Source organism: Misgurnus anguillicaudatus, chromosome 22 (assembly GCF_027580225.2).
Source record: "Misgurnus anguillicaudatus chromosome 22, ASM2758022v2, whole genome shotgun sequence".
Lineage (NCBI taxonomy): Eukaryota > Metazoa > Chordata > Actinopteri > Cypriniformes > Cobitidae > Misgurnus > Misgurnus anguillicaudatus.
Genome location: NC_073358.2, coordinates 2,134,292 through 2,278,470, shown reverse-complemented (window position 1 = coordinate 2,278,470; position 144,179 = coordinate 2,134,292). Strand labels below are relative to the sequence as shown.

Sequence of the window (144,179 nt, the reverse complement as noted above, 5' to 3'; positions counted from 1 at the left end):
ATTGTGTGTGTGTGTGTGTGTGTGTGTGTGTGTGTGTGTGTGTGTGTGTGTGTGTGTGTGTGTGTGTGTGTGTGTGTGTGTGTGTGTGTGTGTGTGTGTGTGTGTGTGTGTCTTATGAACTTGGCAAACACTTATGAACTTGGCAATTAAAGGGGCGGTTTCCCGGACAGGGATTAGACTAGTCCTAGACTAAAATAAATGCAAGAGCTGTCCAAACGGCAAACAACTTGCACTGACATATCTTAAAATATATCAGTGCCCTTTGTTTTGCCTCATAATGCACGCAAGTAATGTTTTTAGTACAGCCCGACCGATAAAGGATTTTAAAGGCCGATACCGATACAAATGTTTGTTGTAGGGATGCTCCGATCGATCGGTCGATAACGGCATTAAATGACACGATCAGCACTCGCTAAATTTGCCGATCTCATGAGCCGATCTTTCTGTTTACTTTTGTCATCATAGCGTTCCTGATGCGGCTGCAATTAGAGACCATTTTAAACAGTGCGAGCATTTTGTAACCCGTTGCTCATATGTGACGTTCAGATTTGGATTTCTCTCTCTGCCTTTACAGAGATATGCATATTTTCAATGAGGACGCGCTCCGGTCCTAACAGCGCGATGCGTCTTCACATCCCTATCAAACAGCGTATACAACACATATCTATCGCGGACAATTGCATCCTCATGACGAACGTTTATTACTTGCATTCGTTTTGAAGGTTTAAACCATTTTCCTCACAGCTGCTCTTGTTTGCGGACACCCACCGCATGCATACACAGCAGCCGGTCATCAGTGCACATGAAGAGAACGATGTCTCCCACGTCTTAAAGCTACAGTATCCTAATTCATCTCTCAATAAAATTACTCTCTGCTCATCAGTGAAGAACTGTTGTACTTCATAGTGTTTTGAAGTGTTTTATTTTAATTACTTTTAACAGACATAAACCTTTTTAAAAGGCATATTACATTTCTCTTTGCAAGAAGAAATATTTGTTGTGCTTATTTATTTGATTCTCTATTAAAACAGTAATATACCTAATTTATAGTTAGTTTCATTTCTACAAATGGTGCAAACTCTGCTAGATTATAGATAAAAGATTCCTATTCCACTGCCATTCTGTGATCGGCACTGATCGGCAGATCATGATCTTGGTGATCGGTAATCGGCAACAAAAATGCTGATCGGAGCATCTCTATAGTTTGTTGGTTTTAAAATCCGATATTTCAATATATCGGCCGATTTTTTTCTATTTCAGAAACGCGCAACAAAACTTTAACAGATTTCCCTAACATTAGTTATTTGTAGTTATTTATGAGTTTTAACTAAAATAATATGATAATTTTAAAAAGAAACTTGTTTCTTTTATTGTTTATTGTGACACCATGAACTCACTTAAGCGTTGTTCTCTCTGCCCGACTCTGGCTGGATCAGCAGGTTGCAGGATGTGAGAGGCGTTATACAGGGAGGTTGTAGAGTGCCCTCTAGTGGACTGCCGATATATCGGTCGGGCTCTAGTTTTTAGTAAGGCATGTTTGTTCAAACTAGTTATATATCCTAATTAAAGGAACAGTATGTAGAATTGTGGCCAACACTGGTATTGCAATCACAAAAACTTGTGGCTAAAACGGGTACTGCAATCACACAGCTGGTGGCTAATACACAAAATGACAACATAAACATCAGTTGAGAGCTGCAACTTCACTTTTTAAATGGCAATATCCTGGCCAGACCACTGTTGTCAGTGATATAAGTATTTGAAATGAAAACGATTTCTTAATGTCTAGTAAGGGTGTCACGATTTCGATTTTAAATCGAAATCGATCGAAATTAAGTTACAACCTCGAACTTCGAATTAAAAAATGGGATCGTCGATGCTGCCACGCCCCATGTCACGTCCGGTCGGCTTGCCAAGCGGGGGGAAATAAACCTCTCAGAAGTGCCTTTAAAAACATCCATCCAGCGGAACGCGATTTATATTTTAAACCCGAGGGATGTATTGCTACAACTCCTTGAAATGCATATTATAAACAGGATTACTACCTAGTGATCTGCCTTCGGACAGAGCGCAGCTCTCTGCACGTGCACAAGAGAGCCGCCAAGATGCAGCCGGTTATATTTTAAGCAAAAGGGATAGTTTGCTTCAGCTCGCATGAAACGCATAAAACTGAACAAATATGTAAGGATTATTACTTTAGTTTATGTTTAGACTTTGGACAGATGTGAGAGCACGTGCACGTGAGACAGAGAGAAGCGCAGCTGCTTATGACGCACCGGTTTTATTTCAGATAATAGGAGTCCAAGACGCGCGCATTAAGTCTATCTGCGTGCAAGAAGGAATTCTCTCTCTACAAGCTCTCTCGCGTAAAGTAAAGCCCACAAGCCCCCATGCGAGGAAAAGCACGCAATGTGCATGTTAATGTAAAACTATAATAGTAATAAAGGCATATAATTTTTTGTCTAAAAAAAAATCTTTTAAAAATCGAGAATCGAATTGAATCGTGACATCAGAATCGAAAATGTAATCGAATCGAGGATTTGGAGAATCGTGACACCCCTAATGTCTAGTGACATATCAGGGCCATTTTATGATTAATTGATATAAATTTCTTACATACTGTTCCTTTAAACTAAGGCCTAGTCCTGGCTTAAGCTAATCCCTGTCCGGGAAACCACCCCAAAGGGTTTAAATCCAGTACTAAGGTTGATTAATGCAAAAAAATATGCAATATATATATTGCTTAAAATGTGTGTCAATATGAGATTGTCACAAAAAAATTCCATTCACTGAAACGTTTTAAGACAAAAAAATCCCACAGTGGTTAAGAGCATCCCCAACAACACATAGGGGTTAAGACTAGTGATTTTAAAAAAGGCTACAGGAAAGTGAGGTTCGTTCAGAGAAATTGTCTTTCTTTTCAGATGGTTTGGTTTGATATTTTGTTGTTATTTAATGCAATGATATTCATACTTGCATAGGTATTGTCTTTTGAACTACATATTGAGACCACCACAGTATTCTTTAAGTCAATTTTTGTGTAAATGTATCTATGTGGTGAATTTTTACCAAGTAGGATGTGATCCTGGATCAACACCATTGTTGGTCCTGGATCAACATTGTCATTAACTAATAAGATTGCAGGATTAGGATTAGGGTACTTTTAAAAAATACCCCTCAAACTATTATTTCACACTAATTTGAGGGTTTAAAATGGTTAGGGTTTGAGTTAAGGGTAGGTTGGGGTATCTTTGTTTAAAACGTTGATCCAGGATCACATCTTACTTGGTGAAATCACGGCGACCGTATGTATATGTATGTAGGGCTGTTACAATTATTAAATAATCGTCTCATCGCAATTGTTTGACCACATCGTGATGATTTCAGATCACCGCAATGATTGCACATCTCTCTAAAAAACACAAGGGGGAGCTGCAGCGCATGTATAAACGAGACAGTATCAGATTACTTTTAAATATGTGTTATGTGTAGTAATATTTACTGCCAGATAAACCTTGCAAAAGATTTAAATTTAAATAACCGCAACAATCTGTGAAAATTTTTTATAAACATAAAAATGTATGAGAATTAAATGTCAAAGCCATAAACAGGCAATAAATCGTCATAATCGTCACAATTTTTTTAAACAATTAAACGTCAGCCAAATTTCATAATTGTGACAGCCCTATTATATGTATGTATGTATATGTGTAATTTGTAAATTAAATTTCTCATAAAATGATTCTGATAATGAACTACTTCTTTTTTCACATAAAAGACTAAAAACTCCTCAGCTTTCTCTACCCTTGCAAAAATATGTCAGAAAAATATAACAAAATAATTTTTGATCTAGTCAATGTGAATAAACAGCAGTTTCTCTAGTTATATCCCCACTGTCCCTGTTCACACCGCTGTTGTCAAAAGTTTCGGGAGAGCAGCGGGCGACACCTTCTTTGCGTTTAGATATGCCACAAATAAACACTGACACGCATAACCACCGCAAAACAACGTTTACAGACAGTCGACACACTGCAAAATGTGTTTTTTAAGCACACTTAACATGTACATTGACATTCCTGTGCTGGTAGGACGTTAGCTGTTGCTAGCGCTGCCCTGCTAATGCTGCCTGGCCTTTTCCTTTGTAAAAACAGCAGAAATGGGAATAAATATGCACGCGCTTAAGACTCGCGATACACCTCAGGACATTTTTCATATAAAGCAAATAGCTCGAGTGGTAAAATACTTTGTGCACTTACTGTAATTGAGTATTGTGGGATTTGTCCGTGTTTCCTGATTCCTCGGTATTCCTCTTTCTTTGACTGGGGCTGGAGGAGTTGAGTTGGGATTCGGGAGGGGTTTCCGCTCAGCTCCACGGCTGCCACAAGCTTATGACGTTTACCACACGACCCTCTAAACCCCACAACACTGCGTATGTCGGTGTGTGTATGTGTGTGTTTAGTCACGAATGAATACTGAAAAGTCTTCACTTTAAATGTAATGATATGTATTAAATGTAAGACAGGTGTTTATTATGGCCATTGACTTAAGATGTGTGGAATACCAGGTGCTCTGTTCAATCTTGGTTATTTTTATTTATTTATTTATTTTTAAGTTATTTTTTATTACATTTTTGCATACCACTTAAGTTAACAAAGAGCTTTTCTGATATTCAGATTGTTTTGATTAAATGGATAATTTCAGCAGCACTCCTCAGATGTCTACTGTAGCTACAGGCTACAATATTTATCATGGCCACGAGATGGCGCTATTTAATCACTACACGCACTAGCATGAGCTCATTTGGAAGTAGTCATTCCTTATCTCATAGCTTCTTTACAGAGCTCGCAAGTGATAATGACTACGGTTAAAGTGATGAGTATGATTAAATATTTCTGATATTTCGAATAAACTTCAAATATGATAAAGGCTAGGGATGGATTTTTGTTATTAAAACGAACAGATTTCAACTTCACTAATGCAAATAGTCAGTGACATTTTCACCTCAAATAAGTCAATTTTGAGTCTGATGTACTTGTCCTCTTGTTGTGCATCTGGGTTGTTCACTTATGAACCATAAGTTATGGTTAACAATACTTTTTACCAAGACACATGCACACTTATGCTTTTGCACAACAACACTGCAAAAAATGATTTTCAAGAAAAAAATGATGTTAGTATTTTTGTCTTGTTTTCAGTAAAAATATCTAAAAATTCTTAAATTAAGATGCTTTTTCTTGATGAGCAAAACGACCCAAGAAAACAAGTGTAGTTTTTAGTGATTTTGTGCATAAAACAAGCAAAAAATCTGCCAATGGGGTAAGCAAATTGTTCTTGAATTTTTCTTGAAATTATTTTTTTGCTAACCCATTGGCAGATTGTTTTGCTTGTTTAATGCACAAAATCACTTAAATTTGATATTTTTGGTCTAAAAACTAGACTTATTTTCTTGGGTCGTTTTGCTCATCAAGAAAAAGCATCTTAATTTAAGAATTTTTAAATATTTTTACCGAAAATAAGACAAAAATACTAAGAACATTTTTTCTTGAAATTAATTTTTTGCAGTGAATATCTGTTGTGAAAATATTACATAACAAGTCAGATGCCAAGTGAGATCTATTGTTTTACATTTTAAAATATATAGTTATTAAAACCAAACACAATTATTAACAGTACACTGTAAAAAGTAAAAGTTGGAGAAAAAAATACTTCAATTGGTGACACTTAAAAAATTTAGTTTTGTCAACTTACATTTTTTCACTTTAAGTGAAAAAAATGCAATTTTTAGGTGAAGTAATTTTTTAAGGGGACATTTCACAAGATTTAAAGATGTAAAATAAATATTTGGTGTCTCCAGAGTACGTATGTTAAGTTCTAGCTCAAAATACCATATAGATAATTTATTATAACATGTTAAATTTGCCACTTGTAGGTGTAAGCAAAAATTTGCCGTTTTGGGGTGTGTCCAAATGAGCTGATAAAATGCAAACACTGATCGCCATAATGGTGGTTTGTTGAAATTGAAACTCGATTATGCTTTCAATTATTTCTCTCTTTCTCTCTGTACTAAATGTCAGTGCTGTGGTTGGATAGTGCAAATTAAAGGGTTGTATTATTATAATTAGATCCCCTTTTGACATCACCAGGGGAGCCACATTTCAATAAGCTATTTTTACACATACTTGCAGAGAATGGTTTCCCAAAATTAAGTTATTGAGTTGATCTTTTTCGCATTTTCTAGGTTGATCGAAGCAATGATGACCCAATTATAGCACTTAAAGGTGCTAAGGAAAGAATTGAAATAATATGTTAACTTGTTATTTGATATTTACATATAAGGTATATAACTTTATTATGTGGAAAAATTATCCAGAAACGTTTTTACATGTCCATTTACAACCCGATCTGTCCTTTGAATGAAATGGACAAGGTTTACATAAGAAAGAGGAAACAAGCAAACGCGTTTGAGGCTCAAGATATGTCATTACCATGTACAGAGCTCTTATTATTCATCTATGCCTAGGTAAATACAGTTTTTTATTCTATGGCATCTTTAAACATGGAAAAAGTCAGATTTTCTCTTTAATCCAACTTTCACTTTTTACAGTGTAATAATATTAATAATAAGCAAAATTATTGATGCTTCAGCTGTTCTTTTTTTAAAACAGTCAAACCTTGTTGAATTAATAGAAGCAAAAATAAATAATTTAAAAAGGGAAATAACCAAATCTGCTGTGTGAATCTTGTAACTGGTGTTCATCGCTGTTCAAATCCTGAAAAATGCATATTTTCAAAACATGTTCGTTGAGATTTAAGGCTTCATCATTTATAATATTTTAGGTTAAATATGAAGTAGTTTTTAATACATATGTTATGTAACTACTTATTTAGTTAATAAGTGTACTATGATTATATTTATGATTGCATAAACAAATAAAGTATAAAGTTTATTAACTTATTTTTAGGGAAATGCTTGTGTATTCCTAATTATTACACAAGTGTTTCCCAGTTTATTTTTAGTATACATTTCCATTTTGTTGCAAATATCCTGAATTTTAATATTTATACATATTTTTGTAATTAGTTTGACTTCTTTTATGTTAACATTTTAAACAATGATCAAACATATCAACAAGTAAAATAAAATAAAATCAACAAGTAAAAAAAAACCTTTGAGTAGACTATATCAAAGACTAGCTCTCCAGATTGTTTTATCAATTGTGGTAGCCCTTGCTCACGAATTTGGAAAAGAAAATGATCTTTTAAGAAATATTTTAAATGAAAATGTTATTTGAAGAACCAAAAATGGTTCTTGTGGCATCACTAACTTAATAGTTAAACATTTATTTTTAAACGTAAATTTCATTTTTTAATGCAAGTTTTACATTTGTGACAATATAATCTATGATGCTTTTTATTACATTTAATTAAAACAATAATTAATTTATTGACATAATGCAACACTATTGTGCTGTTTAACACATGAGACATAAATACAAATTTCCTGGTAAAAAAAGTACATCTTACGTATGTAAGTGCAATAAATTATTGTTCATATTTCACAAAAGATAAGGCTGTAATTAGGGGTAATGTTATCTCTTTTGAATCTTCGGCTAGACGAGAAAAACGTAGACGCCTTTCAGAAATAGAAGAGGAATTATCTAAATTGGAACCCTCTTATAGAATTTCCTCTAGTCCCTCTACCTTACAGACTATTCTTAAATTAAAGTATGAATATAATACTATATTATCTGCACAGGTATGGGATCAACTGTTAAGGGTAAGACAAAAATATTTTGAGTTAGGGGATAAACCCCATAAATTGCTGGCTCGACAACTGAGGGGGTTACAAGCTAACAAAGCCATACATAAAATTAAATCAAAAGCAGGGGATATGCTTGTTGATCCTAAAGGTATAAACGATCGCTTCAGAGAATATTATGAGCAATTATATACATCTAAAGCAAGAGGGGACATATCTAATTGGTTAGAACCTTTAAATCTTCCTAAATTGTCTGATGATGCTCATGAGGCCTTAAACTCTGACATTACTATTTCAGAGATTATTGATGCTATAAAATCCTTTCCTAATGGCAAGTCAGCAGGGCCAGATGGTTTTGGTATTGAGCTATACAAAAAATATCCTGAAAAGTTGGCTCCTCTTTTGCTAAGGATGTTTACTCATTCTTTGGAAACCCAAAAATTTCCTGACACATTATATGATGCTAATATTTCCTTAATACTGAAGGAGGGTAGGGATGAGACTGAGCCTTCGTCTTATCGGCCCATTGCTTTACTTAACTCTGACATTAAAATTTTTACAAAACTGTTAGCCAATAGACTAAATAAATATATTTCATCTATTATACATATGGATCAAACTGGTTTTGTCCCCAATAGATTTTCATTTTTTAATGTTAGGAGATTAATGAACATAATGTACCATAAATATAATAAAGAATCTAAAGTGGCTGCCCTGTGTTTAGACGCAGAGAAAGCTTTTGACCAGCTGGAATGGCCCTTTATGTTGCGGGTTATGGAAAAATTTGGGTTTGGTAGTCGTTTTGTGTCATGGATTACAACATTATATGCTCGTCCAACTTCTGCTGTACTTACAAATCAAGAAAAGTCTAAGTCCTTTTTTTTACATCGTGGGACACGTCAAGGATGTCCTCTTAGCCCTTTGCTCTTTGCAGTTGCAATCGAACCCCTTGCAATCAGTATTAGAAATCATCCATCTATTGAACCTGTAAGACTGGGAAATGTAGACCATTACATTTCCTTGTACGCGGATGATATTGTTCTGTTTTTGTCAAACCCTGAGCGGTCAGTTCCTTTACTATTAGATCTTATAAAATCTTTTGGTACAGTCTCTGGATATACAATTAATTGGCAGAAGAGTGAATTCATGTCTTTAAATGCTGAACTTGATGTTCAATTCCTAAATAACCTCCCCTTCAAAATCACAGATAGGCTTAAATATCTTGGAGTTGTCTTGCCCAAAAACCCTAAATTAATCTTTAAGTTGAACTTCCTAAAGAAATTGGAGGATCTAAAAGCAGACATTGCCAAATGGAGGACTCTCCCTCTCTCAATGATAGGTCGTATAAATGCTATCAAAATGGTTTCTCTACCCAGATTCTTATATCTATTTCAAAATTTACCTATCTTTTTAACTAACACTTTCTTCAAATCATTAGACTCTATAATCCTTCCTTTTATCTGGGGCTTTAAAGCCCACAGAATATCCAAAATACATTTACAAAAGCCAAAAGAGAATGGTGGGCTAGGGCTACCTTGCTTCTTGCATTATTACTGGGCAGCAAATGCGAGGGCCCTTGTTTATTGGCAAGAGGATTATAAAGCAGAAATATCAATTGATACCCCCCATGGGTTGCTATCGAAAAGCATAGCATTAAAAACAGCTCACTCCCAGCACTTCTCTTTTGTGCTTCTGGACTGCCTACATCTGTTAAGGTGGATAGTTTCATTATTACAAACTGTTTGAAAATATGGAAACAAATAAAGAAGAGATGCCGATTACCTGACACTGCTATTTTCGCTCCAATACATCGCAACCACGCGTTTCCCCCTTCTCTCTCAGATGCAACATTTAACTTGTGGAGGCTGAGCGGCATAGTTTCTCTGAAAGATTTATATATTAACACACATTTTGCTTCTTTCTCTCAATTAAAGGAGAAGTTCTCTCTTCCCACAACACACTTTTTCAGATACCTACAGATCAGAAGTTATGTACATCATGCATTGCCTAGTTTTGAGTCTTTGCCAGAGGAAAAAAGGATTTATAGGCTACTGTTGGGCTCACCTAATTCCAAACATTTGATTTCAGACTTTGTAATTGTGTTCTCTGAAGAAGTGAATTTTACCACGCACCTTTTAAAAAATGCTTGGCAGTGTGGGCGGAGTGCCTTAGCAGAATTCGCTCCTGTTCTATTAATTCTAGACATCAGTTAATTCAATTTAAGGTGATGCATAGATTACACTATTCAAAATCTAAATTGCACAGGATTTTTCCAACCATCTCCCCTACATGTGATCGGTGTAAGTCCGCAGAGGGCACTCTTACACATCTTTTTTGGACATGCCCTAAACTTCATAATTTTTGGTGTGATATATTTAAGTGGTTTTCTGACATGTATGGTTTAATGTTAACACCTGATCCAGAAATTGCATTATTTGGATATTCTGTTTCTTTGTCAGATCATACTGTGTCTGTACAAAGCACTGTTATTTACGGAATGATTATTGCAAAAAGTATCATTCTGAGACTTTGGAAATCGGATACTGCTCCTCAGTTTAAGACCTGGTTGACTTGTCTTACGGGAATATTACACATGGAGAGAGTCCGGTATGGAATTATGGATAACCTTGATAAATTTTACAATATATGGCAACCATTTCTGGACCAACTTAACAAATTAAACGCTGACCCTGACCAGCAATGTACGGTTTAATTTGCTGTCTGCTCTGCCATCTATTGAATGTTTCCTTTTGGTTAGTGCTTTACCATCTGAACTGCATATCTGTCCTGGTTCTTAGTTTCTCTTTTCTTTTTTTTTTCTTTGTATATTATTATTATCATTATTATGGCTGATGATATCAATAATTGTACATAATCATTTACATCATTGTCTCTTTGTTAATATTATCACTCACTATTTTTTATTCTTTTCTTTTTTCCTTTAAATTTTTCTGTAAAATGTAAAAATCTAATAAAAATACTTTAAAAATAAAATATTTCACAAAAGATTTTTGTTACTGCTACGCCCCCTACGGACTTTAAGGTGTATAAGACCTCATGAGGTCCGGGCAAACTGATCAAGTATGACTCGCTGCAACCTGCGGTGGACATCCAACCCGGCCCACATCCAAGTGTCACGCCAGATGCCACGCCCATGTCCAATACGTCACCGCGTGACTCCCATATATGGCAAAGCGTGGTTCCCCACGGAAACCCGCTGATCCTATCGAAGTATGTTAAAGCAGTTTATTGCAATCTTAGAATCTAAATAAAAGGTTATATTTCGTTTTAACAATACACGTATTCTTGTATTTGTAAACGATAACCAAACTAATATGACTTAAATTAAATCTAGGCCAGCCTCCCCCAATTTCATAAAAAACATTATAAACGGAGCTAATTTCATTGGTTAAACAATAACATATGCTTGCTTTACTTTGTTCCTTTACAGCATGTAATGAAATAAATTCCCATTTAATATGATCGATTGTAACATAACCAAAACAAGTTTACATTTAAGTGGACATTACTTTTAAGTATTGTAAATGTAATGCTTTACATATTTTCATGAGTTTATTTTCATTTAATTTTCTAAACATTTGTTCCACTTCATCATAAAGTCTAAATATGTCAATTATAGGATCAATATGCAATAGCATACACAATATACATACATATAGACTAAATAGAGAAATTACTTGTTTTGATAGATTATATAAGATCTTTATTTTCACTGTACATTTGCAATTACATTCTGGTGGAGCAAGCTTCAGATGCCTTCATGATAAATACAAATATATATATCAGTTTTCATGTTTAAAACTATACACACGTTTCATACACTAGACTAGAAGCACTAAGCATGACTGTACAATTTACAATATTCACAACAATATACAGTATATCACAACGAAGTAGCCAATATAGTATAAAACACAACACAGCATAGAGCATAAATGTTCATAGATGTAAACATTGTATGTTTCATTGTGGAATGAAACACAAAGTGGTTGTGTTAGAATTGACAGTGGAGCATAGACGCCAAATGTTAATAATGGAAACATTGTGTAATGAGACCAAAAGTGGCATGTGCTAGAAAGTCATATTGCACTTCAGTAGAAGTTTAGTAACATGGCTTTGACTCTCAGAGGTTTTGTTCTTTAACAACTTGACATGAATATGTCCAGGTCACCCAGATACTTAAAGATAAATTAAAAGACACTTCTTGCTTCACTGGGCATTTTTGTGTTTATTATTGAACAAGAATATTTCATGGCCCTTACAGGCCTTGTTTCTCATAACAGTTTGAAATAAACGTGTTCAGATCCTCCAGATATTCGAAAACAAATCCATCTGGAGAAAGGCAGGCTCCATCACCTCTCCAAGGAATATCTTGCGGTGACTCTCTACCCAGGACCATGCTGGACCAATGTTCCTTATGAACTTCCACTTTATGTTCTTTCTGTAATCCTGTAATAAAAAATAAATAAAGGTTTGTGGAGCATGCAGCTACAGAGGGAGCTGAAGATGCCGCAAGTGCTTCTGTCATAAAGCATTTGGCATTTCCTTGCGTACTACAGTCTGGCTGCAGTTCAAACAGTAAAAATGGGATGTGGTCCTGCACAGTTCAGTTCTTTTTTTTAGATAAAGTAACCTGTAAGAATGTATCAACAAATTTATCAACACTGTTGAACGTTAATAACGTGCATGTGTGAAGTTCAACTAGGCATATCAAGCTGTATGTGCATAAACTACACAAATGACTCACAGTTTTTAAGTTATCAATGTTTTACGTTTTAACAATTTCTCAAAACAAGCTACCATTAAGTTTTATTTTACTTTGGCTTGACAGATATCCGATACGTAAAGTTAACAGCAGCAAAAGAGGTTACGTGCACCACAGTACAATCCTTGTGAATATATCGTATGATTTTATCAAGCATAAATATATGTATTAATATAAATAAATTTTGGAATTACATTAGGCTTTCGAAACAAATACTTTTACTTACCGACGTGGTAAACAACTTTAGTACTTCAACTTCGTGCTTTCTCTCTTCTTCGGGAAGCACCAACATAAGGTACATTATCGCCATCTACTGTGTTGGAGTGAGATGTGAATGGACGTGGTAACTGACGTCACTCCTGGATGTGGGCGGGGTTGGATGTCCACCGCAGGTTGCAGCGAGACGCTACTCAAACTGATCGACTCATGACATCAAAGTAACGCGAGAGCAATTCCAAAGCATATGGAGCAGCGTGATGTCAGTTGTTTCTCGCGGTACTTTGATGTCATGTGCCGATCGGTCCGCGCAGTCGAACACATTTGAGAAGTCGTCGGTCTCGTGCAATCACGTGATTTTCGTCAGCAGTTTCATCGACAGCTCGGTCAGCTGACGCTCCGTCGACCTTCTCTACTGCGGTACAGACATCAAAACACCATCATCCACAAAATAAACGTTATTGAATCATGGCGAGCCAGTCACAGGGTATCCAGCAGTTATTGCAGGCCGAGAAACGAGCAGCAGAAAAGGTCGCAGAAGCTCGTAAAAGGAAGTTGTCGATTTGCTTATCATCCCAGCTAGCAGGCTAACTGGACAGCAACAAGCAAAATCTTACTGCTGGCGATGTGTGTGCTCGCGAATAACATCTCGATTAATACATTATTTGCTTGTTGATTTAAAAAACGATAATATTTGTTCAATTTTTGCTAGGATATTCGTGTGTATCTGCTTAGTAACAGTCAGGCTTATTTGCAAATACGTTAAAATAAATGAATAGTGCTGATATACATTTATGATATTTGTGAATATTTAAAAGGTAAGTTATAGTTTTTTTATTTTAGAAGTTTAGAAATTAGCTCGTCGAAGATTTGCACGTTTTGATGATGATGATGTCATTAACATTTTCTCATAAGGAATCTTAAAGTGATAGTTCACCCAAAAATGAGAATTCTGTCATTGTTTACTCATCCTTAAGTTGTTACAAACCTGTATCAATTTCTTTGTTTTGCTGAATACAAAGGAATAGATTTGTAATTAAGCTGGAACACCATTGACTTCCATAGTAGGAAAGAAAAATACTATGGTAGTCGATGGTGCTCAAAAACGATTTTGTTACAAACATTGCTCAAAATACTTTCATGTGTGTTCAGCAGACCAAATAAATGTATGCAGGTTTGAAACAACATGAGGCTAAAGGATGACAGAATTTTCATTTTTAGGTGAACTATCCCTTTAATGGTACTATGTCTCTTTATTCTTCACATTGAAGGATATTAGGAGTGTAAATTGTACCAAATGTCTCATTTGCGATAAGTCAACGTGACACTGACTCATTCACTCAGTTCCTGTTTTAATTTTTTGTTTCCAGGTCTCATTTCCCATATGCAAGACAGGATTTTCCCCACCAGATCAAATCCTTAAGTCTTACCCATGCTTATGTATTCATTATAAATATTTTGCGCTTATTTGTCTATAGGGAAGAATCGCCGTCTGAAGCAGGCTAAAGAGGAGGCGCAGGCTGAGATTGAACAGTACCGTCTGCAGAGAGAAAAGGAGTTTAAGACCAAGGAGGCTGCCGTGAGATTTTTTAATTTAAAGTTTTTGGATTCAGTATTTATATACATTATTTTTCAATGTTGTAAGCTTATCAGAGGACATTTTGGTACAGTTCTATAGGAAAAATAGTTATCATAACACACACCCACATTTTATAAACAGCTACATGTATCATTTATAATAACCAGAATAAACACATACACATGCATGCATGTACGTATATGTGTGTATATATAGTGTTAGGGTACACTATAAAGAATTTAAGAGGTAAAATCTTTGAAATTGTTTATCCCTTAAAGCTAATTTCTTATTACATTGTCCGTTAGGCGCTTGGATCCCATGGAAACTCTGCTGTGGAAGTGGACAAGGAGACTGTGGATAAAATGAGACGCATCCAGCAGAGTTATCAGCAGAACAGGGAGGCTGTGCTTGCCAACCTACTGAAGATGGTTTGCGACATTAAGCCAGAGATCCACGCCAATTACCGTGTTGCTGGATAAACGCCTCTGTCAAACAACCACACCTATTACAATTCCTACATGCCCACACTGCACTGGGACAAAGACTGCCACTGGACTTATCATATGTTACAATCATAGTACTTGATAGATGGCTGCATACAAGCTATTAATAATGCCCTTCATATCTGCTCACATTACATGTAGTGTCCAAAGATATTTATTGATATGTAAATCATGGTATGCAGATATATTGATATAAGGTTTGAGGAAGCATTATCTTGGTACTCTACATACACAGTTCAGTACTATTATACATCATTTGACATTTATATATGCAAACTATATATATGTGTCCTTGGTTTGATCCAGTGCAAGTCTTTGTCTCTGGTCTCTCGGTAAACAGTAGTGTTGTCCAGTTATCAGAGTGAGTTACTTTTTTGTGAATGATACCTTTAAATGTTTGTGTGAACGTCTTAATGCTATGCTGTTAATTTATAAGTAATCAGATGTTATTGTTTTATCTAATTGATATAGATCCGCCCCCAATGGTTATTTTGTGACAGTCGTCATTGACATAAATTCTTCCCTGTGGTCTTGTTCTGTATATGTACATTCCTCTATTTGAACCTGCTGTGAAAATCGAATAAATGTCTTGGTGTACAAATAAATCCATTGTATAAATCCATGGTCATTGCATTTAGTGTTTTACTTTTATCTTCTCTTTTTGAATCAATGATAGGTTGTCCAGTTTTATTTGTTGTGAGATGTATGCTATGTTTGAATCTTTTTCTATAAAAGTAAATTGAATTGTTGATGGTGAACCTGGCTGCAGTGATGAGCAATGATAATGGCCACTATTCTCAGTGTTTCTCAACCAGTGGTCCACTAGGGGGCCTCAACATACCTCCAAGGAGAGTTAATTTTTTAAGTTTTTTGTTTAAAAGTTACTACTATTAAAATGAGACAAAACCTATTTAGTAATGCAAAGCTTCAGAAATTAAGGGGTGGTTTCCTGGACAGGGATTCCCTTACGAAAATTAACCATGGTTTTACTAAAGTTAAAACCAAAAGACCATGGTTACTTTAGTAAACCCATGGTTACCACAAAATAACCATGGTTTTGACAACCACTGTTTCCAAAAACCGTAGTAAAACCATGGTTTTGCTTACAGTAATCAATACAACAAAAACATGGTTACTACACTTTAACCACACCATGGTTAATTTTCGTAAAGGTTATCTCAAAACAGCACTAGGCTTTAGTTTAATTAGGAAAAATAACTAGTTTTAACAATATGCCATACTAAAAACATAACTTGTGTGCATTTTGAGGTAAAACAAGGGGCACTGATGTATTTTAAGATATGTCAGTGTAACTTATTTCCAATTTGAACACCTCTTAAATTTATTTTAGTCTAGGACTAGTTTAATCCCTGTCCGGGAAACTGCCCCTATGAGTTTAAGGGATTGAGCTACACAAATCAAAATGTACTTTCTGATACAAATCTCTTTCCAACCCAGAGAAGAAGGGGTGTTAATATATTTAGGTTTGGAATCAGGATCCCTCGCTCTTACAAAATTTAATAAAATTTAACAAATTTAAAAACTCCCTGTCCCCTTAGTACATGTGTTCTTTTATTTAAACAAAAGGTTAATAAACTTTGTCAACAGTGTGGACTGCCATGTGGCAACGGAAGCAAAGCGAGCTTTAATTGCATCATACCACGTGACGTATTGTGAACACTGTGAACAGGAAGCTTTTCAAAATAGTAGTTTCGTTAATCGGTTTTATGTTGTATTTTTAATATAATTATCTTTAATCCGCCAAATTCTTTAAATAAAACATTACTGTAGTATACTTTTCAATAACTATACTGTTGTGTATTATAGTAATAAATAATGTATAGTGTTCTGTACGATTTACTACAGCAAATTGATGAACTTTAGTAAATACTATACCACACTTTGATATTTACTATGATACGTTTTAAAACACTATTATTTAGGAATATTACTAAAGTTAATTAAATTAAAAGCTAAATGTTGCTTTAAAGTGTGACTAAGTGAATGCAAATTATGTCTGATTTATTTTTAAGTTATTTAATAAACAATAATATTAACGTTAAAATATAAGAAAGATAATGGGGCGGTTTCCCAGAGAGAGCTTATCCTAGTTCCAGACTAAAATGCATATTTGATCTGCCATAATTTTAAAACATCCTGCACTGACGTATCGTAACATATATCAGTGCCACAATTTTCTCTCAGGATGCGAACCAGTATTATTTTGTAAGGTATGTTTGTAAAACCTACTTAAATGTCTTAATATAACTAAGGTCTTGTATTAATCTCAACCCTGTCTGAGAAAATGAGCATTAATAATTATAGAACAGTTAATCCGTTCAATCAGAGACTTTTATTATGGACTTTTTTGCGTTTTGCAGAAGACTTCACTTACGTCACATCATTGACGCTCGCTGCTGGTCAGCATAGATCACATGAATCTGCTCTTCTCTTAAAAACTGATGTACCGTTACTGCTGCTAATACCAAGAAATCTTGTGGACGACTTTTCCGCAGGCTGTAAAGGTTAGAATTAATGTGTCTGTAAACGTCTTTACACTTTAAATGTTCTTTTTTCCTGTACTCTTTATCGCTTTGACCTCTGGGAAGTACAGTTCATCTCTCTTACTACTAAAACCCTCAGCTGTCTGATCTTTCAAGCAGGAAAAAGTGCCTAGATTTTAGTTTTTCCTTATGTTGCACAGTGGATGATAACGTGTTGTAAATGAACTAAGATCATGGGATGTAGATGTTGCATCTCTCCCATCACAATCCTAAATCTGAAAAATCGACATCTGAAACTTGCTAGTAACGTTACGTCTTCGGGGTACAAATTTAGTGTCGTTTTGTCAAAATAGTTGTTTATGATGATACAGGCCAGGTTACCTAGGATGAACCCATCTTACGCTTTGATTTAGATGCTTAAAACTCAAATGTGAAAAGAATAGTTCATTCAAAAAAAAAAAAAAAAAAAACTTAAATCATTGTCTGTTTCTTATTTCAGTCCTAACCCATTTGATTTTCATCCAAAGAAAACAAAATCCGGTGTTTTGAAGAATGTCTTTGCTGTGCTCGCTCCTTTGAAATCTTGAGGGTCAGCCCAAAATAATAAACAAAACAGAAGCAACTTGAAAGGGTAAATAATAACCTGTAGTTGAACAAAAGATTCAATAAACATCAAAGACTTGGCAACATAAACATTTGAAAGATTTGTGAGATAAACAGCCATTATTACAATACACAATATCTACTGAAGTGAACTCTATTTAAAGGTGCCAAAGAATGCATTGAAAGCATTCAAGTTTTCCATTTACAACCCTAGGATTTCTCCTATGTATTTTTTCCCTATTTGGAAGGGTCATGAATAATAATGTTGAGCTCTGCTCTGATTGGCTCTGCTCTCAGGCTCATGCCAGTAGCTCACATTAGTAAACAGACCTTATATGTTTGAGTCTGTATCAGATGAAAATACAGATTTTGAGGAATATTCAGATTGTTAATGGACGTTTCTGAGTGGTAAGTTTGTGGTTTTTTTTTTTTAGTATGGACGTGCAAAACGTAACTGTAATGCTGCGTTTACACCAGCCGTGTTTGAGGCGTCAAAATCTTGTCTACCGCCCCTAGTTTGCCGCTTGAACAGTTTGAATGCATTCGCACGTCTAGAGCGAAGTAGACGCATAGAAAAAGCAAGCATTTGACGCGCGTCAGAGGCAAAATTCGCTTCTTGTGCTATCCGGTTGTCTGTTTGCAAGATGGCTGATGTTGATTGTGCATTTATCAAGAGAGTGACCGGTTTGTATTTGGTCACCTTTCTATAGGGGGATAATGTTTAAAAAACGGCGAGAATGCCGGGGGTCGATAAACGTCACGTGACTCAAAAGAGAAGTGTGTATTTACAACTTAACAGGTTGCCCGATGTCCTCACTGACACTCTTTCAAGCGAGGTCCTTTTTATTCCTGTCTCTGTAGAAATAAGAACTTGTGTCGTATAGCTCCGGGTGACTGCTCACGGACAATATCAAGCGTTCCTTCATGTTGAATGAGTGACTTCGGGTGGGCCTGCCGCCACAGCAGCAAGCAGGCTCCTGATTGGTTAACGTGGCACGAAAATTTCCAATTTTTCAACTCGGGTGTCAGCCACAAATTCGCCTCAAACGCAAAATGCACCATTTGCGCGTACCACGGCAGACGCTAAATTCGCGCGAACTAGACGGAATCATGTCTACCGCGCCGCGTTAAACCTCTAATTCACGCCGCGAGACCTCCAGACGCACGTCAACATTAACTTAACATTGAAATCACTTGTGCTTGACGCCTCTACCGCGGCTGGTGTAAATGCAGCATAATGTCAATAGTAGAACTTCAGCCTAAATGTTAGCATATAGCATTAATTAGCATATAACACTAACTCCGCAGTCACGACTTTGTTTTTTAGCATTTTAACAACTTTGTACTTAATTTAATGTGTAATTTAATGTTGAGGGCGTACATCTCGACTGTAACGTCACAGTTGGTGTTATGTTGAGCTTGGCTTGTTTTCCAGTGGTCTTTTGAGTGCATGAGGTTTACATAAAAATGAGGAAACAAACACGTTTGAAGGTCACGACATGTCATTATCATACAGAGCTCTTTTTATTCAGCTATACCTAGGTAAATACAGTTTTTTGGCACCTTTAAATGCATTTGAGATATTCATATGTACTATAATAAACATGTTTCATTAAACATTGCATTGCATGAGAAACCTGGCAAACAATTCTTATGCTTTTCAAATGCATGTTATAAATGACTCAAACTAACAGTGATGATATTAGTATGCATTGGCATTTATGGTCCCATACCTTATTGTTAGGGACAGTACTAGATTAGTTTTCCATTCATATATTTGATCATTTTGGCTTAAAAATAAAAATGTAAGAATATGGTTTTCGTGATCCCAATCTCATGTCTCGTCACACGCCGAAGCGCTACTGCACCTAAAGATACTATTGTCTGTATTCACAGGAATCAAATCTATTTTTAACCAAAAGTGCTCACTTTCTGTTGATAAGGATAGAGCTGTAGCTCATTTGCATTTAAAGGTACAGACATGAAAACAGTGCTTTTTTTGCTCCTGCACTAATAGGGGCATTTTAAACATGCACATGATTGCATTGTTTTCTTAAAATGATTTTTCTTTAAAGAAATTGCTGGATCTACGTAATTTAATTATGTACACCAGTTCAACATTATTAGCTCAAGTTTCTTAAAATGAAATGTATTTTAATTAATGTTAATTTTATTTTAAGAAAACTTAATTTAATTATGTGCAACCGATGTCCAAAAGTTTTTTTTTTTCAGTGTATAATAAAAAATCTCTGTTTGGTAATTTGAGCTGAAACTTTACAGACACCTTCTGCGCACACCAGAGACTTTTTACCTTAGAAATAATGTTGGCATTCTTATCTCAATAGGTCTGAAGTGCTTTGATTTTGTTCTGTGAGAAAGTCCACATACATGTCATGATAACCTGTTAATAGCCCATTTCCTCTCAGAGCTATTTATACCCGGTATTAAGATTCGTTTTACTTAGTCATGTTCAAAGTCTTAAGGAAAAGCTCAACATGGCTGAGACAGTACAAGTAATATTGCTTTTGTTTTGGGTTAAAATTGTTAGGAGTCTGTTTTATATTTGTCTGATATAACACAGGTGAGGAAGTATACCTGTAAGTCAGCTTGTAAAGCATTGCATTAGCAGCACAAAAGGTCATTGGTTTAATTCATATTGAGCATACATGCGTACATACTGATAAAAATGTACAGATTAAATGCACTATAAATTGCTTTGGATAAAAGCGCTTGCCTTTGTTCACCCATTGACGTCCATAGTAGGAAAAACAAATACTATTAAAGTCAATGGATATTTACCAAATATCTGATTTTGTTCTCAACAGAATAAAGAAACTCATACAGGTTTAGATTAACATGAGGGCGAACTAGTCCTTTAACCCTAGCCTTCCGCTAAACCAACACATAACATTAGAGTTATTTGCCGTTGTGATGACTTTTTCGTGATGGGTTGCACTTTGTACCTCATCTTGACTGGACTAAAGTCAGAGTCTTAACATCATAACTTTCAGTAATAATTGACAAAATCCTTATGTTACCTAAATTGTACATGCAGTTGGTATCAGTCGTAAAATAATCCTCGATATTAGCAATCACCTTTCCTATACATAAAAATGTGAAAAGCAATGTCAAGTCTGTTATCTTTTTATGCTCGATTTGGGTTTGGTTTTTGCATTAACTACACTGCAAAAAATTCTTTGCTGCCTTAAATTTTTTTGTTGAATCAACTCAGATTTACAAGTCATTTCAACTTATTATTATTTATCTTGACTAGAGATGAGTTGTTATAACTAAAGATGAGTTTACTTTTTACAACTATATTTTATAAGTTGTAGCATCTCATCTCTTGTCAAAATAAATAATAGTAAGTTAACATTACTTGGAAATATGAGTTGATTTAACAAAAAAATTAAAGCAGCATGATTTTTTACAGTGCATGACCCAGAATTTTTTGTAAGATTCACCTCCATTAATTAATTAAAACTAAAACTATTGATTGAAATTAGATAAAAGTAGGCCTTGATGTTAGAAATGTTGCCTGAAATAAATTTAAGTTAAAATGAATTACTAAAACAAAAAATAAAACTGAAATAAAATAAATGTTAACTTAAATAGCAATGAGAAATGCTTAGAATTACTAAAAGATAAACCAAAATAATCAAAACAAAAAATATAAAAATAAATTTTGATTCAAAATATTAATTAAATAAAACTAAAATAAAAACTTTGTTTTTATATAAAAGTATAAATTTCTTAAGCAGATTTGGTTGGTGGCATTTCATAGTTTTGATGACTCACTACCTAAAATGTAGAATTATAAATGATGTATAATAAAGAAGAAAAAAGTTTCGAAACTTGATTTAGTCAGTGTGGTTTTATAGTGGGTGTTTGTGAAGCGCTGTGATTGGATTAAGGGCTGGAGGGGGAAATAAAAGGCTGAAGAGAGGTCACATGAGCAACCAGTCGTGAATACTATTCCTCTAAGACTGTCATTCATTTCTATGTCCAGTGCACACTTTCGTACTTTTATTGAACCTTTAAAAGATAAGACTGGCTGAAATTACTTTATATTGTTCGGTCACCATTTAGAAAGGATCTTCCTTCTGGGACGAAGCCAAAGAAAGCAGAGTAAGGTGACAGATTTTGTGTCGGTGAGTTGATATTCAATTTTTTGTTGTGGTTGTAGTTTCATTGTTGTTTGTTGGTGTTTGATTATTAGTTGTACCAAATGTATTAATTGCAGATACAAATCTCTTACCAAAAAAAATATTCCTCAACTTAAATTTTTGTAAGATAACCTGTCCATTTATGTATCTGAAACTGAAAATGTTAAAATATATAATTTATTAATCTAACAGTCATTGGTTTACCAGCATGTACTCTGCCTTAGTGCCTTTTGCTTTTGTGATTAGTTTAATATCCAAGTTGTGTGAGTCACGTGTTTAACTTCTTAACAACAGTACACACATTGTCTAGACCGCAACAGAAATGATGTGCATGTGCTTTTAAAGACTGTAGACGTTTGCTCTCTCTGTGTGCTTTTTTCTCTCTTTAATTGTTACCTCTGTTAATTTTATAAATCTTGTATCAATACAAGATAATATTTGATTGTCTTTATATCAGAATATACAAAAAGATTATATTCAGTGAGCACTTAAAGGCAAACACTAAACTGTGCAGATTCATGCATCATCGCATGTATTACGTCTGTCTGGATTAATTTATTAGTTCCTGTGTGTCATTTCTAATGTTACTTTAACCCCAAGGCTGTTCCAAACCTTTAGCAAATCAGGTTTGGCTCTTAAATTGGGTAAATAATTGTTTTATAGTGGCATATATTCAATTAGCTGGACAGTGTTCTGGAAGTGAAGAGCCTGGGGTTGTAAGGACATTCAATTAGAAAAGGTCTCGTGTCCCTTTTCAGTATTTCGTATTCAGTCCATTTTTAGGAACTGCGTGCTTTAGTTCATACCTGATGACATGAACAGTTCAACAAATGAATAAACATGTGGTCATTTATGTTTAAAGGTATACTTTTGACACATCTCTTGTAATTTACAAATGTTATGACATATATGACTACAAACTAAAAATCTTATCTTAAAATGCCATCATGACGTCATTTAAATGAAGGTCAACATGGTGAAACTCCAAAAAGCACATAAAGTAATCATTAATGTAATCCAAATGACTCCAGTTGGTTAATAAGCAAAACAATATATTTGTAAAGGAAAACACTAAATATTTAGGCTTATTTAGTACATTATTGTGTATCCATTTACCAAAAGATATGACCAGATCTCAGTGCTAAATTTAAATATGGCACCACGTTTAAAACATCAAATCTCATTGGTTCCCCCCGTGTCTCACAACTAGATGTCATGTGACGTTTTGTCACACAAGAACCAGTAAGATCTGAAATTATCGACGACATGAGAGTTTATACTGCCTACAGACCAAACGCGAAGCAACTCGTTCTTCGTTTTAGAGTACTTGTGGGATTTAACTTTGTGTCATTAAAATTTTTAGCTTGAATAAATACACGTGTGAGGCGAATAGCACATGCAAATGCGCCGCCCAATTTGCGTCATTCTCATTACCACGCTCCTGTTCGCGTCGCCCCGCTCCTGTTCGCGTCGCCCCGCTCCTGTCCGCGTCGCCCCGCTCCGGTCCGCGTCGCCCCGCTCCTGTTCGCGTCGCCTCGCTCCTCTTCGCGTCGCCTCGCTCCTGTTCGCGTCGCCCCGCTCCTGTTCGCGTCGCCCCGCTCCTCTTCGCGTCGACCCGCTCCTCTTCGCGTCGACCCGCTCCTCTTCGCGTCGACCCGCTCCTCTTCGCGTCGACCCGCTCCTCTTCGCGTCGACCCGCTCCTCTTCGCGTCGACCTGCTCCTCTTCGCGTCGACCCGCTCCTCTTCGCGTCGACCCGCTCCTGTCCGCGTCTTGTGAAAGCGGAGAGTATCAAAAGACCCAACTCATGTGTGATCAATTTGTTTTATTGCTTTCTGGGATGCGATTTTTAATGCCTAGAGCAAAGACAAAACTATATGAAAGATCTTTTGTGCCTTCTGTAATATGATTTATTATTTATTATCACAATTTAAACGAATCAGGATTACAATTTCATAATCGCCAAAAGCCTCAATTACAGCTCTCCATTTGTGCTCATTTCTGTGCGTTTCGGCAGTAAGATAGGGCACGAAATACAGGGGTGAACCAGAGATTTTAAAATGGATAAGTTGACGTGTCCTTTAGCCATTCGTTTAGATTTTTTTATTAGCAACATAACTTCGATGATTTTGTATTATTTACATGATATTATTTTGTTTGGAACGTTTAGAAGTTACCATGCAGCTGCTTCACAGAAAGTTATAAAACATGCAAAACGTTAATGTAAAATCTATTAATGATCAAGAATAATTGCAATTTAAACTTTTGTCATAATCGTGCAGCCCTACACTATTCCTTTAATAACACCATTCAAGCAAACATTTTGCAAAATAAGTTTTTAATTTATAAAACAATACTGTTCACATTCAAAAGACAAATCATATTTGGCTGTCGAACTTAGTGGAACATTTCTATAGTTATGGATACTTAATTTAAACTGATTTCGTGCACTAAAAACTTTTTTTTTATCAGTTTTACACTTTAAACATGAATTGTAAAAAAAAATCTTTCATCAGCAGTGAGACTATCATTGTTTTTATGACTGTCGTTATCATTTATGTTATGAGCACATGTCTATGGTCATGTATTACATTACAAACTACCATTATATAACTCCAGGTAGGTACCACGACTGGGTTCATCATAGTCACAAAATCCCATTGAATGATTTCAGGGCTGAAGTTTCAAGGCTATGACACTCGTATGCTTACGAAATGCACTTACCTTATCATGATCTGCTACTTAGATCTTTTTAAGCAGAACTGTACATTACAGACTACAGCAGAGATGTCAATTTATTTGAACTTGTTAACAACCAGGTTTAATAACCAATTTGTTTGTATTGCAATATCTTTCCAGAACCCTTGGCAGGATGGATCATTCAAACCACTTTAACATGAAACATGGGGATCCAACCATGTTACCTTCAGCCACAGAAGATCACAGCGGCCATGTGACACCCGAATCGGGCGATGGAGGCCACCACATGATGATGATGGTAATACAGTATTGTGATTATGTAGTCCAGGTGTCTGTAATTAGACATTTCCCAGGAGTTATAAAGCCTTTATTGTGTTCAATGGAACTAAAACTGATTTTGATCATTACAGCAAATGACCTTTTACTTCGGCATCAAAAATGTTGAGCTACTATTTGCTGGACTTGTTATCAACACACCAGGAGGTAAGACTGATCTGTTATATAGTTTTATAAATGACTGACATGGTGATATTTCGTAAGGTCTGAAATTAAAATACCAGGAGCAACTTTTAGGGAGCATTCACACTGATGCCAATTTATTTGTTACGGAGCCCCTAACGGGACATGGAGCAAAAATGAAATAAAGTTTAGGCGTGAAGCTGACGTGAAACTATCACGTGCGCACATGAAACTATCACGTGCGCACGCGAAACTTTCGCTTTCACGTGAGCCCGCGAAACTAAACTTAAAAAAAAATCTGCACATGAAACTAAACTTTGAATTTTTTTACTCCAATGTCACCTTAGGGGCTCTGTAATTTGTCAACCCACGAAAAATGTTGCTGTCTGCGTGAACGCAGCTTTACAGGGAATCCGAATTCGTCTTTTGCTTTGCTTTAAAATGTCACCGGTTGGCAAGATATTCACATGTAAAATAAAAAACAGTGGGCTTATTGGATTGTAGTAATAGGATATCCTCTTAGTGTAATAAGCAAGTATTCAGGTTTTACGGGTTCTTAAGCTCGTTTTATCAAGCTGGCACATTTAACAAAGTTTTTTGTAATGAACAAACAAGACATCCTTATAAATGTGGATTTTAGGATAAAAATATTGGATAACAATGTTACTTATTTATTATTTGCCTTTTCATCCTCAGAGATGGTAGGAGCCTGCATTGGTGTTTTCCTGCTGGCTGTGTTATACGAGGGCCTTAAGATCGGTCGTGAGATCCTCTTGAGAAGAAATCAGGTGAACGTGCGTTACAACTCAATGCCTGTCCCTGGAGCTGATGGCACCGTACTCATGGAGACACACAAAACAGTTGGGTCAGTGAACACGAGTATGCATGTTGTTTAGGAGTTGGCACAGCCATAAAGGTGGATGCAAAAGCTAAATTAATCCCAAAACCTCACTTTTTATATCCACTTCAGATGCATTGTTTCTCACGTTTCAATCTCAACATAGTGTTATACAAAATATTTATTTTTAAAGTAAGTAGGGTTTTAAGTGTTTTATTAATCAAAATCAATGTTTTTATTGATAAATATGTCCTCGTTGGTGTCAAATGACCTCTGCCAGTGATCTGACTTTTCTTTGTAAGCTTAGAATTTCTTCTGTTTAATTAAATTGAACGGGTAAGTCCAAGAAGGCTTCCATGTCATTCGGACTTATTGATAAACTATAATAGCAGAAAGGGAAAATAAGCACAAGCCTACCAATGCGTTTCCATAACGCGTTTTCATTAATAACACGTGAACTAGCTGAAACGCACAAGGAGATCAGTGAGGACATAAAGGCTACCGTAGTTGCAACACGCATTTGGAAAAGCGAGGCGCTAGAGAGCACTGTTCGTTTGAATGCAAAATACAATTTCACCACTAGATGGGGGTAAATCCTACTTATTGCCCCTTTAAAGACTGTTACATGAGTATGAGTAAGTATGGTGGCACAAAATAAAACATGCCGATTTTTTTGAGCGGATATAAAAATGAGAACTATATTGTATGGCGGAATAGGACTTAGTTTGCAGCACTTCGACCTCGAGCACAGTGATATTGATGAACGTTTGAGCGAGATGAGGAGTAGTAAGGAGTGATGGTGTTACTGCACACCGAGGTAGAAGTGCTGCAAACTAAGTGCTCTTCTGCCATAAAACATTAATTTAAAACATTTAAACACAACATAAACAACAATAAAAATCTGATTTACCCACAGTGGAACTTTATTATAAATTCATATAAGATGTGCATTTAGTGTAGCCTGGTCCAACCAGACTCTAGTACATTCATTTCATTTGTACAGAGAGTCTGGCCACGCTCCATTGCAAAGCGTTACTTCCGTTAAGGAGGGTCCTCTGTCGAAGTTTAAAACTATTGGATCTCCCCAGAGTCACTCAGGATCTGCCATACGCAGTCGCTAACGTGTGGTCGTGACGTAAATCATGCGATTTTAACCTCTATATATTCGGCAGTTTTCCAACAACAGACCGAATAGCTTTTCTCACGTCTTTCTCCGCCGCCATTACTGAACTACACCTCAAACTGACGCACAACCTCAACGTCATCATTCTTAGCCACCCCCCTCTGTTCACTGATTGGACCTGCAGATTTTTGCAGGAAAAAAACAAAACTTTACACAGCAGTTCCAGACGTAGTACTGAAGCGAAATGAAAATTAAGGGGAAGCATGTAGGAGGGCGGAGCCAGGCTACATTTAGTGCACATTTATGGCGCTTTTCCATTGCATAGTACCCCACGGTTTGGTTTGGGTCAGCTCACCTCACTTTAGATTGGTTAGCTTTTCCATCGAGTTTAGTAACACTTTGGAGTGGGAGGGATTATAGGCGTGTCGTTAAATTTTGCGCTGCCTACTGCTGTGACATCATACAAGTGAGAGCGTCGTTGTACATTCCCATACATTCATTTATTTCTCAGTCCGCCACAAATTAAAATTGCCCACCACAAATAGATGTTTGCACATCGCGTTCATCACTACCTCTGTGTCACATGACAGTTTCTGTACAAACATCCGTGGGGTCGCTCAACGCGCTCCGCTGACCCTCATTTAAGTTGCATTTAAGCATATATGCAGACGTGTGAGTCGCAAATGTGCCGCCACAAACTGTAAATCTGGAGAAAAACTGATATGGTGTTCCTGATTCACAACATGTAGATGTTTACCATCGCTAAAAGGGAGTTTGGGAACTTATGGCAAAGAAAATATGACAACATGGTGCTCAAGACAGCGCAAGCTAGCATGAAGGTAAAGCTAATCTTTACATTATAGCGATGACGCTGACGATTCTCTCACCAATCAGTGATCTACAGTGTTTTCGCCTCACGTTTTGGTATCAGCTCGGATCGCTTGGAACCCCAACCGAGGTGGTACTAAAAAAAGTATCGGGTACTACGTACTGCATCCAGTGGAAAAGCTCCCAAAAGTAAGCTGACCCATACCAAACCGTGGGGTACTATGCAATAGAAAAGCGCCATTACACTGGTTAGATGTACTTCACCAGCATGTTGTAAACAAACTAAAAATAAAGGTGCTTCAAATGTTCTTTACAACAATGCCATAGAAGAACCATTTTTGATTCCTTAAAGAATTGCTAAAAATATTAGGATTAAAAATACTGTTGTTTGTAGTAGTGTTGCATTTGCAAGACTGTCTGTCTGTGAACAGGTAAAATGAATCATTCTTGTTTGGAGTTTAATCATACAGTAGCATATACAGTATATAATCATTGCCAAATAGTCGACCTCAAGAAATGAGATAATCAAGTATGTCATAAGTCACAACGGCCCATGATATCTGTCTCGGCTGTAAAAAAAATGCAGTCATAAAATGATCTTGTTATCAGCGATCATCCTTCACGTAGACACGTTTAAAATGTGAAAAGCAAATTGATTTCTCCATACTGTGTTGACCTGATGTTTATAATCCTCGTCTAATAAGTTTCTTATCTTTGTTCTCTTCCAGCCAGCGAATGCTAAGTCTTGCACACATAATCCAGACGCTTCTGCACATCGTCCAAGTCGTAGTCAGCTACTTCCTCATGTTGGTGTTCATGACCTACAACGGTTACCTGTGCATCGCCGTGGCACTGGGCGCAGGTTTTGGCTACTTTCTGTTCAGCTGGAGGAAGGCGATCGTGGTGGATATTACAGAACACTGTCATTAACAACTTCACAGCCGTATGAAACCATGAAAACGTACTGTACAATTCAAACCTACAACACAGCAGTCATCCACTTCATTTAAATCTCTCAGCTCTAGTTTGATCCATAAAATGACCAATATTTGATTACCATCTCGGTCACTTTGACTCCAACTTCACCTGCAGTTGCGTATCTTTGTCATCTGTAATTTTAAGGTATGTGTACACAGCCTAAGTCTACCTCTACGGTCATAGTACACTAACTGAATGAAAGGTTTACTCGGGATCACCATGTTTAGTTTATCTGCTATTCACAAAATCGTGAAGGTGCTTTTGGGCCTTACTAAAGCCTTTGCCTTAAATGAAGGAACGCACGCACCCAAAAGGCGATCGTAGAATCTAAAAGCCAAAATCAGTCTGGTGAACCTGGTAAAAAAGCATGCGTCATGTGGTTGGGGATGGCATGATAATCTTAACCAAGTGCTTCTATATATCACCATTACATCTGCTGGGAAACTCACTAATATTTAGGGTCCATTGTTTAAACATGAACGCTGGATTAAATCATTGCGTCATTAATATTTGCACAGAAAAAAGAGATCAGATCTGTTGTGGGACTCCGAGTTCACGGAGTGAAGTTGAACTTTGCTCCCTTTGGAGTGCTTTTAATTAAATATAGCGCGGTTGATTAAAAAAAAATAATATCTGATGCCAGTGTCACCGTTAAGATTTCTTTTTATAATTTATATTTGTAATGCGCTACTAGTTTAACAACATACTGTACATGATATCTACATGTTGTTGTTGTTTTTTTTTTGGCAGATCTTTTTAATATTTTAAATGACATGATTGCAAAATTATGATCCTGAGAAAATGATGAACTAATAAAATATTAAGGTCACTACTGACAGTTCCTAGAATTCAAAATGAGGATATTTACGAGTTATTTTCTGTCATTTAAAAGGGTGTGCCTTTTTTATACTGAGACCCAGTTATATTGAATTTAATTGCTTATTTGTTTAAAAAGTGTTTAAGTACCAAAGGCTTTCTTGCTGTGAAAAATGGCAAACCCATATTTTAATAAGCATAAAGAAAGCCTTTAAAGTGTCTATAATTTCATAAAAATTTGTTTTAGTTAAAAAAACATTTTTATAATTATCCACATCATGTGTTTGTACTATTCTGTAGCACTTGAGTTCAGGATCATATTTTCTCTCGTGTAAACTGACTGAGACATTTCCAATGACGAAATGTTAATATTGTCATGTATGTAGTTTTAGGAATATAGTGAAATCATTTAAAGTAAATGACAAATAAATATTGGATGATTTAAAGCACAACTGTTTTGTCCCACTCCTTTGTATTAAACAGTAATTTGCAATATATTTATTGAATTATGTGTGTTAAACTAAATTTTCTAGCAGGTGTTACAACAAACCCTCTGTTTGTTACAATAACCCCACCTAACGGGATGTAACATTTGCACTCATGTCACTTTCGTTGTAATTGTACGATAACAGTAGGTCCCACAAACAAACTTTAAAGGGGACATATCATAAAAATCTGACTTGTTTCTTGTTTAAGTGCTATACATGCACCTAAAGGATTATTAGGAACATGTGTTCAATTTCTCATTCATGTAATAGTGTGGGGTATGTTTTCTTGGCAAACTTTAGGCCCCTTAGTGCCAATTGGCCATCGTTTAAATGCCACGGCATACCTGAGCATTGTTTCTGACCATGTACATCCCTTTATTACCACCATGCACTCATCCTCTGATGGCTACTTCCAGCAGGATAATGCACCATGTCACAAAGCTCAAATCATTTCAAATTGGTTTCTCGAACATGACAATGAGTTCACTGTATTAAAATGGCCCCCACAGTCACCAGATCTCAACCCAATAGAGCACCTTTGGGATGTGGTGGAACGGGAGCTTCGTGCCCTGGATGTGCATCCCACAAATCTCCATCAACTGCAAGATGCTATCCTATCAATATGAGCCAACATTTCTAAAGAATGCTTTCAGCACCTTGTTGAATCAATGCCACCGTAGAATTAAGGCCGTTCTGAAGGTGAAACGGGGTCAAACACAGTATTAGTATGGTGTTCCTAATAATCCTTTAGGTGAGTGTAATTGGGTACCCAGTGCCTTGATCAATCTGGAAAATGTGAAAAAAGGAAAACTCCAGTAACTTAGTTTTGGTAAACCATTCTCTGCAAACATGTAAAAAAATAAGTAATTGAAATTTGGCTCCCCTTGTGATGTCGCCCCATAATCTGCATTATCCAATCACAGCACTGTCATTTAGTGCAGAGTTCAGCTCATTTGGATTTTTAAAGGACACACCCAAAAACGGCACATATTTAATCACACCTACAAAGTTGCAATTTAAAGCATTACTTTGTGCCCACTCTCCTCTATTGTATGAACTTTTTTAGGTCTTGTGTGTCTTATTGTTATTATAGTATTGTTCATTCATATTGAAAATATACGATTCCCGTATTTTACTTTTGTGTAACTTTATTAACTAGGTAGAAAAATAATCCTTTATGGAAACTGGTTGTCACAAACCATCTAAATACAAATTCCTGTGTTTTCAGTCCTTTTTGGATAATGGAGTGCACAATGTTTTCCAAGTGTCCATTTTCAGATTGTCAAAACTGAAGATTTCCAAAAAGTGACGGTAACGTGTTTGGCTTCGGATGAGGTTTGTATCCAATGCGTTCATGGATCATCTGCTCTCTGGTTTTCCCATCCGAGGCTCCACCTGACGCTCCAGTCATCTCGCTTGATGTTGCTACACCGACTACATCCACCTCATCCCTCTGTTTCTTTCGACTCTAAATGGAAAAAACACAAATATCACAAAGACAATATCGGCCGTTGGGAAGTTCTATTTGTCAACTGGGTGTTGTAGATTTTTGCTGTTTATGTTTAAGTATTCAAACATTTGTCTATGGCCCTTGCTGTGCTGGAAGTGTTTAGTTGTTTACATATTCTAGAGGTCCGGACGTCACGTGACCCATTCTGTTTACGCTGCCATAACGCAGTCCAGTTATTTTCCACAGTTTAAACTCTTTTATGTCATTTCAGGGTTTATTAAACATGTTGAAATGGCAACTTAATAATAGTGTTAATAGTAAGGTATAAAAATATATTGTTTAACCACTATAAGGGCTCCAATCTGCCAAAAGGGCGGGGTTTAGGCTGCGTGACGTCATACTATTGCTACAGTTTGGACAAATTCAGACCGTCTCGTCTCAAAAACACCACACATATGGTGAATTTGAGATACTAGGTGTATCGTATAACATCGAGAAAATTGCAAAAAAATCTATAAATTATTGTTGACGATGTTTACCTCCAGTTCTTTCTTTACGCTTTCAAACTCCTCCGTGTCATCCAGCTTGAGCTCGATCCGCGTTGGTTTCCTGCGCAACATCGTTACATCAACCGCCTCCCTGTTGATATTGAGTTATTTAACTAATATAATAATTAGTCAGTGCACTGCCAACCAATTCAATGATATATTTGGCACGTGTGTTGCTAATACTTAGCCTCTGACGTTAGCAAAGCAATGAAACGACCACCGACATCAATGTTACGGTTTAGCGGCTACATGCTAAACTGTCTAGCATCCCGCAAATTTGTCATGGTTTGGTTTTGAACGGCTTACAAACAACAAGAGCCATGAAAATGGTCGTTTATTTAAAAAAGCAGAGGAATAGTCAACAACTGCTAAAATCTTTGAATAATTCACGTTACGCCACTCACCACAATCACGCTCGTCTGCACAGACCGGAAGCTCCGAGTCGGAAAAGGCTCATGGGAAATGTAGTTGTTGAAACACGTCGTGCAACAATGCATTTAGGATTTTTAGATTAGAACAATAGGACAGACACTTTTACTTTTAAAATGTAATAAAACACACATTATGTTACTAACAAATATAATAAAAACATATACGTTTGTACATTTATTTGAGTATTACAGCTGTTAGTTAGGCTTAGGGTTAACTAACAGACCAGAAACTCTTTTTTTCAAAAAAGATACATTTTAAAATTACTTATAGGACTATAAGTAATGTATTTATTGAGTGTTTTATGTTGTTTTTGTAAATCACTTTTTTAATTGTAACTTTTTATTGAAAGATTAATATTTAATTTATAAGTTATTTTAAAACCACACTTTTATTGCCTAATAAAATATTAAATAATTAATGACTTAATTAATTAATACATACATTTTTAAACAAATGTATTAATGTCTTCTGTTCAATCAGTCATTAATAAAAAAAATAATTTTGGTGTAAACTAACGTTTTAAGCCCATACGGCAAAAAAATTAATTTCTCTGGCCAAAAATATAGTTTAAATATATGCTAAATACATTTTGTAGAAAGTAATGCTCAATTAAATATATTTGTGAATTTGAAACTATACTTAGTTTTAACCTTCATATATTAACATATTTCAAAATGTATTTCCAGGGCAAGCAAATGCATTTCTAATTTTACATCCCATATGGCAAAAATGTATTATTTACAAAATATTTTAAATATATGCTAAATACAAGTACATTTTATAAAGTAGTATATATTTTGAAGTTGAAACTATATTTAATTTAAGCCTTTTACGTTTTACAGGTTTGTAACAAATACAAAGTTTTTCTTTCAATGCAACGTGAATATATTTCCTTGGATTGAAATATATGAAAGGCTAAATATATATTTCAATGGTTTAAAATGTATTTATTTTAACATATTTTAATATGTAAATATGTTTTTTAAACATATTTCAAAATATACAAAAAAATTAGAAAAATATATTTTTGTAAACAATCCAAACTATATTTCAGCAAATATGTTTTTGGTCATTTTTAATATATTTAAAATATATTTAAAAAATATTTTTTTGCCGTATGGGAGGGATCAGTGCAATAAATATTTCTGTCTTCAGTGCTGAAAAACTGTCTGTTTTCCTCTTTTTTGGGAATGTATGGAACAAAGAAAAAGACAAGCAAGGGTATACGAATGCAGGAGCTTTATTTAGTAACCTACAAGGTAGCTGAAGAGCATACAAACCAACAAACAAAAACTGACCTTTGACATATTTGTTTAAGTACAAATTTTCTTTAAATGAAATGTTCTGCATTATTGTGAAATAACATCCAGGTGTGTTTGATAAGAGTTGGAGCTAAACTGTGCAGGAAAGTGGCCCACTTTAACCCTTTAGGCACCATCCATTTTCTGATTGTAAGAGACTGAGCAACAAGAAGTTTATAGTGATATGAATTCCTGGACTGCTTCTTGATTAAGAAAAACCATCAATTTCAACTCATCTGTGCATTGCTGAAATAAAACCTGATTCTCACAGGTATGTAGTGGGTAATCTTCAAAAGAGAAAGAATCAAATGTCTTTGATGATTCAGTAATGCTGCTGTCCTTTGATTTGTTCTTGAGCAAATCTTTTGCCAGCTTTATAGCACACTGCACAATCACAGAAGGTATATACTTGTTGAATGTATAATCTGCCAAACTCATTTCACAGACTTTGCAAGACAGACATTTCCACTTCTCGTTGAAATTCTGCTTCTTAGCATCTCTGGCTCCACAGGATTGATATTCATGAATGCTCTGACTGGTGAAATAGTCGAGAAAGAAAGCAAGGGTAGGTGCAGCCAGCCTAAAATTAAGTCTCAAAAGAATTAGGCATTCAAGATTATATAGCTGTTGTCTGGTAAAGGAATTACAGCAAAGCAAGAGGAGTTCTTTGACACGAGGAACGTTTACTTCAACCTGAAAAATAATAATAAAAAACTCAATTAGACAAACTGTGGTACCAAAATATGTTTGTTGCCACTAGTGGTGCATAAGCGCTCCACTTTTTAAGGATGTGGCAATGTAAACTAGGCTATACATATTAAGACAGACAACAATGCATAGAAGAAGAGGAGCATGGAAAATGATCATAAATTGTGAATAATAATGGCCACTTAATACAAACTAGGGATGCACCGATAGGATTTTTTTGGGCCGATACCGATTCCGATTTAAACAGACGACTTCTGGCCGATACCGATGCCGATATTAAACACTTGTATACAATACTATACAGTTGGTCTATTAGCTAATTTATTTTTGCATCAAATTATTTTTACTGAACATAGATTGGATCTAATTAACATTCAAATGACCAACATAATAAGAGAGGCACAAATTAAGCAAAAACAAATATAATAAGACAGCATGACAACCTTCAAAGGTGGTTTTTGCTATTCAGCATTTATTTTATTAACAACATTAACTCATTTTTTACATATAATGGATTTCTTTATGCAGTTAATTAATAAACAATCAGTATCGGCCTTTCTCGTGCTATTGCCGATATGCCGATGGTTTCAAATTCATCAAAAATCGGCCGATAAATATCGGTGGCCGATACATCGGTGCATCACTAATACAAACAAAAGAAAAAAAAGATAAAGCATACTTGTTTTGTCGCAATCAGTAAAGATGTCACGCCAAGTAACTGGAAGCAGTCAGTAGCTACAGAAGTTGTGATCAGAAAGCGATCCATAATATTAACAGCCAGACAGCATGATTCAAAGGAGAGCTTCAGTTGTCTTTGCACAGCTATGAGCCAGCTAACCAGTCTGCTGCGAGCCTCTGGATTAATCTGTAAAAATATAAATGACATAAAAAATAAGCAAACAAAAAATGATACATTTGATACATTAACATGGCAACACTATTTGAAATATAAAAAATAATTTGGCAATTTGACAGTGACACATTTTTCTGACCCCTGCCGAGCCAATGAGCTATAAATGATGGCCCTAGATACTAAAGATGCCTCCGCCTCGACTTAATGATTGACAGGACAGGGAAGTGGTCGGCTCAGAATGCATTTTCAAATCTACATTGACTTTACATCCATTGCATGGTATGTTAATGTAAATGAAATGCAATCCCAAGTGTCCTTCCCATAAATGTAATGCAACTGCAGTCATATTTCCATGTATTGTGAGGCTCCTAGGTGTTTCCAGCCTTGTTTATCCACAGGAAAAACACCGCCCTTAATCAAAAAAAAAAGTTTTTTGAAGCCGAGTTCAGACCCTCCAGCAAATATGAAACCCCACACTCTTAGAAAAAAGTATAGATTATACAAAAAAATTATGTATATGTATATATATAATTTTTTTGTATAATACGGTTTTAGCAGTAACAATATACACATGCGGTTTTCGTGGTCATCAAGTAACTTCAGGTAAACTCTGCGAAGAATAAATAACAACAAAGTCCTTTTAAAATAGTTTATTTATATAATAAGCAAAGTAAACAACACGTAGATCACATAGGAACTCAAAACATTTGTTATTTTCGATGAGGTATTTGTTTAAGAGTTCAGTTTCAGCAACTAGTCAGACTATTAAACAAACAGAAACCGGAAGTAAATTTTGGACCAGAAACGTCACCGCATGTGCGCCCGATGAAACGGTCTATATCTGCACTTATTATGAAAATTTATATTTTATTGTATGTGATTGCCAGCAATAATAAATTTAGATAAATTAGATATATTTGTAATTCAATTATCATCAATTATCATTATATGAAATTCAGATGAAAAGCAATTGTTTAATAAAATGTTTTTACTAGTCTAGTTCACAGAATTCAAGCAATGTAACTGCTTCCTATCGTTAAAAAAATTAATGTAATATCTAAATATACACAATTGTTTGAACTTTAATAGAAAAATGTGAAATGTATCACCTGCGGTTGATTGGCCAGGCAGTCATGCACCAGAAACTGCAGCTCATTCTGTCTCTGGATAAGGAAGCAGCTTTCTTTATATTCAGCCTCATGCCAGTCTGATGTGAGTCTGATGCTTGAATCCACCTCCCATTGATTTACTGGAGAAGTCTGAAGGTCTTCTTCAAAGCCAGAATCACTTAATGTAGACATTTCCGACATTCACAGCTCCAGATAACAAGACTTTAAGAGAGACTGGGATTGATGATGTCCTGCAGTTCGCCACATGACCGATTGAAGCACAGATCAGCCTGATTCTGTTTAGTTAGGAATGATGCTTCTAAACGGGATGTTTCCGCGGGTCTGTTAGCGCGCACTGTTTAGGCGCTTTACAGCCCGCGTGTACGTTACCATGACAACAGCGGGGCAAAATGAGATATGCTGTGGGGCGCATGCACATGAGGGGGATGCAAATTAACTGTGCCAAGATCGTCATTTAAACATCTTTAACATAGTTATAAATAATCAAAAGTTTTCAAAACATCATTTGTAAATTATTTTAACGTTCACACGAATCTGGTGTGGAGGTTGTGTGGTCTGGTTGTGTTGTTGTTGTAGTTGTTTTTAGGGGATTTACCACAAAATTCTGTATGTAATATTGTTTTGATATTGTGTGGTATTACTGTCATATTTCTGCAAAATAAACCATAGGGTTTTAAGTTAAGAACGTAAATGTAGAATTGAAGAGCTTCGTTGCAAAACGAGATAAATCCATTTTTTAACATTTTTGTCAAAACATGTTTATTATTATGTTATCATGTTATTATTTTATTTTATGGTGGTACTTAAATGTATTTTTTAAGTTATGAAGGTTTAAATCAAAACAAACCAACTGCAGTTGCATTGATATTAATTGGAATGCACAACCAAAAAACGAGATTTCTGAACAATTAAAAAAACGATGGTTATCTCGTTTTGCCACGAAACTCTTCAATTGTTTATTAAAGTATATTTTTCCCCCACTCAAAATCCCATACTTTTTTGTTGGGAAGTAGAAAAATGAAAATATCTTTATTTTAATATTTTATTAATTTTTTAAATACCATGCGCGTCACAGTTATTACGTCACCGATACGCTCTCGCTTCAGTCCGTGTGAGGTTTGTGTTTTAAGCCTGATGCAATGCAAATGTGCAATTTAAGCGATCTTATAAGATTGTGACAGTTTTTTTCTGAATTTAGATTATTGTCACTATTTTTGATGTTTGTATAATGAGTGTTAACGTTAACTGTATCCATTTTTCACCAATGCACATACTGCTGTGCTATGAGGAGGAAGTGCCACATCAAGCCTATAGGCCTTTTAAAAATGTATACACATGTAAATACTTTTTAAATCTATACATGCATGTGTGTTTATTTATGTACACAAACATAGGCCTATATGATGTAAAGAAAACTTTTATTCTGGAAATTATTAGTTGTTATGCAGATAGACCACTTTAAAGGAATGTTCCAGGTTCAACACAAGCCTCCCTGACAACACCCACGCCATAGCGCTGAGCAGCACCCCCACACCTTACACTTTTATCAGGGGAAAAGTAATAGAATGATAGACTATTAACTCAGTAAAAGCTTTTCATTCAATATAATTTTAAAAATGTAATTTAAATGTACTTTATTGTAACATTCATTAAATGATATAATTGTAACTTGAGTTTAATTTATGCATACACTGATATCTGGAGATATATTAATAATAAACATATATAGTATTCAGTCCAATCACAAACAACAATCAATTTTATTAAAAAATATTTTATTTTCAAAAAAGAAAACATATATTTTCTAAGACAGAGATAGACAGCAATTGATATTTGCATCTGTAAATGTTATAAAACTGCTTTAACATTATAATATAGCACTGAATATGTGCTGCTGAATGCTCATCATAAGTGCACGCATACACAGACGTCCTCCGAAGATAAATGGCATGAACCAAAATAAACAGAGTAGCAGCAGAGTTGTGCGTGTGTGTTTGTTTAAAGCTGGATTTCATTTGACTCCAACTGCATAAAATGTCTGTGTCTTGTTGGCAATCATTGATATGAACATGTAGTGAATCATAAGTTATCAAGAGAGAGATAGTTAGATAATGTTTTGTGTGTGTTGTTTGCTCTTGACTCGCTCCGCCCGTGTTACACCTCCAGAGTTAAAGCTGATCTCTCTTTTATAAATCTGATCAAACTAAAGACTCTTCAGGATGAAATATTACTCTATAAATACTCAAGAATAACATGAGATGAACAGAAACACTGTGTGTTCAATAAATCTCAGTTCATTCAGAGCATCACTGGATGTTTATCATTTTAAATGACTTATAATAATAAAACAGTGACTTTACAAAGTAACATTTGTAATAAAATAACTTACCTCTGAAACAGATGAATAAAATGTTGTGTTGATTTATAGATCACCTCCTTTATGTGGCCATCAAGATCCCTGAATGCAGTGTGATAAAGAAAACAATGTGAATCATGTGCTATATACAAACATAAACAGTTAACAGCTCATATACAGATCTCTCTTACAGATGTTTTCACCTTTAGATATTAAATAAAAGATTATTTACTGTGTTTATTCAAAACAAACTCTTCAGAAATGATTTATGTTTATATTAGTCGTCCACGTCATATAAACTTCAATGTTTTCTTATGATAATAAAAATAAGTGTTATGTTTTATAAGTTATTGCTGCAGTCAGAAATCTCTCATATATTATACGTCATAAGCTGTAGTGAGACGTTTAAAAACCTTTTTGATCTTTTAACCTCGTAATCAGATTGTTAGAAGATGTAAAGACCTTGTATTGATTTTAAGTTAGTTGTTTGAACTCATCTGTGATCTGTCTGTTTAGTGTTACTAAAGGAGTTAAAGGAGAACAGAGAAACTTTAGACTAAGTTAACTTTCTCTCCCAGTGATTTCAACCTAACTTGGTTCTTTGTCTTATTAGGTTTACAGTAAGTTTGGCTGTAAGTGCTTTCTAGTGGATGATGGAAATGTTGGTAAAACCTGATCATGATTTTTGCTCTTTTCATTTGATGCGGCTGATAATCGCATTACATTTAAGTTTGACACAATAAATGAACATAATGAATGCGTCACAAACAATCTTTCTCATTTTTGTTTTCTCCACTACTCTACTCTGTTTAATATCAAAATATTTTTATTTATTTTCTGCTCGGGGTTTGAGGAGGTGAAGTTGGGTCTCTTCTTCTTCTTCTCTCTTTTTTTTTAAAGTAACCCATGAAGTCTGGGTCTCTTGGCGTCTGATACCATGCCTTCAGATGCTTCCTGCAAATAAAACAAACAGAGATTTAAGACATCAAATAACTTTTTTAATTGAATTTGTTTTGTTCAGGGCTCTGGTATAAATCTACCTGTGAAGTGGATGGAGCGGGACGCTTAAGAGCACGACGTTTAGGAAGAGACGCGGGAGGAGACACTTGCCGGATTGGCCGACTGTTATTAGTTGAAGGTCTATAAACATATAAAAGCACTGTGAGAATTCAAACATTCAAGCACTAAAACATCTCAAATAAAAAACTAAATGTAATATAACAGGTTAATGCTGAAATAAAGACTTACTGAGAAACTGAAGAACAGTCGGCCACGGCAGTGTCTGCTTTATTTTGCTGTAAATAAAACAATCAAAGATTTAATAAATGAAATGAAATTCTCAATGAAATTGTCACTAATAACATTTAAGTATTTGGTTAAATCTACCTGAGCGGATGATGGCGTCTGGGCCGGAGGCGGCGTGACCTTAGCCGACAGCCTTTTAAGTTTGGCCCTCTTTGGCGTCGGCTCCATCTCATCCTGAAGATTAAATACACGTATATTAAAACAAAATAAAATGAATATTTAGTTCTGTTAAAGCCTTCGCTTTAAATCTACCTGTGAAGACGGAGCCGGACGCCAAAGACGGCGACGAGAGGCGGGAGGAGGTATATGTCTCTGAAGAGGTGAAGGTCTATAAACACATATAAAAGTACTGTGAGAATTCAAACATTCAATCGCTAAAACATCTTAAATAAAAAACTAAATGTAGTTTAACAAAGATTAATGCTGAAATAAAGACTTACTGAGACACAGAAGAGCAGTCGACCTCCCCAGCGTCTGCTTTATTTTGCTGTAAATAAAACAATCAAAGATTTAATAAATGAAATTAAATTCTCAATGAAATTGTCACTTAATAACATTTAGGTCTAAACGGTTAAATTTACCTGAGAGGATGATGGCGTCTGAGCCGGAGGAGGCGTGACCTCAGCCGCCAGCCCATTTAGCCTCTTTCTCTTCGCCGTCGGCTCCATCTCATCCGGATCATCCTGAAAATTAAATACACGTATATTAAAACAAATTAAAATGATCATTAAGTTCTGCTAAAGCCTTCAGTTTTAATCTACCTGTGAAGACGCCGGACGCTTGACAGCACGACGCTGAGGAGGTGAGGCCTGAGGAGGCGCTTGTCTGTGAGGAGGTGAAAGTCTACACATACAAATAAAGATACTGTAAGAACTGTTTCCGATAACTTTACTGTAAAAAATGTAAAAACACAGCTAAACGTAATACCAACTGGTTAGAGATGAATTTAAAGAGACTTTGATAAACTTACTGGGCCTGAGGTGGCGTGACATCAGTCAACAGCCCGTGAGGAGATGAATGTCTATAAATACATATAAATATATTGTTAAGAACTGTTTCTGTAAACATTTGTGCAAATAAAAAATGTAAAGTCTAAAACATACAGACTATGATAAACTTACTGAGCTTTAATATCAGTTTCTGTGAGAGAGAGTCTGGCCATTATTGATGTCAGCTCCATCTCATTACTTTGCTGTAATTTTAGATTTAAAACACATTTATTAAAACAAATTAAAATTAACAGAAGTTCTGCTAAAGACTAATTTACATGAAACAATTTAACATTAAAATTGACACTAATAATGTTCACAATCTACCTGAGAGGATGAAGACGGCTGGGGCTGAGGAGGCGTCTGGGGCTGAGGAGGCGTCTGGGGCTGAGGAGGCGTCTGGGGCTGAGGAGGCGTCTGGGGAGACGCAACCGGAGCGGTTGACCCATCCGGAGGTGAAGGTCTAACACACATTTAAATATATTGTTAAGAACTGTTTCTGTAAACATTTGTGCAAATAAAAAATGTAAAGTCTAAAACAGACAGACTATGATAAACTTACTGAGCTTTAATATCAGTTTCTGTGAGACAGAGTCTGGCCATTATTGACGTCAGCTCCATCTCATTACTTTGCTGTAATTTTAAATTTAAAACACATTTATTAAAACAAATTTAACAGAATTAACAGAAGTTCTGTTAAATTTACATGAAACGACTTTATCATTAAAATTGGCACTAATAAAGTTCACAATCTACCTGATAGGATGAAGACGTTTGGGGCTGAGGAGGCGTTTGGGGCTGAGGAGGTGCAACCGGAGCGGTTGACCCATCTGGAGGTGGAGGTCTAAAAACACATTTAAATATATTGTTAAGAACTGTTTCTTCAAACATTTGAGCAATAAAATATTAAGTTTACTGAAGAAGATTTAAAAACAAAGCTAAAGGTAATACTAGACTGGTTAAAGATGAATTTAGAGAAACTTTTATAAACTTACGGAGATGGTAAACTAGTTTCCACCTCCATATCCTCAACCTCATCTGCACTAGTTTGCTGTAAGTAAAACAATTAGAGATTTAAAACATTTACATGAAACTACTTTTTCTTTCACTTTTTCATTAATATTAACACTAATAATGTTCACAACCTACCTGAGAGGATGGAGGCGTTTGCGGAGACGCAACCTGAACGGTTGACCCATCTGGAGGTGAAGGTCTAAAAACACATTTATATATATTGTTAAGAACTGTTTCTCCAAACATTCAAACAATAAAATATTAAGTTTACTGAAGAAGACCTAAAAACACAGCTAAAGACTGGTTACAGATGCATTTAGAGAAACTTTTATAAACTTACGGAGATGGTAAACTAGTCTCCACCTCCATGTCCTCCACCTTGTCTGCACTAGTTTGCTGTAAGTAAAACAATTATATTTAAAACATTTACAGGAAACTACTTTTTCATTAATATTAACACTAATAATGTTCACAACCTACCTGAGAGGATGGAGGCGTTTGGGGCTGAGGAGGCGTTTGGGGCTGAGGAGGCGTCTGCGGAGACGCAACCGGAGCGGTTGAGCCATCTGGAGGTGAAGGTCTAAAAACACATTTATATATATTGTTAAGAACTGTTTCTGCAAACATTCAAACAATAAAATATTAAGTTTACTGTTAAAGATTTAAAAACACAGCTAAAGGTAATACTAGACTGGTTACAGATGAGTTTAGAGAAACTTTTATAAACTTACGGAGATGGTAAACTAGTCTCCACCTCCATGTCCTCCATCTCATCAGCTTTATTTTGCTGTAAATAAATCAGATTTAAAACATTTACATGAAACTTCTTTATCATTAATATTGACACTAATAATGTTCACAATCTACCTGAGAGGATGGAGGCGTCTGGGGCTGAGGCGTCTCAACCGGAGCAGTCGATCCATCTGGAGGTGAAGGTCTAAAAACACATTTAAATATTTTTAAGAACTGTTTCTGCAAACATTTACCAGCAGCTTATTGTAATATTATAATAGTAACAGATAAAAATTGACACAATTTGTTTAACTTACTGAGACACACTAGGGGAGGGTGGAACCCCTGCTGGAGGGTCAGCAGGAGCAGGAGGTGGCGAGGGAAGGATCACTGCTGGAGGGTCAGCAGGAGCAGGTGCAGGTGCAGGAGGAGGAGAGGGAAGGAACACTGCTGGAGGGTCAGCAGGAGCAGGTGCAGGTGCAGGAGGAGGAGAGGGAAGGATCACTGCTGGAGGGTCAGCAGGAGCAGGAGCAGGTGCAGGAGGAGGAGAGGGAAGGATCACTGCTGGAGGGTCAGCAGGAGCAGGTGCAGGAGGAGGAGAGGGAAGGATCACTGCTGGAGGGTCAGCAGGAGCAGGGGCAGGTGCAGGAGGAGGAGAGGGAAGGATCACTGCTGGAGGGTCAGCAGGAGCAGGTGCAGGAGGAGGAGAGGGAAGGATCACTGCTGGAGGGTCAGCAGGAGCAGGTGCAGGAGGTGGCGAAGGAAGGATCACTGCTGGAGGGTCAGCAGGAGCAGGTGCAGGTGCAGGAGGAGGAGAGGGAAGGATCACTGCTGGAGGGTCAGCAGGAGCAGGGGCAGCAGCAGGTACAACCTCATCATATTCATCCTCTGAAGAGAGGTCTGAATCATAAAGATCCTCGAGGACCCATGAAGAAAGTTGGCACTTCATCCCAACAAATATCATGGGATACCTAGGAACGCATAGGAAAAACTGTGAGTAGCCTACCGTTTCTGCAATGATTTTAGTGCTTAAGCAATTGCTGTTTATTTTTGCATACAGACAAAACTAACATATTGTAACTAAATCTATAAGAAATGGAAGAATACATTTGCCCAAACTGAATACATTAATAAGATTCTCTTTAAGCGCAGCATTAATCTAAATTGTATGACTTCTAATGTACTGATTCGCTTTTGCTATCATCATTGTTTGCCAACTGAAAAACATTCTTGACAGATGTGGCAGGAGAAAGATCTTCATACCTCTTTATGAACCTGTAAAGGTGAATCAATTTCTGGGGCGAACTCTCTTCTTTACGAAGACGGAGCATCTCCCGGTCCAAAGTCTTCCTCACGAGACTACATGCCTCCTCAGAGGTCAGGGCAAAGTCCACCAATGTTCGCCCTACCTTAAATCTGCATGGGAGAAAAATTATCATTGTAAACTATCTCGGCTCTCTAACAATTAATTAGGCATCTGATCAGCGTGACTTAATCGCTGGATGTCAAAACACAAAAATGTTACTGCAACAAAACAACTGAAGATCTGTGAGTCCTTACCGGAATTCTGCAGAAACATAACCACATCCGAAGAAACGGACCACATCAAAGACTAAAATCTCCGCCCTCGCCTTGAGATCTTTAGTCTCGTGGTCCTTGATGTTCTCCTAGAAATCACATCATCAGGTTATGTGTTAGTTACTGTTAAACACTCTGGCTGATATTGAAATGTGATGTTTTACTTTAGTGATTACGTTAATTCCTCTCTATAAAAACTCTCTGAAAATGAGACAAACAGACAGAATCTCACCTGATGTGGGCCGCCTGCACTTGTGGATGGTGGTGTGGTGGTCTCCTTACGAGATGCACTGAAGTCCACCGTGTACCAGAGGTCTTTCCATTCTGGAAAACCTTCTGAGAATAAAGCAAAGAGGTTAAATTAAAAAACTTGATGACAACAAAATTATTTTCACAAATATACTAAATCAAGTGCGTTCACACCTTTCACGGGGGCCGGTGGCTTCATTTCCTCTCTGGAGACCACCTCACCGATCCACGGCAGCGACAGCACTGGTTCCATGCTGAGGGGCTCAACCTCACTCCAGTCATCAACAACAGAGGAACTCCTGATCCGACAAATATATCAAAACAATAAGTCAGGTTAGACACATGAGTACAGACATCTATTACAAAGAGTTTATGCTGTGTAAGTTTTATGTAACCCTTCAGTAAGAGAGCTGGAGTCAGAGCCTGAACCAGACACTGGAGAAAGCACATGATCAGATGAAGACGCCTCCTCCTCAGTGTCTTCAACCTTGACCATGGCCTTCTCCTCTGGACCTGTATGTGAAAAGAACAGATAAGAATTAAGGATTCAAGGATCATCCTTTAATCCAGCATATCATCAAGGATTGTCAATCTGAGATTCAGTGTCATATGGTGAAGGACAGCAAAACACTTCAAAACTTCAAATAATTATTATTTTCAAAAAATATATAAATTAACTGCAAAAAATAATGATCAGGTTAGACATGGTAATAGTATTAATCATTAAAAAGTCCTTTAGCTAACAGTGTCTCTCTCTCTCACACATTTCACTCAGTGTTTTTTGTTTAAACATCAGTCACAGATATTGTTGGACAGATTACAGGTGAAAATGTCTGAACTTACAGGCTTCCTCTGCTGTTGATAACGCAGGAGATGGGGGAGCGGCGGCTCGATCAGCTGGTGTCAATGCAGACATCACAAAGCTGAGAGCATCGCCCTAGAAATCACATCATCATCAGTTAGGTTATGTGTTAGTTACTGTTAATAACTCGGGCTGGTATTGAAATGTGATGTTTTACTTTAGTGATAACATAATTCCTCTAGAGTCTCTATAAAAACTCTCTGAAGATGAAACAAGCAGACAGAATCTCACCTGATGTGTGTCGGCTGCCTGTGTCGATGGTGGTGTGGTCTCCTCATGAGCGACATGAAGGTCCACCGTGTCCCCTAGGTCTTTCCAAACTGGAAAACCTTATGGGAACAAAGCAAAGAGGTTAAATTAAACAACTTGATGATAACAAAATAATGCTACAAATATACTAAATCAAGTGCGTTCACACCTTTCGTGGGAGCTGGTGGCTTCATGTCCTCGTTGGGGACCACCTCACCGATCCACGGCAGCGACAGCACTGGTTGGATGCTGAGTGGAGGCTCGTCGTCCACAACAGAGGAACTCCTGATCCGACAAATATATCAAAACAATAAGTCAGGTTAGACACATGAGTACAGACATCTATTACAAAGAGTTTTTAGTCTTATGTTACCCTTCAGTAAGAGAGCTGGTGACAGAGCCTGAACCAGACACTGGAGAAAGCACATGATCAGGAGAAGACTCTGACGCCTCCTCCTCAGTGTCTTCAACCTTGACCATGGCCTTCTCCTCTGGACCTGTATGTGAAAAGAACACATAAGAATTAAGGATTCAAGGACCATCCTTTAATCCAGCATATCATCCAGGATTGTCAATCTGAGATTCAGTGTCATATGGTGGTGAAGGACAGCAAAACACTTTAAAACTTCAAATAATTATTAAAAAAAGTGAATTAACTGAAAAAACAAAACGATCAGTATTCATAAGGGAATATTATTAATCATTAAAAAGTCCTTTTGCTAACAGTGTCTCTCTCTCACACATTTCACTCAGTGTTTTTTGTTTGTACATCAGTCACAGATATTGTTGGACTATTACAGAGGTGAATATGTATGAACTTACAGGCTTCCTCTGCTGTAGACAACGGCCTCACCGAAACCTCAGCATCCACTGTGTTTCCCTCATGCGGACTGCCCGGTTCACTGAGCACCTCCTCCTGTGACACAGGGACGGAGGGCTCAGTGAACTCAGGAGCAGATAGAGGTCTGCTGATTGCAACAACGGGCCGATTCTCCTTAACAAACAGGAGAGTCGACCCGTTATTCAAAGCAGCAGAAAGCTCTTCCGCTGAAGGGAATCGTCGTGATCCTCTGTCAATAACAAAGACGGGAAACATGACGAACAAAACACACAAAGACAAACAAACAACCAGGAAAAACACAGAAAATCGCCTTGGACTTGTAAACAAGAACCAAACCACGCCGAACTGAAAACCCACGAAATAATGAAGCGCGTGCTGTCTTTTATAGCCTCTGAAACTTGACGTAATAATCACTGCATTACAGCGTCACCTTTCGAACATTAAAAATTGTTAACTGTAGTTAAACCATGGAAACCATAAACACAAACACACACACATATATATAATTTTTTATAATTGCTTTATGAATATCGGGAATTGTCTATCTTTTCTATATCAGATAAAAAGTCTTCAACAATAAAATTCTCTTCAGTCCAATAGTAAACACGGATATTAAAAGAATTAATATTTTTCATAAAGCGCCCTTTAGATATTTTGTTATAACATTTGAAAAGTAAATGATCACATCTTTTTAAATATTATCGTATTAATAATTTAATATTTACACGCCCTTTCAGTATTATTTGCTATTTGTGTTGACTTCAATAAATAAATCGCCATATATTTTGTTCGCAAAAAGGAATGTTTAATATTGTATTAGTGTGCTTGGTTTTAACATTAAATAAAAATTGGATTCTTATGACTTTAAATGTAACATATTTTAAGGCGGCAAATGTCCGTCTATGAATAGATTCTAGCATTTCATTCATTCAAACCGATTCAAACTGTTTTACACATTAACATTTGTTTTTATCAGTTTACAAACTTTAAAGTTTAAAGTGTTTCGAAATTAATTAAGGTAGCAAACACACAGAGAAATATTGAAAGATTTAAACGGATATTGTACATTTTAGTCTGAGCTTTTAAAAAGAATAATTAAAATTTAGGTAAAACTGTCACCAGCATGCATTTAAATAACTGTATAAATGTTGTAAATGACAACATACGTCTAACAATATGTACATTACACCTCATTTAATGCTTGTTTATTATGACTTTCGATTTAAAACTTTACACAAATTAACATTTAAAAAATATATACTTTGTGTACATTTGTACTTACATTTAAAAAAAGCATTAAAATACACTTATACATATTTCAAGCTCTACAACCCGCAATTAATATAAGTAAACAATATAAAATATAATTACATTAAAACCACAAAAGAGAATAATATAGGCTACTAATAAAATAATAAAAGTGATAATAAGTAAGTAAATAAATAAATTAAGAGGGAGTGTTATTAAACAGTTAATTTAGTGTAACGCGTAGGCTTCATGTTTTCTGTATTTTCTATTTCACAAAAAGAAATAAACATTTTTTTATATTCGTCGGAGCCGATGAAGTTATTATTGGGCAGCGCTCCGACATGTGGTGCTTTCGCACTTTCGGCGACCCCTCTCTCCTCCCTGTCCTCTCCTCTATCACTGTTTAAATAAAAGGTAAAATGGGCAAAAATATAAACAAAAAGAGATTATCCTTAATAATATTTTGGTAAACTTTATTTCAGATCACTATTCCTCGTACTAAACATAAACCTTAAGAAATTGTGCAAGTTTGGTGCGATATTGTCTCCTGAACAGACATCATATCAGTCTCACATAGCTGCCTGCAGAATTAAGTGACGCCATAGCTTGTAAACCAATTAGAAATCCGGGAGCAAAAAGTATTTGAAGCCTGAAGATGATGTGACAGTTAATGATTTAATAAATTTCAGTAGATACATTACTTTAATATTTATTATTTATTACATATATTATAAATTAAATTAAATAATTTAATAAATGTTTAATTTGAACGATGTGCTTTGTACATTTACTTAAAAAGTTTATCAATAGCTTTTCAGTGTCTAATGTCATTATTCGCATCTGTTTCAAGTTTAAGTTGCATAATTAATAAGAAATGGTTAAATAAATAATTGACACAATATTGACGCACATTGACATATAATACGCTGTGGTCTTTCACAAATTTACAAATCCAGTTAAATCTAAATTAATTATTGTTTCAATTATATCAGCAAGTCTAGTGACAATTATTGGTGTTGATGTAATTTGTGAATTTTTGTTTAAGAGAGATGCAGTTGAGTGCGCGTGTACGTCATCTTCTCGCGATACTATCTGTGTACTTCAACGCATTTCTAAAATGGTGGCGTGTGCAAAAGCAAACTTCAAATAGAGATCAAGCTTATCTCAGAAAATCTTATAAAAATATTAAAACTGCAAATAACACTTAAAACAAAAGTGAGACACACGCTTTCAGGTTTTATCTCAGGCCAGGTTGTTAAGTCGGTGGATAGCCGGGGCATATTAGCCCAGAGACACCCATCCATGTGTCAGATACACTTTAAAAATCTTAAAATAAAATCTCACAGCATAAATAGTTAACTATGAAACTATTCATTCACAATTATTTAAACGTAACCCGCACAGGCCCGTGGGCGGGCCATAGGGGCGTAGCCTATCTATGGGTTTCTGTACTTCATGTTCATATCTTGTTTTTTCATAATACACTGGAGTGGAAAGGATTAAATGAAATGCAGACGGACCGCATATTAATATGGACAGTACTTACATATCATCTCAACACCAGTAAGTGTCCACTCTTTAAAATGCATCCCGCAATTTTAATCCAAAACAACGAAAAATAGGGACAAATGCCAAAAGATCCGCCTTTGTTTACATGCGCGCTTCCGGTTAGTATGATCGATCATGTTCATTTTCAATTAAAAAAAAAGTTAATTTTCAATGAAATATCGATTCTTGAAAAGTAATCTATACTCGGTTAATTTCTTCCCCGAAAAAATGACACCGCCTTTTTCTGTTTTATCCAATCATATAAGGTTTGAGAATTTAAAATGCCCAGGGAGTGCATCATTGGGTAAGTGAGCTGTCATTTAGCGTTCCTTAGGTGTTGACTGGATGAAGCCAAAATAAAGCCAGCCAATGCCTAGCCAACAAAGTTTTGATTGATGGGGATAGTAACCAATCATCATTATAAACGATTACAAGGATTCAGTTTGATTGGTTTGTGTCGGTAAAATGTGCGTCTGCGCAGATCTGCGCAAACACACGTACGCTTGCGTAACCAAATGCTGTTATGCTAGCTGCTATGGCTAGTTATACAGAGCTTAAAGAAACGATAAGGTTTAGATATAGATATCTCCGTTTTGGATCGTCGATTGCAGATTACTTTTTTGTTTAGGAGAAGGTGATGAGGAGCACGAGTGAGGTGCAAAAAGACCAGACTGTATCAAAATAAAGACGCGTCACCAGAGATGCATTGAGCAGTGGAGCTGCTGCTCAGATACAGTAAGTTTGTCTTGTTATGTTCATCATGCATTTACAGTTTTTGTTTCATGTTAGCTGTTTTGGATCGTAAAATAAATAAGACACGAGATTTACATGTGTTCATTTTTCTATGACATGATGTTATGTTATGTAAATGCCGGTTTATAGTGATATGAATCTGATGGTTAGAATATAAAAACAAGAAAATAAGATATGTGGGGGAAATATGAGTATTATCAGCAATGCTGAGCATTATAAGCACAGGGCTCTCAAGTTTTATCAAAAGTTTGGAGTGAGATTTCATCTGTTAGGGGAGGAGCCACTTAAATATTTGCAGCAGCGACCCCTCGGCCCCAACCAATTCTCTCAGGTTTTTGGTAGCAGTTAAATTTAATATATTGTTTATAATTGATTAGCACAAATAGAAATTATAACAGTTGGGAAATCTAATTAAAGACAAAGTCATAGAAATTAAATACATTGTTTTATTTCAAAAATACAAATATATAAAAAATTGCCCCAAATGAGCCAACTGAACAGCAACATTGCAGAACTTGCCCTGAGCATACTTACAATACAAGGTGTGTTTGTGTGACATCTTTTAAACAGATAAATGCAATGATTAATGTATACATTGGCAGGATATAAACATTACTAAAATAAAAGCCAGAGTATAGCTGAATAGATAAAAAGAGTATGAATAAAGTATAATTTGAAAATAATGAAATAAATGAAAATGAAATATCTTGTCCTTTCCATTCCCAGGTGAAAAAAATACTATAGTAATTTATAGTAAATACTATAGTGTTTTTGACCCATACTATAGTAATGTACTTGAATTAATTTGTTGTGGTAATTCTAGTTGCTGTGATAACATAACAACTATAGTAATATAAACGTATTACTTTATCCAATACTGTACTACATTGTCTACAACTATAGGGTATAATATACTAGAATATACACTACAGATTACTGTAGTATAAACTAAAGAATACTAACGTTAGAGTATTTATTACAGTTTATCAGTTCACTACTATCGTTAATACAGAGTATGCTGTAGCAATCATTAACAAAGTGTTGTAAATACTATAATATACTAAAATTTACTATACTATTAGTGTGGTTCAGGAGCACTATGGTATTTCCTATAATATTTTTCACCTGGGATTGTTTCAGGTAGCCTCTAGTGTTTAGTACTTTCCTAAAGTTAAAGCTAATTCTGATTGCAAAGCAGTTCGATTTTTTTAATCAATAATAATTTACCTCGGCTATATTTCCCAACAACAGTTTTTATTATCTTTGATCACATTTTTGTGATGTCATCCAAGAATCGTAAAATCAAATTGCTATAAAAAAGAATGCGTTACCTACCGCTTTCATCGGATTCTTCTCTTCCAACTGCCACTTCGTCTGTGTGACGTGAGAATCTATGTTGCCTAGTAACGAATGTGCTTGGGGTACAAAGTCCTACTCCACCTCCTCGATGGTGCACCACGGGAAACGCCAAAGTAGGGGACTGCCTGCGTGAGCGATGCATGGTGGGATTCTCATGAATCCCAGAACCGTCACGGTAGCCAAGAAGGTCTCGCAGGAACCCTGAAAAAAATGGTAGGCTAACGGAGTTTAAGGCGAAGGCATCGGCAGCAGGAATGTCGGATGGTTTTCCTCAGCAAAGGAACCCTTAGGGACTAACGTTGAGGTTTCCAAGCTGGTGGGCGGAAGAACCAAATTTGTATGGTCAACGGCAAGCAGCAAGCAGACCAGTTAGAGGTCACTGCGAGCGGTTGGAGAGACTGCTAAAATCTGGGAAGATAACTCTCCTAGCACAAGGCATGTGTAAACATATCCCTGGCCCTCCAGGTTGGGGGTTGGGCGAAGGGCCAACGACCCATCCTCAGAAAAAAAATACTGTTACAGAAACTAATACGAACGCCTCAGACACACCGGGCGTTCCTTTTGGAATGGAAGGTGGGACATTAAACAAATACAATGGAAGGGAGAAGATTCAATTTATGAAGTCCAAAACAAGACCGATGTTGTTGAATCGGAGATCCTTCACAAAGATTGCAACATGGAACGTAAGAACCCTATACCAAACGGGGAAGCTTGCCCAAGCACTGAGGGAAATGGATAGATTAAAGCTCGATATACTTGGCGTGAGTGAAACAAGATGGAACGGCGCAGGAGAAGTAAAAACACAAAATGGAGAAATCATACTTTTCTCAGGAAACTCAGATGAAGATGCCCTTCATGAAAAAGGGGTTGGTCTCATCCTCTCAAAGAAGGCATTTGGAAGCATACTGGAATGGGAACCTGTATCTGAAAGGATACTAGTCGCCAGATTCCTTTCAAGGTGTCAAAACCTTACTATCATCCAAGTCTATGCGCCAACTGAACAGGCAAATTTGGAAACCAAGGAAGATTTCTATGATGCACTACAGCAAGTTCTGAACAAAATCAGTAAAAGAGACATTATCATGCTGATAGGTGACCTTAATGCCAAAGTGGGCGAAAGGTCAACAAACAATGATGTGATGGGAAACGAAGGAACTGGAGAACAAAATGAAAACGGAGAAATGTTTGTAGATTTCTGTGCTACTAACGGACATGTCATTGGAGGAACTCTTTTCCCACACAGAGACATACACAAAACAACATGGAGGTCTCCAGATGGTAAAACTGAGAACCAAATAGACCACGTCGCGATCAGTAGGAGATGGAGAAGAAATCTCCAAGACACCAGAGTCATGAGGAGTGCCGATATAGGATCAGATCACCACCTGCTACTTGCAAAGGTTAAAATCAAACTAGCAGTACAGAAGAAGCAAAAGAAAGAACGAATTAAATACAACGTTGGCAGGCTAAGAAACGAAGACGAAAGGATCCAGTTTCAACTTGTATTGGCAAATAAATATGACATCCTATACAATGGATCAGATACTGAAGGAAAAGAAAATGATAACAGCGTGGAGAAAGAATGGTCAGACATTAAGGACATGTTCTTGTCCACATGTGATGAAATTCTTGGGAAACCAGAGACAGGGAGGAAACCATGGATGACAGACCACACATGGAGGCTGGTGGAGGAAAGACGATCTATAAAAGATAAAATTGGTACAGCCAGAACAAGAAATCAGAAATTCATAGAAATGGAAAAGTATAACAAGAAAGATAGAGAGATAAAGAAGAGCTGTAGGAAGGACAAGAGAGATCAAATGGAAGAAATGGCAAGCGAGCTAGAAGCTGCCGCAGAAAGAAGAGACCTTAGGAAGCTATACGACATCACAAGATGCCTGAGTGGAAAGAAAAACTTCCAACAGAAGAAACCTCTCAGAGGAAAAGATGGTAAACTCATAAGTAAAACAGAGGAACAGTTAGAGAGATGGAGAGAACACTTCCAAGGAATTCTCAATAGACCCTTTCCAGAAGACCCCCCAGAGCTAACACCAGCAGTAACAGACCTTGAAATACCTATAGGACCTATCACAAAGGAAGAAATTAGGTATGCATTGAACAAGATCAAAAACGGGAAAGCAGCCGGAGCCGATAATATACCACCTGAAGCACTGAAAGCTGGAGGTGAAGTGACAGTAAATGCCCTGCACTCACTACTACTCAAGATTTGGGATACAGAATCTATCCCCAAAGAGTGGAATAAAGGACTGCTGGCGAAACTTCCTAAAAAGGGAGATCTCAGCCACTGCAAGAACTGGAGAGGAATTATGCTACTGTCAATTACAAGCAAAGTCATGACAAGAGCAATCCTAGAAAGGATGAAACAAACAATAGACCTCAAGATAAGAGATGAGCAAGCAGGCTTTCGAGCCGGAAGATCATGTTGCGACCAAATAGCAACATTGAGAATAATAATAGAACAATCTCTTGAATGGAATTCTGGACTCTACATAACCTTTGTGGACTTTGAAAAAGCCTTTGACTCAGTGGACCAGGCCACACTATGGAGACTACTGAGACACTATGGAGTGCCAGATGAAATTGTCAGAATGATCAAAGTGATGTATGATGGTTTTGAAGCCAGTGTCATACATGATGGAATAACAACACAAGGATTTGAGGTCAAGACTGGAGTAAAACAAGGCTGCCTTTTAAGCCCTCTGCTGTTTCTCGTCCTGCTGGACTGGGTCACACGCAAGTCCTACGGAAGCGAGAAGACTGGAATCCAGTGGACACTAACCAGACAGCTGGAGGACATAGAATTTGCAGATGACCTGTGCTTACTAAGCCACAAAGTAGCACATATGAGACTGAAAGTAAACACCTTGAAGAGAAATGCAGAGAGAGTGGGTCTTAAAATAAATGTGGATAAAACCAAGGAAATGAGAGTTAAGACACCTGCAAATACTGATGTGATCAAATGTGGAGAAGAGACCATTGAGAGAGTAGACCAGTTTAGGTAGCATAGTTTCAAAATCTGGAGGAACAGAAGATGATGTAAAAGCCAGGAAGAGAAATGCACAACAAATATTTTCCACCCTAAATAAAGTCTGGAGATCTAGAGCCATTTCCCTGAAAACAAAGATACGGATTTTTAATTCCAGTGTTAAAACCATCCTTCTGTATGGATGCGAAACATGGAAAATAAACAAGGGTATTTTGGCCAAACTACAACCATTCATCAACAAGAAGCTAAGACATCTATGTGGCATCTGGTGGCCAAAGAAAATTACCAATAAAGAACTGTGGAGAAAAACAGAACAGGAAGAACTGGAAACAAGCATCAAAAGAAGAAAATGGAAATGGATTGGACATACATTGAGAAAATCAGAGTCAAACATTACAAGACATGCACTTGATTGGAACCCCCAAGGTACGAGACGCAGAGGAAGGCCAAAAGACTCATGGCGAAGAACCACCAGAGACGAACTCCAGAAAATCAACATCACCTGGAAAGAAGCCAAGAGGAAGAGCCTAGACCGTATTGTCTGGAGGCAGACCGTAGAAGCCCTATGCTCCGCTCGGAGTGAAGAGGAATAAGAAGAAGAAGAAGAAGAAGAAGAACGAATGTGCTTCCAGCAGGATCACGAAATTTACCCAGAAACAACAAATTCTGATTTCTGATTGGCTGGTAGGTGACAATTATATCAGGATGTCTAGTGTGACCGTGTCCGCGGCTCGACAGATATGAACTCGGCAGAGAACTTCTCTCCTGTGCCTCGTTCATTAATTGTATAGAGTGGGAAAAGTTTTCTTATTTTTTCAGCGTGAGAAATACAAGGTGTGGCGTGTGAGCGTGTGAACTTACTGAAATGCGTGAGTCTCACGGTGAATGCGTGAGACTTGAGAGCCCTGATAAGCATAAGTTATTTAGCAAACATAAGGCATTTGTAATTATAAATATATATATGTTCATGTGTATTACATCATAGTTTCTAATACAAATAGTTGTATGTCTCTAACTTTTGACTCAAACTAAAATCTTTTTTTGCTGTGTGTGTTTTCTTCTCGTGATGTAAAAAGGGCTTCAGCTGACACAGATGAGGACTGCAATCTGGAGTCCATTCCTGAGCGACCACATTCAAAATAAACAAGTATTTTGTTATAATCGGCAAATGTTTTTTTCTGAAATAGTTTCTTCTACATGCTTTGGTGGGCAGAGTAACTTAGTTTTGAATCGATATGGGGCAAAAACGGGATATGCTGTGTGGGGCGCAGCACATGAGGGGGATGCAAATTAACTGTGCAAAGATCTTTAAACTTTTTTGAACTTCTTTAACACAGTTATAAATAATGAAAAGTTTTCAAAAACATCATTTGTTAATTATTTTAACTTTCACACGAATGTGGTGTGGAAGTGGTCTGGTCTGGTTGATTTTTTTTGTGTGTGTGTGTGTGTGTGGGGGGGGTCGTTTTACCACAAAATTCTGTATGTAATATTGCAGGGGTCTTCAACTACTTTTCTTCAGGGGCCAGATTTTAAAATTATAAATATGACGCGGGCCAAACTTTTACCCCTATTTTTACTTTTGATATATTTTTTACTTTTACCATATATGTGTGTGTTGTTGTCATTTTTGTTACTTTTGTTATAGTAAATTAAAAAAAAAAAACATATTAAAAACATGCTTTTAAAAAAAAAATTGAAATTTGAAAGCCTTTTAATTACTGGAAACTCATATTTTCTTTATTAATATTTTAAAAACAATTGCAGTTTAACATGTAAGAGCCAAATGTTAATAGTAAAAGTGTAAGAGATCAACACTCCTAAACATATTTTGTTCATAACTGTTTACTTTCATTAATTGTTACATGTCAAGTACTCACAACATATAGCCAGTCTTCCCCTAATGACTAAAATTGCACTACATGTTTTCTTTTTTAATATTTTATAGATATGCTAAACAGCCTTTCCATTGTACATTAAACAGATATAACTGTCGGGTGTTCGCCCCCTAGTGGCCGTCGTAAAGAAAATGTAGTTTAATCGTAAATCTGTCATAGGAGAGAACCTTTAATCTACGAATATATAGTTAATAATTTACTTACCAGTAATTAGAGTATTCGAGTGTTACTGATAAAGTAAAACAAACAATAATTAATCATTTTAACTTTGCACACAGTTTTGATTGGAACACACTGAAATACATCACTTCCGGTCGCCACGTCACATGCGGTGTAGTCGCATAAGTTTATTTTCTTTAATGCATCCAAAGCTCGAATTGGATCAAATAAGTACGCACCCGCAGATGGTTGGCACCCCACACAGCCCCTTTCTGTGTTGTCTTGTACAGTGGTAAGGTAAAAATAACCACGCTGAATTTAAATCAGACTATGGCCGTTTCTCAATAAGGCTGCAGCCTCCGGAGGTCGCATTTCCAGGCTGCATACATGAATGATTAAGTCTTATTTCAGAATTTTAACAATTATAAAGTTGACTATTATTCTTAGTTAATCGTAAATTGTTGTAATATGCTTATGATTTGTGAATGTAATGCTCAGTTAACTTAATCTTGATGAAGTATGCAGTCTGCATATGCGACCTCCGGAGGCTGCAGCCTTCCGATTGAGAAAGAAACGGCCAAAGGTGAACAGCGGGCCGCCAGTTGACTAGCCCTGTAATATTGTTTTGATACTGTGTGGTATTACTGCAGGTCCGTAGCCAGCCTATTGAAAGGGGGGGTTCTTTTTTTCAAAAAGTGGACCTTTTTTACAGTTTTTCCTCCTCCTTTTTTATTTAATTATGAGCAGGGCTGTACGTAGGATTTTATAAATACCAAGGTCCATATATGTATTTTTCTAGGGCATGCACCCCAGGAATATATGAATTTTAAAACATCAGAAAACCAAAGAATCAAATAACTATAGATTTTTTAAACTATGTCAGTATGCAGAAGATTTGTGTTGGTCATTAGGAATACATTTTAATCATTATTTTACCATGGGCACACTGGGCTATGTCAGTAAAGTAAACATAGGCTTACTGAATATAGAATCATTTTAGTGAATTAACTAAAGGCTATCAATAATTAGTTTATTAAATTAATTCAAAATTATACACTTAATATGCTGAAATACATAATATGCAGGGAAGAAAACTGTAATTATTAAAAAAAGCATAAATGAATCTATGATTACTTCACATTACCCCATATTAGATTAATATTCTTCTTGCCCTGCATTATACTAGCTGTGTAAGATTTAACATAAGGTAAGCCTTAATTTTAAAATTCTCACATCTGATTTACTGTCTGTTAATGATCAAAAGGCTTCTTGTTAACTGCAGTAACTTTAGCAAAAGTTGTTCAGAAAATCAAAATTCCACGATAAACCTTAAACTCACTTTTAATAGCAGAGCTCAACACTAGAAAGAAGTTACAGTCAGGACCAGTGAGTGATTTTCTCTTCTTTTGTTATTTAAATATAAGCCAAAAGATGAACGTGCGCTCATTTAAACTCCGTGCACGCGCGTTACCGGTGGATGAAGCACCGTGCACGTGATACGTCCCGTTTTCAAGTTCAAGCTTCGCAGCAGTCCTGTACAATACAGTGAATCATACAGTAAAAAAGATATCTTAAATATTTAAAGAGTGGCGTTGAATTTTGTTAATAAACACGCTGAATTCCGGGAAGTGAATTACTGGAGGGAGTTAAAGCAACGCATTAAATTTGGACATCCATATGTGCTCAGCTGCAGTGTCTTATCACCTTGACAGTCACTGCGTTTCATATTTCTCGTCAATAAACGGCTGTATAATAGTCAGAGTTTGATTACTTACATCTTTCTTGCACTTTCACTAACTGCGCATCTGACCCCTGTGTTGCACTTCTGTCTGCCTGGTTTGATTTTATTGGTCATCTCGGAATAATTTTGACTTTATCTTACTTATTGGGGTGCTGCTCAGATCTGTTGGCCTGTGACATCACACTACCGCGAGATCTATTTAAAAGCATATTAGTCATTTACTATTGAATCAGTCTCGCGGTGCTTAGACGTCACATGCTGATCGAGATCCGGACCTCGTGGACCTCAATGGTGAGTACGGTCATGTATCCAGCTTCAATAATGTATTATATTAATTTGAAACAGCAACCCAGAATATTTGTCGTAAGCATTGATTTAAACAATGATGACAATAATTATGTGGAAAAAACGACTTAAATTCTGGACCTTTTGCAGTGAGGGGGGGTTCGTTCGAACCACCCGAACCCCCCCTGCCTACGGGCTTGTTACTGTCATATTTCTGCAAAATAAACCAGTACGTTAATGTAGATTTGTTTATTAAAGCTTTTCACTCAAAATCCCATACTTTTTGTTGGAGGTAATATTTGTACAAAAATAAAAATATCTTTATTATTTTAATATTTTATTTTTTTCATGCGCGTCACAGTTAATACGTCACCGATACGCTCTTGATTCAATCCGAGTGAGGTTTGTTTTTTAAGCCTGATGCAAATGTACAATTTTACCGATCTTATAAGATTGTGACAGTTTTTTTCTGAATTTGGATTATTGTCACTATTTTTGATAATATAATGAGTGATGTATAAATGAGTGTTAACTGTATCCATCTTTCACCAATGCACATTACTGCTGCTGTGAGGAGGAAGTGCCACATTTAGCCTATATTTAAAAACGTATACACATGTAAATACTTTTTAAATATATAATACATGTATGTGTGTGTATTTATATTATCCATAGTACACACACATAAAAATGATAATAGACTTTAAACTCAGTAAAAGCTTTTAATTCAATTTAATTTAAAAAATGTAATTGCATTTGTAATGCAAACCTTTTTTGCAACAATTCAATAGAGAAAGAGCAAAAAATCCACACTGTTATCAAATAAGTTGTTTGGCAAATGGTTATTTTAGTAAAGATCACACATAATGATTTTATTATTTAATAATCAATTAGTGAAATATAATTGTAATAAATAATTTAATAACCACCCCAAGATGCCAACCCTCTATAAACCCTCAAACACCATCTCCCCCCATTAAATCTCACTCCAAGATAAACTCAAACGTTGTCAGCCCTGTGATATTAGCAGGTTCAGATGTGTTTGATTGGGGTTGAGACTGATTTCTGCCCTCCAGGAACAGAAATGGGAGACCTATGTTTTTTTAAAGCAACTGCAAACTTTACAGTCCTTACAGATTTTCAATAATTTTGTGTAATGCTTTTTCAGTGCACTACACTAATAATAATTCATTTGCATTGAATAATCTGCTGTGACAGAAGTGGAGAATGGAAATGTTACATTAGTGCCCATAGTAACATAATATGTCATTAATCATTTAATCATTTGGCTCAAAAAATGATAGCTCAGGAAAGTAGCTGCAAAAGGCCCATTTTTAAAGAAAAAGACCAATTATAGATCAAATGTACAGAGGACAAGTATAGGTTAAAGTTTCTGGCTCAATATTGACAATGTATTTACACACACATTTATTATAAATTGAGATCTCATAATATCTAATAAGTAAAAGAGAGCGTTGAGTTTGTTTTGAATTGATGTGTAAATGTACTTTATTGTAACATTCAGTAACTGATCGAATTGTAACTTGTGTTTAATTTATGCATCCACTGATATTTGGAGATATATTAATAATAAACATATGTATGTGTATAGTATTCAGTCCAATCACAAACAACAATCCATTTTATTAAAAAATATTTTATTTTCAAAAAGAAAACAGACAGAGATAGACAGCAATTGATATTTGCATCTGTAAATGTAATAAAAGTGCTTTAACATTATAATATAGCACTGAATATGTGCTGCTGAACGCTCATCATAAGTGCACGCATGCGCAGACGTCCTCTGAAGATAAATATCATTAACTAAAATAAACCCTGAAACAGAGTAACAGCGAAGTTGTGTGTGTGTGTTTGTTTAAAGCTGAATTCATGAATTCATCATTGATATGAACATGTAGTGAATTAAAAGTCATCAAGATAGTGAGATAATGTTTTGTGTGTGTTGTTTGCTCTTGACTCGCTCCTCCTGAGGTTCATCTCCAGAGTTAAAGCTGATCTCTCTTTTATAAATCTGATCAAACTAAAGACTCTTCAGGATGAAATATTACTCTATAAATACTAAATAATAATATGAGATGAACAGAAACACTGTGTGTTCATGTTTTTATAAATACATCTCAGTTCATTCAGAGCATCACTGGATATTTATCATTTTAAATGACTTTAATAAAACAGTGACTTTATAAAGTAACATTTGTAATAAAATGACTTACCTCTGAAACAGATGAATAAAATGTTGTGTTGCTTTATAGGTCACCTCCTTTATGTGGCCATCAAGATCCCTGAATGCAGTGTGATAAAGAAAACAATGTGAATCATGTGCTATATACAAACATAAACAGTCAACAGCTCATATACAGATCTCTCTTACAGATGTTTTCACCTTTAGATATTAAATAAAAGATTATTTACTGTGTTTATTCAAAACAAACTCTTCAGAAATGATTTATGTATTCATTAGTCATCCACGTCATAACCAATAAACTTCAATGTTTGCTTATTATAATAAAAATAAGTGTTATGTTTTATAAGTTATTGCTGCAGTCAGAAATCTCTCATATATTATACGTCATAAGCTGTAGAGAGACGTTTAAAAACCTTTTTGATCTTTTAACCTCGTAATCAGATTGTTAGAAGATGTAAAGACCTTGAATTGATTTTAAGTTAGTTGTTTGAACTCATCTGTGATCTGTCTGTTTAGTGTTACTAAAGGAGTTAAAGGAGAACAGAGAAACTTTAGACTAAGTTAACTTTATCTCTCAGTGATTTCAACCTAACTTGGTTCTTTGTCTTATTAGGTTTACAGTAAGTTTGGCTGTAAGTGCTTTCTAGTGGATGATGGAAATGTTGGTAAAACCTGATCATGATTTTTGCTCTTTTCATTTGATGCGGCTGATAATCGCATTACATTTAAGTTTGACACAATAAATGAACATAATGAATGCGTCACAAACAATCTTTCTCATTTTTGTTTTCTCCACTACTCTACTCTGTTTAATATCAAAATATTTTTATTTATTTTCTGCTCGGGGTTTGAGGAGGTGAAGTTGGGTCTCTTCTTCTTCTTCTCTTTTTTTTTTTAAAGTAACCCATCCAGTCTGGGTCTCTTGGCGTCTGATACCATGCCTTCAGATGCTTCCTACAAATAAAACAAACAGAGATTTAAGACATCAAATAACTTTTTTAATTGAATTTGTTTTGTTCAGGGCTCTGGTATAAATCTACCTGTGAAGTGGATGGAGCGGGACGCTTAAGAGCACGACGTTTAGGAAGAGAGGCGGGAGGAGACATTTGCCGGATTGGCCGACTGTTATTAGTTGAAGGTCTATAAACATATAAAAGCACTGTGAGAATTCAAACATTCAAGCACTAAAACATCTCAAATAAAAAACTACATGTAATATAACAGGTTAAGGCTGAAATAAAGACTTACTGAGAAGCTGAAGAACAGTCGGCCACGGCAGTGTCTGCTTTATTTTGCTGTAAATAAAACAATCAAAGATTTAATAAATGAAATGAAATTCTCAATGAAATTGTCACAAATAACATTTAAGTCTTTGGTTAAATCTACCTGAGCGGATGATGGCGTCTGGGCCGGAGGCGGCGTGACCTTAGCCGACAGCCTTTTAAGTTTGGCCCTCTTTGGTGTCGGCTCCATCTCATCCTGAAGATTAAATACACGTATATTAAAACAAAATAAAATGAATATTTAGTTCTGTTAAAGCCTTCGCTTTAAATCTACCTGTGAAGACGGAGCCGGACGCCAAAGACGGCGACGAGAGGCGGGAGGAGGTATATGTCTCTGAAGAGGTGAAGGTCTATAAACATATAAAAGTACTGTGAGAATTCAAACATTCAATCGCTAAAACATCTTAAATAAAAAACTAAATGTAGTTTAACAAAGATTAATGCTGAAATAAAGACTTACTGAGGCACAGAAGAGCAGTCGACCTCCCCAGCGTCTGCTTTATTTTGCTGTAAATAAAACAATCAAAGATTTAATAAATTAAATTAAATTCTCAATGAAATTGTCACTTAATAACATTTAGGTCTAAACGGTTAAATTTACCTGAGAGGATGATGGCGTCTGGGCCGGAGGAGGCGTGACCTCAGCCGCCAGCCCATTTAGCCTCTTTCTCTTCGGCGTCGGCTCCATCTCATCCGGATCATCCTGAAAATTAAATACACGTATATTAAAACAAATTAAAATGATCATTGAGTTCTGCTAAAGCCTTTAGTTTTAATCTACCTGTGAAGACGCCGGACGCTTGACAGCACGACGCTGAGGAGGTGAGGCGGGAGGAGGCGCTTGTCTGTGAGGAGGTGAAAGTCTACACATACAAATAAAGATACCGTAAGAACTGTTTCTGATAACTTTACTGTAAAAAATGTAAAAACACAGCTAAACGTAAATTATACTAGACTGGTTAGAGATGAATTTAAAGAGACTTTGATAAACTTACTGGGCCTGAGGTGGCGTGACCTCCGCCAACAGCCCGTGAGGAGATGAATGTCTATAAATACATATAAATATATTGTTAAGAACTGTTTCTGTAAACATTTGTGCAAATAAAAAATGTAAAGTCTAAAACAGACAGACTATGATAAACTTACTGAGCTTTAATATCGGTATTGGACAGCCTGGGCCTCTTTGGCGTCGGCTCCATCTCATCCGGATCATCCTGAAGATTAAATACACGTATATTAAAAAAAATAAAATGAAAATTTAGTTCTGCTAAAGACTTCAGTTTTAATCTACCTGTGAAGACGCCGGACGCTTAGGAGCACGACGCTTTGTAGGAGAGGCGGGAGGAGACACTAGCCGGATTGGCCGACTGTTATTAATTGAAGATCTATAAACATATAAAAGTACTGTGAGAATTCAAACATTCAAGCGCTAAAATATCTCAAATAAAAACTAAATGTAATATAAAAAAGGTTAAGGCTGTAATAAAGACTTACTGAGAAACTGAACAACAGTCGGCCACGGCAGTGTCTGCTTTATTTTGCTGTAAATAAAACAATGAAAGATTTAATAAATGAAATGAAATTCTCAATGAAATTGTCACTAATAACATTTAGGTCTTTGGTAAAATCTACCTGAGCGGACGATGGTGTCTGGGCCGGAGGAGGCGTGACCTCAGCCGACAGCCTATTCCGACTGTCCGTCTTTGGCGTCGGCTTCATCTCATCCTGAAGATTAAATACACGTATATTAAAACAAATTAAAATGAATATTGAGTTCTGCTGAAGGCTTCGGTTTAAATCTACCTGTGACGGAGGAGGCGGACACTTAAAAGCGCGACACTGTGGAGGAGACGCGGGAGGAGGCGCTTGTCTGTGAGGAGGTGAAAGTCTACACATACAAATAAAGATACTGTAAGAACTGTTTCTGATAACATTTAACTTTACTGTAAAAAAAATAAAGTATGTAATATATAAGCATTAATCATTTTAATATAAGTAATACTAGACTGGTTACAGATGAATTTAGAGAGATTTTGATAAACTTACATGGCCTGAGGTGGCGTGACATCAGCCAACAGCCCGTGAGGAGATGAATGTCTATAAATACATATAAATATATTGTTAAGAACTGTTTCTGTAAACATTTGTGCAAATAAAAAATGTAAAGTCTAAAACAGACAGACTATGATAAACTTACTGAGCTTTAATATCAGTTTCTGTGAGACAGAGTCTGGCCATTATTGACGTCAGCTCCATCTCATTACTTTGCTGTAATTTTAGATTTAAAACACATTTATTAAAACAAATTAAAATTAACAGAAGTTCTGCTAAAGAATAATTTACATGAAACTACTTTATCATTAAAATTGACACTAATAATGTTCACAATCTACCTGAGAGGATGAAGACGGCTGGGGCTGAGGAGGCGTTTGGGGCTGAGGAGGCGTTTGGGGCTGAGGGGGCGTTTGGGGCTGAGGAGGCGTTTGGGGCTGAGGAGGCGTTTGGGGCTGAGGAGGCATCTGCGGAGACGCAACCAGAGCGGTTGACCCAACCGGAGGTGAAGGTCTAAAACACATTTAAAAATAATGTTAAGAACTGTTTCTGTAAACATGTGTGCAAATAAAAAATGTAAAGTCTAAAACAGACAGACTATGATAAACTTACTGAGCTTTAATATCAGTTTCTGTGAGACAGAGTCTGGCCATTATTGATGTCAGCTCCATCTCATTACTTTGCTGTAATTTTAGATTTAAAACACATTTATTAAAACAAATTAAAATTAACAAAAGTTCTGCTAAAGACTTATTTACATGAAACTACTTTATCATTAAAATTGGCACAAAAAATTGGCACAATCTACCTGATAGGATGAAGACGTTTGGGGCTGAGGAGGCGTTTGGGGCTGAGGAGGCGCAACTGGAGCGGTTGAGCCATCTGGAGGTGAAGGTCTAAAAACACATTTATATATATTGTTAAGAACTGTTTCTGCAAATATTTAAACAATAAAATATTAAGTTTACTGTTAAAGATTTAAAAACACAGCTAAATGTAATACTAGACTGGTTAAAAATGAATTTAGAGAGAATTTTATAAACTTACGGAGATGGTAAACTAGTCTCCACCTCCATGTCCTCCGCCTTGTCTGCACCAGTTTGCTGTAAGTAAAACAATTAGAGATTTAAAACATTTACATGAAAGTACTTTATCATTAAAATTAACACTAATAATGTTCACAAACTACCTGAGAGGATGGAGGCGTCTGGGGCTGGGGAGGCGCAACCGGAGCGGTTGAGCCATCTCGAGGTGGAGGTCTAAAACACATTTAAATATATTGTTAAGAACTGTTTCTGCAAACATTTCAGCAATAAAATATTAAGTTTACTGTAAAAGATTTAAAAAACAGTTAAAGGTAATACTAGACTGGTTACAGATGAATTTAGAGAGACTTTGATAAACTTACGGAGATATTAAACTTGTCTCCACCTCCATGTCCTCCACCTCGTCTGCGTTATGCTGCTGTAAGTAAAACAATAAGAAATTTAAAACATTTCCATGAAACTACTTCTACATTAAAATTGCCACTAATAATGTTCACAATCTACCTGAGAGGATGGAGGCGTCTGTAGCTGAGGCGGCGCAACCGGAGGGGTTGACCCATCTGGAGATGAAGATCTAAAAATACATTTAAATATATTGTTAAGAACTGTTTCTGCAAAAATTTAAACAATAAAATATTAAGTTTACTGAAGAAGATTAAAAAACACAGCTAAAGGTAATACTAGACTGGTTAAAGATGAAGTTATAGAGACTTTGATAAACTTACGGAGATGAATAACTAGTCTCCACCTCCATGTGCTCCACCTCGTCAGCTTTATTTAGCTGTAAGTAAAACAATCAGATTTAAAACATTTACATGAAACTATTTTATCATTTATATTAACACTAATAATGTTTACAATCTACCTGAGAGGATGGAGGCGTCTGCGGCGGCCCAACCGGAGCGGTTGAGCCATCTGGAGGTGAAGGTCTAAAAACACATTTAAATATATTGTTAAGAACTGTTTCTGCAAACATTTAAAAAAAAATATTAAGTTTACTGAAGAAGATTAAAAAACACAGCTAAAGGTAATACTAGACTGGTTAAAGATGAAGATATAGAGACTTTGATAAACTTACGGAGATGGTAAACTAGTCTCCACCTCCATGTTCTCCACCTCGTCAGCTTTATTTTGCTGTAAGTAAAACAATCAGAAATAAAACATTTACATGAAACTACTTTTTCATTATTATTAACACCAATTATGTTCACAATCTACCTGAGAGGATGGAGGCGTCTGGGGCTGAGGCGTCTCAACTGGAGCAGTCGACCCATCCGGAGGTGAAGATCTAAAACACATTTAAATATATTGTTAAGAACTTTTTCTGCAAACATTTACCGGCAGCTACTTGTAATATTATAATAGTAACAGATAAAAATTGACACAATTTGTTTAACTTACTGAGACACACTAGAGGAGGGTAGAACCCCTGCTGGAGGGTCAGCAGGAGCAGGTGCAGGAGGTGGCGAGGGAAGGATCACTGCTGGAGGGTCAGCAGGAGCAGGTGCAGGAGGAGAGGGAAGGATCACTGCTGGAGGGTCAGCAGGAGCAGGTGCAGGAGGAGGAGAGGGAAGGACCACTGCTGGAGGGTCAGCAGGAGCAGGTGCAGGTGCAGGAGGTGGAGAGGGAAGGATCACTGCTGGAGGGTCAGCAGGAGCAGGGGCAGCAGCAGGTACAACCTCATCAGATTCATCCTCCGAAGAGAGGTCTGAATCATAAAGATCCTCAAGGACCCATGAAGAAAGTTGGCACTTCATGCCTACAAAAATCATGGGATACCTAGGAACGCATAGGAAAAACTGTGAGTACCGTTTCTGCAATGATTTTAGTGCTTAAGCAATTGCTGTTTATTTTTGCATACAGACAAAACTAACATATTGTAACTAAATCTATAAGAAATGGAAGAATACATTTGCCCAAACTGAATACATTAATAAGATTCTCTTTAAGCGCAGCATCAATCTAAATTGTATGACTTCTAATGTACTGATTCGCTTTTGTTATCATCATTGTTTGCCAACTGAAAAACATTCTTGACAGATGTGGCAGGAGAAAGATCTTCATACCTCTTTATGAACCTGTAAAGGTGAATCAATTTCTGGGGCGAACTCTCTTCTTTACGAAGACGGAGCATCTCCCGGTCCAAAGTCTTCCTCACGAGACTACATGCCTCCTCAGAGGTCAGGGCAAAGTCCACCAATGTTCGCCCTACCTTAAATCTGCATGGGAGAAAAATTATCATTGTAAACTATCTCGGCTCTCTAACAATTAATTAGGCATCTGATCAGCGTGACTTAATCGCTGGATGTCAAAACACAAAAATGTTACTGCAACAAAACAACTGAAGATCTGTGAGTCCTTACCGGAATTCTGCAGAAACATAACCACATCCGGAGAAACGGACCACATCAAAGACTAAAATCTCCGCCCTCGCCTTGAGATCTTTAGTCTCGTGGTCCTTGATGTTCTCCTAGAAATCACATCATCAGGTTATGTGTTAGTTACTGTTAAACACTCTGGCTGATATTGAAATGTGATGTTTTACTTTTGTGATTACATTAATTCCTCTCTATAAAAACTCTCTGAAAATGAGACAAACAGACAGAATCTCACCTGATGTGTGCCGCCTGCACTTGTGGATGGTGGTGTGGTGGTCTCCTTACGAGATGCACTGAAGTCCACCGTGTACCAGAGGTCTTTCCATTCTGGAAAACCTTCTGAGAATAAAGCAAAGAGGTTAAATTAAAAAACTTGATGACAACAAAATTATTTTCACAAATATACTAAATCAAGTGCGTTCACACCTTTCACGGGGGCCGGTGGCTTCATTTCATCTCTGGAGACCACCTCACCGATCCACGGCAGAGACAGCACTGGTTCCATGCTGAGGGGCTCAACCTCACTCCAGTCATCAACAACAGAGGAACTCCTGATCCGACAAATATATCAAAACAATAAGTCAGGTTAGACACATGAGTACAGACATCTATTACAAAGAGTTTTATGCTGTGTAAGTTTTATGTTACCCTTCAGTAAGAGAGCTGGAGTCAGAGCCTGAACCAGACACTGGAGAAAGCACATGATCAGATGAAGACGCCTCCTCCTCAGTGTCTTCAACCTTGACCATGGCCTTCTCCTCTGGACCTGTAAGTGAAAAGAACAGATAAGAATTAAGGATCATCCTTTAATCCAGCATATCATCCAGGATTGTCAATCTGAGATTCAGTGTCATATGGTGAAGGACAGCAAAACACTTCGAAACTTCAAATAATTATTATTTTTAAAAAATTTCATTAACTGCAAAAAATAATGATCAGGTTAGACATGGGAATAGTATTAATCATTAAAAAGTCCTTTGGCTAACGGTGTCTCTATCTCTCACACATTTCACTCAGTGTTTTTTGTTTAAACATCAGTCACAGATATTGTTGGACAGATTACAGGTGAAAATGTCTGAACTTACAGGCTTCCTCTGCTGTTGATAACGCAGGAGATGGGGGAGCGGCGGCTCGATCAGCTGGTGTCAATTCAGACATCACAGAGCTGAGAGCATCGCCCTAGAAATCACATCATCATCAGTTAGGTTATGTGTTAGTTACTGTTAATAACTCGGGCTGGTATTGAAATGTGATGTTTTAATTTAGCAATTACATAATTCCTCTAGAGTCTCTATAAAATCTCTCTGAAGATGAGATAAGCAGACAGAATCTCACCTGATGTGTGTCGGCTGCCTGTGTCGATGGTGGTGTGGTCTCCTCATGAGCGACATGGAGGTCCACCGTGTCCCCTAGGTCTTTCCAAACTGGAAAACCTTATGGGAACAAAGCAAAGAGGTTAAATGAAACAACTTGATGACAAGAAAATAATTTTCACAAATATACTAAATCAAGTGCGTTCACACCTTTCGTGGGAGCTGGTGGCTTCATGTCGTCTCCGGGGACCACCTCACCGACCCAAGGCAGCGACAGCACTGGTGCCATGCTAAGGGGCTCAACCTCACTCCAGTCGGCAACAACAGAGGAACTCCTGACAGATATATCAAAACAATAAATCAGTAAATTAGAGCTAAAAAATTAAATCTTGCAAATGGACATGTGAGCACAGAAAGAGTTTTTATGCTGTGTAAGTCTTATGTTACCCTTCAGTAAGAGAGCTGGTGTCAGAGCCTGAACCAGACACTGGAGAAAGCACATGATCAGATGAAGACGCCTCCTCCTCAGTGTCTTCAACCTTGACCATGGCCTTCTCCTCTGGACCTGTAAGTGAAAAGAACAGATAAGAATTAAGGATCATCCTTTAATCCAGCATATCATCCAGGATTGTCAATCTGAGATTCAGTGTCATATGGTGAAGGACAGCAAAACACTTCGAAACTTCAAATAATTATTATTTTCAAGAAATATAAATTAACTGCAAAAAATAATGATCAGGTTAGACATGGTAATAGTATTAATCATTAAAAAGTCCTTTGGGTAACGGTGTCTCTCTATCTCTCACACATTTCACTCAGTGTTTTTTGTTTAAACATCAGTCACAGATATTGTTGGACAGATTACAGGTGAAAATGTCTGAACTTACAGGCTTCCTCTGCTGTTGATAACGCAGGAGATGGGGGAGCGGCGGCTCGATCAGCTGGTGTCAATGCAGACATCACAGAGCTGAGAGCATCGCCCTAGAAATCACATCATCATCAGTTAGGTTATGTGTTAGTTACTGTTAAACACTCTGGCTGGTATTGAAATGTGATGTTTTACTTTTGCGATTACATAATTCCTCTCTATAAAAACTCTCTGAAGATGAGACAAGCAGACAGAATCTCACCTGATGTGTGTCGGCTGCCTGAGTGGAGGATGGTGGTGTGGTCTCCTCATGAGCGACATGAAGGTCCACCGTGTCCCCTAGGTCTTTCCAAACTGGAAAACCTTATGGGAACAAAGCAAAGAGGTTAAATTAAACAACTTGATGATAACAAAATAATGCTACAAATATACTAAATCAAGTGCGTTCACACCTTTCGTGGGAGCTGGTGGCTTCATGTCCTCTATGGGGACCACCTCACCGACCCAAGGCAGCGACAGCACTGGTTGGATGCTGAGTGGAGGCTCGTCGTCCACAACAGAGGAACTCCTGATCCGACAAATATATCAAAACAATAAGTCAGGTTAGACACATGAGTACAGACATCTATTACAAAGAGTTTTTAGTCTTATGTTACCCTTCAGTAAGAGAGCTGGTAACAGAGCCTGAACCAGACACTGGAGAAAGCACATGATCAGATGAAGACGCCTCCTCCTCAGTGTCTTCAACCTTGACCATGGCCTTCTCCTCTGGACCTGTAAGAGAAAAGAACACATAAGAATTAAGGATTCAAGGATCATCCTTTAATCCAGCATATCATCCAGGATTGTCAATCTGAGATTCAGTGTCATATGGTGGTGAAGGACAGCAAAACACTTTAAAACTTCAAATAATTATTAAAAAAAGTGAATTAACTGAAAAAACAAAACGATCAGTATTCATAAGGGAATATTATTAATCATTAAAAAGTCCTTTTGCTAACAGTGTCTCTCTCTCACACATTTCACTCAGTGTTTTTTGTTTGTACATCAGTCACAGATATTGTTGGACTATTACAGAGGTGAATATGTATGAACTTACAGGCTTCCTCTGCTGTTGATAACGGCCTCACCGAAACCTCAGCATCCACTGTGTTACCCTCATGCGGACTGCCCGGTTCACTGAGCACCTCCTCCTGTGACACAGGGACGGAGGGCTCAGTGAATTCAGGAGCAGATAGAGGTCTGCTGATTGCAACAACGGGCCGATTCTCCTTAACAAACAGGAGAGTCGACCCGTTATTCAAAGCAGCAGAAAGCTCTTCCGCTGAAGGGAATCGTCGTGATCCTCTGTCAATAACAAAGACGGGAAACATGACGAACAAAACACACAAAGACAAACAAACAACCAGGAAAAACACAGAAAATCGCCTTGGACTTGTAAACAAGAACCAAACCACGCCGAACTGAAAACCCACGAAATAATGAAGCGCGTGCTGTCTTTTATAGCCTCTGAAACTTGACGTAATAATCACTGCATTACAGCGTCACCGTACGAACATTAAAAATTGTTAACTGTAGTTAAACCATGGAAACCATAAACACAAACACACACACATATATATCATTTTTTATAATTGCTTTATGAATATCGGGAATTGTCTATCTTTTCTATATCAGATAAAAAGTCTTCAACAATAAAATTCTCTTCAGTCCAATAGTAAACACGGATATTAAAAGAATTAATATTTTTCATAAAGCGCCCTTTAGATATTTTGTTATAACATTTGAAAAGTAAATGATCACATCTTTTTAAATATTATCGTATTAATAATTTAATATTTACACGCCCTTTCAGTATTATTTGCTATTTGTGTTGACTTCAATAAATAAATCGCCATATATTTTGTTCGCAAAAAGGAATGTTTAATATTGTATTAGTGTGCTTGGTTTTAACATTAAATAAAAATTGGATTCTTATGACTTTAAATGTAACATATTTTAAGGCGGCAAATGTCCGTCTATGAATAGATTCTCGCATTTCATTCATTCAAACCGATTCAAACTGTTTTACACATTAACATTTGTTTTTATTATAGACAAATCAGTTTACAAACTTTAAAGTTTAAAGTGTTTCGAAATTAATTAAGGTAGCAAACACACAGAGAAATATTGAAAGATTTAAACGGATATACATTTTAGTCTGAGCTTTTAAAAAGAATAATTAAAATTTAGGTAAAACTGTCACCAGCATGCATTTAAATAACTGTATAAATGTTGTAAATGACATACGTGTAATAATATGTACATTACACCTCATTTAATGCTTGTTTATTATGACTTTCGATTTAAAACTTTACACAAATTAACATTTAAAAAATATATATTTTGTGTACATTTGTACTTACATTTAAAAAAAGAATTAAAATACACTTATACATATTTCAAGCTCTACAACCCGCAATTAATATAAGTAAACAATATAAAATATAATTACATTAAAACCACAAAAGAAAATAATATAGGCTACTAATAAAATAATAAAAGTGATAAGAAGTAAATAAATAAATAAATTAAGAGGGAGTGTTATTAAACAGTTAATTTAGTGTAACGTGTAGGCTTCATGTTTTCTGTATTTTCTATTTCACAAAAAGAAATAAACATTTTTTTATATTCGTCGGAGCCGATGAAGTTATTATTGGGCAGCGCTCCGACATGTGGTGCTTTCGCACTTTCGGCGACCCCTCTCTCCTCCCTGTCCTCTCCTCTATCACTGTTTAAATAAAAGGTAAAATGGGCAAAAATATAAACAAAAAGAGATTATCCTTAATATTATTTTGGTAAACTTTATTTCAGATCACTATTCCTCGTACTAAACATGAACCTTAAGAAATTGTGCAAGTTTGGTGCGATATTGTCTCCTGAACAGACATCATATCAGTCTCACATAGCTGCCTGCAGAATTAAGTGACGCCATAGCTTGTAAACTAATTAGAAATCCGGGAGCAAAAAGTATTTGAAGCCTGAAGATGATGTGACAGTTAATGATTTAATAAATTTCAGTAGATACATTACTTTAATATTTATTATTTATTACATATATTATAAATTAAATTAAATAATTTAATAAATGTTTAATTTAAACGATGTGCTTTGTACATTTACTTAAAAAGTTTATCAATAGCTTTTCAGTGTCTAATGTCATTATTCGCATCTGTTTCAAGTTTAAGTTGCATAATTAATAAGAAATGGTTAAATAAATAATTGACACAATATTGACGCACATTGACATATAATACGCTGTGGTCTTTCACAAATTTACAAATCCAGTTAAATCTAAATTAATTATTGTTTCAATTATATCAGCAAGTCTAGTGACAATTATTGGTGTTGATGTAATTTGTGAATTTTTGTTTAAGAGAGATGCAGTTGAGTGCGCGTGTACGTCATCTTCTCGCGATACTATCTGTGTACTTCAACGCATTTCTAAAATGGTGGCGTGTGCAAAAGCAAACTTCAAATAGAGATCAAGCTTATCTCAGAAAATCTTATAAAAATATTAAAACTGCAAATAACACTTAAAACAAAAGTGAGACACACGCTTTCAGGTTTTATCTCAGGCCAGGTTGTTAAGTCGGTGGATAGCCGGGGCATATTAGCCCAGAGACACCCATCCATGTGTCAGATACACTTTAAAAATCTTAAAATAAAATCTCACAGCATAAATAGTTAACTATGAAACTATTCATTCACAATTATTTAAACGTAACCCGCACAGGCCCGTGGGCGGGCCATAGGGGCGTAGCCTATCTATGGGTTTCTGTACTTCATGTTCATATCTTGTTTTTTCATAATACACTGGAGTGGAAAGGATTAAATGAAATGCAGACGGACCGCATATTAATATGGACAGTACTTACATATCATCTCAACACCAGTAAGTGTCCACTCTTTAAAATGCATCCCGCAATTTTAATCCAAAACAACGAAAAATAGGGACAAATGCCAAAAGATCCGCCTTTGTTTACATGCGCGCTTCCGGTTAGTATGATCGATCATGTTCATTTTCAATAAAAAAAAGTTAATTTTCAATGAAATATCGATTCTTGAAAAGTAATCTATACTCGGTTAATTTCTTCCCCGAAAAAATGACACCGCCTTTTTCTGTTTTGTCCAATCATATAAGGTTTGAGAATTTAAAATGCCCAGGGAGTGCATCATTGGGTAAGCGAGCTGTCATTTAGCGTTCCTTAGGTGTTGACTGGATGAAGCCAAAATAAAGCCAGCCAATGCCTAGCCAACAAAGTTTTGATTGATGGGGATAGTAACCAATCATCATTATAAACGATTACAAGGATTCAGTTTGATTGGTTTGTGTCGGTAAAATGTGCGTCTGCGCAGATCTGCCCAAACACACGTACACTTGCGCAACCAAATGCTGTTATGCTAGCTGCTATGGCTAGTTATACAGAGCTTAAAGAAACGATAAGGTTTAGATATAAATATCTCCGTTTTGGATCGTCGATTGCAGATTACTTTTTTGTTTTGGAGAAGGTGATGAGGAGCACGAGCGAGGTGCAAAAAGACCAGACTGTATCAAAATAAAGACGCGTCACCAGAGATGCATTGAGCAGTGGAGCTGCTGCTCAGATACAGTAAGTTTGTCTTGTTATGTTCATCATGCATTTACAGTTTTTGTTTCATGTTAGCTGTTTTTGATTGTAAAATAAATGACTAAGACACGAGATTTACATGTGTTCATTTTTCCATGACATGTTATGTAAATGCGTGATATGAATCTGATGGATAGAATATAAAAACTAAAAACAAGAAAATAAGATATGTGGGGGAAATATGAGTATTATCAGCAATGCTGAGCATTATAAGCATAAGTTATTTAGCAAACATAAGGCATTTGTAATTATATATATATATATATATATATATATATATATATATATATATATATATATATATGTTCATGTATATTACATCATAGTTTCTAATACAAATAGTTGTATGTCTCTAACTTTTGACTCAAACTAAAATCTTTTTTTGCTGTGTGTGTTTTCTTCTCGTGATGTAAAAAGGGCTTCAGCTGACACAGATGAGGACTGCAATCTGGAGTCCATTCCTGAGCGACCACATTCAAAATAAACAAGTATTTTGTTATAATGTGCAAATGTTTTTTTCTGAAATAGTTTCTTCTACATGCTTTGGTGGGCAGAGTAGTTTTTAATCGATATACATCATGTACTATGTAGTGTTGACTCATTTAAGAAAATGCTAGATAGAAGATAGAAACGCCAGTTAACCATTGTAACATTTCATCCAAGGAGTCAAAATATCAGCGTATATATTTGAAAAATATATATATTGCAAAGCAAAATAAAGTTTTGCAAAAGAAAAATGAAGTATTGAGCAAAAAATTCCATATCCGCCGTGTTATTCTGTCATCTTTTTTCCCAAAATGCACTAAATGCCACTCCCCTTCTTCTGCAGAATGCAATAAATCCGCTCAACCAATCACAGCCCCTCATTCAACAATGGCGGAGCGGAATACACACAGAATCCTAGTTTTCCTCATCTCGTACTTTGTGATCAACAAACAAACAAAAACAAAATAATAAAAGTCACAATGAAACGGAAGTAGCAATTGTCTTTTTTTTCCCTGTCGTGAAGTATATCCGAGTGAAACGTCTTCTGAATGAGAAAAAAAGTAGGGCGGGACTTGAATTTGTCCAGGGAGAACTGATTGGATCGTAGAAGTTGGGCCATGTTGCTCTCGTAGCATAGCTTGTGACTCGAAGTAAAGAGAGATCGTTTTGAGGAGCGTTTTTAAAGATTATGAGCGCACATTCATTTTTAAAAAGAAATGAAGCTCACGTCGTTTGAAAAAATACCACAATATTAAAAAAAGTTTTTAATTTCAGTTTCATTGTGACTTTAAATAGACTACAGTCACTTTTAGAAAAACGGTGACACAAATGTAACTATGCAAATTATGTTGTAATAAAGAAATACGCTACATTTTAGCATCTTTAATTCAGTCACACTTTGCATCATATAATAACTAGGGCTGGGCGGTATGAGCAAAAATTCATATCCCAGTATTTTTTTTAGGAATCCCGGTATCCGATATATATCCGGTATTTCTTACAAAAAGGATAAAAATGTTACTTGAAAGTCAAAGCCTTTATAATCTTTGTGGCTGAAGTTGTTGTACCATAAAGTTGTAAACACTCCCTAATAAACTATCTATTCCACTTCAAATCAAAACAAAAATGAATGCTATACCATGCAGTATAAAAAATAATCTTTGTTAGAGTCTTTATCTTACCACAAAAGTGTTCTGCCCATACTATTGAAATTATTATCAATAACATTAGAAACACACAATTCTCATTAATACACTGAACTGTCTGTAGCATTTAGATTTGTGTTTACAGAATTTATTAAAGTAGTCAATCATCTTCATTAGAAGGGGTGTCACAGTCCTTTTGTTCTTACAGTGTATTCCAGTCACAAACATGGACAAAACTTAAAAACATATGATCCAAAAAATTAAGTTTATAGATCAGATGTGGTTCTGGAATCTGATTGGGTACGTGCAAACTGAAACTATAATGCGCACACATTCAGCACATTTTAAAGTGTCTTTGTTTCATTCACACACATCCTCTCTTATTATTTCTTAATAATAATCTCATTAATTCACACTAATAGCAGCACAATCATTCGTTACTAATTCTAAAGTGACGTTTTAAAATTAAATAACGGAGACTTGTTTGTGGCTGTTATGCTTTGAATCTGAGGAAAAAGTTCACCACAAAATAAAACTCCTTTGGAGTTTCTGTTTTATCTACGTACTTGTCCCGTCAAACTAAAGTATAAACGCAGTATTACTCACCTGATATTGCTATAATAGTGATGAGAAATAACTGCAATAGCGTATTAGATAAGTAGGTGTTTTGATGGAGCGTCAGACATGTTGTTGGGATGAAAGCACACATATGCAGCGGTAACTTAATTCCAATGAACTCTCTGTAAAAGCAGGTTGAGGAGACATTTTATTTTAGTCTTTTAAACTCAATTATTATCCTCCGAGTGCATGCAGCCGCAGTTTTTGAATGTCCACATTCATGAGGCGCATCCAAGCGTCACAGAGTTTCTGCGTGCTTCTCCATGTCGCGTACTTGCTGTGACGGGCGGGCTCGCGCAGAACGCGTGTATGCGCGCTTGAGTTGTATTAAACCATATCGATATGAACGGTATGGGCTAATTCCGCATCGCGTCGGGAACCCATATCGATATATCCCCTAAATCCGATATACCGCCCAGCCCTAATAATAACATGACTACAATGTTCTTGAATGTATTGATGAATTAGTTTGTGTGTTTTTAGGAACTAGAAGAGTTTGTCCAGAGCTCAGGAGATCATGGCATCGTCGTGTTTTCATTCGGTTCAATGGTCAATAACTTGACAATGAACAGAGCCAACATGATCGCTTCTGCTCTCGGTCAGATCCCACAAAAGGTGTGTAACTATTTTATTATACCAGCAGTGAGCTCTTACTCTTTTACCACTCTTGTCTGTATGGATTTAAAAATCACACAAATACTGAAATCTGACAAGAACACAAAGGTACAAGGTTTAAACACAAAGTACCAGACCAGTTCTATGTATTTATGAGGACATTAAATCTTGTTAAAGTTCACATAACGCACACAGTTTTTATTATAGAAGTTTCAGTTATAGAAGAGTATTTTGTCCTTTATATGTCAAGAGTCTTTCGTGTTGTCAAATTTATAAAAGACAGAACAGCCTTTCAGGTTTTTCTGAAAAAAGACAAAATTCTTGTTACGAGTTAGGAGAAAAGCACAGCTCTATGTTTGTGTTGTTTACATTATATGCACTTCGATTGCAAACAAAACACTTGAGATTAGATTTTTATTTAATTACCGCCTGTAACGATTGGCAAATCCGGTGTTGAACTGGGCCTTGTTTGTAAAGCAATACATACATAACACAAACAGACGGGGTTACCTGGAAAGCTAAATAAGGTTTTCTTCTAACTTTCAAAACACACTTTGTCATCATGCTATTGTTAATTCTTGATATATAACAAAGCTGTTGTGTGCAGTGATGCTTGCGACTTCTACTTGAAGGATCAATGCTAATGAGCGTCCTCGTTCTCACTCTGATTGACGTGTGGGCGTGCTTTTCCAGGGGAAGTGCCCATAAAAGGAATAAGGGGTCTATGATACGTAACAGTTAACCATGTTTGAAAAAAACTTCAGAAACTTATAGGAAAGATGAGGAGTGACTTTGGCCCAGAAATACTCTTTAACTGTGTTAATAAGTCAGAATACATGAAATATCGTTAACCCCTGCCCCTTTAATTTTGTAAAACAGTCATAAAATAGTAATACAGAATAATAAACTTCAGATAAAAGAACACACTAAACATGATCAACACTATACATGCTAACACAATGACATAAATGCATTTTTTTATTATTTATAAATTTTTCCAAAATTTGAAAAAATACATTATACAATCAAGGTTACAACTTTTCCCCCAAAATTACACTCCCCACCAAATTAATTAAACTAACAAAATAAAACACAATAATGAAAAACAACAACAAAAAGATAATTGGAAAATAAAAATTATATACGCAATGGTCACATTTAAGATACATGCATTTTTGATATTACAGTTTGTATGTTTGTACTTCTGAGAGCTAAACTTTTGTGTGCACAACTGAAAAAAAAAAAAATATATATATATATACATAAATCTGTCACGGCCGGGGGCGGACCCGAATAAACTAAAAGTCACACCCCTCTCAACTCTTCCACCTACAGGAGTTTCCCAAGACCACCCCAATGACCAGACAGACGAGTATACTACAGTTAAAACAAGCTTTATTAAATATTTAAAAGGAAAGGGGGAAGGGGAAAAGGTAATTTAAAACTAGTGTGTCTCTTCTTCGCCTCCAGGGCCACTTGGGGGAAAGACTGGGGACAGGGGCTCCTTTGGGGGCTCTGGCCCAACAATCCGTGGCGCGCTCCGCTTCTCCTGGAGGCAGAATCAGAATAATAATCAGACAAGGGTAAGGTACTTTGTTACTAGTCGCTGTTCGTTCAACACGGGACCTTCGTTGGAACGGTAAGTGATGGCTATAGCCACAGGTCAAGTTCTCTCCACAGGTTACGTTACCCACAGCACTGGAGGATCCTCGTTCCCACACAGAGCTTCACAGGCACAGGTAGGTAATTTCTAAAAGTACAGAACAGTTTCACTTCACAGGTTATATTACTCACAGCACTGGGGATCTTCACTCACACAGAGCTTCACTTGTACAGGTAGGTAATTGTTATAAGCACAGCACAGGTTTACTTCACAGGTTACGTTACTCACAGCACTGGGGATCTTCATGCACACAGAGCTTCACTTGTACAGGTATGTAATTGCTATAAGCACAGAACAGGTTTACTTCACAGGTTACGTTACTCACAGCACTGGGGATCTTCACTCACACAGAGCTTCACTTATACAGGTATGTAATTGCTATAAGCACAGAACAGGTTTACTTCACAGGTTTCGTTACTCACAGCACTGGGGATCTTCATGCACACAGAGCTTCACTTATACAGGTATGTAATTGCTATAAGCACAGAACAGGTTTACTTCACAGGTTACGTTACTCACAGCACTGGGGATCTTCATGCACACAGAGCTTCACTTGTACAGGTAGGTAATTGCTATAAGCACAGAACAGGTTTACTTCACAGGTTACGTTACTCACAGCACTGGGGATCTTCACTCACACAGAGCTTCACTTATACAGGTATGTAATTGCTATAAACAGTGGATTTTCGCTGCAGTGTCAGTGCACCGTATTCCTTCGCCCATCCACTCCGGCTGTCCGGGCGTCGTAGGGACTAGTGGGTCCGATGACACGGAGCCGAACGCTTCCCAAACTCCCCCTCCTTCTTCCACGACTGGGGTCACGAGTTGGGGCGAACTTTCGCTCACCACAAGCTTCTGTTGGAGAGGTCAGTACACACACCGTTACAACCCACAGTCCGCACGGTACACTCTGGATAATACTCACTGGGTTTCACCACTGTCTGCTCTATGGACAAACGAAGCTCTCGTTACCACACCCCGGGCACAGGGCTCAAATTTTCTCGCTCTCCTTAGGACCCAGGCCACAACGGATGTCGCCGTCTCGTGACTCGTCAGGGCTAGGCGGTTTGAACGCTACAAGCACAGCATACACACAGTAAGTAAAGTGTAAACACCATCAATCCGTGAAACTCACCCACAGCACTCTTATACAACTTCATGTGGTTTTTAGATTGCTCTTGCCACCTGGCTACGACGACGACCTCGAGAGGATGGTTGGGCGATCGCTGGACCGCCGATGAGAGTGAGATGTGTGTTATTCACAGGCCCGGCGTGTTGATTATCGCTCCTCTGGCTCACCTGCGCTTCCATTTTCCCACAGGGCCACGGTTCTACTGGTGAACGATGCTTCCTACCAAGTGCTTCGTCCGTGCTTCCGGTCAAACCACGGCTCGCCCACGCTTCCCTCTCCAGTGGGGCCAGGGACCTCAAAAACACAAAGGAACACACCAAACACTCTTTGTACAAGTATTGCACAGATAAGTACCACAGCTGTTACTCACACTTCGTTGTCAACAACAGCTATTAACTGCACTCTTGATGGCTCTGTGTAGGCTCTTTCTCAATGAAACTCCACAATATTCCTTCGTCAGCTAACTGCCCCTTTCTCTCTTCCCCAGGAGAGCGATCCAGCCAGCGTGGTCCGTCTGCAAAGCAGCAACACAGCGTATACAAAGTACACCACGAGCACACCGTTTGATGTCTCCAAAGGTCTTTTTATGCACTGACTCTTCTCCTCGTCAGCCTATCAGCGACCGCTGTGCAAATTATCCCCACCTGCGCGCAATCAGGCTTAATTTTGACTTCGGGGAAACCCCGGAAATGAAATGTGGAAGACGGGTTCCGCCCGTCGTCGGTTCAACCAAAGATGTGGAAGACGGGTTCCGCCCGTCGTTGGTTCAAAACATCACCTGTGACACATATACATATATATATATATATATATATATATATATATATATATATATATATATATATATACACACACACACACACACACACACACACACACACACACACACACACACACACACACACACACACACACACACACAAACACACACACACACACACATACATATATACAGACACACTGTAACAAAAATATTTGGTGGTAAGTTAGTTATATATATAGAATTTTGTAAAAATAATGGATCAACTAATATTTAACTAAAAATTTTAAGGCAAGTTACTTACTTTTTTAAGTTTAATCAACATTTTTTGAAAGTGTATAAACTATTTTAAGCGTAAGTAATATTAATAATAAAACATTCTTTTGTTAATCAGGACATTTAATGCAAAAAGTGCTTTTGAAGTATGTTTAAATTGTAAATGCTTCAAAAGCACATAAAAAGTGTGTTTAGTTACAGTTATGGTTGAATTAAACAACTAAAACCTTATTCGGATGGTAATTGTTTCTCTTGAGGATGTCTGTAAAAATATATTTGCATGCCTCCTACACAATGAAACTCGTGCATTCGGATGAAGATACATTTTTGGTGGATGTGCGAGTTTATAATTCGAAACCCCTCAAAATGGGCTGCACGTGATTCACATGACCTGGATACTTGATGTACTGTAAACACTGTTGTTTAATTGAATACATTTTATAATTGTATTTAGCACTTGTTGCTGCTGATAATAAACATTTTAAACGTTTTCTTGATTTTTTTATCTTTATTTATATTAGCTCCCATTCGCGGTAGAGGAGAGATGAAATATCTCATAATTTCAGTAATGAAGATGTTAATGTTTAAAATGCTCGCAAAGAAAAACGCATCTCTGGTGCAGAATAAAAGCAAAGCGTGTGACCATATGGTGCTTGAAAAGAAAGTGCCGAATGACTTTTGCATTAATCCCCTTTTATAAACTCAGAGATAGGGATGGCAATTAAATTACCTTATTAATTATTGTGTCCAATAAATCTATTGCTCAAGTGCAACTACTAAGTTCACTGTGTGTATATGTGCGCAGGTAATTTGGCGTTACAGCGGGAAAACTCCCGAAACTCTTGCTCCAAACACAAAACTCTATGACTGGATCCCACAGAATGGTAAGAAAAGTGTCGTCATGTGGTCACTTTACTTTATGTTATGTTACTTCACAGACAGTTAAATATTTTTTCATCTTGTAGGACATCCAAAAACAAAGGCCTTCATTACTCACGGTGGAACAAATGGACTCTACGAGGCGATTTATCACGGTGTGCCTATGGTGGGTTTACCGCTTTTTGCTTACCAGCCAGATAACCTTGTCCATATGAAAACCAAAGGAGCTGCAGTTTTCCTCGACATCAACGACATGACTTCCAAAGACTTAGTGGAGGCCCTTAAGACTGTCATAAATAATCCAACATAAGTTATATATGAACACTGGTTTAGTCTTTCAAAAAAAAAAAAAAAAACTTATGCAAATAGCAAGTCTTTTGATTGCATCAGTAACTCAAAAAAAATCATGGGTTTGAATTTCCACTGAACACACATACTAATAAAATTTTTAACTTGAATGCATTTTAATGCATATGCAGTAACAGAATGTACAAGTTAACATTACACTGTAAAACCTAAAAGTTAACTCAATTTAAACCATTTAAGGAAATCGGTTGCAGTAAACCATTTAAGTTTTAAAACACATACATTTGAGTACTGTGAACAAATTAAACAAATTGAGTCATATGCAGTTATGCACTTATATTTAAGTTCACACTACTTAAATATAAGTGCATAATTGCACATGACTCAAGTTCACAGTACTTAAATGTATTTGTTTTAAAACTTAAATGGTTTAAGCCAACCGGTTTCCTTAAATGGTTTGAGTTAAGTTTACTAAAATGTAATTTATTTATATCATCTGAAAGCATCATTCATTTGAAACATATTTTGGTTGCATGCATAAATTAGGACATCAAACAAAAGTGAACATTAAGGTTAATAACATTATAAACCATTGCAGATTAATTGTGTGTACCAATCACATATATTGCATTTATTATATTATGTTTATTTATTTTTGTCTTTTAAATAAGGTATAAAGAGAGCATCATGAAGCTCTCCAGAATTCATCACGATCAGCCGATGAAGCCTCTGGACCAGGCGGTGTTCTGGATCGAGTTTGTGATGCGTAATAAAGGCGCTAAACACCTGCGAGTTCAGGCACATGAACTGAGCTGGTATCAGTATTACCTCCTGGACGTTATAGCCTTTTTACTCACAATAACGGCTCTAATCATCTTTATTTTCATCAAAACATGTTGTTTTATTTTCCGTAAGTGTTTCAGGAGGACGGTTCCTAAAGCGAAGAAAAATAAAAAAGAGTGAATAAAGAGTATCAAGATTGTCTTCACTTTTCTACAGAATGTTGATTTATGTTGATTGTCCAGAGTTGATTTTGTTTATACCCGTAAGTGTAAATGGAAAGAGCAAGAAATGATACAAATAATAACAGTAAGTAATGTAAATAATGTGTATAAATTAACTTCTCAAAACTGTATTTAATTTTGTAAAATATTAAACATTTTTGAAATAATGGGATTTAGTAAAACTGTGTTTGGCATCAGTGTATTATAAAAATATGTCTGTTTTTGTTAAAGTGCACTGTATGTGATTATAAAGAGGGTTTGGCTATATAGCAAATCTGACAAACAGTAGGTTAGACCAGTGGTTCCCAACCTGGGGTCCGGGCCCCCGTAGGGGGGCACCAGAGTTCACGGGGGTCCGATATGCTTTGAGCTGAAATAAAGATGCTGTTCCACTAATATTTTTATAAAAACATATTTTTAAAAGTTGCTTACAATGCCAAGATCAAAGTTTTTGTCAGTGTAACAGAAAAATCAAAAGGAAAGATGGGGTAGAAGGTTGTTTTAAAACCCTTTTCACGTTAAAAATAAAGGACAGCAGTGTTCAACAGGTGTAATGCTGAGTAAAGATGACGTTTTGGGAGATGCTACAGGTTTATAAATATAAATATATATAAATATATATACAACTAGTAAAAGTTATAAATTGCTCATCTAAGTTACAAACGTGGCACACAACAAAAGTGCATTCATTTTGTTGAAAATATTGTAATTATGATATGACCCCATATGGCAAAAAAAGTTTTAAATGTATGCTAAATACATTTTTGTAGAAAGTAAAGCTTAATTAAATATATTTTTGATTTTAAAAATATTTATTTTTTTCCTTCATATACAAATGCATTTCTAATTTTACAACCCATACGACAAAAAGTATATTTTTCCTGGCCAAAATATAAAAGTTTGTATAAGTAGCCTATGTATAAAATATAAAATTAGAAGTATGTTTTTTGCAGTTGAAAATATATTAAATTATAACCTTTTTAACCCTGTTGTTTACAGGTTTGTAAAGTATTTCTTCCAATGCAGCGTGAATATAAATGCTTTAAAATATATTTTAAAATATACAAAAAATGGCCAAAATATATTGGTAAAAAATAATTTTTTAAAACATATTTCAAAATATATTTCAGCACATATATTTTTTGTATATTTTGAAATATATTTAAAATTATATTTGAAAATATATTTTTTGCTGTATGAGATAGTACATCCAAAGAGTATAGAAGGACAAGAGACGAAACTTGTGTTTAATTTATGCATCCATTGATATTTGGAGATATATTAATAATAAACATATGTATGTGTATAGTATTCAGTCCAATCACAAACAACAATCAATTTTATTAAAAAAAGACTTTATTTTCAAAAAGAAAACAGACAGAGATAGACAGCAATTGATATTTGCATCTGTAAATGTAATAAAACTGCTTTAATATTATAATATAGCACTGCTGAACGCTCATCATAAGTGCACGCATGCGCAGACGTCCTCTGAAGATAAATATCATTAACTAAAATAAACCCTGAAACAAAGTAACAGTGAAGTTGTGTGTGTGTGTTTGTTTAAAGCTGAATTCATGAATTCATCATTGATATGAACATGTAGTGAATTATAAGTTATCAAGAGAGAGATAGTGAGATAATGTTTTGTGTGTGTTGTTTGCTCTTGACTCGCTCCTCCCGCGGTTCATGTCCAGAGTTAAAGCTGATCTCTCTTTTATAAATCTGATCAAACTAAAGACTCTTCAGGATGAAATATTACTCTATAAATACTCAAGAATAACATGAGATGAACAGAAACACTGTGTGTTCAATAAATCTCAGTTCATTCAGAGCATCACTGGATGTTTATCATTTAAATGACTTATAATAATAATAAAATAGTGACTTTATAAAGTAACATTTGTAATAAAATGACTTACCTCTGAAACAGATGAATAAAATGTTGTGTTGCTTTATAGGTCACCTCCTTTATGTGGCCATCAAGATCCCTGAATGCAGTGTGATAAAGAAAACAATGTGAATCATGTGCTATATACAAACATAAACAGTCAACAGCTCATATACAGATCTCTCTTACAGATGTTTTCACCTTTAGATATTAAATAAAAGATTATTTACTGTGTTTATTCAAAACAAACTCTTCAGAAATGATTTATGTTTATATTAGTCGTCCACGTCATAACCAATAAACTTCAATGTTTTCTTATGATAATAAAAATAAGTGTTATGTTTTATAAGTTATTGCTGCAGTCAGAAATCTCTCATATATTATACGTCATAAGCTGTAGAGAGACGTTTGAAAACCTTTTTGATCTTTTAACCTCGTAATCAGATTGTTAGAAGATGTAAAGACCTTGTATTGATTTTAAGTTAGTTAACTGTTTGAACTCATCTGTGATCTGTCTGTTTAGTGTTACTAAAGGAGTTAAAGGAGAACAGAGAAACTTTAGACTAAGTTAACTTTCTCTCTCAGTGATTTCAACCTAACTTGGTTCTTTGTCTTATTAGGTTTACAGTAAGTTTGGCTGTAAGTGCTTTCTAGTGGATGATGGAAATGTTGGTAAAACCTGATCATGATTTTTCCTCTTTTCATTTGATGCGGCTGATAATCGCATTACATTTAAGTTTGACACAATAAATGAACATAATGAATGCGTCACAAACAATCTTTCTCATTTTTGTTTTCTCCACTACTCTACTCTGTTTAATATCAAAATATTTTTATTTATTTTCTGCTCGGGGTTTGAGGAGGTCAGGTTGGGTCTCTTCTTCTTCTTCTTTTTTTTTTTTAAAGTAACTTATGAAGTCTGGGTCTCTTGGCGTCTGATACCATGCCTTCAGATGCTTCCTGCAAATAAAACAAACAGAGATTTAAGACATCAAATAACTTTTTTAATTGAATTTGTTTTGTTTAGGGCTCTGGTATAAATCTACCTGTGAAGTGGATGGAGCGGGACGCTTAAGAGCACGACGTTTAGGAAGAGATTCGGGAGGAGACACTTGCCGGATTGGCCGACTGTTATTAGTTGAAGGTCTATAAACATATAAAAGCACTGTGAGAATTCAAACATTCAAGCACTAAAACATCTCAAATAAAAAACTACATGTAATATAACAGGTTAATGCTGAAATAAAGACTTACTGAGAAACTGAAGAACAGTCGGCCATGGCAGTGTCTGCTTTATTTTGCTGTAAATAAAACAATCAAAGATTTAATAAATGAAATGAAATTCTCAATGAAATTGTCACTAATAACATTTAGGTCTTTGGTTAAATCTACCTGAGCGGATGATGGCGTCTGGGCCGGAGAAGGCGTGACACCAGCCGACAGCCTTTTAAGTTTGGCCCTCTTTGGCGTCGGCTCCATCTCATCCTGAAGATTAAATACACGTATATTAAAACAAAATAAAATGAATATTTAGTTCTGCTAAAGCCTTCGCTTTAAATCTACCTGTGAAGACGGAGCCGGACGCCAAAGACGGCGACGAGAGGCGGGAGGAGGTATATGTCTCTGAAGAGGTGAAGGTCTATAAACACATATAAAAGTACTGTGAGAATTCAAACATTCAAGCGCTAAAACATCTTAAATAAAAAACTAAATGTAGTTTAACAAAGATTAATGCTGAAATAAAGACTTACTGAGACACAGAAGAGCACTCGACCTCCCCAGCGTCTGCTTTATTTTGCTGTAAATAAAACAATCAAAGATTTAATAAATGAAATTAAATTCTCAATGAAATTGTCACTTAATAACATTTAGGTCTAAACGGTTAAATTTACCTGAGAGGATGATGGCGTCTGGGCCGGAGGAGGCGTGACCTCAGTCGACAGCCCATTTAGCCTCTTTCTCTTCGGCGTCGGCTCCATCTCATCCGGATCATCCTGAAGATTAAATACACGTATATTAAAACAAATTAAAATGATCATTAAGTTCTGCTAAAGCCTTTAGTTTTAATCTACCTGTGAAGACGCCGGACGCTTGACAGCACGACGCTGAGGAGGTGAGGCGGGAGGAGGCGCTTGTCTGTGAGGAGGTGAAAGTCTACACATACAAATAAAGATACTGTAAGAACTGTTTCTGATAACTTTACTGTAAAAAATGTAAAAACACAGCTAAACGTAATACCAACTGGTTAGAGATGAATTTAAAGAGACTTTGATAAACTTACTGGGCCTGAGGTGGCGTGACATCAGTCAACAGCCCGTGAGGAGATGAATGTCTATAAATACATATAAATATATTGTTAAGAACTGTTTCTGTAAACATTTGTGCAAATAAAAAATGTAAAGTCTAAAACAGACAGACTATGATAAACTTACTGAGCTTTAATATCTGTATTGCACAGCCTGGGCCTCTTTGGCGTCGGCTCCATCTCATCCGGATCATCCTGAAGATTAAATACACGTATATTAAAACAAATTAAAATGAATATTGAGTTCTGCTGAAGGCTTCGGTTTAAATCTACCTGTGACGGAGGAGGCGGACGCTTAAAAGCGCGACACTGTGGAGGTGAGGCGAGAGGAGGCGCTTGTCTGTGAGGAGGTGAAAGTCTACACATACAAATAAAGATACTGTAAGAACTGTTTCTGATAACATTTAACTTTACTGTAAAAAAAATAAAGTATGTAATATATAAGCATTAATCATTTTAATATAAGTAATACTAGACTGGTTACAGATGAATTTAGAGAGATTTTGATAAACTTACATGGCCTGAGGTGGCGTGACATCAGCCAACAGCCCGTGAGGAGATGAATGTCTATAAATACATATAAATATATTGTTAAGAACTGTTTCTGTAAACATTTGTGCAAATAAAAAATGTAAAGTCTAAAACATACAGACTATGATAAACTTACTGAGCTTTAATATCAGTTTCTGTGAGACAGAGTCTGGCCATTATTGATGTCAGCTCCATCTCATTACTTTGCTGTAATTTTAGATTTAAAACACATTTATTAAAACAAATTAAAATTAACAGAAGTTCTGCTAAAGACTAATTTACATGAAACTACTTTATCATTAAAATTGACACTAATAATGTTCACAATCTACCTGAGAGGATGAAGACGGCTGGGGCTGAGGAGGCGTCTGGGGCTGAGGAGGCGTTTGGGGCTGAGGAGCTGAGGGGGCGTTTGGGGCTGAGGAGGCGTTTGGGGCTGAGGAGGCGTTTGGGGCTGAGGAGGCGTCTGCGGGAGACGCAACCGGAGCGGTTGACCCAACCGGAGGTGAAGGTCTAAAACACATTTAAAAATAATGTTAAGAACTGTTTCTGTAAACATTTGTGCAAATAAAAAATGTAAAGTCTAAAACAGACAGACTATGATAAACTTACTGAGCTTTAATATCAGTTTCCGTGAGACAGAGTCTGGCCATTATTGACGTCAGCTCCATCTCATTACTTTGCTGTAATTTTAGATTTAAAACACATTTATTAAAACAAATTAAAATTAACAGAAGTTCTGCTAAAGACTTATTTACATGAAACTACTTTATCATTAAAATTGGCACAAAAAATTGGCACAATCTACCTGATAGGATGAAGACGGCTGTGGCTGAGGAGGCGTTTGGGGCTGAGGAGGTGCAACTGGAGCGGTTGACCCATCTGGAGGTGAAGGTCTAAAAACACATTTAAATATATTGTTAAGAACTGTTTCTGCAAATATTTAAACAATAAAATATTAAGTTTACTGTTAAAGATTTAAAAACACAGCTAAAGGTAATACTAGACTGGTTAAAAATGAATTTAGAGAGAATTTTATAAACTTACGGAGATGGTAAACTAGTCTCCACCTCCATGTCCTCCACCTTGTCTGCACCAGTTTGCTGTAAGTAAAACAATTAGAGATTTAAAACATTTACATGAAAGTACTTTATCATTAAAATTAACACTAATAATGTTCACAATCTACCTGAGAGGATGGAGGCGTCTGGGGCTGGGGAGGCGCAACCGGAGCGGTTGAGCCATCTCGAGGTGGAGGTCTAAAAACACATTTAAATATATTGTTAAGAACTGTTTCTGCAAACATTCAAACAATAAAATATTAAGTTTACTGAAGAAGATTAAAAAACACAGCTAAAGGTAATACTAGACTGGTTAAAGATGAAGTTATAGAGACTTTGATAAACTTACGGAGATGAATAACTAGTCTCCACCTCCATGTCCTCCACCTCGTCAGCTTTATTTGCTGTAAGTAAAACAATCAGATTTAAAACATTTACATGAAACTATTTTATCATTTATATTAACACTAATAATGTTTACAATCTACCTGAGAGGATGGAGGCGTCTGCGGCGGCCCAACCGGAGCGGTTGAGCCATCTGGAGGTGAAGGTCTAAAAACACATTTAAATATATTGTTAAGAACTGTTTCTGCAAACATTTAAACAATAAAATATTAAGTTTACTGAAGAAGATTAAAAAACACAGCTAAAGGTAATACTAGACTGGTTGAAGATGAAGTTATAGAGACTTTGATAAACTTACGGAGATGGTAAACTAGTCTCCACCTCCATGTTCTCCACCTCGTCAGCTTTATTTTGCTGTAAGTAAAACAATCAGAAATAAAACATTTACATGAAACTACTTTTTCATTATTATTAACACCAATTATGTTCACAATCTACCTGAGAGGATGGAGGCGTCTGGGGCTGAGGCGTCTCAACCGGAGCAGTCGACCCATCCAGAGGTGAAGGTCTAAAACACATTTAAATATATTGTTAAGAACTGTTTCTGCAAACATTTACCGGCAGCTACTTGTAATATTATAATAGTAACAGATAAAAATTGACACAATTTGTTTAACTTACTGAGACACACTAGGGGAGGGTAGAACCCCTGCTGGAGGGTCAGCAGGAGCAGGTGCAGGTGCAGGAGGAGGAGAGGGAAGGATCACTGCTGGAGGGTCAGCAGGAGCAGGTGCAGGTGCAGGAGGAGGAGAGGGAAGGATCACTGCTGGAGGGTCAGCAGGAGCATGTGCAGGAGGAGGAGAGGGAAGGATCACTGCTGGAGGGTCAGCAGGAGCAGGAGCATGTGCAGGAGGAGGAGAGGGAAGGATCACTGCTGGAGGGTCAGCAGGAGCAGGTGCAGGTGCAGGAGGAGGAGAGGGAAGGATCACTGCTGGAGGGTCAGCAGGAGCAGGAGCATGTGCAGGAGGAGGAGAGGGAAGGATCACTGCTGGAGGGTCAGCAGGAGCAGGGGCAGCAGCAGGTACAACCTCATCAGATTCATCCTCTGAAGAGAGGTCTGAATCATAAAGATCCTCGAGGACCCATGAAGAAAGTTGGCACTTCATGCCTACAAAAATCATGGGATACCTAGGAACGCATAGGAAAAACTGTGAGTACCGTTTCTGCAATGATTTTAGTGCTTAAGCAATTGCTGTTTATTTTTGCATACAGACAAAACTAACATATTGTAACTAAATCTATAAGAAATGGGAGAATATATTTGTCCAAACTGAATACATTAATAAGATTCTCTTTAAGCGCAGCATCAATCTAAATTGTATGACTTCTAATGTACTGATTCGCTTTTGTTATCATCATTGTTTGCCAACTGAAAAACATTCTTGACAGATGTGGCAGGAGAAAGATCTTCATACCTCTTTATGAACCTGTAAAGGTGAATCAATTTCTGGGGCGAACTCTCTTCTTTACGAAGACGGAGCATCTCCCGGTCCAAAGTCTTCCTCACGAGACTACATGCCTCCTCAGAGGTCAGGGCAAAGTCCACCAATGTTCGCCCTACCTTAAATCTGCATGGGAGAAAAATTATCATTGTAAACTATCTCGGCTCTCTAACAATTAATTAGGCATCTGATCAGCGTGACTTAATCGCTGGATGTCAAAACACAAAAATGTTACTGCAACAAAACAACTGAAGATCTGTGAGTCCTTACCGGAATTCTGCAGAAACATAACCACATCCGGAGAAACGGACCACATCAAAGACTAAAATCTCCGCCCTCGCCTTGAGATCTTTAGTCTCGTGGTCCTTGATGTTCTCCTAGAAATCACATCATCAGGTTATGTGTTAGTTACTGTTAAACACTCTGGCTGATATTGAAATGTGATGTTTTACTTTTGTGATTACATTAATTCCTCTCTATAAAAACTCTCTGAAGATGAGATAAGCAGACAGAATCTCACCTGATGTGTGCCGCCTGCACTTGTGGATGGTGGTGTGGTGGTCTCCTTACGAGATGCACTGAAGTCCACCGTGTACCAGAGGTCTTTCCATTCTGGAAAACCTTCTGAGAATGAAGCAAAGAGGTTAAATGAAAAAACTTGATGACAACAAAATTATTTTCACAAATATACTAAATCAAGTGCGTTCACACCTTTCACAGGGGCCGGTGGCTTCATTTCCTCTCTGGAGACCACCTCACCGATCCACGGCAGAGACAGCACTGGTTCCATGCTGAGGGGCTCAACCTCACTCCAGTCATCAACAACAGAGGAACTCCTGATCCGACAAATATATCAAAACAATAAGTCCGGTTAGACACATGAGTACAAACATCTATTACAAAGAGTTTGTATGCTGTGTAAGTCTTATGTTACCCTTCAGTAAGAGAGCTGGTGTCAGAGCCTGAACCAGACACTGGAGAAAGCTCATGATCAGGAGAAGACTCTGACGCCTCCTCCTCAGTGTCTTCAACCTTGACCATGGCCTTCTCCTCTGGACCTGTGTGTGAAAAGAACAGATAAGAATTAAGGATTCAAGGATCATCCATTAATCCAGCATATCGTCCAGGATTGTCAATCTGAGATTCAGTGTCATATGGTGAAGGACAGCAAAACACTTCGAAACTTCAAATAATTATTATTTTCAAGAAATATAAATAAACTGCAAAAAATAATGATCAGGTTACACATGGTAATAGTATTAATCATTAAAAAGTCCTTTGGGTAACGGTGTCTCTCTATCTCTCACACATTTCACTCAGTGTTTTTTGTTTGAACATCAGTCACAGATATTGTTGGACAGATTACAGGTGAAAATGTCTGAACTTACAGGCTTCCTCTGCTGTTGATAACGCAGGAGATGGGGGAGCGGCGGCTCGATCAGCTGGTGTCAATTCAGACATCACAGAGCTGAGAGCATCGCCCTAGAAATCACATCATCATCAGTTAGGTTATGTGTTAGTTACTGTTAATAACTCGGGCTGGTATTGAAATGTGATGTTTTAATTTAGCGATTACATAATTCCTCTAGAGTCTCTATAAAAACTCTCTGAAGATGAGACAAGCAGACAGAATCTCACCTGATGTGTGTCGGCTGCCTGAGTGGAGGATGGTGGTGTGGTCTCCTCATGAGCGACATGAAGGTCCACCGTGTCCCCTAGGTCTTTCCAAACTGGAAAACCTTATGGGAACAAAGCAAAGAGGTTAAATTAAACAACTTGATGACAAGAAAATAATTTTCACAAATATACTAAATCAAGTGCGTTCACACCTTTCATGGGAGCTGGTGGCTTCATGTCATCTCTGGAGACCACCTGACCGACCCAAGGCAGAGACAGCAAAGGTTGGATGCTGAGCGGCTCAACCTCACTCCAGTCGGCAACAACAGAGGAACTCCTGACAGATATATCAAAACAATAAGTCAGTAAATTAGAGCTAAAAAATAAAATCTTGCAAATGGACACGCGAGTACAGAAAGAGTTTTTATGCTGTGTAAGTCTTATGTTACCCTTCAGTAAGAGAGCTGGTGACAGAGCCTGAACCAGACACTGGAGAAAGCACATGATCAGATGAAGACGCCTCCTCCTCAGTGTCTTCAACCTTGACCATGGCCTTCTCCTCTGGACCTGTAAGTGAAAAGAACAGATAAGAATTAAGGATTCAAGGATCATCCATTAATCCAGCATAACATCCAGGATTGTCAATCTGAGATTCAGTGTCATATGGTGCAGGACAGCAAAACACTTCAAAACTTCAAATAATTATTATTTAAAAAAAATATATAAATTAACTGCAAAAAATAATGATCAGGTTAGACATGGTAATAGTATTAATCATTAAAAAGTCCTTTGGCTAACGGTGTCTCTCTATCTCTCACACATTTCACTCAGTGTTTTTTGTTTAAACATCAGTCACAGATATTGTTGGACAGATTACAGGTGAAAATGTCTGAACTTACAGGCTTCCTCTGCTGTTGATAACGCAGGAGATGGGGGAGCGGCGGCTCGATCAGCTGGTGTCAATGCAGACATCACAGAGCTGAGAGCATCGCCCTAGAAATCACATCATCATCAGTTAGGTTATGTGTTAGTTACTGTTAAACACTCGGGCTGGTATTGAAATGTGATGTTTTACTTTAGTGATTACATAATTCCTCTCTATAAAAACTCTCTGAAGATGAGACAAGCAGACAGAATCTCACCTGATGTGTGTCGGCTGCCTGAGTGGAGGATGGTGGTGTGGTCTCCTCATGAGCGACATGAAGGTCCACCGTGTCCCCTAGGTCTTTCCAAACTGGAAAACCTTATGGGAACAAAGCAAAGAGGTTAAATGAAACAACTTGATGACAACAAAATAATGTTCACAAATATACTAAATCAAGTGCGTTCACACCTTTCGTGGGAGCTGGTGGCTTCATGTCCTCTATGGGGACCACCCCACCGATCCACGGCAGCGACAGCACTGGTTGGATGCTGAGTGGAGGCTCGTCGTCCACAACAGAGGAACTCCTGATCCGACAAATATATCAAAACAATAAGTCAGGTTAGACACATGACTGCAGACATCTATTACAAAGAGTTTGTATGCTGTGTAAGTCTTATGTTACCCTTCAGTAAGAGAGCTGGTGACAGAGCCTGAACCAGACACTGGAGAAAGCACATGATCAGATGAAGACGCCTCCTCCTCAGTGTCTTCAACCTTGACCATGGCCTTCTCCTCTGGACCTGTATGTGAAAAGAACAGATAAGAATTAAGGATTCAAGGATCATCCTTTAATCCAGCATATCATCCAGGATTGTCAATCTGAGATTCAGTGTCATATGGTGGTCAAGGACAGCAAAACACTTTAAAACTTCAAATAATTATTAAAAAAAGTGAATTAACTTAAAAAACAAAACGATCAGTATTCATAAGGGAATAGTATTAATCATTAAAAAGTCCTTTGGCTAACCGTGTCTCTCTCTCACACATTTCACTCAGTGTTTTTTGTTTGTACATCAGTCACAGATATTGTTGGACTATTACAGAGGTGAATATGTATGAACTTACAGGCTTCCTCTGCTGTTGATAACGGCCTCACCGAAACCTCAGCATCCACTGTGTTTCCCTCATGCGGACTGCCCGGTTCACTGAGCACCTCCTCCTGTGACACAGGGACGGAGGGCTCAGTGAACTCAGGAGCAGATAGAGGTCTGCTGATTGCAACAACGGGCCGATTCTCCTTAACAAACAGGAGAGTCGACCCGTTATTCAAAGCAGCAGAAAGCTCTTCCGCTGAAGGGAATCGTCGTGATCCTCTGTCAATAACAAAGACGGGAAACATGACGAACAAAACACACAAAGACAAACAAACAACCAGGAAAACACAGAAAATCGCCTTGGACTTGTGAACAAGAACCAAAACACGCCGAACTGAAAACCCACGAAACAATGAAGCGCGTGCTGTCTTTTATAGCCTCTGAAACTTGACGTAATAATCACTGCATTACAGCGTCACCTTTCGAACATTAAAAATTGTTAACTGTAGTTAAACCATGGAAACCATAAACACACACACACACACCCACATATATATCATTTTTTATAATTGCTTTATGAATATCGGGAATTGTCTATCTTTTCTATATCAGATAAAAAGTCTTCAACAATAAAATTCTCTTCAGTCCAATAGTAAACACGGATATTAAAAGAATTAATATTTTTCATAAAGCGCCCTTTAGATATTTTGTTATAACATTTGAAAAGTAAATGATCATATCTTTTTAAATATTATCGTATTAATAATTTAATATTTACACGCCCTTTCAGTATTATTTGCTATTTGTGTTGACTTCAATAAATAAATCGCCATATATTTTGTTCGCAAAAAGGAATGTTTAATATTGTATTAGTGTGCTTGGTTTTAACATTAAATAAAAATTGGATTCTTATGACTTTAAATGTAACATATTTTAAGGCGGCAAATGTCCGTCTATGAATAGATTCTCGCATTTCATTCATTCAAACCGATTCAAACTGTTTTACACATTAACATTTGTTTTTATTATAGATTAATTAAGGTAGCAAACACACAGAGAAATATTGAAAGATTTAAACGGATATACATTTTAGTCTGAGCTTTTAAAAAGAATAATTTCATTCAAGAATAATTTCAAGAATAATTTAAAAAGAAAAATTTAGGTAAAACTGTCACCAGCATGCATTTAAATAACTGTATAAATGTTGTAAATAGTGTAATAATATGTACATTACACCTCATTTAATGCTTGTTTATTATGACTTTCGTATATTAAAAAATATATATTTTGTGTACATTTGTACTTACATTTAAAAAAAGAATTAAAATACAATTATATATTTCAAGCTCTACAACCCGCAATTAATATAAGTAAACAATATAAAATATAATTACATTAAAACCACAAAAGAAAATAATATAGGCTACTAATAAAATAATAAAAGTGATAAGAAGTAAATAAATAAATAAATTAAGAGGGAGTGTTATTAAACAGTTAATTTAGTGTAACGTGTAGGCTTCATGTTTTCTGTATTTTCTATTTCACAAAAAGAATTTTTTTTTATATTCGTCGGAGCCGATGAAGTTATTATTGGGCAGCGCTCCGACATGTGGTGCTTTCGCACTTTCGGCGACCCCTCTCTCCTCCCTGTCCTCTCCTCTATCACTGTTTAAATAAAAGGTAAAATGGGCAAATAATATATAAAAAAAGAGATTATCCTTAATATTATTTTGGTAAACTTTATTTCAGATCACTATTCCTCGTACTAAACATGAACCTTAAGAAATTGAGTAAGTTTGGTGAGATATTGTCTCCTGAACAGACATCATATCAGTCTCACATAGCTGCCTGCAGAATTAAGTGACGCCATAGCTTGTAAACTAATTAGAAATCCGGGAGCAAAAAGTATTTGAAGCCTGAAGATGATGTGACAGTTAATGATTTAATAAATTTCATTAGATACATTACTTTAATATTTATTATTTATTACATATATTATAAATTAAATTAAATAATTTAATAAATGTTTAATTTAAACGATGTGCTTTGTACATTTACTTAAAACTTTATCAATAGCTTTTCAGTGTCTAATGTCATTATTCGCATCTGTTTCAAGTTTAAGTTGCATAATTAATAAGAAATGGTTAAATAAATAATTGACACAATATTGACGCACATTGACATATAATACGCTGTGGTCTTTCACAAATTTACAAATCCAGTTTAATCTAAATTAATTATTGTTTCAATTATATCAGCAAGTCTAGTGACAATTATTGGTGTTGATGTAATTTGTGAATTTTTGTTTAAGAGAGATGCAGTTGAGTGCGCGTGTACGTCATCTTCTCGCGATACTATCTGTGTACTTCAACGCATTTCTAAAATGGTGGCGTGTGCAAAAGCAAACTTCAAATAGAGATCAAGCTTATCTCAGAAAATCTTATAAAAATATTAAAACTGCAAATAACACTTAAAACAAAAGTGAGACAGACGCTTTCAGGTTTTATCTCAGGCCAGGTTGTTAAGTCAGTGGATAGCAGGGGCATATTAGCCCAGAGACACCCATCCATGTGTCAGATACACTTTAAAATTCTTAAACTAAAATCTCACAGCATAAATAGTTAACTATGAAACTATTCATTCAAAATTATTTAAACGTAACCCGCACAGGCCCGTGGGCGGGCCATAGGGGCGTAGCCTATCTATGGGTTTCTGTACTTCATGTTCATATCTTGTTTTTTCATAATACACTGGAGTGGAAATGATTAAATGAAATGCAGACGGACCGCATATTAATATGGACAGTACTTACATATCATCTCAACACCAGAAAGTGTCCACTCTTTAAAATGCATCCCGCAATTTTAATCCAAAACAACGAAAAATAGGGACAAATGCCAAAAGATCCGCCTTTGTTTACATGCGCGCTTCCGGTTAGTATGATCGATCATGTTCAATTTCAATAAAAAAAAGTTAATTTTCAATGAAATATCGATTATTGAAATGTAATCTATTTCTACTCCGTTAATTTCTTCCCCGAAAAAATGACACCGCCTTTTTCTGTTTTGTCCAATCATATAAGGTTTGAGAATTTAAAATGCCCAGGGAGTGCATCATTGGGTAAGCGAGCTGTCATTTAGCGTTCCTTAGGTGTTGACTGGATGAAGCCAAAATAAAGCCAGCCAATGCCTAGCCAACAAAGTTTTGATTGATGGGGATAGTAACCAATCATCATTATAAACGATTACAAGGATTCAGTTTGATTGGTTTGTGTCGGTAAAATGTGCGTCTGCGCAGATCTACCCAAACACACGTACACTTGCGCAACCAAATGCTGTTATGCTAGCTGCTATGGCTAGTTGTACAGAGCTTAAAGAAACGATAAGGTTTAGATATAAATATCTCCGTTTTGGATCGTCGATTGCAGATTACTTTTTTGTTTTGGAGAAGGTGATGAGGAGCACGAGCGAGGTGCAAAAAGACCAGACTGTATCAAAATAAAGACGCGTCACCAGAGATGCATTGAGCAGTGGAGCTGCTGCTCAGATACAGTAAGTTTGTCTTGTTATGTTCATCATGCATTTACAGTTTTTGTTTCATGTTAGCTGTTTTGGATTGTAAAATAAATGACTAAGACACGAGATTTACATGTGTTCATTTTTCCATGACATGTTATGTAAATGCACATTTTTATAGTGATATGAATCTGATGGATAGAATATAAAAACTAAAAACAAGAAAATAAGATATGTGGGAGAAATATGAGTATTATTAGCATTGCTGAGCATTATAAGCATGAGTTATTTAGCAAACATAAGGCATTTGTAATTATAAATATATATATGTTCATGTATATTACATCATAGTTTCTAATACAAATAGTTGTATGTCTCTAACTTTTGACTCAAACTAAAATCTTTTTTTGCTGTGTGTGTTTTCTTCTCGTGATGTAAAAAGGGCTTCAGCTGACACAGATGAGGACTGCAATCTGGAGTCCATTCCTGAGCGACCACATTCAAAATAAACAAGTATTTTGTTATAATGTGCAAATGTTTTTTTCTGAAATAGTTTCTTCTACATGCTTTGGTGGGCAGAGTAGTTTTGAATCGATATGCATCATGCACTATGTAGTGTTGACTCATTTCAGAAAATGCTAGATAGAAGATAGAAACGCCAGTTAACCATTGTAACATTTCATCCATGGAGTCAAAATAGCAGCGTATATATTTGAAAAAAATATATATTGCAAAGCCAAATAAAGTTTTGCAAAAGAAAAATGAAGTATTGAGCAAAAAATTCCATATCCACCGTGTTATTCTGTCATCTTTTTTCCCAAAATGCACTAAATGCCACTCCCCTTCTTCTGCAGAATGCAATAAATCCGCTCAACCAATCACAGCCCCTCATTCAACAATGGCGGAGCGGAATACACACAGAATCCTAGTTTTCCTCATCTCGTACTTTGTGATCAACAAACAAACAAAAACAAAATAATAAAAGTCACAATGAAACGGAAGTAGCAATTGTCTTTTTTTTCCCTGTCGTGAAGTATATCCGAATGAAACGGCTTCTGAAATGAGAAAAAAAGTAGGGCGGGACTTGAATTTGTCCATGGAGAACTGATTGGATCGTGGAAGTTGGGCCATGTTGCTTTCGTACCATAGCTTGTGACTCGAAGTAAAGAGAGATCGTTTCGAGGAGCGTTTTTAAAGATTATGAGCGCACATTCATTTTTAAAAAGAAATGAAGCTCACGTCGTTTGAAAAAATACCACAATATTAAAAAAGTTTTTAATTTCAGTTTCATTGTGACTTTAAATAGATTACAGTCACTTTTACAAAAACGGTGACACAAATGTAACTATGCAAATTATGTTGTAATAAAGAAATACGCTACATTTTAGCATCTTCAATTCAGTCACACTTTGCATCATATAATAACATGACTACAATGTTCTTGAATGTATTGATGAATTAGTTTATTTGTGTGTTTTTAGGAAGAGTTTGTCCAGAGCTCAGGAGATCATGGCATTGTCGTGTTTTCATTAGGTTCAATGGTCAATAACTTGACAATGAACAGAGCCAACATGATTGCTTCTGCTCTCGGTCAGATCCCACAAAAGGTGTGTAACTATTTTATTATACCAGCAATGAGCTCTTACTCTTTTACCACTCTTGTCTGTAAGGGTTTAAAAATCACACAAATACTGAAATCTGACAAGAACACAAAGTATTTATGAGGACATTAAATCTTGTTAAAGTTCACATAACGCACACAGTTTCTATTATAAAAGTTTCAGTTATAGAAGAGTATTTTGTCCTTTATATGTCAAAAGAGTCTTTCGTGTTGTCAGATTTATAAAAGACAGAACAGCCTTTCAGGTTTTTCTGAAAAAAGGCAAAATTCTTGTTACGAGTTAGGAGAAAAGCACAGCTATATGTTTGTGTTGTTTACATTATATGCACTTCGATTGCAAACAAAACACTTGAGATTAGATTTTTATTGAATTACCGCCTGTAACGATTGGCAAATCCGGTGTTGAACTGGGCCTTGTTTGTAAAGCAATACATACATAACACAAACATAAACACATTCACAATTACCTTCGCAAAAACAAACTGCATCCACTGTTGTCTTAAGACGGGGTTACCTGGAAAGCTAAATAAGGTTTTCTTCTCCTAACTTTTAAAACACACTTTGTCATCGTGCTATTGTTAATTCTTGATATATAACAAAGCTGTTGTGTGCAGTGATGCTTGTGACTTCTGCTTGAAGGATCAATGCTAATGAGCGTCCTCGTTCTCACTCTGATTGACGTGTGGGCGTGCTTTTCCAGGGGAAGTGCCCATAAAAGGAATAAGGGGTCTATGATACGTAGCAGTTAACCATGTTTGAAAAAAACTTCAGAAACTTATAGGAAAGATGAGGAGTGACTTTGGCCCAGAAATACTCTTAAACTGTGTTAATAAGTCAGAATACATGAAATATCGTTAACCCCTGCCCCTTTAATTTTGTAAAACAGTCATAAAATAGTAATACAGAATAATAAACTTCAGATAAAAGAACACACTAAACATGATCAACACTGTACATGCTAACACAATGACATAAATGCACATAAATGCATTTTTTTATTATTTATACATTTTTCCAAAATTTGAAAAAATACATTATACAATCAAGGTTACAACTTTTCCCCCAAAATTACACTCCCCACCAAATTAATTAAACTAACAAAATAAAACACAATAATGAAAAACAACAACAACAATAATAAAAAGATAATTGGAAAATAAAAATTATATACGCAATGGTCACATTTAAGATACGTGCATTTTTGATATTATAGTTTGTATGTTTGTACTTCTGAGAGCCAAACTTTTGTGTGCACAACTGGAAAAAAAATATATATATATAAATTTATACAACAGTTCTTTCTGGTTCTCGAATCTGATTGGCTAAGAGCCATACGATATTGTGCTGATAACAGCACTGTAACCGCTTCACCTTTTGTATTATTCCGCCACCTAGTGAATGGAGGTCCTAAGCAGGCTCATCTCTGAATGGAAAAACACAGACGCGCTGTTTGAATCACTCTCCGTTTGTCTCATTAGTTTACTAGCTCATAAATCAGTCTGAATCCCCAATCGGAAGTTATTAGTCAAAGATCAGCGCTCTTGGATGTTACGTTAAAGTTAATGGGAGTAATGTCTTGTCACATCGTGTGGACGATTAACACTTGGAAAGAGGAATATAAACACTCGTTTTTTTCTGGAGCTATATTTCTTATCAGAACGCGAAAACACCGTGGAACTGCAGGTAAGCACCGCAGCTTTTAAATGTGGACATTGATCATTTACTTTATCGTGACGTGACTATTAAAACATGTTATGAGATATCGCCACTGGTATATTTATAAGCAGCATGCAAAAACATCTCTCTGACACTTATAAAAAACAGTTTTATATAGTACTGACAAGAACAAAGTTTAATAATAATAATCGAGTGCTCGTATCGCGTTAAGAATAAATGAGAAAGTATAGTTTTATTAACTTTTACCTCGCGCCAAAACAATAACAACACAAAATACACTAAATATGAATTAAAAAACAAGTAATAGTTTGATCATGACACCAAATACTGCTGATTTGATCTCATTTTGACGATCACAAACAAACAAGGCCAACATGAGAGCCAGGGTATATCTGTCAGAGATGTAGCCCAGAGAGGGCGGTGGTCAGCGGGGCGAGTGAACACTGATGTCCGCTCATGCTTTGGTTCTCATTCGTACCGAATCTCACTAAGCAAACGTTCAAACAGGCGCTATCTTTACTAATCGACTGCAGATTTAAATATAATACATATATATTCTCGACTGAACTAATCTTAAAACTACACTTTGTGACCAAGAAACGGTAATATAAAGAAACGGCTTTTCTGTCCATTGAGTTGTTATGAGCTTCAAAGCAGCCGAAAGTTTTACCTGTCATTCTGGCCGCCCTCAAATCCGTGGCGGAAGAAGTAGTTCTCAAACAAAGAGGCTTTTAAAATAACTCCGTTGTTGTTTTCTAGTTTTCGTTTTTCAAACGTGTGCCGTCGAACTGTTATATAAAAGCAATATCGCTCTCGGAGTCGTGTGATATAGCTCTATATCATCACGGCTGTGATTGCCTGCGGCCTCGTGCCTCTGGCCTAATCACAGCCATGATGATATAGACGGGTTGCACGGCGACGTCACTAACTGGTTGCGCGCGCAACCGAGAGGCAGAAAGAAGAGACGTGCATTGTGTTGTATGCTAGTAGCGGTGTCTGTAATTCAAAATGCCAAGGAATTGTTGCGTGGAAAATAGTACCAACAGAGTCAGTGCTGGGTGCCTGATGTTAACATACCAGTAGATGCGACTTTTACGTTACTAGCATTATAATTATAACATTATAATTCATACATGTATCACAGTAACACTGCAAAAATAAAGACAGAAAAACAGATACAACTAAAATCAAGTCTTATTTATATACAAACAATAAAGAACGCTTCAATAATTAAGGTTGTTGCAGTAGCAGTTCAGCTCACCAATCGGGCTTTCTGCCTCTTGGTTGCGCGCGCACCCTGCAATGTTTGTAAACTTGCAACCCCTCTATAGAGCTATATCACACTCCTACTCGAGCGATATTGCTTAATTCTCATTTTAAAACTATTAATTAATTCATTTTTTTTAAATGTCATCTGATCAACATTTATTTATGACAGAAAAATTGTCCTCAATAGGGCTGCACGTTTTCAAGTTTTTAATTAACCGTTAAACGACACCCTTAGCGGTTAATACTCGGTTAACCATATTATGCGCAAGGCAACCCAGAGATACAGACACACGAGAAAGGGGTAGTTATTAATTTTTAACACCTTTAATAACTGGTTGGACGACATTTAAAACAAAATTAATTTATAGAAATAAAACGCAGTGGTAAGGACAGAGCAGCTTAAGTATGTCACTGACTTTTGCGTTCGCGGGGATGGTAGTCTGGGCGAAGGTACTCGCAGGCTCCGCGGCCGCCTCTCTGATGCCCGGGTGTTGGCTGGGTTTGCCGCGATAGTCAGTGAAACGGGGATTGCCGGTGCTTCAGCCTCTCACCGGTTAGATCACTTGCCCACCCCGACACCGTCTTTCACCGTCGTTTTGATATTTTCTTGTAATTAAATCATTTAGCTTCGTTAGAGAGAGCAAACACTTATAACTGAATGTGTCTGCTGCATGAATTCACAGCGGAGCTAAACGCGAGTCACGTCACAGAGCAGCAGGTGTCAGATTTCATTTATTTCTGTCAGAGTTTGCGAGGCGAGCTGAATGACCAGACGATAGTAGAAGCCGCGTGCTTACTCGTTTTTGTTATAATGCACATATATGATGTTTAATATAAGCGAGATAGTTTTGTTGTTTTTTTATCAAGAAAAATAATAAACCCATCATTCAAGCAGCGCTTTATGGAGGAGTAGCCGGTTGCACTGCTTGGAACTGGCGAGTTCTGCGAGAATTAACTGCGCACATTGACTCAAGCACTTAATTAAACCAGCTGTTTATTCATAAGCACGCAAAGTCATACGCAATTTAATGCAGCTTTCGCAAGCGCTGCATTTAAACAATTGCGTAATTCAAAAGTGAAAGTAAAATGCGCACGTCTGCATGCATTAACCAGTGGGAAAATTCTGTCACCGCAGCAACCCTAGGTTGTACATCATGAAGTATATAAGCACTGCATTGCAATACTTGCATTTTGCCCTGTCATTCTCGATTTTAAAGTGCTCCCACGCTGTGCTTTCTTTGCCCGCTTCATATTAGAAACTGCTACTACTTGTGGATATTACAAATGTCTGGGAGCGCTTTGGCGGTCTCTGGTGGTGCAAAAATGTATTACAACAAAAATTCAATGCACGCCATTGATGCCAGTTAACCGAGCAAAATGTTTCACTCTGTTAAACAATTTTTAACGGTTAATCGGTTAACCGGTTAACCATGGACACCCCTAGTCCTCAATGTATCATGCATTTAAGTGTTCATTAAATTAACATATTAACATCCGAGACAACTAGCACATTCCCAATGTATAACAACAATAAATACAGTTTATGGGATGCTTCAGTTCATACAAACAAGTTTGACTTCATTTAAATCCAAAATCCATGTTGGTCTTCACATATTAACAGCAGAATATGATGAACCAGTAGCTGTAAGGAGGTGATATGATCCTCGACGGTCAGACCTTCAGACTGGATATTGAACTTTTCTGTTAATAAAACAAAAATAAAAGGGAAAAATTCAGTATTAAAAAACAATACAAAATGCAAAAAAAACACTTTGTTTTGCACAAAATACTCACTTTGTTATAAAATTGCTCTTCGTCTGAAGAAATTTTCATGTAGGCCTATTTCTGTGCTCCTCTAAAGTCCCCAAAGCAAATCTCCTGATCACATTAATGGATTTAAAAATATATATATTAAACTTAAACAGCATATAAAGCAAAAAGCAACAACAAAAAACTCCCAAAAACATTATACGAGTATGAATTGCTCCATCTGAGACTAAGACCTAAACTCAACTGCCGCATTCATATAATGACAATAATGACTCTTAATGTTAAACTTGATACTAACAGCAATATAAAACATAACACCTCACAACTCACAAATATTATTGATCAAAATGTTATTTATTGAACATTTACTTACCATTTACAGTAAAAGAGATGACCTTCTGCTTGAACTGCATCATCCAAAAACACGGTTCAGTGTGTGCTGTAAAAAGTGGGAGGTCTTCTCTATTTAACACTCTAGGAGTTAATAAACTCCACTAACAAAACACTGTAGGAGTTGATTTTTTAAAAAAGTGGTTACACTATGTTTTGACACCAACTCTTTATTTTTATAGAGTTAAATAAAATAGTTTTAACTCAATCCAGTGTTAAATTAACTCCGAACTCTTTATATTTCCATTAACACCGTAATTTTAACTCTGCTAAATTGGCTGTGTTTATACCCGTAAGTGTAAATGGAAAGAGCAAGAAATGATACAAATAATAACAGTAAGTAATGTAAATAATGTGTATAAATTAACTTCCTAAAACTGTATTTAATTTAGTAAAATGAAACATTTCTGAAATAATGGGATTTAGTAAAACTGTGTTTGGCATCAGTGTATTATAAAAATATGTCTGTTTTTGTTAAAGTGCACTGTATGTGATTATAAAGAGGGTTTGGCTATATAGCAAATCTGACAAACAGTAGGTTAGACCAGTGGTTCCCAACCTGGGGTCCGGGCCCCCGTAGGGGGGCACCAGAGTTCACAGGTGTCCGATATGCTTTGAGCTTAAATAAAGATGCTGTTCCACTAATAATTTTATAAAAACATATTTTTAAAAGTTGCTTACAATGCCAAGATCCATCTCAAAGTCTTTGTCAGTGTAACAGAAAAATCAAAAGGAAAGATGGGGTAGAAGGTTGTTTTAAAACCCTTTTTACGTTAAAAATAAAGGACAGCAGTGTTCAACAGGTGTAATGCTGAGTAAAGATGAAGTTTTGGGAGATGCTACAGGTTTATAAATATACATATACAGTTGTGTTCAAAATTATTCAACCCCAACTGAAATTGATTGTTTTGGCCGGTTTGACATTGATTTTGATCATTCAGTCATCCTGCTTACAATTACATCAAAGAGGCATGTGTAGGTCAGACAAATATAACATAACATTTATAATGAAATAACCACAAATGTCTTTTCTGTGCTCACATCATTATCAGTTTTATTCAACCCCCAAGTGATATTCAATCTTAGTACTTAGTACAACATCCTTTTACAGTTTAAACAGCTTTTAAACGTGAAGCATAGCTTGACACAAGTGTCTTGCAGCGATCTACGGGTATCTTCGCCCATTCATCATGGGCAAAAGCCTCCAGTTCAGTCACATTCTTAGGCTTGCGCACTGCAACTGCTTTCTTTAAGTCCCACCAGAGGTTCTCAATCGGATTTAAGTCTGGTGACTGCGATGGCCACTTCAAAATGTTCCAGCCTTTTTTCTGCAACCATGCTCTAGTGGATTTGGAGGTATGCTTGGGATCATTGTCCTGTTGAAAGGTCCAACGTCTCCCAAGCCTCAGGTTTGTGACGGACTGCAACACATTGTCATCCAATATCTCCTGGTACTGAAGAGAATTCATGGTACCTTGCACACGCTGAAGTTTCCCTGTACCTGCAGAAGCAAAACAGCCCCAAAGCATGATTGACCCCCCACCATGCTTCACAGTAGGCAAGGTGTTCTTTTCTTCATAGGCCTTGTTTTTCCTCCTCCAAACATAGCGTTGATCCATGGGCCCAAACAGTTCTAATTTTCCACAGAACACTATCCCAAAACTTCTGTGGTTTGTCCACATGACTTTTGGCATACTGCAGTCGACTCTTCTTATTCTTTGGAGACAGCAAGGGGGTGCGCCTGGGAGTTCTGGCATGGAGGCATTCAGTACGCAGGGTGCGCCGTATTGTCTGAGCAGAAACTTCAGTACCCACATCTGACAAATCTTATCTCAGTTCCTCAGCAGTCACACGGGGACTTTTTTCCACTCTACGCTGCAGATAGCGCACAGCAGTCGCAGTTAGCATCTTTTTTCTGCCACGACCAGGAAGCGTTTCAACAGTGCCCTTTGCCTTGAATTTGCGAATGATGCTTCCTATGGTGTCTCTTGGTATGTTTAACATCTTTGCAATCTTCTTATAGCCATTGCCCTTCCTGTGAAGATTAATCACCTCTTCTCTTGTCTTCCTGGACCATTCTTTTGACTTCACCATGTTTGTAACCACACCAGTAAATGTTTAGAAGGAGTTGAGTATCACAGTTATTTTAAAGCTGCCTAATTGGTGCTTATTAGGCTTTATTGCTGTTCCCTGACATCCATAGGTGTTTTCAATACCTGATTGAAAACACTTCAATGAACCTCTGTTCTTCAGAGTGGTAGTTCTTTAAGGGGTTGAATAATTGTGTCAATGAAGAATTCACAAAAGAAACATTTACTACTATATTACAAAACCAATTGATGTCATTTTAGTTGCATATGGTTCTTTAAGAAGTCATTGTAGGATTTCATTCTGAATACAATTACAAATGTACACTAAATTCCCTAAAACCCTTAACAGCATTGGGGGTTGAATAATTTTGAACACAACTGTATATATATACAACTAGTAAAAAAATGTATGATGGAAGGTGAAACAGGTTATAAATTGCTCATCTAAGTTACAAACGTGGCACACAACAAAAGTGCATTCATTTTGTTGAAAATATTGTAATTATGATATGACCCCATATGGCAAAAAAAGTTTTAAATATATGCTAAATACATTTTTGTAGAAAGTAAAGCTTAATTAAATATATTTTTGATTTTAAAAATATTTATTTTTTACCTTCATATACAAATGCATTTCTAATTTTACAACCCATACGACAAAAAGTATATTTGAAGAGTTTGGTTCCAAAACGCAATAAATCCATTTTGACAAATTTTGGTAAAAACGTGTTTTCTATACCAAGAAAGTGACAAGATGAAAACAACTATTTTCTGTTACAAACTTTCACATAGCATCTTTAGGTTATAAAAACATAAAAAATTCAAATCCATAAGTTGATTTTCAAAGATTTATTATAAAAACAGATTATTTTTTCCACAAAATGCAATAAATCCATGACAAGTTTTTATTCAAAATGCTATAAATCTATTGAATCAATAGCCTATATAAATGTGCATTCATCTTTGCCATGTTATATTCATTTAGTTGACTAGTTGTACACACTAATTAAAAATATAAACATTAATGTTATTAATCAAAACACTTACTTTGTCATATTAAGAACCCTGTCATTGCGGTTAGTTGACGTCTTCGCTTTACGTCTTTCACAGCGATCAGCTGTAAAATGTTTTTGGTCCTGCTCGATTTTCGTTGACTTTGAGTAAAATTATGTAAAGTTTTTCATAAGATCCTCTGGGGTCAATGTTTTAGCATGAGAAGCTTAATGCTGTCGGGAGAACAAGCACCCGTCTCCCGAGTGCCTCTCAGGGAAATTGTTAGATGCTGATGGCTTACGTTTCTTTCCCATCACAGAAAACCATCACAGGTTTAGCGATGCAATTAAAGTATTATTTTGTTTTGTTTGTTGATCATGAAGTACAAAGTAGATGAGGAAAACTAGGACTCCGTGGACTCCGCGCGTCCGCCATGTTTGTTTACATTGCGTGAACGGTGGGCTGTAATATCAGAAATGGATTTATTGCGTTCTGTAAAAAAGGGGGAGTGGTGTTTGTCGCATTTTGGGAAAAAAGGGAGAAAAGATGACAGAATAACACGGCGGATATTGGATTTTGCGTAAAATTAAGAATTTACTTTTAACTACTGACCTGATAAAATGCTGATTTTGGCAGTAACTCGTTTTTTTCAAAAATGGTGTTTATTGCGTTTTGGAACCAAACTCTTCATTTTCTCCTGGCCAAAATATAAAACTTTGTATAAAGTGTATAAGTAGCCTATGTATAAAATATAAAATTAGAAGTATGTTTTTTGCAGTTGAAAATATATTAAATTATAACCTTTTTAACCCTGTTGTTTACAGGTTGGTAAAGTATTTCTTCCAATGCAGCGTGAATATAAATGCTTTAAAATATATTTCAAAATACACAAAAAATGGCCAAACTATATTGGTAAAAAATAATTTTTTAAAACATATTTCAAAATATATTTCAGCACATATATTTTTGTATATTTTGAAATATATTTAAAATATTTAAAATTAGAAGTATGTTTTTTGCAGTTGAAAATATATTAAATTATAACCATTTTAAACCTGTTGTTTGTAAGTATTTCTTCAAATGCCGCGTGAATATAAATGCTTTAAAATAAATTTTAAAATATACAAAAATGGCCAAAATATATTGGTAAAAAATATTTTTTTAAACATATTTCAAAATATATTTCAGCACATATATTTTTTGTATATTTTGAAATATATTTCAAATTATATTTGAAAATATATTTTTTGCCGTATGAGATACATCCAAAGAGTATAGAAGGACAAGAGACGAAACTTGTGTTTAATTTATGCATCCATTGATATTTGGAGATATATTAATAATGAACATAATTAAATGTAAAGTATTCAGTCCAATCACAAACAACAATCAATTTTATTAAAAAAGACTTTATTTTCAAAAAGAAAACAGACAGAGATAGACAGCAATTGATATTTGCATCTTTAAATGTAATAAAACTGCTTTAATATTATAATATAGCACAAAATATGTGCTGCTGAACGCTCATCATAAGTGCACGCATGCGCAGACGTCCTCTGAAGATAAATATCATTAACTAAAATAAACCCTGAAACAAAGTAACAGTGGAGTTGTGTGTGTGTGTGTGTGTGTGTGTGTGTGTGTGTGTGTGTGTGTGTGTGTGTGTGTTTGTTTAAAGATGAATTCATGAATTAATCATTGATATTAAAATGTAGTGAATCATAAGTTATCAAGAGATAGTGAGATAATGTTTTGAGTGTGTTGTTTGCTCTTGACTCGCTCCGCCCACAGTTCATCTCCAGAGTTAAAGCTGATCTCTCTTTTATAAATCTGATCAAATTAAAGACTCTTCAGGATGAAATATTACTCTATAAATACTCAAGAATAACATGAGATGAACAGAAACACTGTGTGTTCATGTTTTTATAAATACATCTCAGTTCATTCAGAGCATCACTGGATATTTATCATTTTAAATGAATTTAATAAAACAGTGACTTTATAAAGTAACATTTGTAATAAAATAACTTACCTCTGAAACAGATGAATAAAATGTTGTGTTGCTTTATAGGTCACCTCCTTTATGTGGCCATCAAGATCCCTGAATGCAGTGTGATAAAGAAAACAATGTGAATCATGTGCTATATACAAACATTAACAGTCAACAGCTCATATACAGATCTCTCTTACAGATGTTTTCACCTTTAGATATTAAATAAAAGATTATTTACTGTATTTATTCAAAACAAACTCTTCAGAAATGATTTATGTTTATATTAGTCGTCCACGTCATAACCAATAAACTTCAATGTTTTCTTATGATAATAAAAATAAGTGTTATGTTTTATAAGTTATTGCTGCAGTCAGAAATCTCTCATATATTATACGTCATAAGCTGTAGAGAGACGTTTGAAAACCTTTTTGATCTTTTAACCTCGTAATCAGATTGTTAGAAGATGTAAAGACCTTGTATTGATTTTAAGTTAGTTAACTGTTTGAACTCATCTGTGTTCTGTCTGTTTAGTGTTACTAAAGGAGTTAAAGGAGAACAGAGAAACTTTAGACTAAGTTAACTTTCTCTCTCAGTGATTTCAACCTAACTTGGTTCTTTGTCTTATTAGGTTTACAGTAAGTTTGGCTGTAAGTGCTTTCTAGTGGATGATGGAAATGTTGGTAAAACCTGATCATGATTTTTGCTCTTTTCATTTGATGCGGCTGATAATCGCATTACATTTAAGTTTGACACAATAAATGAACATAATGAATGCGTCACAAACAATCTTTCTCATTTTTGTTTTCTCCACTACTCTACTCTGTTTAATATCAAAATATTTTTATTTATTTTCTGCTCGGGGTTTGAGGAGGTGAAGTTGGGTCTCTTCTTTTTCTTCTTTTTTTTTTAAAGTAACTTATGAAGTCTTGGTCTCTTGGCGTCTGATACCATGCCTTCAGATGCTTCCTGCAAATAAAACAAACAGAGATTTAAGACATTAAATAACTTTTTTAATTGAATTTGTTTTGTTTAGGGCTCTGGTATAAATCTACCTGTGAAGTGGATGGAGCGGGACGCTTAAGAGCACGACGTTTAGGAAGAGATTCGGGAGGAGACACTTGTCGGATTGGCCGACTGTTATTAGTTGAAGGTCTATAAACATATAAAAGCACTGTGAAAATTCAAACATTCAAGCACTAAAACATCTCAAATAAAAAACTAAATGTAGTTTAACAAAGATTAATGCTGAAATAAAGACTTACTGAGACACTGAAGAGCACTCGACCTCCCCAGCGTCTGCTTTATTTTGCTGTAAATAAAACAATCAAAGATTTAATAAATTAAATTAAATTCTCAATAAATTGTCACTTAATAACGTTTAGGTCTAAACGGTTAAATTTACCTGAGAGGATGATGGCGTCTGGGCCGGAGGAGGCGTGACCTCAGCCGCCAGCCCATTTAGCCTCTTTCTCTTCGGCGTGGGCTCCATCTCATCCGGATCATCCTGAAGATTAAATACACGTATTTTAAAACAAATTAAAATGATCATTAAGTTCTGCTAAAGCCTTTAGTTTTAATCTACCTGTGAAGACGCCGGACGCTTGACAGCACGACGCTGAGGAGGTGAGGCGGGAGGAGGCGCTTGTCTGTGAGGAGGTGAAAGTCTACACATACAAATAAAGATACTGTAAGAACTGTTTCTGATAACTTTACTGTAAAAAATGTAAAAACACAGTAATACCAACTGGTTACGGATGAATTTAAAGAGATTTTGATAAACTTACTGGGCCTGAGGTGGCGTGACATCAGTCAACAGCCCGTGAGGAGATGAATGTCTATAAATACATATAAATATATTGTTAAGAACTGTTTCTGTAAACATTTGTGCAAATAAAAAATGTAAAGTCTAAAACAGACAGACTATGATAAACTTACTGAGCTTTAATATCTGTATTGGACAGTCTGGGCCTCTTTGGCGTCGGCTGCATCTCATCCGGATCATCCTGAAGATTAAATACACGTATATTAAAACAAAATAAAATGAAAATTTAGTTCTGCTAAAGACTTCAGTTTTAATCTACCTGTGAAGACGCCGGACGCTTAGGAGCACGACGCTTTGTAGGTGAGGCGGGAGGAGACACTAGCCGGATTGGCCGACTGTTATTAGTTGAAGGTCTATAAACATATAAAAGTACTGTGAGAATTCAAACATTCAAGCACTAAAACATCTCAAATAAAAAACTAAATGTAATATAACAGGTTAAGGCTGAAATAAAGACTTACTGAGAAACTGAAGAACAGTCGGCCACGGCAGTGTCTGCTTTATTTTGCTGTAAATAAAACAATCAAAGATTTAATAAAAGAAATGAAATTCTCAATTTAATTGTCACAAATAACATTTAGGTCTAAACGGTTAAATCTACCTGAGAGGATGATGGCGTCTGGGCCGGAGGAGGCGTGACCTCAGCCGACAGCCTATTCCGACTGTCCGTCTTTGGCGTCGGCTTCATCTCATCCTGAAGATTAAATACACGTATATTAAAACAAATTAAAATGATCATTGAGTTCTGCTGAAGGCTTCGGTTTAAATCTACCTGTGACGGAGGAGGCGGAAGCTTAAAAGCGCGACACTGTGGAGGTGACGCGGGAGGAGGCGCTTGTCTGTGAGGAGGTGAAAGTCTACACATACAAATAAAGATACTGTAAGAACTGTTTCTGATAACATTTAACTTTACTGTAAAAAATAAAGTATGTAATATATAAGCATTAATCATTTTAATATAAGTAATACTACACTGGTTACAGATGAATTTAAAGAGATTTTGATAAACTTACTGGGCCTGAGGTGGCGTGACATCAGCCAACAGCCCGTGAGGAGATGAATGTCTATAAATACATATAAATATATTGTTAAGAACTGTTTCTGTAAACATTTGTGCAAATAAAAAATGTAAAGTCTAAAACAGACAGACTATGATAAACTTACTGAGCTTTAATATCAGTTTCTGTGAGACAGAGTCTGGCCATTATTGATGTCAGCTCCATCTCATTACTTTGCTGTAATTTTAGATTTAAAACACATTTATTAAAACAAATTAAAATTAACAGAAGTTCTGCTAAAGACTAATTTACATGAAACTACTTTATCATTAAAATTGACACTAATAATGTTCACAATCTACCTGAGAGGATGAAGACGGCTGGGGCTGAGGAGGCGTCTGGGGCTGAGGAGGCGTTTGGGGCTGAGGAGGCGTTTGGGGCTGAGGAGGCATCTGCGGAGACGCAACCAGAGCGGTTGACCCAACCGGAGGTGAAGGTCTAAAACACATTTAAAAATAATGTTAAGAACTGTTTCTGTAAACATTTGTGCAAATAAAAAATGTAAAGTCTAAAACAGACAGACTATGATAAACTTACTGAGCTTTAATATCAGTTTCTGTGAGACAGAGTCTGGCCATTATTGAGGTCACCTCCATCTCATTACTTTGCTGTAATTTTAGATTTAAAACACATTTATTAAAACAAATTAAAATTAACAGAAGTTCTGCTAAAGACTTATTTACATGAAACTACTTCATCATTAAAATTGGCACAAAAAATTGGCACAATCTACCTGATAGGATGAAGACGGCTGGGGCTGAGGAGGCGTTTGGGGCTGAGGAGGTGCAACCGGAGCATTTGACGCATCTGGAGGTGAAGGTCTAAAAACACATTTATATATATTGTTAAGAACTGTTTCTGCAAACATTTAAACAATAAAATATTAAGTTTACTGTTAAAGATTTAAAAACACAGCTAAATGTAATACTAGACTGGTTAAAAATGAATTTAGAGAGAATTTTATAAACTTACGGAGATGGTAAACTAGTCTCCACCTCCATGTCCTCCACCTTGTCTGCACCAGTTTGCTGTAAGTAAAACAATTAGAGATTTAAAACATTTACATGAAAGTACTTTATCATTAAAATTAACACTAATAATGTTCACAATCTACCTGATAGGATGGAGGCGTCTGGGGCTGGGGAGGCGCAACCGGAGCGGTTGAGCCATCTCGAGGTGGAGATCTAAAACACATTTAAATATATTGTTAAGAACTGTTTCTGTAAACATTTAAACAATAAAATATTAAGTTTACTGTAAAAGATTTAAAAAACAGTTAAAGGTAATACTAGACTGGTTACAGATGAATTTAGAGAGACTTTGATAAACTTACGGAGATATTAAACTTGTCTCCACCTCCATGTCCTCCACCTCGTCTGCGTTATGCTGCTGTAAGTAAAACAATAAGAAATTTAAAACATTTCCATGAAACTACTTCTACATTAAAATTGCCACTAATAATGTTCACAATCTACCTGAGAGGGTGGAGGCGTCTGTAGCTGAGGCGGCGCAACCGGAGGGGTTGACCCATCTGGAGATGAAGGTCTAAAAATACATTTAAATATATTGTTAAGAACTGTTTCTGCAAAAATTTAAACAATAAAATATTAAGTTTACTGAAGAAGATTAAAAAACACAGCTAAAGGTAATACTAGACTGGTTAAAGATGAATTTATAGAGACTTTGATAAACTTACGGAGATGGTAAACTAGTCTCCACCTCCATGTGCTCCACCTCGTCAGCTTTATTTAGCTGTAAGTAAAACAATCAGATTTAAAACATTTACATGAAACTATTTTATCATTTATATTAACACTAATAATGTTTACAATCTACCTGAGAGGATGGAGGCGTCTGCGGCGGCCCAACCGGAGCGGTTGAGCCATCTGGAGGTGAAGGTCTAAAAACACATTTAAATATATTGTTAAGAACTGTTTCTGCAAACATTTAAAAAAAAATATTAAGTTTACTGAAGAAGATTAAAAAACACAGCTAAAGGTAATACTAGACTGGTTAAAGATGAAGTTATAGAGACTTTGATAAACTTACGGAGATGGTAAACTAGTCTCCACCTCCATGTTCTCCACCTCGTCAGCTTTATTTTGCTGTAAGTAAAACAATCAGAAATAAAACATTTACATGAAACTACTTTTTCATTATTATTAACACCAATTATGTTCACAATCTACCTGAGAGGATGGAGGCGTTTGGGGCTGAGGCGTCTCAACTGGAGCAGTCGACCCATCCGGAGGTGAAGGTCTAAAACACATTTAAATATATTGTTAAGAACTTTTTCTGCAAACATTTACCGGCAGCTACTTGTAATATTATAATAGTAACAGATAAAAATTGACACAATTTGTTTAACTTACTGAGACACACTAGAGGAGGGTAGAACCCCTGCTGGAGGGTCAGCAGGAGCAGGTGCAGGTGCAGGAGGAGGAGAGGGAAGGATCACTGCTGGAGGGTCAGCAGGAGCAGGGGCAGCAGCAGGTACAACCTCATCAGATTCATCCTCCGAAGAGAGGTCTGAATCATAAAGATCCTCGAGGACCCATGAAGAAAGTTGGCACTTCATGCCTACAAAAATCATGGGATACCTAGGAACGCATAGGAAAAACTGTGAGTACCGTTTCTGCAATGATTTTAGTGCTTAAGCAATTGCTGTTTATTTTTGCATACAGACAAAACTAACATATTGTAACTAAATCTATAAGAAATGGGAGAATATATTTGTCCAAACTGAATACATTAATAAGATTCTCTTTAAGCGCAGCATCAATCTGAAATGTATGACTTCTAATGTACTGATTCGCTTTTGTTATCATCATTGTTTGCCAACTGAAAAACATTCTTGACAGATGTGGCAGGAGAAAGATCTTCATACCTCTTTATGAACCTGTAAAGGTGAATCAATTTCTGGGGCGAACTCTCTTCTCTACGCAGGCGGAGCATCTCCCGGTCCAAAGTCTTCCTCACGAGACTACATGCCTCCTCAGAGGTCAGGGCAAAGTCCACCAATGTTCGCCCTACCTTAAATCTGCATGGGAGAAAAATTATCATTGTAAACTATCTCGGCTCTCTAACAATTAATTAGGCATCTGATCAGCGTGACTTAATCGCTGGATGTCAAAACACAAAAATGTTACTGCAACAAAACAACTGAAGATCTGTGAGTCCTTACCGGAATTCTGCAGAAACATAACCACATCCGAAGAAACGGACCACATCAAAGACTAAAATCTCCGCCCTCGCCTTGAGATCTTTAGACTCGTGGTCCTTGATGTTCTCCTAGAAATCACATCATCAGGTTATGTGTTAGTTGCTGTTAAACACTCTGGCTGGTATTGAAATGTGATGTTTTACTTTTGTGATTACATTAATTCCTCTCTATAAAAACTCTCTGAAAATGAGACAAACAGACAGAATCTCACCTGATGTGTGCCGGCTGCACTTGTGGATGGTGGTGTGGTGGTCTCCTTACGAGATGCACTGAAGTCCACCGTGTACCAGAGGTCTTTCCATTCTGGAAAACCTTCTGAGAATGAACCAAAGAGGTTAAATGAAAAAACTTGATGACAACAAAATTATTTTCACAAATATACTAAATCAAGTGCGTTCACACCTTTCACGGGGGCCGGTGGCTTCATTTCATCTCTGGAGACCACCTCACCGATCCACGGCAGAGACAGCACTGGTTCCATGCTGAGGGGCTCAACCCCACTCCAGTCATCAACAACAGAGGAACTCCTGATCCGACAAATATATCAAAACAATAAGTCAGGTTAAACACATGAGTACAAACATCTATTACAAAGAGTTTGTATGCTGTGTAAGTCTTATGTTACCCTTCAGTAAGAGAGCTGGAGTCAGAGCGTGAACCAGACACTGGAGAAAGCACATGATCAGGAGAAGACGCCTCCTCCTCAGTGTCTTCAACCTTGACCATGACCTTCTCCTCTGGACCTGTAAGAGAAAAGAACAGATAAGAATTAAGGATCATCCTTTAATCCAGCATATCATCCAGGATTGTCAATCTGAGATTCAGTGTCATATGGTGGTGAAGGACAGCAAAACACTTCGAAACTTCAAATAATTATTATTTAAAAAAAATATATAAATTAACTGCAAAAAATAATGATCAGGTTAGACATGGTAATAGTATTAATCATTAAAAAGTCCTTTGGCTAACGGTGTCTCTATCTCTCACACATTTCACTCAGTGTTTTTTGTTTGAACATCAGTCACAGATATTGTTGGACAGATTACAGGTGAAAATGTCTGAACTTACAGGCTTCCTCTGCTGTTGATAACGCAGGAGATGGGGGAGCGGCGGCTCGATCAGCTGGTGTCAATGCAGACATCACAGAGCTGAGAGCATCGCCCTAGAAATCACATCATCATCAGTTAGGTTATGTGTTAGTTACTGTTAATAACTCGGGCTGGTATTGAAATGTGATGTTTTACTTTAGTGATAACATAATTCCTCTAGAGTCTCTATAAAAACTCTCTGAAGATGAAACAAGCAGACAGAATCTCACCTGATGTGTGTCGGCTGCCTGTGTCGATGGTGGTGTGGTCTCCTCATGAGCGACATGAAGGTCCACCGTGTCCCCTAGGTCTTTCCAAACTGGAAAACCTTATGAGAACAAAGCAAAGAGGTTAAATTAAACAACTTGATGACAACAAATTTTTTTTAACAAATATACTAAATCAAGTGCGTCCACACCTTTCGTGGGAGCTGGTGGCTTCATGTCCTCTATGGGGACCACCTCACCGACCCAAGGCAGCGACAGCACTGGATGGATGCTGAGTGGAGGCTCGTCGTCCACAACAGAGGAACTCCTGATCCGGCAAATATATCAAAACAATAAGTCAGGTTAGACACATGAGTACAGACATCTATTACAAAGAGTTTTTAGTCTTATGTTACCCTTCAGTAAGAGAGCTGGTGACAGAGCCTGAACCAGACACTGGAGAAAGCACATGATCAGATGAAGACGCCTCCTCCTCAGTGTCTTCAACCTTGACCATGGCCTTCTCCTCTGGACCTGTAAGAGAAAAGAACAGATAAGAATTAAGGATTCATCCAGGAGGATTGTCAATCTGAGATTCAGTGTCATATGGTGAAGGACAGCAAAACACTTTAAAACTTCAAATAATTATTAAAAAAAGTGAATTAACTGAAAAAACAAAACGATCAGTATTCATAAGGGAATATTATTAATCATTAAAAAGTCCTTTGGCTAACAGTGTCTCTCTCTCTCACACATTTAACTCAGTGTTTTTTGTTTGTACATCAGTCACAGATATTTTTGGACTATTACAGAGGTGAATATGTATGAACTTACAGGCTTCCTCTGCTGTTGATAACGGCCTCACCGAAACCTCAGCATCCACTGTGTTTCCCTCATGCGGACTGCCCGGTTCACTGAGCGCCTCCTCCTGTGACACAGGGACGGAGGGCTCAGTGAATTCAGGAGCAGATAGAGGTCTGCTGATTGCAACAACGGGCCGATTCTCCTTAACAAACAGGAGAGTCGACCCGTTATTCAAAGCAGCAGAAAGCTCTTCCGCTGAAGGGAATCGTCGTGATCCTCTGTCAATAACAAAGACGGGAAACATGACGAACAAAACACACAAAGACAAACAAACAACCAGGAAAACACAGAAAATCGCCTTGGACTTGTGAACAAGAACCAAAACACGCCGAACTGAAAACCCACGAAATAATGAAGCGCGTGCTGTCTTTTATAGCCTCTGAAACTTGACGTAATAATCACTGCATTACAGCGTCACCTTTCGAACATTAAAAATTGTTAACTGTAGTTAAACCATGGAAACCATAAACACAAACACACACACATATATATCATTTTTTATAATTGCTTTATGAATATCGGGAATTGTCTATCTTTTCTATATCAGATAAAAAGTCTTTAACAATAAAATTCTCTTCAGTCCAATAGTAAACACGGATATTAAAAGAATTAATATTTTTCATAAAGCGCCCTTTAGATATTTTGTTATAACATTTGAAAAGTAAATGATCATATCTTTTTAAATATTATCGTATTAATAATTTAATATTTACACGCCCTTTCAGTATTATTTGCTATTTGTGTTGACTTCAATAAATAAATCGCCATATATTTTGTTCGCAAAAAGGAATGTTTAATATTGTATTAGTGTGCTTTGTTTTAACATTAAATAAAAATTGGATTCTTATGACTTTAAATGTAACATATTTTAAGGCGGCAAATGTCTATGAATAGATTCTCGCATTTCATTCATTCAAACCGATTCAAACGGTTTTACACATTAACATTTGTTTTTATTATAGACAAATCAGTTTACAAACTTTAAAGTTTAAAGTGTTTCGAAATTAATTAAGGTAGCAAACACACAGAGAAATATTGAAAGATTTAAACGGATATTGTACATTTTAGTCTGAGCTTTTAAAAAGAATAATTAAAATTTAGGTAAAACTGTCACCAGCATGCATTTAAATAACTGTATAAATGTTGTAAATGACATACGTGTAACAATATGTACATTACACCTCATTTAATGCTTGTTTATTATGACTTTCGATTTAAAACTTTACACAAATTAACATTAAAAAAATATATATTTTGTGTACATTTGTACTTACATTTAAAAAAAGCATTAAAATACACTTATACATATTTCAAGCTCTACAACCCGCAATTAATATAAGTAAACAATATAAAATATAATTACATTAAAACCACAAAAGAAAATAATATAGGCTAGTAATAAAATAATAAACGTGATAAGAAGTAAATATATAAATAAATTAAGAGGGAGTGTTATTAAACAGTTAATTTAGTGTAACGTGTAGGCTTCATGTTTTCTGTATTTTCTATTTCACAAAAAGAAATAAACATTTTTTTGTATTCGTCGGAGCCGATGAAGTTATTATTGGGCAGCGCTCCGACATGTGGTGCTTTCGCACTTTCGGCGACCCCTCTCTCCTCCTCTATCACTGTTTAAATAAAAGGTAAAATGGGCAAAAATATAAACAAAAAGAGATTATCCTTAATATTATTTTGGTAAACTTTATTTCAGATCACTATTCCTCGTACTAAACATGAACCTTAAGAAATTGTGCAAGTTTGGTGCGATATTGTCTCCTGAACAGACATCATATCAGTCTCACATAGCTGCCTGCAGAATTAAGTGACGCCATAGCTTGTAAACCAATTAGAAATCCGGGAGCAAAAAGTATTTGAAGGCTGAAGGTGATGTGACAGTTAATGATTTAATAAATTTCATTAGATACATTACTTTAATATTTATTATTTATTAAATATATTATATATTAAATTAAATAATTTAATAAATGTTTAATTTAAACGATGTGCTTTGTACATTTACTTAAAAGTGTATCAATAGCTTTTCAGTGTCTAATGTCATTATTCGCATCTGTTTCAAGTTTAAGTTGCATGATTAATAAGAAATGGTTAAATAAATAATTGACACAATATTGACGCACATTGACATATAATATGCCGTGGTCTTTCACAAATTTACAAATCCAGTTTAATCTAAATTAATTATTGTTTCAATTATATCAGCAAGTCTAGTGACAATTATTGGTGTTGATGTAATTTGTGAATTTTTGTTTAAGAGAGATGCAGTTGAGTGCGCGTGTACGTCATCTTCTCGCGATACTATCTGTGTACTTCAACCCATTCCTAAAATGGTGGCGTGTGCAAAAGCAAACGTCAATTAGAGATCAAGCTTATCTCAGAAAATCTTATACAAATATTAAAACTGCAAATAACACTTAAAACAAAAGTGAGACACACGCTTTCAGGTTTTATCTCAGGCCAGGTTGTTAAGTCAGTGTATAGCCGGGAAATATTATGCCCAGAGACAACCATCCATGTGTCAGACACACTTTAAAAAACGTAAAATAAATGCTCACAGCATAAATAGTTAACTATGAAACTATTCATTCACAATTATTTAAACGTAACCCGCACAGGCCCGTGGGCGGGCCATAAGGGCGTAGGCCATCTATGGGTTTCTGTCCTTCATGTAACTGTTACATGTTCATATCTTGTTTTTTCATAACACTGGAGTGGAAAGGATTAAATGAAATGCAGACGGACCGCATATTAATATGGACAATACTTACATATCATCTCAACACCAGTAAGTGTCCACTCTTTAAAATGCATCCCGCAATTTTAATCCAAAACAACGAAAAATAGGGACAAATCCCAAAAGATCCGCCTTTGTTTACATGCGCGCTTCTGGTTAGTATGATCGATCATGTTCATTTTCAATTAAAACAAATTTTCATTTTCAATGAAATATCGATTCTTGAAAAGTCATCTTTTTCTACTCCGTTATTTTCTTCCCCGAAAAAATGACACCGCCTTTTTCTGTTTTGTCCAATCATGTAAGGTTTGAGAATTTAAAATGCCCAGGGAGAGCATCATTGGGTAAGCGAGCTGTCATTTAGCGTTCCTTAGGTGTTGACTGGATGAAGCCAAAATAAAGCCAGCCAATGCCTAGCCAACAACGTTTTGATTGATGGGGATAGTAACCAATCATAAACGATTACAAGGATTCAGTTTGATTGGTTTGTGTCGGTAAAATGTGCGTCTGCGCAGACCTGCGCAAACACACGTACGCTTGCGCAACCAAATGCTGTTATGCTAGCGGCTATGGCTAGTTGTACAGAGCTTAAAGAAATGATAAGGTTTAGATATAAATATCTAGTGATGGGAGAAATGAAGCTTTTCGAAGCTTCGAATCAATTGAACCAATTGCTTCGAAAATTGATTCAGTTTTCCGAAGCAGTTCGAAACACCACACACGCTGGCGACCCCTGCTGGTCAAAATAGTGTAAAAGCAGATATGCCCAAACATTTTACACTTTTTTTAACAAAATAATAGCAAGATTTGTATTAAAATATGTTTAAAAAATGATTTAACTTAATTAAGACATAGTTAAAAGTTTATTATGTGTTTTTAGTTTAATTTAGGGCAAACAAATGAATAAAACTAACTACCCTTTTATTTATGCATATTTTTGTCATTAAATCTGTCTATAGACAAAAAGTAGACAGTGGCAGTGTTATTAGTCAGAAGGATAAATGTTTTATGAACTTTCAGAATAAAACTGACCCGAGTTCACCTAAACATATTAGACACTGGTCATGTGATCAACTCCCCCTAGTGGTGAACCATCGGATTTTCGAAACGTTTCGAAACAGTTATGACGTAATGAAGCCTCGTTTGCTAAAATCACGTGACTTGGGCCAGTTTGAAACAAGCTCCGAACCAATGATTCGAAACAAAAGATTCGTAAATGTTTCGAAGCCTCATGAAGCAGTGCTTCGAAAACGACCATCACTATAAATATCTCCGATTTGGATCGTCGATTGCAGATTACTTTTTTGTTTTGGAGAAGGTGATGAGGAGCACGAGCGAGGTGCAAAAAGACCAGACTCTATCAAAATAAAGACGCGTCACCAGAGATGCATTGAGCAGTGGAGCTGCTGCTCAGATACAGTAAGTTTGTCTTGTCATGTTCATCATGCATTTACAGTTTTTGTTTCATGTTAGCTGTTTTTGATTGTAAAATAAATGACTAAGACACGAGATTTACATGTGTTCATTTTTCCATGACATGTTATGTAAATGCGTGATATGAATCTGATGGATAGAACAGAAAAACTAAAAACAAGAAAATAAGATATGTGGGAGAAATATGAGTATTATCAGCAATTCTGAGCATTATAAGCATAAGTTATTTAGCAAACATAAGGCATTTGTAATTATAAATATATATATGTTCATGTATATTACATCATAGTTTCTAATACAAATAGTTGTATGTCTCTAACTTTTGACTCAAACTAAAATCTTTTTTTGCTGTGTGTGTTTTCTTCTCGTGATGTAAAAAGGGCTTCAGCTAACATAGATGAGGACTGCAATCTGGAGTCCATTCCTGAGCGACCACATTCAAAATAAACAAGTATTTTGTTATAATCGGCAAATGTTTTTTTCTGAAATAGTTTCTTCTACATGCTTTGGTGGGCAGAGTAACTTAGTTTTGAATCGATATGGGGCAAAAACGGGATATGCTGTGTGGGGCGCAGCACATGAGGGGGATGCAAATTAACTGTGCAAAGATCTTTAAACTTTTTTGAACTTCTTTAACACAGTTATAAATAATGAAAAGTTTTCAAAAACATCATTTGTTAATTATTTTAACTTTCACACGAATCTGGTGTGAAAGTTGTCTGGTCTGGTTGATTTTTTGTGTGTGTGTGTGTGTGTGTGTGTGTGGGGGGGGTCGTTTTACCACAAAATTATGTATGTAATATTGCAGGGGTCTTCAACTACTTTTCTTCAGGGGCCAGATTTTAAAATTATAAATATGACGCGGGCCAAACTTTTACCCCTATTTTTACTTTTGATATATTTTTTACTTTTACCATATATGTGTGTGTTGTTGTCATTTTTGTTACTTTTGTTATAGTAAATTTAAAAAAAAAACATATTAAAAACATGCTTTTAAAAAAAAATTGAAATTTGAAAGCCTTTTAATTACTGGAAACTCATATTTTCTTTATTAATATTTTAAAAACAATTGCAGTTTAACATGTAAGAGCCAAATGTTAATAGTAAAAGTGTAAGAGATCAACACTCCTAAACATATTTTGTTCATAACTGTTTACTTTCATTAATTGTTACATGTCAAGTACTCACAACATATAGCCAGTCTTCTCCTAATGACTAAAAATGCACTACATGTTTTCTTTTTTAATATTTTATAGATATGCTAAACAGCCTTTCCATTGTACATTAAACAGATATAACTGTCGGGTGTTCGCCCCCTAGTGGCCGTCGTAAAGAAAATGTAGTTTAATCGTAAATCTGTCATAGGAGAGAACCTTTAATCTACGAATATATAGTTAATAATTTACTTACCAGTAATTAGAGTATTCGAGTGTTACTGATAAAGTAAAACAAACAATAATTAATCATTTTAACTTTGCACACAGTTTTGATTGGAACACACTGAAATACATCACTTCCGGTCGCCACGTCACATGCGGTGTAGTCGCATAAGTTTATTTTCTTTAATGCATCCAAAGCTCGAATTGGATCAAATAAGTACGCACCCGCAGATGGTTGGCACCCCACACAGCCCCTTTCTGTGTTGTCTTGTACAGTGGTAAGGTAAAAATAACCACGCTGAATTTAAATCAGACTATGGCCGTTTCTCAATAAGGCTGCAGCCTCCGGAGGTCGCATTTCCAGGCTGCATACATGAATGATTAAGTCTTATTTCAGAATTTTAACAATTATAAAGTTGACTATTATTCTTAGTTAATCGTAAATTGTTGTAATATGCTTATGATTTGTGAATGTAATGCTCAGTTAACTTAATCTTGATGAAGTATGCAGTCTGCATATGCGACCTCCGGAGGCTGCAGCCTTCCGATTGAGAAAGAAACGGCCAAAGGTGAACAGCGGGCCGCCAGTTGACTAGCCCTGTAATATTGTTTTGATACTGTGTGGTATTACTGCAGGTCCGTAGCCAGCCTATTGAAAGGGGGGGTTCTTTTTTTCAAAAAGTGGACCTTTTTTACAGTTTTTCCTCCTCCTTTTTTATTTAATTATGAGCAGGGCTGTACGTAGGATTTTATAAATACCAAGGTCCATATATGTATTTTTCTAGGGCATGCACCCCAGGAATATATGAATTTTAAAACATCAGAAAACCAAAGAATCAAATAACTATAGATTTTTTAAACTATGTCAGTATGCAGAAGATTTGTGTTGGTCATTAGGAATACATTTTAATCATTATTTTACCATGGGCACACTGGGCTATGTCAGTAAAGTAAACATAGGCTTACTGAATATAGAATCATTTTAGTGAATTAACTAAAGGCTATCAATAATTAGTTTATTAAATTAATTCAAAATTATACACTTAATATGCTGAAATACATAATATGCAGGGAAGAAAACTGTAATTATTAAAAAAAGCATAAATGAATCTATGATTACTTCACATTACCCCACATTAGATTAATATTCTTCTTGCCCTGCATTATACTAGCTGTGTAAGATGTAAACATAAGGTAAGCCTTAATTTTAAAATTCTCACATCTGATTTACTGTCTGTTAATGATCAAAAGGCTTCTTGTTAACTGCAGTAACTTTAGCAAAAGTTGTTCAGAAAATCAAAATTCCACGATAAACCTTAAACTCACTTTTAATAGCAGAGCTCAACACTAGAAAGAAGTTACAGTCAGGACCAGTGAGTGATTTTCTCTTCTTTTGTTATTTAAATATAAGCCAAAAGATGAACGTGCGCTCATTTAAACTCCGTGCACGCGCGTTACCGGTGGATGAAGCACCGTGCACGTGATACGTCCCGTTTTCAAGTTCAAGCTTCGCAGCAGTCCTGTACAATACAGTGAATCATACAGTAAAAAAGATATCTTAAATAATTAAAGAGTGGCGTTGAATTTTGTTAATAAACACGCTGAATTCCGGGAAGTGAATTACTGGAGGGAGTTAAAGCAGCGCATTAAATTTGGACATCCATATGTGCTCAGCTGCAGTGTCTTATCACCTTGACAGTCACTGCGTTTCATATTTCTCGTCAATAAACGGCTGTATAATAGTCAGAGTTTGATTACTTACATCTTTCTTGCACTTTCACTAACTGCGCATCTGACCCCTGTGTTGCACTTCTGTCTGCCTGGTTTGATTTTATTGGTCATCTCGGAATAATTTTGACTTTATCTTACTTATTGGGGTGCTGCTCAGATCTGTTGGCCTGTGACATCACACTACCGCGAGATCTATTTAAAAGCATATTAGTCATTTACTATTGAATCAGTCTCGCGGTGCTTAGACGTCACATGCTGATCGAGATCCGGACCTCGTGGACCTCAATGGTGAGTACGGTCATGTATCCAGCTTCAATAATGTATTATATTAATTTGAAACAGCAACCCAGAATATTTGTCGTAAGCATTGATTTAAACAATGATGACAATAATTATGTGGAAAAAACGACTTAAATTCTGGACCTTTTGCAGTGAGGGGGGGTTCGTTCGAACCACCCGAACCCCCCCTGCCTACGGGCTTGTTACTGTCATATTTCTGCAAAATAAACCAGTACGTTAATGTAGATTTGTTTATTAAAGCTTTTCACTCAAAATCCCATACTTTTTGTTGGAGGTAATATTTGTACAAAAATAAAAATATCTTTATTATTTTAATATTTTATTTTTTTCATGCGCGTCACAGTTATTACGTCACCGATACGCTCTTGATTCAATCCGAGTGAGGTTTGTTTTTTAAGCCTGATGCAAATGTACAATTTTACCGATCTTATAAGATTGTGACAGTTTTTTTCTGAATTTGGATTATTGTCACTATTTTTGATAATATAATGAGTGATGTATAAATGAGTGTTAACTGTATCCATCTTTCACCAATGCACATTACTGCTGCTGTGAGGAGGAAGTGCCACATTTAGCCTATATTTAAAAACGTATACACATGTAAATACTTTTTAAATATATAATACATGTATGTGTGTGTATTTATATTATCCATAGTACACACACATAAAAATGATAATAGACTTTAAACTCAGTAAAAGCTTTTAATTCAATTTAATTTAAAAAATGTAATTGCATTTGTAATGCAAACCTTTTTTGCAACAATTCAATAGAGAAAGAGCAAAAAATCCACACTGTTATCAAATAAGTTGTTTGGCAAATGGTTATTTTAGTAAAGATCACACATAATGATTTTATTATTTAATAATCAATTAGTGAAATATAATTGTAATAAATAATTTAATAACCACCCCAAGATGCCAACCCTCTATAAACCCTCAAACACCCTCTCCCCCCATTAAATCTCACTCCAAGATAAACTCAAACGTTGTCAGCCCTGTGATATTAGCAGGTTCAGATGTGTTTGATTGGGGTTGAGACTGATTTCTGCCCTCCAGGAACAGAAATGGGAGACCTATGTTTTTTTAAAGCAACTGCAAACTTTACAGTCCTTACAGATTTTCAATAATTTTGTGTAATGCTTTTTCAGTGCACTACACTAATAATAATTCATTTGCATTGAATAATCTGCTGTGACAGAAGTGGAGAATGGAAATGTTACATTAGTGCCCATAGTAACATAATATGTCATTAATCATTTAATCATTTGGCTCAAAAAATGATAGCTCAGGAAAGTAGCTGCAAAAGGCCCATTTTAAAGAAAAAGACCAATTATAGATCAAATGTACAGAGGACAAGTATAGGTTAAAGTTTCTGGCTCAATATTGACAATGTATTTACACACACATTTATTATAAATTGAGATCTCATAATATCTAATAAGTAAAAGAGAGCGATGAGTTTGTTTTGAATTGATGTGTAAATGTACTTTATTGTAACATTCAGTAACTGATTGAATTGTAACTTGTGTTTAATTTATGCATCCACTGATATTTGGAGATATATTAATAATAAACATATGTATGTGTATAGTATTCAGTCCAATCACAAACAACAATCCATTTTATTAAAAAATATTTTATTTTCAAAAAGAAAACAGACAGAGATAGACAGCAATTGATATTTGCATCTGTAAATGTAATAAAAGTGCTTAAACATTATAATATAGCACAAAATATGTGCTGCTGAACGCTCATCATAAGTGCACGCATGCACAGACGTCCTCTGAAGATAAATATCATTAACTAAAATAAACCCTGAAACAGAGTAACAGTGAAGTTGTGTGTGTGTGTGTGTGTGTGTGTGTGTGTGTGTTTGTTTAAAGCTGAATTCATGAATTCATCATTGATATGAACATGTAGTGAATCATAAGTTATCAAGATAGTGAGATAATGTTTTGTGTGTGTTGCTTGTTCTTGACTCGCTCCTCCCGCGGTTCATCTCCAGAGTTAAAGCTGATCTCTCTTTTATAAATCTCATCAAACTAAAGACTCTTCAGGATGAAATATTAATCTATAAATACTCAAGAATAACATGAGATGAACAGAAACACTGTGTGTTCAATAAATCTCAGTTCATTCAGAGCATCACTGGATGTTTATCATTTTAAATGACTTATAATAATAAAACAGTGACTTTATAAAGTAACATTTGTAATAAAATGACTTACCTCTGAAACAGATGAATAAAATGTTGTGTTGATTTATAGGTCACCTCCTTTATGTGGCCATCAAGATCCCTGAATGCAGTGTGATAAAGAAAACAATGTGAATCATGTGCTATATACAAACATTAACAGTCAACAGCTCATATACAGATCTCTCTTACAGATGTTTTCACCTTTAGATATTAAATAAAAGATTATTTACTGTGTTTATTCAAAACAAACTCTTCAGAAATGATTTATGTATTCATTAGTCGTCCACGTCATAACCAATAAACATCAATGTTTGCTTATGATAATAAAAATAAGTGTTATGTTTTATAAGTTATTGCTGCAGTCAGAAATCTCTCATATATTATACGTCATAAGCTGTAGAGAGACGTTTGAAAACCTTTTTGATCTTTTAACCTCGTAATCAGATTGTTAGAAGATGTAAAGACCTTGAATTGATTTTAAGTTAGTTGTTTGAACTCATATGTGATCTGTCTGTTTAGTGTTACTAAAGGAGTTAAAGGAGAACAGAGAAACTTTAGACTAAGTTAACTTTCTCTCTCAGTGATTTCAACCTAACTTGGTTCTTTGTCTTATTAGGTTTACAGTAAGTTTGGCTGTAAGTGCTTTCTAGTGGATGATGGAAATGTTGGTAAAACCTGATCATGATTTTTGCTCTTTTCATTTGATGCGGCTGATAATCGCATTACATTTAAGTTTGACACAATAAATGAACATAATGAATGCGTCACAAACAATCTTTCTCATTTTTGTTTTCTCCACTACTCTACTCTGTTTAATATCAAAATATTTTTATTTATTTTCTGCTCGGGGTTTGAGGAGGTGAAGAAGGGTCTCTTCTTCTTCTTCTTCTTTTTTTTTTTAAAGTAACCCATCCAGTCTGGGTCTCTTGGCGTCTGATACCATGCCTTCAGATGCTTCCTGCAAATAAAACAAATAGAGATTTAAGACATCAAATAACTTTTTTAATTGAATTTGTTTTGTTTAGGGCTCTGGTATAAATCTACCTGTGAAGTGGATGGAGCGGGACGCTTAAGAGCACGACGTTTAGGAAGAGAGGCGGGAGGAGACACTTGCCGGATTGGCCGACTGTTATTAGTTGAAGGTCTATAACATATAAAAGCACTGTGAGAATTCAAACATTCAAGCACTAAAACATCTCAAATAAAAAACTAAATGTAATATAACAGGTTAATGCTGAAATAAAGACTTACTGAGAAACTGAACAACAGTCGGCCACGGCAGTGTCTGCTTTATTTTGCTGTAAATAAAACAATCAAAGATTTAATAAATGAAATGAAATTCTCAATTTAATTGTCACTAATAACATTTAAGTCTTTGGTTAAATCTACCTGAGCGGATGATGGCGTCTGTGCCGGAGAAGGCGTGACACCAGCCGACAGCCTGTTAAGTTTGGCCCTCTTTGGTGTCGGCTCCATCTCATCCTGAAGATTAAATACACGTATATTAAAACAAAATAAAATGAATATTTAGTTCTGCTAAAGCCTTCTCTTTAAATCTACCTGTGAAGACGGAGCCGGACGCCAAAGACGGCGACGAGAGGCGGGAGGAGGTATATGTCTCTGAGGAGGTGAAGGTCTATAAACACATATAAAAGTACTGTGAGAATTCAAACATTCAAGCGCTAAAACATCTTAAATAAAAAACTAAATGTAGTTTAACAAAGATTAATGCTGAAATAAAGACTTACTGAGACACAGAAGAACACTCGACCTCCCCAGCGTCTGCTTTATTTTGCTGTAAATAAAACAAAATCAAAGATTTAATAAATGAAATTAAATTCTCAATGAAATTGTCACTTAATAACATTTAGGTCTAAACGGTTAAATTTACCTGAGAGGATGATGGCGTCTGGGCCGGAGGAGGCGTGACCTCAGCCGCCAGCCCATTTAGCCTCTTTCTCTTCGGCGTCGGCTCCATCTCATCCGGATCATCCTGAAGATGAAATACACGTATATTAAAACAAATTAAAATGATCATTGAGTTCTGCTAAAGCCTTTAGTTTTAATCTACCTGTGAAGACGCCGGACGCTTGACAGCACGACGCTGAGGAGGTGAGGCGGGAGGAGGCGCTCGTCTGTGAGGAGGTGAAAGTCTACACATACAAATAAAGATACTGTAAGAACTGTTTCTGATAACTTTACTGTAAAAAATGTAAAAACACAGCTAAACGTAATACCAACTGGTTAGGGATGAATTTAAAGAGACTTTGATAAACTTACTGGGCCTGAGGTGGCGTGACATCAGTCAACAGCCCGTGAGGAGATGAATGTCTATAAATACATATAAATATATTGTTAAGAACTGTTTCTGTAAACATTTGTGCAAATAAAAAATGTAAAGTCTAAAACAGACAGACTATGATAAACTTACTGAGCTTTAATATCTGTATTGCACAGTCTGGGCCTCTTTGGCGTCGGCTCCATCTCATCCGGATCATCCTGAAGATTAAATACACGTATATTAAAACACATTAAAATGATCATTGAGTTCTGCTAAAGACTTCAGTTTTAATCTACCTGTGAAGACGCCGGACGCTTAGGAGCACGACGCTTTGTAGGAGAGGTGGGAGGAGACACTTGCCGGATTGGCCGACTGTTATTAGTTGAAGGTCTATAAACATATAAAAGCACTGTGAGAATTCAAACATTCAAGCGCTAAAATATCTCAAATAAAAAACTAAATATAATATAACAGGTTAATGCTGAAATAAAGACTTACTGAGACACTGAAGAACAGTCGGCCACGGCAGTGTCTGCTTTATTTTGCTGTAAATAAAACAATGAAAGATTTAATAAAAGAAATTAAATTCTCAATTTAATTGTCACAAATAACATTTAGGTCTTTGGTTAAATCTACCTGAGTGGACGATGGTGTCTGGGCCGGAGGCGGCGTGACCTCAGCCGACAGCCTATTCCGACTGTCCGTCTTTGGCGTCGGCTTCATCTCATCCTGAAGATTAAATACACGTATATTAAAACAAATTAAAATGAATATTGAGTTCTGCTGAAGGCTTCGGTTTAAATCTACCTGTGACGGAGGAGGCGGACGCTTAAAAGCGCAACACTGTGGAGGTGAGGCGGGAGGAGGCGCTTGTCTGTGAGGAGGTAAAAGTCTACACATACAAATAAAGATACTGTAAGAATTGTTTCTGATAACATTTAACTTTACTGTAAAAAATAAAGTATGTAATATATAAGCATTAATCATTTTAATATAAGTAATACTAAACTGGTTACAGATGAATTTAGAGAGATTTTGATAAACTTACATGGCCTGAGGTGGCGTGACCTCCGCCAACAGCCCGTGAGGAGATGAATGTCTATAAATACATATAAATATATTGTTAAGAACTGTTTCTGTAAACATTTGTGCAAATAAAAAATGTAAAGTCTAAAACAGACAGACTATGATAAACTTACTGAGCTTTAATATCAGTTTCTGTGAGACAGAGTCTGGCCATTATTGACGTCAGCTCCATCTCATTACTTTGCTGTAATTTTAGATTTAAAACACATTTATTAAAACAAATTAAAATTAACAGAAGTTCTGCTGAAGACTAATTTACATGAAACAATTTAACATTAAAATTGACACTAATAATGTTTACAATCTACCTGAGAGGATGAAGACGGCTGGGGCTGAGGAGGCGTCTGGGGCTGAGGAGGCGTTTGGGGATGAGGAGGCGTCTGGGGAGACGCAACCGGAGTGGTTGACCCATCCGGAGGTGAAGGTCTAACACACATTTAAATATATTGTTAAGAACTGTTTCTGTAAACATTTGTGCAAATAAAAAATGTAAAGTCTAAAACAGACAGACTATGATAAACTTACTGAGCTTTAATATCAGTTTCTGTGAGACAGAGTCTGGCCATTATTGACGTCAGCTCCATCTCATTACTTTGCTGTAATTTTAAATTTAAAACACATTTATTAAAACAAATTTAACAGAATTAACAGAAGTTCTGCTAAAGACTAATTTACATGAAACTACTTTATCATTAAAATTGGCACTAATAAAGTTCACAATCTACCTGAGAGGACGAAGACGGCTGGGGCTGAGGAGGTGCAACCGGAGCGGTTGACCCATCTGGAGGTGGAGGTCTAAAAACACATTTAAGTATATTGTTAAGAACTGTTTCTTCAAACATTTGAGCAATAAAATATTAAGTTTACTGTTAAAGATTTAAAAACAAAGCTAAAGGTAATACTAGACTGGTTAAAGATGAATTTAGAGAAACTTTTATAAACTTACGGAGATGGTAAACTAGTCTCCACCTCCATATCCTCCACCTCATCTGCACTAGTTTGCTGTAAGTGAAACAATTAGAGATTTAAAACATTTACATGAAACTACTTTTTCTTTCACTTTTTCATTAATATTAACACTAATAATGTTCACAACCTACCTGAGAGGATGGAGGCGTTTGGGGCTGAGGAGGCGTCTGCGGAGACGCAACCGGAGCGGTTGAGCCATCTGGAGGTGAAGGTCTAAAAACACATTTATATATATTGTTAAGAACTGTTTCTGCAAACATTCAAACAATAAAATATTAAGTTTACTGTTAAAGATTTAAAAACACAGCTAAAGGTAATACTAGATTGGTTAAAAATGAATTTAGAGAGACTTTTATAAACTTACGGAGATGGTAAACTAGCCTCCACCTCCATGTCCTCCATCTCATCAGCTTTATTTTGCTGTAAATAAATCAGATTTAAAACATTTACATGAAACTTCTTTATTATTAATATTGACACTAATAATGTTCACAATCTACCTGAGAGGATGAAGACGGCTGTGGCTGAGGAGGTGCAACCGGAGCGGTTGACCCATCTGGAGATGGAGGTCTAAAAACACATTTAAATATATTGTTAAGAACTGTTTCTGCAAACATTTAAACAATAAAATATTAAGTTTACCGAAGAAGACCTAAAAACACAGCTAAAGGTAATACTAGACTGGTTACAGATGCATTTAGAGAAACTTTTATAAACTTACGGAGATGGTAAACTAGTCTCCACCTCCATGTCCTCCACCTCGTCAGCTTTATTTTGCTGTAAGTAAAACAATCAGAAATAAAACATTTACATGAAACTTCTTTATCATTAATATTGACACTAATAATGTTCACAATCTACCTGAGAGGATGGAGGCGTCTGGGGCTGAGGCGTCTCAACTGGAGCAGTCGATCCATCTGGAGGTGAAGGTCTAAAAACACATTTAAATATTTTTAAGAACTGTTTCTGCAAACATTTACCAGCAGCTTATTGTAATATTATAATAGTAACAGATAAAAAGTGACAGAATTTGTTTAACTTACTGAGACACACTAGGGGAGGGTGGAACCCCTGCTGGAGGGTCAGCAGGAGCAGGAGGTGGCGAGGGAAGGATCACTGCTGGAGGGTCAGCAGGAGCAGGTGCAGGTGCAGGAGGAGGAGAGGGAAGGATCACTGCTGGAGGGTCAGCAGGAGCAGGTGCAGGAGGAGGAGAGGGAAGGATCACTGCTGGAGGGTCAGCAGGAGCAGGTGCAGGTGCAGGAGGAGGAGAGGGAAGGATCACTGCTGGAGGGTCAGCAGGAGCAGGTGCAGGAGGAGGAGAGGGAAGGATCACTGCTGAAGGGTCAGCAGGAGCAGGTGCAGGAGGAGGAGAGGGAAGGATCACTGCTGGAGGGTCAGCAGGAGCAGGTGCAGGAGGAGGAGAGGGAAGGATCACTGCTGGAGGGTCAGCAGGAGCAGGTTCAGGTGCAGGAGGAGGAGAGGGAAGGATCACTGCTGGAGGGTCAGCAGGAGCAGGGGCAGCAGCAGGTACAACCTCATCAGATTCATCCTCTGAAGAGAGGTCTGAATCATAAAGATCCTCGAGGACCCATGAAGAAAGTTGGCACTTCATGCCTACAAAAATCATGGGATACCTAGAAACGCATAGAAAAAACTGTGAGTACCGTTTCTGCAATGATTGTAGTGCTTAAGAAATTGCTGTTTATTTTTGCATACAGACAAAACTAACATATTGTAACTAAATCTATAAGAAATGGAAGAATACATTTGCCCAAACTGAATACATTAATAAGATTCTCTTTAAGCGCAGCATCAATCTAAATTGTATGACTTCTAATGTACTGATTCGCTTTTGTTATCATCATTGTTTGCCAACTGAAAAACATTCTTGACAGATGTGGCAGGAGAAAGATCTTCATACCTCTTTATGAACCTGTAAAGGTGAATCAATTTCTGGGGCGAACTCTCTTCTCTACGCAGGCGGAGCATCTCCCGGTCCAAAGTCTTCCTCACGAGACTACATGCCTCCTCAGAGGTCAGGGCAAAGTCCACCAATGCTCGCCCTACCTTAAATCTGCATGGGAGAAAAATTATCATTGTAAACTATCTCGGCTCTCTAACAATTAATTAGGCATCTGATCAGCGTCACTTAATCGCTGGATGTCAAAACACAAAAATGTTACTGCAACAAAACAACTGAAGATCTGTGAGTCCTTACCGGAATTCTGCAGAAACATAACCACATCCGAAGAAACGGACCACATCAAAGACTAAAATCTCCGCCCTCGCCTTGAGATCTTTAGTCTCGTGGTCCTTGATGTTCTCCTAGAAATCACATCATCAGGTTATGTGTTAGTTACTGTTAAACACTCTGGCTGATATTGAAATGTGATGTTTTACTTTAGTGATTACGTTAATTCCTCTCTATAAAAACTCTCTGAAAATGAGACAAACAGACAGAATCTCACCTGATGTGGGCCGCCTGCACTTGTGGATGGTGGTGTGGTGGTCTCCTTACGAGATGCACTGAAGTCCACCGTGTACCAGAGGTCTTTCCATTCTGGAAAACCTTCTGAGAATAAAGCAAAGAGGTTAAATTAAAAAACTTGATGACAACAAAATTATTTTCACAAATATACTAAATCAAGTGCGTTCACACCTTTCACGGGGGCCGGTGGCTTCATTTCCTCTCTGGAGACCACCTCACCGATCCACGGCAGCGACAGCACTGGTTCCATGCTGAGGGGCTCAACCTCACTCCAGTCATCAACAACAGAGGAACTCCTGATCCGACAAATATATCAAAACAATAAGTCAGGTTAGACACATGAGTACAGACATCTATTACAAAGAGTTTATGCTGTGTAAGTTTTATGTAACCCTTCAGTAAGAGAGCTGGAGTCAGAGCCTGAACCAGACACTGGAGAAAGCACATGATCAGATGAAGACGCCTCCTCCTCAGTGTCTTCAACCTTGACCATGGCCTTCTCCTCTGGACCTGTATGTGAAAAGAACAGATAAGAATTAAGGATTCAAGGATCATCCTTTAATCCAGCATATCATCAAGGATTGTCAATCTGAGATTCAGTGTCATATGGTGAAGGACAGCAAAACACTTCAAAACTTCAAATAATTATTATTTTCAAAAAATATATAAATTAACTGCAAAAAATAATGATCAGGTTAGACATGGTAATAGTATTAATCATTAAAAAGTCCTTTAGCTAACAGTGTCTCTCTCTCTCACACATTTCACTCAGTGTTTTTTGTTTAAACATCAGTCACAGATATTGTTGGACAGATTACAGGTGAAAATGTCTGAACTTACAGGCTTCCTCTGCTGTTGATAACGCAGGAGATGGGGGAGCGGCGGCTCGATCAGCTGGTGTCAATGCAGACATCACAAAGCTGAGAGCATCGCCCTAGAAATCACATCATCATCAGTTAGGTTATGTGTTAGTTACTGTTAATAACTCGGGCTGGTATTGAAATGTGATGTTTTACTTTAGTGATAACATAATTCCTCTAGAGTCTCTATAAAAACTCTCTGAAGATGAAACAAGCAGACAGAATCTCACCTGATGTGTGTCGGCTGCCTGTGTCGATGGTGGTGTGGTCTCCTCATGAGCGACATGAAGGTCCACCGTGTCCCCTAGGTCTTTCCAAACTGGAAAACCTTATGGGAACAAAGCAAAGAGGTTAAATTAAACAACTTGATGATAACAAAATAATGCTACAAATATACTAAATCAAGTGCGTTCACACCTTTCGTGGGAGCTGGTGGCTTCATGTCCTCGTTGGGGACCACCTCACCGATCCACGGCAGCGACAGCACTGGTTGGATGCTGAGTGGAGGCTCGTCGTCCACAACAGAGGAACTCCTGATCCGACAAATATATCAAAACAATAAGTCAGGTTAGACACATGAGTACAGACATCTATTACAAAGAGTTTTTAGTCTTATGTTACCCTTCAGTAAGAGAGCTGGTGACAGAGCCTGAACCAGACACTGGAGAAAGCACATGATCAGGAGAAGACTCTGACGCCTCCTCCTCAGTGTCTTCAACCTTGACCATGGCCTTCTCCTCTGGACCTGTATGTGAAAAGAACACATAAGAATTAAGGATTCAAGGACCATCCTTTAATCCAGCATATCATTCAGGATTGTCAATCTGAGATTCAGTGTCATATGGTGGTGAAGGACAGCAAAACACTTTAAAACTTCAAATAATTATTAAAAAAAGTGAATTAACTGAAAAAACAAAACGATCAGTATTCATAAGGGAATATTATTAATCATTAAAAAGTCCTTTTGCTAACAGTGTCTCTCTCTCACACATTTCACTCAGTGTTTTTTGTTTGTACATCAGTCACAGATATTGTTGGACTATTACAGAGGTGAATATGTATGAACTTACAGGCTTCCTCTGCTGTAGATAACGGCCTCACCGAAACCTCAGCATCCACTGTGTTTCCCTCATGCGGACTGCCCGGTTCACTGAGCACCTCCTCCTGTGACACAGGGACGGAGGGCTCAGTGAACTCAGGAGCAGATAGAGGTCTGCTGATTGCAACAACGGGCCGATTCTCCTTAACAAACAGGAGAGTCGACCCGTTATTCAAAGCAGCAGAAAGCTCTTCCGCTGAAGGGAATCGTCGTGATCCTCTGTCAATAACAAAGACGGGAAACATGACGAACAAAACACACAAAGACAAACAAACAACCAGGAAAAACACAGAAAATCGCCTTGGACTTGTAAACAAGAACCAAACCACGCCGAACTGAAAACCCACGAAATAATGAAGCGCGTGCTGTCTTTTATAGCCTCTGAAACTTGACGTAATAATCACTGCATTACAGCGTCACCTTTCGAACATTAAAAATTGTTAACTGTAGTTAAACCATGGAAACCATAAACACAAACACACACACATATATATAATTTTTTATAATTGCTTTATGAATATCGGGAATTGTCTATCTTTTCTATATCAGATAAAAAGTCTTCAACAATAAAATTCTCTTCAGTCCAATAGTAAACACGGATATTAAAAGAATTAATATTTTTCATAAAGCGCCCTTTAGATATTTTGTTATAACATTTGAAAAGTAAATGATCACATCTTTTTAAATATTATCGTATTAATAATTTAATATTTACACGCCCTTTCAGTATTATTTGCTATTTGTGTTGACTTCAATAAATAAATCGCCATATATTTTGTTCGCAAAAAGGAATGTTTAATATTGTATTAGTGTGCTTGGTTTTAACATTAAATAAAAATTGGATTCTTATGACTTTAAATGTAACATATTTTAAGGCGGCAAATGTCCGTCTATGAATAGATTCTAGCATTTCATTCATTCAAACCGATTCAAACTGTTTTACACATTAACATTTGTTTTTATCAGTTTACAAACTTTAAAGTTTAAAGTGTTTCGAAATTAATTAAGGTAGCAAACACACAGAGAAATATTGAAAGATTTAAACGGATATTGTACATTTTAGTCTGAGCTTTTAAAAAGAATAATTAAAATTTAGGTAAAACTGTCACCAGCATGCATTTAAATAACTGTATAAATGTTGTAAATGACAACATACGTCTAACAATATGTACATTACACCTCATTTAATGCTTGTTTATTATGACTTTCGATTTAAAACTTTACACAAATTAACATTTAAAAAATATATACTTTGTGTACATTTGTACTTACATTTAAAAAAAGCATTAAAATACACTTATACATATTTCAAGCTCTACAACCCGCAATTAATATAAGTAAACAATATAAAATATAATTACATTAAAACCACAAAAGAGAATAATATAGGCTACTAATAAAATAATAAAAGTGATAATAAGTAAGTAAATAAATAAATTAAGAGGGAGTGTTATTAAACAGTTAATTTAGTGTAACGCGTAGGCTTCATGTTTTCTGTATTTTCTATTTCACAAAAAGAAATAAACATTTTTTTATATTCGTCGGAGCCGATGAAGTTATTATTGGGCAGCGCTCCGACATGTGGTGCTTTCGCACTTTCGGCGACCCCTCTCTCCTCCCTGTCCTCTCCTCTATCACTGTTTAAATAAAAGGTAAAATGGGCAAAAATATAAACAAAAAGAGATTATCCTTAATAATATTTTGGTAAACTTTATTTCAGATCACTATTCCTCGTACTAAACATAAACCTTAAGAAATTGTGCAAGTTTGGTGCGATATTGTCTCCTGAACAGACATCATATCAGTCTCACATAGCTGCCTGCAGAATTAAGTGACGCCATAGCTTGTAAACCAATTAGAAATCCGGGAGCAAAAAGTATTTGAAGCCTGAAGATGATGTGACAGTTAATGATTTAATAAATTTCAGTAGATACATTACTTTAATATTTATTATTTATTACATATATTATAAATTAAATTAAATAATTTAATAAATGTTTAATTTGAACGATGTGCTTTGTACATTTACTTAAAAAGTTTATCAATAGCTTTTCAGTGTCTAATGTCATTATTCGCATCTGTTTCAAGTTTAAGTTGCATAATTAATAAGAAATGGTTAAATAAATAATTGACACAATATTGACGCACATTGACATATAATACGCTGTGGTCTTTCACAAATTTACAAATCCAGTTAAATCTAAATTAATTATTGTTTCAATTATATCAGCAAGTCTAGTGACAATTATTGGTGTTGATGTAATTTGTGAATTTTTGTTTAAGAGAGATGCAGTTGAGTGCGCGTGTACGTCATCTTCTCGCGATACTATCTGTGTACTTCAATGCATTTCTAAAATGGTGGCGTGTGCAAAAGCAAACTTCAAATAGAGATCAAGCTTATCTCAGAAAATCTTATAAAAATATTAAAACTGCAAATAACACTTAAAACAAAAGTGAGACACACGCTTTCAGGTTTTATCTCAGGCCAGGTTGTTAAGTCGGTGGATAGCCGGGGCATATTAGCCCAGAGACACCCATCCATGTGTCAGATACACTTTAAAAATCTTAAAATAAAATCTCACAGCATAAATAGTTAACTATGAAACTATTCATTCACAATTATTTAAACGTAACCCGCACAGGCCCGTGGGCGGGCCATAGGGGCGTAGCCTATCTATGGGTTTCTGTACTTCATGTTCATATCTTGTTTTTTCATAATACACTGGAGTGGAAAGGATTAAATGAAATGCAGACGGACCGCATATTAATATGGACAGTACTTACATATCATCTCAACACCAGTAAGTGTCCACTCTTTAAAATGCATCCCGCAATTTTAATCCAAAACAACGAAAAATAGGGACAAATGCCAAAAGATCCGCCTTTGTTTACATGCGCGCTTCCGGTTAGTATGATCGATCATGTTCATTTTCAATTAAAAAAAAAGTTAATTTTCAATGAAATATCGATTCTTGAAAAGTAATCTATACTCGGTTAATTTCTTCCCCGAAAAAATGACACCGCCTTTTTCTGTTTTATCCAATCATATAAGGTTTGAGAATTTAAAATGCCCAGGGAGTGCATCATTGGGTAAGTGAGCTGTCATTTAGCGTTCCTTAGGTGTTGACTGGATGAAGCCAAAATAAAGCCAGCCAATGCCTAGCCAACAAAGTTTTGATTGATGGGGATAGTAACCAATCATCATTATAAACGATTACAAGGATTCAGTTTGATTGGTTTGTGTCGGTAAAATGTGCGTCTGCGCAGATCTGCGCAAACACACGTACGCTTGCGTAACCAAATGCTGTTATGCTAGCTGCTATGGCTAGTTATACAGAGCTTAAAGAAACGATAAGGTTTAGATATAAATATCTCCGTTTTGGATCGTCGATTGCAGATTACTTTTTTGTTTAGGAGAAGGTGATGAGGAGCACGAGTGAGGTGCAAAAAGACCAGACTGTATCAAAATAAAGACGCGTCACCAGAGATGCATTGAGCAGTGGAGCTGCTGCTCAGATACAGTAAGTTTGTCTTGTTATGTTCATCATGCATTTACAGTTTTTGTTTCATGTTAGCTGTTTTGGATCGTAAAATAAATAAGACACGAGATTTACATGTGTTCATTTTTCTATGACATGATGTTATGTTATGTAAATGCCGGTTTATAGTGATATGAATCTGATGGTTAGAATATAAAAACAAGAAAATAAGATATGTGGGGGAAATATGAGTATTATCAGCAATGCTGAGCATTATAAGCACAGGGCTCTCAAGTTTTATCAAAAGTTTGGAGTGAGATTTCATCTGTTAGGGGAGGAGCCACTTAAATATTTGCAGCAGCGACACCTCGGCCCCAACCAATTCTCTCAGGTTTTTGGTAGCAGTTAAATTTAATATATTGTTTATAATTGATTAGCACAAATAGAAATTATAACAGTTGGGAAATATAATTAAAGACAAAGTCATAGAAATTAAATACATTGTTTTATTTCAAAAATACAAATATATAAAAAATTGCCCCAAATGAGCCAACTGAACAGCAACATTGCAGAACTTGCCCTGAGCATACTTACAATACAAGGTGTGTTTGTGTGACATCTTTTAAACAGATAAATGCAATGATTAATGTATACATTGGCAGGATATAAACATTACTAAAATAAAAGCCAGAGTATAGCTGAATAGATAAAAAGAGTATGAATAAAGTATAATTTGAAAATAATGAAATAAATGAAAATGAAATATCTTGTCCTTTCCATTCCCAGGTGAAAAAAATACTATAGTAATTTATAGTAAATACTATAGTGTTTTTGACCCATACTATAGTAATGTACTTGAATTAATTTGTTGTGGTAATTCTAGTTGCTGTGATAACATAACAACTATAGTAATATAAACGTATTACTTTATCCAATACTGTACTACATTGTCTACAACTATAGGGTATAATATACTAGAATATACACTACAGATTACTGTAGTATAAACTAAAGAATACTAACGTTAGAGTATTTATTACAGTTTATCAGTTCACTACTATAGTTAATACAGAGTATGCTGTAGCAATCATTAACAAAGTGTTGTAAATACTATAATATACTAAAATTTACTATACTATTAGTATGGTTCAAAAACACTATAGTATTTCCTATAATATTTTTCACCTGGGATTGTTTCAGGTAGCCTCTAGTGTTTAGTACTTTCCTAAAGTTAAAGCTAATTCTGATTGCAAAGCAGTTCGATTTTTTTAATCAATAATAATTTACCTCGGCTATATTTCCCAACAACAGTTTTTATTATCTTTGATCACATTTTTGTGATGTCATCCAAGAATTGTAAAATCAAATTGCTATAAAAAAGAATGCGTTACCTACCGCTTTCATCGGATTCTTCTCTTCCAACTGCCACTTCGTCTGTGTGACGTGAGAATCTATGTTGCCTAGTAACGAATGTGCTTGGGGTACAAAGTCCTACTCCACCTCCTCGATGGTGCACCACGGGAAACGCCAAAGTAGGGGACTGCCTGCGTGAGCGATGCATGGTGGGATTCTCATGAATCCCAGAACCGTCACGGTAGCCAAGAAGGTCTCGCAGGAACCCTGAAAAAAATGGTAGGCTAACGGAGTTTAAGGCGAAGGCATCGGCAGCAGGAATGTCGGATGGTTATCCTCAGCAAAGGAACCCTTAGGGACTAACGTTGAGGTTTCCAAGCTGGTGGGCGGAAGAACCAAATTTGTATGGTCAACGGCAAGCAGCAAGCAGACCAGTTAGAGGTCACTGCGAGCGGTTGGAGAGACTGCTAAAATCTGGGAAGATAACTCTCCTAGCACAAGGCATGTGTAAACATATCCCTGGCCCTCCAGGTTGGGGGTTGGGCGAAGGGCCAACGACCCATCCTCAGAAAAAAAATACTGTTACAGAAACTAATACGAAAGCCTCAGACACACCGGGCGTTCCTTTTGGAATGGAAGGTGGGACATTAAACAAATACAATGGAAGGGAGAAGATTCAATTTATGAAGTCCAAAACAAGACCGATGTTGTTGAATCGGAGATCCTTCACAAAGATTGCAACATGGAACGTAAGAACCCTATACCAAACGGGGAAGCTTGCCCAAGCACTGAGGGAAATGGATAGATTAAAGCTCGATATACTTGGCGTGAGTGAAACAAGATGGAACGGCGCAGGAGAAGTAAAAACACAAAATGGAGAAATCATACTTTTCTCAGGAAACTCAGATGAAGATGCCCTTCATGAAAAAGGGGTTGGTCTCATCCTCTCAAAGAAGGCATTTGGAAGCATACTGGAATGGGAACCTGTATCTGAAAGGATACTAGTCGCCAGATTCCTTTCAAGGTGTCAAAACCTTACTATCATCCAAGTCTATGCGCCAACTGAACAGGCAAATTTGGAAACCAAGGAAGATTTCTATGATGCACTACAGCAAGTTCTGAACAAAATCAGTAAAAGAGACATTATCATGCTGATAGGTGACCTTAATGCCAAAGTGGGCGAAAGGTCAACAAACAATGATGTGATGGGAAACGAAGGAACTGGAGAACAAAATGAAAACGGAGAAATGTTTGTAGATTTCTGTGCTACTAACGGACATGTCATTGGAGGAACTCTTTTCCCACACAGAGACATACACAAAACAACATGGAGGTCTCCAGATGGTAAAACTGAGAACCAAATAGACCACGTCGCGATCAGTAGGAGATGGAGAAGAAATCTCCAAGACACCAGAGTCATGAGGAGTGCCGATATAGGATCAGATCACCACCTGCTACTTGCAAAGGTTAAAATCAAACTAGCAGTACAGAAGAAGCAAAAGAAAGAACGAATTAAATACAACGTTGGCAGGCTAAGAAACGAAGACGAAAGGATCCAGTTTCAACTTGTATTGGCAAATAAATATGACATCCTATACAATGGATCAGATACTGAAGGAAAAGAAAATGATAACAGCGTGGAGAAAGAATGGTCAGACATTAAGGACATGTTCTTGTCCACATGTGATGAAATTCTTGGGAAACCAGAGACAGGGAGGAAACCATGGATGACAGACCACACATGGAGGCTGGTGGAGGAAAGACGATCTATAAAAGATAAAATTGGTACAGCCAGAACAAGAAATCAGAAATTCATAGAAATGGAAAAGTATAACAAGAAAGATAGAGAGATAAAGAAGAGCTGTAGGAAGGACAAGAGAGATCAAATGGAAGAAATGGCAAGCGAGCTAGAAGCTGCCGCAGAAAGAAGAGACCTTAGGAAGCTATACGACATCACAAGATGCCTGAGTGGAAAGAAAAACTTCCAACAGAAGAAACCTCTCAGAGGAAAAGATGGTAAACTCATAAGTAAAACAGAGGAACAGTTAGAGAGATGGAGAGAACACTTCCAAGGAATTCTCAATAGACCCTTTCCAGAAGACCCCCCAGAGCTAACACCAGCAGTAACAGACCTTGAAATACCTATAGGACCTATCACAAAGGAAGAAATTAGGTATGCATTGAACAAGATCAAAAACGGGAAAGCAGCCGGAGCCGATAATATACCACCTGAAGCACTGAAAGCTGGAGGTGAAGTGACAGTAAATGCCCTGCACTCACTACTACTCAAGATTTGGGATACAGAATCTATCCCCAAAGAGTGGAATAAAGGACTGCTT

General features: G+C 36.4%; 6 protein-coding genes and 7 long non-coding RNA genes across 17 annotated transcripts in view; 5 read left to right on the top strand and 8 right to left on the bottom strand.

Moving 5' to 3' along the window:
• The window catches only part of fer (fer (fps/fes related) tyrosine kinase), a 69,996-nt gene extending 65,587 nt beyond the window's left edge, over window positions 1-4,409 (bottom strand). Inside the window, exon 1 of the mRNA XM_073861109.1 lies at window positions 4,257-4,409. The gene's annotated coding sequence lies outside the window, so the exon portion shown is untranslated. The remainder of the gene's footprint in view (window positions 1-4,256) is intronic.
• Window positions 4,410-13,111: 8,702 nt separating this feature from the next.
• atp6v1g1 (ATPase H+ transporting V1 subunit G1) lies at window positions 13,112-15,448 on the top strand. Its single transcript, XM_073860505.1, has 3 exons — window positions 13,112-13,316; window positions 14,245-14,340; window positions 14,646-15,448. The coding sequence occupies exons 1-3, from the start codon at window positions 13,230-13,232 to the stop codon at window positions 14,817-14,819; spliced, it is 357 nt and encodes a 118-aa protein (XP_073716606.1). The 5' UTR covers window positions 13,112-13,229; the 3' UTR covers window positions 14,820-15,448.
• Window positions 15,449-17,209: 1,761 nt separating this feature from the next.
• Window positions 17,210-29,384, top strand: slc31a1 (solute carrier family 31 member 1). Of its 2 annotated transcripts, XM_055200332.2 has the most exons (6): window positions 17,243-17,368; window positions 22,040-22,101; window positions 24,975-25,113; window positions 25,226-25,298; window positions 25,971-26,139; window positions 28,792-29,384. In XM_055200332.2, the coding sequence occupies exons 3-6, from the start codon at window positions 24,988-24,990 to the stop codon at window positions 28,991-28,993; spliced, it is 570 nt and encodes a 189-aa protein (XP_055056307.2). In that variant the 5' UTR covers window positions 17,243-17,368; window positions 22,040-22,101; window positions 24,975-24,987; the 3' UTR covers window positions 28,994-29,384. The 2 variants fall into 2 exon arrangements, with proteins under 2 accessions (XP_055056305.2, XP_055056307.2); XM_055200330.2 differs by lacking the exon at window positions 22,040-22,101 and having other exon boundaries at window positions 17,210-17,368.
• A 2,091-nt stretch (window positions 29,385-31,475) lies between these two features.
• Window positions 31,476-32,853, bottom strand: cdc26 (cell division cycle 26 homolog). Its single transcript, XM_055200334.2, has 3 exons — window positions 32,748-32,853; window positions 32,335-32,434; window positions 31,476-31,813 (listed from the first exon to the last, which is right to left on the bottom strand). Exons 2-3 carry the CDS (start codon window positions 32,413-32,415, stop codon window positions 31,628-31,630), a joined length of 267 nt encoding a protein of 88 aa, XP_055056309.1. The 5' UTR covers window positions 32,416-32,434; window positions 32,748-32,853; the 3' UTR covers window positions 31,476-31,627.
• Window positions 32,854-33,997: 1,144 nt separating this feature from the next.
• On the bottom strand, window positions 33,998-37,167 carry LOC129439395 (cyclin-O). The gene is made up of 3 exons (XM_055198005.2): window positions 36,747-37,167; window positions 35,464-35,649; window positions 33,998-34,769 (listed from the first exon to the last, which is right to left on the bottom strand). Exons 1-3 carry the CDS (start codon window positions 36,945-36,947, stop codon window positions 34,251-34,253), a joined length of 906 nt encoding a protein of 301 aa, XP_055053980.2. The 5' UTR covers window positions 36,948-37,167; the 3' UTR covers window positions 33,998-34,250.
• Window positions 37,168-74,290: 37,123 nt separating this feature from the next.
• Window positions 74,291-83,914, top strand: LOC141358846 (UDP-glucuronosyltransferase 2A1-like). 4 transcript variants are annotated; one of them, XM_073860648.1, is made up of 6 exons: window positions 74,342-74,738; window positions 75,174-75,244; window positions 77,489-77,620; window positions 82,257-82,335; window positions 82,417-82,496; window positions 83,308-83,914. In XM_073860648.1, exons 2-6 carry the CDS (start codon window positions 75,191-75,193, stop codon window positions 83,311-83,313), a joined length of 351 nt encoding a protein of 116 aa, XP_073716749.1. In that variant the 5' UTR covers window positions 74,342-74,738; window positions 75,174-75,190; the 3' UTR covers window positions 83,314-83,914. The 4 variants fall into 4 exon arrangements, with proteins under 4 accessions (XP_073716748.1, XP_073716750.1, XP_073716747.1 ...); XM_073860646.1 differs by lacking the exon at window positions 83,308-83,914 and having other exon boundaries at window positions 74,329-74,738; window positions 82,417-82,792; XM_073860647.1 differs by lacking the exons at window positions 75,174-75,244; window positions 83,308-83,914 and having other exon boundaries at window positions 74,291-74,738; window positions 82,417-82,792.
• Window positions 83,915-85,579: 1,665 nt separating this feature from the next.
• On the bottom strand, window positions 85,580-86,827 carry LOC141358847 (uncharacterized). The gene is made up of 3 exons (XR_012365330.1): window positions 86,786-86,827; window positions 86,578-86,677; window positions 85,580-86,491 (listed from the first exon to the last, which is right to left on the bottom strand). It is a non-coding gene; the product is annotated as an uncharacterized lncRNA (long non-coding RNA).
• Window positions 86,828-97,897: 11,070 nt separating this feature from the next.
• LOC141358818 (uncharacterized) lies at window positions 97,898-98,901 on the top strand. Its single transcript, XR_012365269.1, has 2 exons — window positions 97,898-98,402; window positions 98,809-98,901. It is a non-coding gene; the product is annotated as an uncharacterized lncRNA (long non-coding RNA).
• Window positions 98,902-104,446: 5,545 nt separating this feature from the next.
• Window positions 104,447-105,482, bottom strand: LOC129440802 (uncharacterized). The gene is made up of 3 exons (XR_012365270.1): window positions 105,077-105,482; window positions 104,728-104,811; window positions 104,447-104,634 (listed from the first exon to the last, which is right to left on the bottom strand). It is a non-coding gene; the product is annotated as an uncharacterized lncRNA (long non-coding RNA).
• Window positions 105,483-115,463: 9,981 nt separating this feature from the next.
• Window positions 115,464-116,603, bottom strand: LOC141359000 (uncharacterized). The gene is made up of 4 exons (XR_012365621.1): window positions 116,484-116,603; window positions 116,234-116,340; window positions 115,937-116,089; window positions 115,464-115,649 (listed from the first exon to the last, which is right to left on the bottom strand). It is a non-coding gene; the product is annotated as an uncharacterized lncRNA (long non-coding RNA).
• A 5,852-nt stretch (window positions 116,604-122,455) lies between these two features.
• LOC129431474 (uncharacterized) lies at window positions 122,456-123,081 on the top strand. The gene is made up of 2 exons (XR_012365506.1): window positions 122,456-122,601; window positions 122,997-123,081. It is a non-coding gene; the product is annotated as an uncharacterized lncRNA (long non-coding RNA).
• A 4,806-nt stretch (window positions 123,082-127,887) lies between these two features.
• Window positions 127,888-129,526, bottom strand: LOC129431469 (uncharacterized). Its single transcript, XR_012365458.1, has 3 exons — window positions 129,477-129,526; window positions 129,270-129,369; window positions 127,888-129,183 (listed from the first exon to the last, which is right to left on the bottom strand). It is a non-coding gene; the product is annotated as an uncharacterized lncRNA (long non-coding RNA).
• A 3,166-nt stretch (window positions 129,527-132,692) lies between these two features.
• LOC141358942 (uncharacterized) lies at window positions 132,693-133,113 on the bottom strand. Its single transcript, XR_012365491.1, has 3 exons — window positions 133,062-133,113; window positions 132,926-132,981; window positions 132,693-132,774 (listed from the first exon to the last, which is right to left on the bottom strand). It is a non-coding gene; the product is annotated as an uncharacterized lncRNA (long non-coding RNA).
• Between the last annotated feature and the right edge of the window lie 11,066 nt (window positions 133,114-144,179).

Coding starts and splice junctions, on each gene's coding strand:
- atp6v1g1 (XM_073860505.1), top strand. CDS start 13,230: ATGGCGAGCCAGTCACAGGGTATCCAGCAGTTATTGCAGGCCGAGAAA. Junction 13,317..14,244: donor CAGAAGCTCGTAAAAGGAAG/TTGTCGATTTGC, acceptor TCTATAGGGAAG/AATCGCCGTCTGAAGCAGGC. Junction 14,341..14,645: donor TTAAGACCAAGGAGGCTGCC/GTGAGATTTTTT, acceptor ATTGTCCGTTAG/GCGCTTGGATCCCATGGAAA.
- slc31a1 (XM_055200330.2), top strand. CDS start 24,988: ATGGATCATTCAAACCACTTTAACATGAAACATGGGGATCCAACCATG. Junction 25,299..25,970: donor TGTTATCAACACACCAGGAG/GTAAGACTGATC, acceptor TTTCATCCTCAG/AGATGGTAGGAGCCTGCATT. Junction 26,140..28,791: donor GAGACACACAAAACAGTTGG/GTCAGTGAACAC, acceptor GTTCTCTTCCAG/CCAGCGAATGCTAAGTCTTG.
- cdc26 (XM_055200334.2), bottom strand. CDS start 32,415: ATGTTGCGCAGGAAACCAACGCGGATCGAGCTCAAGCTGGATGACACG. Junction 31,814..32,334: donor GCGTAAAGAAAGAACTGGAG/GTAAACATCGTC, acceptor TTTTCCATTTAG/AGTCGAAAGAAACAGAGGGA.
- LOC129439395 (XM_055198005.2), bottom strand. CDS start 36,947: ATGTCGGAAATGTCTACATTAAGTGATTCTGGCTTTGAAGAAGACCTT. Junction 35,650..36,746: donor GCCTGGCCAATCAACCGCAG/GTGATACATTTC, acceptor ATATTTTTACAG/ATTAATCCAGAGGCTCGCAG. Junction 34,770..35,463: donor TACTGATTGCGACAAAACAA/GTATGCTTTATC, acceptor ATTATTTTTCAG/GTTGAAGTAAACGTTCCTCG.
- LOC141358846 (XM_073860646.1), top strand. CDS start 75,191: ATGAGGACTGCAATCTGGAGTCCATTCCTGAGCGACCACATTCAAAAT. Junction 75,245..77,488: donor ACCACATTCAAAATAAACAA/GTATTTTGTTAT, acceptor GTGTGTTTTTAG/GAACTAGAAGAGTTTGTCCA. Junction 82,336..82,416: donor TGACTGGATCCCACAGAATG/GTAAGAAAAGTG, acceptor TTCATCTTGTAG/GACATCCAAAAACAAAGGCC.